This window comes from Sciurus vulgaris, assembly GCF_902686455.1.
Source record: "Sciurus vulgaris genome assembly, chromosome: 7".
Taxonomy (NCBI): Eukaryota; Metazoa; Chordata; class Mammalia; order Rodentia; family Sciuridae; genus Sciurus; species Sciurus vulgaris.
This window is the reverse complement of record NC_136467.1, coordinates 134,914,551-135,058,729: the sequence shown is the minus strand read 5'-3', so window position 1 is coordinate 135,058,729 and position 144,179 is coordinate 134,914,551. Positions and strand designations below refer to the sequence as shown.

Here is a 144,179-nt window from a genome sequence, read left to right as displayed (position 1 = left end):
ATTCAAATAATTGAAAACCAATCTTCTGTGACAGAAAGATCAATGACTGTTTGAGGATAGGCCTGGGGAGAAGAATGGAGGAACTATAAAGGGAAAAGAAGAAATTTGGGGGGCTTATGAGGGTATTCACTAACCTGACTATGGCATTGGTTTCTCGGGTGTACAAACATGTCAAAACCCAGCAAACAGTACACATTAAATATGTGTGGTTTCTTATATGCTAATACACCTCAACAAAGCTGCTCTGAAAATCTCTCTGGCTCACTCTTTGCCATTTCACTTACACCACCTAGGCTGAGTCCCCTCACTGCATCTCACCTCTGCCATATATTTTTGCATTTTATGTGTATATATGTGTGTGTGTGTGTCCCCATAACACATAGGGACATATATATATCCCTATGTGTTATAGGGATCTAGCTTCACTTGACTGGAGTCACCTTGGTTATAACCTCCGTTTTTCCTATCAGGTGACCCTGGCATGCATCCCAGACCCTATTATAGGCCAAACCAAGTCATGAAGATAGTCAGTTGAGCATGTTGAGCTGGCCTCTGATGCCTGGATTGTTTCTTAAATGATGTTGGACATTTTAATAGTTTTTGGGAAAAGTCAGGTATGTTCCAGTTGTCCATGGTCACTCTTTGTCCAGTGTAGCATTACTCCTTCCTCCTGCCTTGGGGTACACCTGTATTGCTGCTGCCCAAAACACGCTTCTGTCCATAAATCCTTAATAAATTGTCTTTCATGCAACCCTGGATCTGTCTGCCTTTTTTGTCATACACTGGGACTGGGTTTTCCCAAAACCCACCTATAGGTATGTGTGTGTGTGTGTGTGTGTGTGTCCTTGTATGTATGTGTCTATGTGCTTGCATATATCCAATATCAATAGTTCTCATCCAAGGTGATTTTCCCCCAAAATCCTAGGGGACTCTTGGCAGGGCAGTTTCTGGACACTTTCTTGGTTATCATGATTGGGGGCAGGTGTGCCACTGACATCTAGTGGGTGCAGGTCAGGGATTTTGCTACAAATCCACAACACAAAAAATGATCTGTCTCAAAATCAATAGTGCTGTGATTGAGAAACGCTATTTTATTGAAGCAGAACTATTGGAGCCTCTTCTACTGAGAATGTTGCCACACGTGACTACTGACACCCTGCTGACCCTCTATCAAAGAACTCCTCCATTTGAATCTTGACCTTACTGAGAGCTATCCTCATTCCCATCCTTGACCCTTTGCTGCTTTTTGCTGGCACCTCCTTTAACACTTACAACATACTTCTTAGAGTTATCATTGGTGTTCCTATCTGAAAGTCTCAGAGAGACTGACCACAAACTCCTTGAGGACAGAGTCACTTCTTATTCTTCTTTGTGTCTTCTTTGGATCCTAGTAATGTAACTAATATATGAAGCATACCATGAAAAATGCTGTACTAACCCTTGTTGGTTCATTCTGATCAGGAGATTTCTCCGAGCAGATAGTATGGGACATGGTTGCTATTAGTGAATTTTCTCTCTGACATAAAGTATCGACCTTTTCAATTATGACGCATAAGTGTTAAAAATATTTTTTTGAGACGGGTGTGCCACTTGGCCTTGAACTCCTGTGCTCAAGTGATCTTCCTGCCTCAGCTTCCCTGAATAGCTGGGACCACAGGGTTTTACCACTGCACCCAACACAAAGTGCTTGAATGTAAGCTCTCTGATCTGTGTAGGTATTTAGAGATCTTCAAGTCATCTATATTTATTGTCATGATGGCTATTCTGAGACTCTAGATTTTAAAAGATTAAGGACCACACCTAAATAACAGAGCATAGCAATGTGTCCTAATGATCGCTTAAGCCTGCGTCTTGAGCCAGCATCTGTTGGTGATAAATAGCATGGCCCAGCTGGTTGTTGGGGCCCAGGGCATCAACTACATATGATGACTGTGAAATAGTCTCTATGTATCTGAAAGGGACACCATCTCATGGGTTAAGAAAAGCTAACGCCTAGGACAATTGGCAGCCTCCATTTACATAACCGTGGCCTCCACAATTTCTTACAGTTTACAGAATTATACTTATCACACTGTCTGGGAATTTCTTCTTTCAAAAACTCCAAACTCTTTCATCAGAGTCTTAGAAGAGACTAAGGGGAGAGAGCGACAGGTCAAAGCCCTGGTCAGAAATCTCCTGACAGTGCCTTGCCTCTTCTCGACTATGGTCTCATAAGTGACACTGCAGCCCCAAGCTAACATGCCTGTGTCGCCCTTTGACTCTCACGTCCGCAGATTTCCCAGGTGTTTCCATCTGATCAGGTTGCTCTTTTGACTGAAAACCTTCCAGGACTCTCCATTACCTATGAGCCACTCTGGTGAGCTTATAATTCCAAGTACTAATCTGCCAGGCATTTCCCTTGCTGTCTTCCCTCCCACAGACCCAGGAGCAACCCTGGTCTGCAGGGAAACCAAAATGAAGACTTTTCTGAATTGCTGACTTTATCGCAGTTGTCTTAAATGAAGTAATGAGATGGAAAGTGTAGGAAGTATGTTTAAGGAACTAGTTTTTCTACTCTTGATAAGACTGGGACTGGAGTGAAAGATGAGTAACTGTGAGTGGTAGACAAGGAATAGACACAATTAGGATGAGAAAGGAGGGAGGTCCTCCATGTAGTAATAGTGGGTGGAGGAACCAGAAAGCAAAGTGAAGGTAACTTGTGCCAAGCTGTCTTAAAACTAACTACCTTGGACATCCTCTACTCCAATAATCCAGGGTGTAGTCAGAGTCCTGCAGAGGTGAGGGGACTTGTATAAGGGATCGGGCTTAAAGGGGAAGTCATGCTCCTCATAGAAGTTGAATTGAGTGAAATCAGTAGGTAGTCTGTTTTCACCTACAGTGAGTGAAGATTTAGCTCTGTTCCCACCATCCTTTTTGCTTCTAATCACCATCTTATTTAGTTATAGTATACTTTAATCAGTATTTGATATTACCCTTTATTATCATGCAAGGGTTATTTATAACTGAGCAGTGTGGTCAACTTTACTTCCCTTCTTGCTTTTTAGTTTTTCTTCAAGTTAATAATTGCCTTTGTTTTAGTGCTTAATTTCTTTGGACCTATAATTTGCCCCATGCTTTCAAATAGTCTCTCAGTGCTGCTCTCCACAAGACTGATAACATCAGTTAATCATCTGGGTTCACTTATTTCAGGGAGACATCTCCCCTGCAAACCTTCATTCTCCTCTGTCTGGAATGATTGCTAAGTGTCATCCTGGGACTTCCCTTTATAATTTTTTTATCCCCAGATTTATTGAAGTCTGATTTTCAGATATAATTAAAATTGTATGTTTTAAGGTATACAACATGATTCAATATATAATACTCTGTCTAATGATTCCTGCAATAAAGCTAATTAATGCATCAATTGCCTCACATAACTCTACTTCTGTGTGTGGAGAAGACTTGTATCTACCCTCTTAGCAAATTTCAAGTATATAATAGATTATTATTAACAATAGTCACCATGCTCTACATCAGATCCTTAGAACTTATTCATCTTACAGTTATAAGTTTGTACCCTTTGACTAACCTCTCCTCATTTCCCCACTCCTTAGCCCTTGGCAATCACCATTCTGCTCTGTTTCCATGAGTGTGACTTTTTTAGATTTCATATGTGAGATCATGTAGTACATTATAGTACTTGTCTTTCTGTGGCAGGATTATCTCACAGAGCATAACATCCTTCTGATTGATCAATATTGTTGCAAATGCAGGATTTCTTTCTTTTTTTAGGGTTGAATGATATTCCATTATGTATATGACTATCACATTTTCTTTATCCACTCATTCATCAGTGGACTTGTAGGCTGTTTCCATGTTTCTATTATACATAATGCGTCAATTAACATGAGGGTGCAGTTATTTCTTTGCGCCTGATTTAATTTCCTTTGGAGATCTATCTATCTATCTATCTATCTATCTATCTATCTATCTATCTATCTATCTATCTATCTATAGAGGGAGATATCTATCTATCTATCTATCTATCTATCTATCTATCTATCTATCTATCTATCTATCTATCTATCTATCCAGAAGAGGGATTGCTGGATCATATTGTAGTTCCAGTTCCAGTTTTTTGAGGATTCCCCATACTGTTTTCCATAATGGCTGTACCAATTTACATTCCAACCAACAAAGTGCAAGCATCCCCTTTTCTCCACTTCCTTGCCAACAGTTGGTATCTTTGTGTTGTTTCTCTCCCAGCTTTAGTGAACTATGATTGGCAAATAAATCCCTTTATTTTTATTCTTTGAAGTCCTTCTGCCTTTCTCCTATTTGGATGTCTCCCTGAAAAAAGTAGACCCAGATGATTAACTGATGCTATCAGTCTTGTGAAAAACAGCACTGAGAGGCTATTTGAAAATCCAAAAACATTTTCTTCCTCTAAGTTGTTCTTGTCAGGTATTTTAGCCACAGTGATATAAATGCTGACTAAAACAGCCACTGTCTGTGTCTCTAGGTATTTCAGTATTTCCTCCTGCATGGATTAGAATCTCAGAGACTCCCAATTTCCTGCCTAGATATTAAAAGTCTGGTAGCCAATGTTCTGGGAAAGAAGAAGAAGGAAGTGGGTCAGCATTGGTATTCAGGATGCACAAGGTCATTTAGTCTCTCCATAGGCCAAAGAATATGTGTTTTTCTCTTCCCAAGTTCTTCCAGATGGGGAGAGGCAGTCTCAGAGAAACATGGAATAGAACAGAGGGTCTCTGGATTTAATTGCTTCTCCATCAACCTTCTCCCAAATGTCCTTGCTTGAGCCTCCTCCTTCCATCTGCAGTTCCAGAGATACCTGGTATTGCCTGACTCTGGCACATTAAAGGATACTGTGGCATCGGGTAGGTTGGTTCTCACTGGCATTGAAGGCAGGCTTCCTGAATCAGCTCTGCTTTCTGCATTTCTATTGTTCTTGTCTCCTTTCCTGTTTTTCTGACTCTTTTTGTTTTTGCCTTTCATGGAAGTCGATGTGCTTTTTTAAAAATTACTTTTGTTTGTTTGTTTGTTTGTTTCTTCTCCTGTCTTATTATCCTTGTGGATTCATGTGCTTTTGAATACTTCTATTTTCTCTACCGTTTGGTGAGATTTTGTGAAGTTATTCATGTGAGGCACTTATTCTACCATTTTACCTAAGAGTTCTATCATTGATTTTTGCGTCTCCAACATTTACACATTAAAACAAAGGAGGAAAAAAACTGAATGCATGAATAAATATAATTAGATAATCATGGCATGGGATGAAATGGGGATTTCACTCGAGATGCTGTGATGTGAGGTGTTACACTGAAGTGACCTCCTGACACCCCACTTCTTCTGCAACCCAGTCAAAGAAAATCTGCAGGACAGTCCTACAGGGGACCTTGGGCTGACTCAGTTTCTCCCATTTCTCACATATAGTTCCCAAGAATAATTACAGAACTTGCTGGGAATGAAACATTTAGGACCCAGGCTCTGCTCCATTCCCCTACTACAAACAGATTGTCCATCAGTGCCTTAGCCCAGGGAGTCTAACTCAGTGTGGGCAGCTTTCCAGGCTCCCTCGACTGTGGGACAAACTCCATCTGTCTCAATGGACCCTAGGCTTCCACTTTCCACATCATGTAACTTGTGTACGAAGGTGTTCTATCTCACTGGACTCAGACAAGTAGGGAACCAGTTCACAGTGAACCTGCTTTGTAAAATTGGCACAGTGAGTTGGGTCAGGTCCCTGGCTTCTGGACAAAGCGGGAATGGTAGTACCCCTAGTGCCTAGCCCAGGCAGAGACATCAGCCCAGGGATGCTGAGGCTGGACATATAGTTGTGTGTTTCTTTATGGGAAAGGAAGAGTGATAATTGGGACATAGGTCACCACCTCTCCATATACAAATGCGGACAATCTGGTTCCATGGACTAAGGTAGAGAAAAAGGAATGTAGAAACAGGAGTGTAGTACATGACTCCCTTGTGTTGGGAATGAGTATGATCACTCGTTCATGAGGCCAGAGAGCTCAGGAAATGTGTAACTAGATGAACCCTGAGGCCTCTTGGAACAGGAGGTCCTCAGTCCTTGAGTCATCTGAGAGGGAACCAACGCATGCAAGGCAGGCCTTCAAAGAAAGGGGGCCAGGAACTTAGGGAAAGTCATGAGTGAAATCCAGGAAGAGACATGCTGTCTTACTCTCTGGGGTAGTTGATGATTGTTGATAAAAATGTTTGCTGTCCCAAAAGGAATGACACAATTCCAAGTGGGACCAAGTTCTTCAGGTCTCCACCATAGGCCCCTGGCCCTATACTCCTGTCAAGATATAAGGAGAGAAAAGGGGAAAATTAAACTGAGGCCAGGTTGTTTTAGGACATATGTGGTGATCCACAGAGTTTATCTATTTGTAGTGGTGCCCTTTGGACTCTTTGGGTGCTGGTGACCATGATGCCCTCCACTGAGTACACTTCAGGCACTGACATTTTGTCTGGTTGTGGCATACAATATGAAATCCATTTGCCAAAAATTGGATTCATAAATGTGGGGCATATCTATTCCTGCCTGCCACCTAAGCTACCTAAACCCCAATGGGTTACTCAGCAAAATCACTGGTCCTGATAAGTAGAGAATAGAAGACTTTTGCTAACTCAGACAAAAATCTTACAAATCACCCTGTTGTAATGTGACAGCCAACTTTGGCTGTCCAAAAAAGCCTTCAGGGCATGGAGATGAACAATGGACTGTTGAAGACTGACTGCCACGGTCATGTGGGTGGGAAGCCAAAGATACCATTAAGTAAAAATTGTTGGCCCTGGAAGCACCCGCTGATAAAATGGAGACTGCCCTCTTTTGGTACTGGAGTTAGGATGTATCTACAACCTGGTGTTCTTTTGGCTCCCTTAGTCAAGATGACTCACAAAGTCACCAACTTTGAATGGGGCCCTTTAGAAGGTACCAGATACTGTGTGTGTGTGTGTGTGTGTGTGTGTGTGTGTGTGTGTGTGTGTGTATGTGTATGTGTGTATTGCTGAGGATCAAACCCAGCATGCTAGTAAAGAATGCCACCACTGAGATACATCCCCAGCCTGAATGGGGCCATTTACAACAGAAGGTGTTAGAAGTCATTTAAGGAGCTGTAACCCAGACACTGCCTTTAAAACTTTTGGCACCTGCTAACCTGATGAAATCACAGATAATGGAATCTCTGGCAATGGGAAGCTGCCCTTGGGTGCACCAGCTTCTAAGATTTTGAACAGATAAGTTAGTTGAGGCAGCCATTAGATGTGTCCTGCTTGCTAATGGGCACCAGTGGGTACTGAGCATCTTTGGCTGGAACACCATGTGTCATGCTGCCATCTGACTGCTTAGACTCACTTGGGTGCTCGTAAACCCCACCTGTAAAATTGGACAGGCTCAATAGAGCTCAACTGTTAAGAGAAAGTAGAACTTTCAAGATCAGGCCCAGCAAGGACTCAAGGGATTAGCTGGCTTCATGAACTAATGGCTAGTTTGCCAGAAGGGACCAAGGTTTCAGAGATAAACCTGCTCATGGTATAACACAGTTTACTGACAGCTCTGTAAAACTGTGAGCAGATGGGGTCCACCAGGCTGGAGCTGTCATTTACTGGGCATGGACATTTGACTCAATGGGCCAAACTACATGCAGTGTTGACCATCACAGAGTCTACCTCTACCACCACATCTAGCTCCACTCTTACCATCTCAGGAGCAGTTGCCAGCAGCCAAGCCATCAAGTCAGAAAAATGGCCACTGAGTGACTGGACTATCAAAAGACTCCCATTGTGGGGACAAGGACTACGGCAACAGCTTTCTGCCTAAATGGTACACATACAAGTCACTCAAATAGATGTCAGGACTGCTACAACCAACATCTAAAAGAACTTATAACATGTGTTTGGGCAACTCAAGGGACCCTACTAGTACCAAGAACCATTCTTTAATGCACAAGCAAACCAGCCATGTGTGCACTCTCGTGGAATAAGATAGACCATCTCCCTGAACTCTGTCATCTGCAGATGGATGGGGTGGTCAAGCTGCACAGCAACTGAAGTACTAAAATCCCAACCTCTGTGTTCCCCATTGCTCTTTCTTTTTTCCCTTTAGTGTGTACATCTTGGGGGTGGTTTGTGGTTCAGGCCACCACAGTGACCCTGACAGGGTCCCCTGCCTCTAACCTGGAAGCCATGGGTGCCTTCTCTCTATGGGATTGCACAGAGTGGGAGATGAGATCAAGGAATGCCAGTGTGCTACAATCCCTTGAGTGTCACCAGGCATACCTGATCCTTCCAGCTGAGTGAGAAATCTTATCAGATGTGCCAGATCTGTATAGGATGTGATGTCCCTTCCTGGACTGAATGAATGGGGCTAAAATGTCTTGGTTAAGCATCGAGGTAATAGACTCAGGACAGCAACAGAGAGACTTGGTGGTTACACCAGCTTTAACTCAGCCCAACACTTTCCTACCTGGGACCCTGGGAAGGGTAGAGGTGGAACACTAACCTGTCCCCTCTTTTTCCACAAGCACATGGGAGCAGAGGTCTGAACTTGCAACATCTTTGTTATATTCTCTCAAGCTGTGGCCATCACAGCTAACCTGACAAGGCACTGACTCTCATTCTGGACCTCACTTTGTCACTGATCAGAACAACTTTCCTGTCCTACCAATGGTAAGCTACACCTGCATTTCTAATGCACAGTGTACAGCCACAGAACCTGAGCCCTGGTTGATCAAGAGAACTCTGGCATGGTTGATGTCAGAAGGGAGCCAGAGGGACCCTGTATTAATAGATTCTGTGGCCAAATGTCAAGAACACAACTAATAAAAACCTTGGTGGGCTGGTATGTTGGCACACAGTGCTCCTTTGATTGCATGGATGAAAGGTGTCCCAGTGGCAATGAAGAAAACAAGGCCTGGACAATTGCTAGCCCTGTGTGTAGGGACTTCAGGAGCAAAGTTGTATGGGAGAAAATGAGACTACGCAACTATGCCTTCAGCGAGACATCAATGCCTCCATATCCAGGATGGGTCCCCCCCATGAGGAAGGGTGTGCTACGTGTTTGAGAGCTACATCTTTCCTTGTGGGTGGTCTAGAGGTGACCTAGCGCTCCATCATTCTCTGTGGGTGGCTTGGGGGTTCCCCAAGTATGGCATAGGCAATGTCATGCCTGGCTAGTTGATGGCTGGTGGGACCCTGAATGTTGGGCATTCTTGGGGTACTCCCTAGATATAACCCCTGGGATGATATGCACATTGGGGCAGCAGCTTAGAGCCATACAACAGCCCTACGTTCCAGGAGGTGTAACTGATTCTGGTTTTATGTCCTTTATGAGACCTTTGGTACCAAACATAGGAGTCCATGAAAAACTAAAGAAAAAAGATCTGACCATGGCAGATGTTTCTCCTTCCCAGTCACTGTCTGGAAATCAGGCAGACATACCTCAACTCCCTCAGGAAGGTTGTTTTAGATAAAAGAATTGCTATAGGCTTCTTTTGTCCAACTTGGAATAGTGCATGTTGTTGTTAACATGTTTTTTTGCTACACCTGGATAAACACCACAGGTATCACAGAAATACAAGACAGAGCAGACAGTTAGTCAGCTTTCCATTGCTATGCTTAAAAATACCTAAGAAAATAAACTTAACAAGTAAAGAAGTTTATTTGGGCTCAGGGTTTCAGAGGTTTTCGTAAATGGTCACTTGGCTGTGTTGGTGGCACGGTACATCTTGGTGGGAGTGCATAGCAGAAGAGGCTTGTTCACATCATGTCAATGGAGGAGGGACTGCTGTACCAGTACTCCTTTCAAGGGCACACTCCCAATGACCTAACTTCTTCCTTCTAGGCCCCACCTCTTAAAGGTTCTACTACCTCAAGATAGTGCTATTAACTGATGACCAAATCTTTAAAACATGAGCATTTGGGGAACATTTCTGATTTAAACTATAACAGTGGGACAAACTGAAGTATCCTTTTTTGATCTTTAACAACTTCTTACCTAGATTTCTGGGATCCTGGGTGTGATCACTACTCCAGGCAGGCCTGATTACTCTGTGGTAGCAGTCTCCTGGGTCAAGAGAAATGTATTCTGGCTATATTTCAATGTGGGAACTCTGAGATTGTGTCACTCAAGGTGTATATTGGTCTGAGAAGACGAGCTTCCACCTCCAGACTTGGGAGAGAAGTGGGAAAAAAATGGACTCACTTTGCTAAAGAGGATACTAAAACTGGGGTGGACTGCAGGACTATTTCTCAGGTAGCCTTGAACTAAGCCTGTTCTCCCCGATTTCTTGCTTATTCTAAAAATCAACCATAGAACACTTGGAATGAAACTGCCCAAGATGGGGAAGGATGCTTTTCCTTCCAGAAACCCAAAGTCCCTCCATGCTTTAGCTCAGTGTGCCATTTTGCCTTGGCGTGTAAAACCCAGGGTGGTCTGCTTTCTGGGATCTCAGTTGTGGTGCAGTTAAGCTTGCACAGTTGAAGCTCCTTCCACTCTAGGCAGTTTTTCAGAGCTCTGGGGGTCTAACTTCCAATGGATCCTAGGCTTCTGTCGTTACTTGCTGCCTAGTTGTAAGCAATAAATCTACTCAATGTAACTTGTTGCTTTTGACTGTGTTTTATGTCACTGGATTCAGACCCATGGGTAACCAGTGTACAGAAAAACTATGTTGTAAACCTTTCTGGTTTTAGAGTGGACATGCATAGAAACCCTGAAAGGACTGAATTGAAGGTTAAGGAAGGAACCAATGATGCTTTTCAAAGAAGCCATTCTTCGCATTGACATCTTTGTGTCCACAACTTACTATTTCAGGTGCTATTTTTGTGTTTGCAGGCAAAGTATTAGCATGTCGATTAGATTATTGCTTGTTTTTTTTTAATTTTTAAATTGAGCTATAGTAATATAGGTAAAAGTTGTGCTCAAACATATTATATGTATAAATAACTAATTTTTTATCTCCATTTTTCTACTATGGTCAAGTCATTGACACATGATAGGAACTGGATTAAATGACTCAGAAGTTCCTTTCTTGTCTCGTGATGCTATGGGAGACAGCACGTGATTATCTATAAGTGATCAATCCTAAGGATGATTCAGATTGTTACCCCATTTGACTTATTTATGTTTCAACAACACAAATGAAGGAACCCTCAGAGTAAAATACAGAATGAGTGTTTTGGGCCACCTGACTTGGCAAGTTGTCAGAACAATTATCTCTGAATGGACCCCAGCATAGCAAAAAAATGCTGGTTACTTCTAAAAATACCCAGAACTAGAGAGGAATATCTTAACTTTGACTAGAAAGAGTTATAACATACAGGGCTTTTGAGATCTGGATTGCAGCACTTTCTGTGTGCCAGGCACTTTGTCATTATTTTGACTTTTCTCTAGCCTTAGGTGTCATTAGCTTAATTTTACAAAAAAAGAGACAGAGGTTCAAAATGCAGATGTAATGAACTGAAATTGGAAGCTAGGTTTGACAGCAAGGCCTGCATGCTCTTCACTATTCTTCTGTACCCCTTGGTGAGCAATTGTAGTATCAGGGAATGGAGTAGGGATGGATAGACAGGTCCTGAGGGAGGAAGCACAGGCGTTAGTGAGGAACAGCATCCAAGCCTGGCTGCTTTTGATGGTGATCTCAAACAAACAAACAAACAAACAAAAAACATAGTAAAAGGATGTTCCCACTGGACTTTTGTAGTTCTTGGATAAATACCAGAAAAAAATTTTGGAGCTACTTTTTTTTTTAATAGGAAATCTGAATTCCCAACTTATCAACTGTATACTTTCTGTGTTAATCATTTTTCTGTTGTTATAACAAAATACCCGAGGCTGGGTAATACGTGAAGAAAAGAGACTTAGCTCACAGCTCCAGAGATTCACGAGCATAGGGTCAGCATCAGCTCAGCTCTCGTGAGGACCTACTGGCTACAACACAGCATGATGATGCTCTCATGGTGGTAGAACATGTGAGAGGGAGAGATCCTATGGCAAATCAGGGAGCCTGAAGGATTCAGGGTCAGATTCACTCATTTTATAACAACTGAATCTCACAGGAACCAATGAGGGGCCCTCAATGACCACACTGATTTCTTCTGAGGATGGTATATTCACTTCCCACTAGGTCCCACCTCTTCAAGATTACATTACTTCACCACCTGCAGCCCCACACTGGGGACCAAGCTCCCAGCACATAAACCTTTGAGGGACACAAACTAGAGCTCAAATAAACAAAGATGCCCCAAAAGATGTGAAATTTCAAATACTTCCATACCCTCTGCCCTACCCACGCCCATGGAGCCAAGGACTTACAAGAGGCTCCACTCTTTGCTAAATCCCACCTATCCCTGCTCTGGCCCCCACCTTGACTCTAGCTGGCAGTCAATGAGAAATCCTGGATGCCAGTAATTGAAACCCAATTTAAACTGGATTAAGAGGAAATAAAAGGAGGAATTATCAGAAGCTTCAAGCTCCAACAGAAATGGTGGCTGTGCATCTGTCACTATGGTCCAAGCTCCAGGGCTCTCTCCTCCTCTTGGCTGTTTTTTTCCCCCTCTGTCAGCCTGGTTTCCTCATCTGGATTTCTTCACCTAGCAGAAAACATGTTTTCAAAACCTCTGAACATCACAACCAAAGAAGAATTGGGGCAGCAACTTCAGACATCTAGGGATTGCTGCATCTCTTGAGCCCATCAAGAGGCCAGATGGAGCAATTATCTAGGGCATCTAGGTTTTTGTGTTTTCCAGAATGTTTGCACTAAATCACCCAGCAATGCATCTCTGAAAACCTATCCCCCTGGCTAAACAGCATATGACTGTGATGAGGTAGACTTTGGACATACAGTCATCAGAGTTAAGGAAAAGTCTTCTCAGCAGAGGGACACCGGACCTTAACATGTCCTTCACATTTCCTTCTAGGACCAGACTTAGGAGGAGGAAAAAGAGGGAGATGAGAGGGGACTGGATTTGCTCTCTTAAGACCAGATTTTTGGTGTCTTGGGGAAGATCAAGGTGGGGCCTGCTCTTTCCTCCTGCTTGCCCTTTTAAATGTCCAGGGCTGCCCTGAAAATGTTCTAGAACTTTAAGAAGATGAGCTGAACCTTACGGGATCTATGGCTTCCTTCTGTATACACAGAAGGAAAGTCCCCATGAGGCACCTGAGAAGAAAGAGGAATGGCAAGGTAGGCGATCTGCTATTTTGGTATTATCTGCCTGTTACTGAACCATGATCCATTTCCTTGACGTTATGACACCAGAAGAGCATTAGAATAACTTGCAGCATTTCTTCTTAACATTTAGCAGGCACAAAAATCTCTGGAGACCTTGTTCAAACACAGTTCCTGAGTTGCACACCTTAGAAATTCTGATTGAGTGGGCCCGGTGGGGTCTCAGGTTGTGCATTTCTCATGGGCTCCTGCATACTGTTGATGCTCTTGGTCTGGGGTCACACCTTGACTAGCACTGGCTGAGAAGACAGAGCTGATTATCCTGCATAATCTTAGAAGATTTGTTGTCTACCTTGAGGTCAGTCAATACCTCCAGTTCAACCACAAATTGGGAAAACTTTTACAATGATTTCATAAGCCTTGATGTTTGACACCTTCTCTAGTCTCTCTTTAGTCTACATTGTGATGATCCACAAGATAGAAAAAAAAAAAATAGAAAGTAGGTTCCTGAGATAACCTGGCCTGAGATCACATAACCTCTGATATTTCATGATTTCATGTTGGGCAATTTTCTTTGAATATCCTATATTCCTTACATCCAATTTCTCAATTGAGCCTTTTTAAAAAATTATTTATAAGAATGGGCAGGCAGAGTGAGAAAACAGGCAATAAAAGATCATTATAGATCCCCCAACAAGGGTAACACAGCTCCTGCAACAGATGACAGTGACTCCATCCAAATAAGTGGCAATCCAAGGCTGCTCGCCCTCAAGGGAAGAAGGTTCCAAGATTGGAGGGAGAGAAAAGATACCGATGGAGGGAGGAAAGGACACATCACTTTTCCATTGCTGCTTACTCCATTCCTGTTGGACTACTAAGCAAGCTAAGGAAAAAAATTCCAATTTCCATAGCATCTGGTTTCTGACGGTTGCAAATATTAATGCCTTCATGCTTGGTCAAAAAATAATAATGCCTTGCCTTTTCATAGCATTTGACAGTTGTTAAAGTATGTCTACTTGTATTATCTTACTTGATTTTCCCAAGAAACTTGAAATATAAAAGTAGTGTGGGCAAAAATAAATAAATGATTGAACAAATAAAATGTGGACCTAACTGCTATCATCTGTGCCTTAAAGTTGAGAAGATTGAGGCACAAAAGAGTTAAGAAACTTGTTATAGATAGGACAAGGACCTGGTCTAAAAATCTGGTTGTCCCAACATTAAAGATTATTGGATGGATATGAAAATATACATTTTAGTTTAATGACTGATCAACAAAATGAGAAGTTTCCTTTAAGCATTTGTTATCATGTAGATAAATAGTATGAAATTTAGAGATTATTGTAACCCATGCTCCCTTAAGAGATAAGGAAACTAAAGGCTAATATTAGAGACTAAAATGTCAGTTCTAGGAGTTGTGTGAAATCTGTTTCAACTTATGGCATTAAGTATGTTAATTCTGTTTTGAAATTGTTCTACCTAAGGCACAGCAATGCTAAATTTGCAATGAGGTTGTTGCTTAAGTGCAAATATTGCATGAGGAATGTGGATCCTTTTTTCAGTGCAGAAGTAGAAAATCCATATCATCTCCTACTAAAGTATACCAGTCATTCCAGTTTGCAGTCTAGACCATGAAAAAGGATCTCAAGACATGACTAATGTATTGTCTAAGCCAGGGAAGTTCATACCTACACCATCTGAGATAGGGAATGTCTGCTTGTGAAGATTACCAGCTTTTTCAGCAAGGACAGTCAATTAAACAAATATCCCAGAAAACCTAACTAGGAGCCAGACATTGTGGGGTTAACATGACTACAGGTCTGATTGCCCTCAGGAGGCTTATGTTCAGAGTTCCAAAGTCAGAATCCATGCAATATTAACTGTCAGGTGGGATGTGAGCAGAGAAAGCAGCTATTTTTTTCTAACTGGATGAGTTACACTTCATATTTTTTATAAATCTTGGGACAGGATTTCAAAAATGGAGAATGGGAAAAAAGTGCAATTCCAATTCCAAAACTTTGGGCTTCAGAACAAACTTGAGTGCTCGTAAGGATGAGAGTTGTGTGATTTCCATGCAGAATGAAGAAATAGCAGATCCAGAACTTCGCAGGTTGCTCAAGCACATGGCCACGCCCTTCCCAGAGCCATCTTTAATTAGCACACCACCAGGGAGTGCCCAGAGCTCCCCATCCCCTGGTTGCCTTTGTGAATCGAGTTTCCAATACTCATGCAGCAGGATGAGATCTCCACGGTGGCAGCAAAGAATAGAACTCTCATCCTCGCTGCACAAGTCCAACCTCCTGTCACAGGGGGGAGGTGACGAGGCAGGTAGAAAATGTGCAGGCTGCAGAATGAAGTCCTCATATTTTATTCCTCTGTAAGGAACCAAGTAGGGAAGAAGTTACTATTTTCAGTAGAAGCTGAAAGTTAATCAAAATAGATGAAAGGCACAGAGCAACTTGCCCAGATATCTTTCTCTGCCCTAGAGTCCAGCCAACCCACTCGGAGTCTTAGAAAAAGATGCCCCTCCCCTCTGAATGTCAGCCTACATGTCATCAGCCCTCATTCAGGCACACCTTGCATGGCCTGATAAACACTCAGCAGCAAGTCCCTCACTCAGGTAGCCATTTCAAGTGTGGACCACTTAATACCTGCATAATACCAGAAGCTTCCCTGGTTTTATCCTGGGATAGGGAGAAGCGGGGTGGCTCTGGATAGGCCTCAAGGGGCTTATGAGACATCAGATGTGTTTGAATGAAGAAAGAAAAGATAAATTACTAATATGAGTACTTTGCAATTGTAGACTGGGTCTGAGAACAGCCTGTTTGTCTTTGAAAACTTCTTAAGGTATTGATGGAAGGTCACATAGTATAGTGTGGCCTCTGAGGATCAGCCTCACCTCAGGACTTACTAGAAGACAGGCTGAATTAGAAATCCTGGGATGTTTAGAAGCCCTCCAGGTGATTCTGATACACACAAGAATCTGAGAACTACTTGGAGATGTGGCTGGGCAGGTAAGACTTTGTGGGTTTCAGACACACATATAGTCATTTCTGTAAGTTACTTGACTGTCTTAAGTCCCAGGGTCCTCTTCAAATATATAGAATAGGCACAGCAGCAGTACTTGTTTATATGGTCATTTTAGAAATTGAGATCATATATGTAAAACATTTTAATGGTGCCCAGCATACAGCAGGCAGTGTGTGTGTGTGTGTGTGTGTGTGTGTGTGTACTTTTGAGTGTGTGTGTGTGTGTATTCTTTTTTTTCCCTTCCCCCCACCCCTCCCACCCCTCTTTTCCCTCTATACAGTCCCTCCTTCCTCCATTCTTGCCCCCTCCCACCCCCCATTATGTGTCATCATCCACTTATCAGTGAGATCATTCATCTTGTGTGTATTCTTATATGTTTGCAGTTATCAGTGACCACTAAGATCAAGTGTGCTTGAAGATGGCCTCCTTCTCTGTTCCCAGGCAAGCCTCCCCAGTTCAACCTGGCCCCTCAGAGAAGGAAACAAGAAAGGATGCAGACTGTCTTCTAGAGGAAGCACAGAGGAAGAGAACAATATCCAACCCTAGCTGCCTAGGTCCTGGATATTGCTCGTGCTCACAGAGGAAAAGTCCTGGGACTGCTGAGCACGTGGGGTGGAACCTGTCTTAGCTTGAGCGGACACAGAAGGTTACCCTAGGAAAGTGGTATTTGAACTGAGATTGGAAGAATGAGAAACTCTTTAAACTCTATGTGCCAGGTATTATTCTAAGCAACGATGTACTTCAAATCATGTAATTCCCATTGGACTTGAGTAATATTTTGAACCCCAGGTGAGAGGAAGGGGAGAAACAACAATGGTAACCTGGTCCTATCTCACATAGTGGAGAAGTGGCCCAGATAGGATTTGAACCAAAGTCAGCTTGCTTACAGGTCCACCCTCCTCACTAGACCAAAGACCTGAAAAATCCCTGTGGGTAGGGGACTGAGGACAGGGGAGGGCAGGGGAGAGGTGCCAGATTCCCCACTCCTCTTAGTAAATATGGTTCTTAAGATTTCCATTGTGATGCTGGGGTTGTAGCTCAGTGGTAGAGCGCTCGACTAACACGTGTAAGGCACTGGGTTCCAGGCCCAGCACCACATAAAAATAAATTAATAAAATAAAAGTGTGTCCATCTACAACTAAAAAAAGAAGATTAAAAGATTGCCATTGTGTGATACCTTATATAGATGGAGGCTGGAGTTGTGCAGAACATGAACTCTGTGGCCCCCTGGTGGCTCTGAATGCAGCCATTAAGTCATAAATAAGGAGACAAATTCGGAACATGGAAAATTATGTGATATGGTGAGAAAAAGCAAGCTTTGGAACAGGTGATGTAGGATGGATGTAAGATTGTACATTTTAATTCAATGACTTGTCAACAAAATAGGAATTTTCCCATGCACTCACACATTGCAAAAATACCCAAAGGATGTAACTAAGATGTTTATGGTGGCATAATGGAGAAGAAATGTTAAAGTTGTTTTATTTTTTTTCTGTGTGGATTTTTTTTTTCTCATCCCTCTCATGCTTTTTTTGCAATGATCACATATTGCTTTAATAATCAGACAAGTAAGCTCTATTTTAAAACTGTTACTAATCTGTCAAGTTAATTGCAAATATTGAAACTCAGTCTTGGCCTGAGTTTGATCACTTGTACCAGGTGGGACCCCTCCCAAGATAGTTTCACTATGGGCTCAGTCAAGTCTTGACTCCTAGTGGACAGAAATTTCAAGAACTAAATTCTATATTAAAGTGTGTCTCAGTGAAAGTTTATTTGTTCATTTTGTCATGCAACAAAGACATGTACTTTTCATATCCCACATGCCTAGTATGATGGGAATATATGTTTAAGACAAAGCCTGTTTAGGAAGATGGCTTCTCTCTTCTTTGGCTTATGTTCTCTTGTTTCAATAAGAAAATATCAATTGGGCTCCTCAGTTGCTATTATTTCTAGGCTGCCATTAAGGATCAGGTATTTCTCTTGATGTTTTCTGATTGCAATTAGCAGTCCAGAATCTACTGATTTGCATGTCCTTTTTACATCCAACCATTTTACTGGGCTAGGTTATTAGTTGTTTGGATTATTCTCTTTGGTTCTCAAGCTGTGCAACCTTGCAGAATTTTGTTCCTCCTAAAAGACAGTAGTTGTTATTTCTGAGCTCAGAGAACTGATATCACTGGACATTCTCCACTTGTCCCTTCAGATCCACTTCCCACCCACCCTTCTTGTGTCCTGATTCTTAACCAGGGAAACTTCTGTTAGTTCTGCCAATGGGTGGTACCAGCAAGAGACAAGAGGAGGGGCGAGTGGTCAGACTCCTCACTTTCTTCTCTGGCCCCCATTCCCATACCCATTTCAAATGTGCATGGCTGCTAAGTCCTCCCCCTTCCATGCCAGGCCACAGTGCTGGCTCCTGACTCCTGCTCTTCGGGGACTCCCTTGTGCCTCCTTGATATGCCTTCTCTTATCTGGAGGGGAAACTGTGTCCCACCTGGTGTTGGTTTCCTGAGCCCTTGCCACACATTTGTAACCATGTAATACTTGATTAAACGATTATCAGTGATCCCTTCGAAAAGGTCATCTGGCTGGTGGTGACTCACACCCAGTGACTCAGGAGGCTGAGATAGAGGATCATGAGTCTGAGGCCAACCTCAGCCATTTAACGAGATCCTAAGCAACCTAGCAAGACCCTGTTTCAAAATAAAAAGGAGAGGTAGCTCAGTGGTAAAATGCCCCTGGGTTCAATCCCCAGTACCAAAAAAAAAAAAAAGGTCTGTTTTGGTCTTGACCTCCGGTTACACAATGGGACATCGGGTGTCCATTTCTTCTTGGTTGTAACAGGAATGTCTTTAAATGCTACAAAATATTGGTTTTAAAATGACTGCTTTCATGAATATTTATTGTTAACCCAGCTATCAAAAATACTTCTTGCTTACGATTTAATGCCCTTGAGGGTTTGAATTGTTTGGAATTCCATTTATTAATGTATAACAGAGTGCTTATAAATTGTGGTTATTGCACAAATGTTAACTCATAAAAAGATATCCATGGCATTTATATGAAAGTATAGGAAATCAACTTTCTAACATAGCATTGCTACCAATAGTTCTCATTTGGATTGATAACAATGTCCAGGTTTAGAGATTTGTATCTTCAAAAGATGAGTGACAACTGTGTGTTGAAACAAACAAAAAAATTATTTCTGACTTTGAAACTTGATTTTGTGCTTACAGAGTTGGTTGCTCAGCCCACCCTGTTGAGGACATCGCCAGAATCACACTTTGATTTCTCCCCAGTACCATCCTGTGTGAGGAAAGGCACAATCTGTTTCAGACATGATATTTGGGGTCAATGTCTAATAAAATGATCTCAAGTAGCTCTAATCGCTCATTGGCTTGAGGCTCAACGCTCAGCATCTCATGGCACATTCACACCTGTGCCCATGCCAGCACCCAACTCAGTCCAGGGAAATAGGCCAGAGCAAACAAGGCAGGACTGAATGAAAGGTCTTGTGTTTGAGTTAATGTCACCTCCAGTTTCTATCACAAGCATGCTTATGTGGCAGTGACTTCATTACTTAATAATGTTTAAAGATCAAAATCAAGGAGAAGTTGGTAGTGAGGCATGATGACCCATATCTGTAATTCCAGTGACTTGGGAGACTGAGGCAGGAGGATCCCACATCCAAGGCCAGCCAGGACAACTTAGCAAGATCGTGTTTTAAAAAATAAAAGGGCTGGGGATGTAGCTCAGCAGTAGAGCCCCCAATGGGTTCAATTCCTAGTACCAAAAAACAAAACAAAACAAAAACAAGGAAAATTTCTTAGTGAAGTATTAGTAAAGCCGATGGGGTGATCCCACATCTGACTTCACTCCCAATCTCACCAAAACTACAGTGAAGGGATCTTTAAAAGACACCCCCACTCAAAGTCATCAACACTTTAAAGTGGGGAGAACAAATGAGAAAATGGCAATGTAATATGGGAGGGTGGAATGATGATCGGGACATCAGTGAGGAAAACTGACCTGCAAGGAAGAAGTCTCAAAGGCTCAGGAGGTGATCACAGGTTGGGAAGTTCAAAAGGAGACAGAACTCCCAGACATCCTGTTCTACTCCTGGCCACTGAAGGATCTATGAACTGCACGAACCCAGGGCCTGGGCCTCATTTCATAGTCAGAAGTCAAGGACATGTACATACTGAGTGATTGATGGACATATGACAACTGCTCTTTCCTGCTTGGCACCCAGAGTGCAGAGCGCTACACCTGACCTACTGGGCAATATTGAAGTGTTTCTATGGTACTCTAAGCAGTTCAAGAGGAAAGCCCTAAAAACTGATTTTCAGTATTCCCAGCAAAAGGCTCAGCAAGGACCACAGTCAACACTACACCCTGCACACATGCTCAGAGCTTCCAACCTGGTCCATAGTTCTTCACACCTCAATTTAAGGAACAGTGATATAAGAGATGGAAACAAACAGGAAAAGGAAAAAAAAAAAAAAAAAAAAAAAAAAAAAAGCAGGAAAAAAGAGGCATGCAGGAAGCAAATTTTCCAAAAACTAATAACTTCAGGGAGGCAAGAAGCAGATATGTGTGTGTGTGTGTATATATATATACACACATTAAACACCAGCTACTGAAGAAAGAAAGGGGAGGGAGAAGGGGAAGAGAAGAAACATTAAACAAAAGCAAGATCTTGGAAATTTAAAACAGATGGTAGCAATGAAGGAGTGAAAAATAAAGTTGAGGAAATTTCCCAGGAACTAGAGCAAAAGATGAAAGGATGGAAAAATAAGAGGGAAAGCAGCAGCATATCCAAGGACTAGTTCAAGAGGACTGGCATCCCTACCAGGAGTACCGGAAAAGAGGGATCAGAGAAAATGGAGTCTACAGGTGTCTACAGGCTGTCATACTGTGAGGGTTCAAACCTGCCTCCCCCACTTATTAGCCAGGTGGTCCTAGGGGAGTTACCCTTCTTATACCTCAGTCTTCTTGAGGATGTAAATAATGGCACTTAGCTTACTGACTTTTTGAGGATCAAATGACTAGTCCAAATGAAGTGTGGACCAAGTTGGTGCATATTACATTCTCAATGACAACCATAGACTCCTCTTTCACATATATGCCCTATGTACAATCTGCTAACTACTTTAAATCACCTGTCAGTAGCTCCACTAATACGACCCTGGTCTGATCTATCACTTCCCTGCATTACTGAAAACTGATTCTCTCTCTTCAACCCATACCCTCCCTACCTCCTAGTTTCAACACTGCAGCAGAAGTGTTCCTTATGAAATTTAAGTCTCTTCTTCACTCTTTCACTGGCAATTCTGAGTACAAGCCAAAGTCCTACCATGATCTGAACCCCTTCCACCCATAACCTTGCCATCGACTCCTCTCCAGTTATACTGGCCTCTTTATTGGACATTAAGCCTGCGAAACACCTTCCTCCTTTAGGAGGAACATATGCTTTGCACATGCTTTTCCCTGCTTGGAATGATCTTTTCCCAAGCACCTGAACGGCACATTCACTACCTTGAAATCTCAGCTCAAGCACAACCTCCTCAGTGGTCTACCTCTAGCTACTCTAACTGATCACACCTCCCCATCCTGTCTCCATTCCTAGCCTCATACTTTCTCTTCAGCATAGCACTTACCATTATCTGATAGACTAACCTGAGTTTTTGTATTGCTTCATGAAAACAAATTTGTCTCTTTTATTCAACAATGTTTCCAATGCCAAGAGTGCTTATAGCATGAAGCAGGCACTCAATATTTACTGAATGAATAAAAAAAGAAACTTCCCCAGAACCTGAAGGCAGGAGTTTACAGATTGAAAGGTTTTACCAGGAAAACCAGTGAACTTCCAAAATAACAGGGTCAGACAGTCAATTCTATAAGCTTGCAGAAATTACAAACAAATTACAAAGATCATGAAGAGAATGTCTTCAAGCATCTTGATAGCAACATGGGAAAGTGGAAGAGAGTGGACAATTTCTGACCTAGAATTATTCCCAAATTGTCAGACAAGCCTGAAGATGAAATAAAACCATTTCCATCTCTCAGCGTCTGAAAACACATCCCTCCCAGGCCTCTTTGCTCCATAAAGCCACCAAAGGATGTGCCCACCCAAGCAAGCAATAAAAAGCACAGGATTTTGTTATCCTAAGACATGATGTAGGTAGCGGCAAAGGAAACTTCCAGAGTGACAATGAAGGGACAGTCTCAGGATGACCAGTGCACTAAAGTTTGGCCAGTCCAGACTGCACTGCAGAAGCCCACAGGTCACAAAGCCTCTGCATTGTGCTGTCTTTCTAGGCTGATGAAATAAAGACACATTGCACCAAAATAGTGGAATAAACTAACAAGAAGGGTATCACTCCCAGAAAACAGGAACTCTCAGGAGGAAGGCAGAAGCCGCCCCACGGTGAAAGCTGGCAGCTATTCCAGTGCAGGAGCCTCCCCAGGAAAGACCACACCAAGAGGGAAAAGAGAAGTGACACATCAATTGAAGGGACCATCCTCATGAGAATCTACACATAATGGTGACTGAGACAAGAAGTATCAGTAGATACAATGAACACAAAGCAAAGGGCAATGACATATTTAACTTCAGGAAACATGAAGTAAAACAGGAATTATTTAGAAATACAGGGCTGTGAGAAGGAAGTGGGGAGGAATAGGCCAGGTATTACTGGATCTTACAAGTCATTTAAAACTATGAGTATGCAGTTCTTTAAAAAATTAAAATTTATTTTCAGAAAGACAGATTAACTTCTCCCAAGCTTTCCAATCTTCTTATCTATGATGATTTCTCATTTACAGTATCTATCTATTGAAATGCAATGGTGACAAACATTGGCACCCACCATCCTAGGTGGGAAAAACATTTAAGAACTGAAGAGTACTTTGAAATAGTTTTATTGGCTCATAAGACCTTTGCATATAAAAAAAATACCCAAAACACTATGCAGTATTAAATCACAATTACATTTTTTTAACCAATTGGAACTACCCAGAATATACATTTTTAAAGAAAAAAATCCTACTGAACTGAATTCTGAAATGACATTATGACTTAAATACTATGACAAAATAGATAATTCCTTATAACATTAATTCATTGCACAAAGCTGCCAGATATTTTCATAAGCATAACCATTGCACAGAGTGCAAATGAACACAATTTCAACGTTACACATTTAGTTGAAGTAACCGCCTCCACCTATGGAACTCTTAAATTTCTGGCACAAAATGTTGGTCTGTTTTAACTTCCACCAGGCAACCAACTTTACAATCCAGTTACTCTTTCCCCCTCAATAAAGAGCATCCTTCTGCTGTCACTGCCTAAGAGTCAGCACCGCCTCTGCTTGAAGAAATCGACTCCTCTCAATTCCTCGGGCAGGTATTCCTGATCCACAGGCTCACTATACATGGGGTTGTACTTGTAGCCTTTGCCATAGCCCAGATCCTTCATCAGCCTGGTTGGTGCATTCCTCAGGTGCAGGGGGACCGGGGGCAGAGGGCCCTGGTGGTTTCTCAGGCAGGCTTTGACATTGTTGTAGGCGCTGTACACCTCAATGGACTTTGGGGCTCTTGCAAAGTAGACCACACATTGGGCCAGAAGCACCTAGGATACAGAAGGACATGTTACCAGGAAGGTGCCAGAAAGGTTCTGTTTGGCAGAGTGCTTTAAAGATATTGCCAGTTAGTTTTTAAAAGATTCCCACCATGCTTTTTTATCCCCATTTTTTTTGCCTAGCCTGGATAACCAGAGAAGAAATTCCTGTGAATGAGAGAGAAGTCAGATCAGTGCTTCTCATTTTTTTAAAATGAAGAACATCTTGTGAAGTCAAATTTTTCTTAAACCCTCAAGATATAAAACAGATTAACAAAAAGCTGCTGTTTGGAGGTGAACCCACAGAGGCTTCCTCTTCAGCTCCTTTTCAACCTTTCTGTCCTCCAGGAAAACTGGAGTACTTTCTCTGAACCTTGGGACTCCTGAAGAGAGTTTGAATTTATAACCTCATCCATACGGAAGGTTTGATCTCTCTAGAGCCTAGGTTTCTACACAATGGGAGTTCAAAAGTCAAGCCACATATTCAGTGGGCCCCTGTACATCAATAGTGAAAGTAGGATATGTATTCAAATCCATCAAGGGTTGGAACACAGGAGAAAGGATTTGTAAAGATGGGAGCTGTTTACTTTACCTCACATTCGGGCATGCCTATAAAATGACAGCCTTGGTAGGCAGCAACTGCTTGTGTTAATGCAGACGGGTCTGCCAGACCTGTCACACACACAGAGAGACAAAGGAGTTAAGTCACAACACACACTATCATTCCCAATTGTCCGCGTGTTGCCGCAACCAGAGACCACAACTGTTTATAGACTTGGTGACCAAAACAGTCCCATTTAGCAAAACAGATGAACTTATTCAAGAAATATTTACTGAGTGGTAACTGTGTGGTATCCAGAACTGCCTCCTTGTGAGTAAAAATTTTACATCTACTAGTAGGAAAAACAAGAGACTATATATTACAAACACCAAAAGGGACAACGCCATGAAGACATCCACAAGGATGGGTATGTTAAAAACAAAATGTTTACAAAGACCAAAAAAGAAAAAAAAATCTGTTCTGATCTTTGTCTTTAAATGGTGTCCAGAGTCTTCCATTTCTACCTCAGGAACTGTCCAACGAAAACCTCAACACCTGGCTGTAAAAGCAAATTGAAAAAGTATCTCTTTTATTTTAATATTCTGAATAACCACTCATATTTGAAAGAACATCCTGAAAAGGAAATAGAAAAGCACATACACACCAAGAAATAAACAACTAAGCTCCCGCAGAAAGTCTTATTTTCTCTTGCCTGTTCCACATGATTCCATGACATCCTTAGGCCAAAAGATGTCACACTCCTCCCTCCCTCATGCCACCTGTCCCCCCCCCCCCCAACATAAATTGGGGCTCTGGGACCCTCAGTCACACTCACCGATGTCCTCACTGGCAAACCTCACCAGCCTCCTTGCCACATAGAGTGGGTCCTCTCCTCCCTCAAGCATGCGTGCCAGCCAGTAGAGGGAGGCGTTCTGGTCGGAGCCCCGCATGGCCTTGTGCAAGGCGGAGATGCAGTTGTAGTGCTCTTCTCCTGCACACCACAGAAGGGCACCCACTCAGGAGAGGCCCCCCAAGCCAGCTTTGTGACTGGCTGATTTAAGGAAGGCTGCACTAACATAGGTCCCAGGGAAGCTGAGGAGAGTGGAATTGACAGCTGTCCTCAAACTGCACTAGGTAGGAGGATGCTTGTTTGGTGGCCTAGTCCTGTTCAGAGGAAGAGGATGAAGCTTGGAACACAAAGCTGAAGGGGATAGGGACATTTACTCTGAAAGTAGTCTCTATCACAGTGAATTTATCACAGACAAGAGGGGAGGTAGGGACAGTCTCACATTCTGGTTCCATCCTATGTCTCTGCAGTCTATTTGAGGAAAACAGACCATGGGCCTGCTTGTAGCCTTCAGGATGGAGAGTCAAGTGTCAAGGGCAGCTGTCACAGCCCATTTGTTCCTCAGTGTTGTTTCCAGCTGCCTTCCTGATATCTGAAGCCTGTGATCATTTAAACCACAGCCTCAGTGTAGGGACACCTGTGTGGCAGGATCCTAGAGAACTGGCACAGACTAAAAGATCTCACTCTGAATGGGATAAGACCCACCCTCACCATTTTTAGCCTGGCTTAACGAGGTAAACAAATCAATGAAATGTGCTTTAGGAATAACACATAGAAAGTCAGGAAATCATAGCGCAAATGATTCTAAAAAACAGGCAGTAGTATTTGTACATGTTTCACAATTTCCTGTCCATCTTTATTAAGTACAAAGAGAGGATACCCCTCTTATGAGAAAGGGGTGTGTGTGTGTTAGGGGGTGTTCTTGAGTCCTTCCAGAGAAGCACCTGGTGCATCTCTTCATCACAAGCCCATATGAACAATAAGACTGTTCTGCCAGTCACAGATTTTGGGCCCCAGGAACAAATCCCAGAAGCTGACTAGTCTGTTCAGATGACATTTGGTCTTCAGGTGGAGATGACAGCAAGCAACAAGAAACTCCCCTGGCCTACCAAGGGGGAAAGTCCCAAAAGGCAGATGGCAAAACCTCAGCAACTTGTTTTCAAGGAGGCTTGGGACAAATCGACATATTAACATTATTGGATTTCTGTGGACAAACTGAGTGCCCCCTCTGCCAGGGTTTCCCTAGTAAAGTCAGTCATGGACACTGGCTGGGAAAGTGTACTGAGTGATCCTCATGGTTTGATACCCTATGCTTTGCTCCTCTGTGAGGCAGAGCCTAGAGTGGAGAGAACTGGGGCAGGCCTGGTCAAACACATGGATCTGGAGGGATGAAAGAAACCACCTCTAGTTCACTTTCTATCTCCTCGACGCAGGTTACTCAACTCCTCCCAGCTTTACTGGGTCAATGTGAGAGGTAATTCCCACAGGTATGTGGGCCAGAACATGGACACCTGGGCTAGGTGGCTTGGGCTTGAAACCTAAACTCGCCAGTCACTCAGCCATGGGTATATTCCTAATCCTCTGTGTCTCGGTGTTCTCATCTAGAAAATGGGGTTGCCAAGACCACTCACTTCACAGGGTTATATTAAATAAATACATGTCTGGCACAGAGCAAGCAAGCACTATAGAAACACTGTATTTTAGATTCTACTATTATTCTATACTTCTGCTTTCATTATACACTGCTTTAAAAAAGTTTACATTATAATTACCTTGATGTCAATGCATGAAAGAAAATTTATTCTCATTTGGATTATTTCTTCAATTTGATACATGACTATCTGAACTATTTACTGGTTCCTATTGTGGGTACAATAAACTAGTGAGCAACACTAAAATAAATAATAACAACTATGGGATGGGTTCTTCATTTTATCAGTTATAAAAGTCTAAGATAACAGGTTTCCAGGTCAATGCTTCTATAATCCTTATTTATGAAAGAGTCTATATGAGAACATTTCTCAAGTACACGAATTCTATTTATACCTGTTTGTGGATCCTCTGTATAGCAGACACTCTAGAATGGGGTGTGGGTAGAGGGGGCTCATTGATATTAGGAAGACATAGACTATAGGGTTCTCAAAGCTGTTGGACATCATATTAAGAGGCATCCACTGCCCCTAGCTCTTCTTAAGGGAGCAAAAAACTAAAGGCAATCCCCATGGTCATGGATCCCCAGGATTAGACACTTTCAAGTATGATTTCTTGTAGGGAACATGCTCTAGGGCAAGCTCAGTGACTGTACAGCGTGCCTGAAGTGGAAGTATGAACAGTGGGGAAGAAAATTATTTTGGGAACCAGTCAGACCTGGACTTGAGGATCAGTTTTACCACTAGCTTTATGAACCAAGCCAAGTTTTTGTTATCTGCAAAATGAGGATATTAGTAAACTATCCTCTAAGGTTATTTGGAGAATGTCATATTACATGGATTTTAACTGACAGTGTGATTAAATATGAAAGAATGATCTAGTCAAAATGAAGCCTCCTTTGGGATACCTACAAGAGGGGAGAAAAAGACCACTGCTGTTAGACCTCCAGAAGCAAGGGAGAATCCACCATGTAGTAATTCCTTCACTTCTGAAAAACTTCTGTTTTCTCTTATTTTTGTATTTGACCAAAAGCAAAGCAGCGTTCTATATCTAGACATTTACTTTTCAGTCTTGTTAAGCATTGACATGACACTCATGTAGGGGAGAGATGGCCATGTGAGAGAGCCCCTGCTGGGAGGCAGGTCCACATCAAAATGCAGATGGGACTTGTGTTCAACATGACCAATGTGTCCTTAGTACTAACTGATGCCCACATTACCATCAGTTGAGGGAAACTAAGGGCAAAAAGCTTCGATGACTCTCCCAAGGTTGTGCAGTGAGCCCCTTTACTCACTAAGAGGCTGTGCCTGGAACCAAGGTATTCTTAAGCCCCTCCACCACTTCTCCAGTCAATAAAAAGGACTCTCATCATCAATGAAATCTCAGAGATGTGGCACAGCCAACATGAGACATGGAATGTTCAATTATCAGCTTCCTTTTCTGGGAGAACTTTTAAAGGTATAGAAATTCTATTCCACTGTTACTGCAATATGACTGTGTTTAGAGACACAAAAGTGTTCCAGCATGGGAGTTCAGCCTATCTGCAGTAAGTTATCTTCATCTGACTTTTTTTATAAAAAGATGCAAATGTGCCATTCTTTCATTTAATACTGCCTGTTCACAGATTTAATAAAAGCTGACATTATCTGTCTCTAAATGTAGTTCTCTGTAAACAAATACACACTGAAAAATTAGATTTTCAAAGAAAATACTGCAAAATAAAAATATCGAAAGCCATGTAAACTCAGTGTTTAGGTTATACTCTAGAAATTAAGGATTTTTAACACTCAGGTAAAGTACTAAGTCATTAGTACTAAGCAAAAGTCCTCTTGTTATTTATTGCCTTTGCAAATGATTATAGGAATTACTGTCAACTGAATATACAGGCTTTCAAAAGTGCTTGTACTCTATAAGGTGCTACCAGAAAGTAATGAGAAAATATCTAACGATTTTAAGACAAAGGGGGAGCCTGCAATTTCAAACCACCCAAATTCCTCTTGATTCTTATCAGGGTAGCTCCTGTTTTATGTCTCTTCAGAAAGGTCAGCCCTGTCTGGGAGCATTAATTCCATTATCAATGCAGACCCAAGGAGAACCTGGGTCATGCTTTGGACCCAGCAGAAGGTCAGATGCCTGGCAATGAGCAGGTGTGCACACTTATTTCCTTACAGTTTTGCTTTTTCTATATTTCAGTTACTCAGTTACTCACCTGCCCGGTCATATAAGATGTGGGATCGCTGGAGACCTTCCTTCACATCATTCTCAGTGATCAGAACTCTACTGGGAGAATAGGTTTGCCCACTCTTCTTACAGAACATCTTCCTGGAGCTTAACCTGGCCAGCACTGCTAGCTGCAGTCCGTTCAAGCCAGCTCGGGCATCCCCATCACTGAGATAAGCCAGAGTATCTACTGCTTTATCTTCTATAAACACGGAAGGCCTGGAACACAATCAGCATTAGTTATTGTCACTCTCAAGTTACACATTTCTCATTCTGTAGCATACCTTAATGAACCTGAACTTCTAGTAAGGTCACTGAAAAACCACCTTAGTTCAAGGCTTTCATCTCTTGTTTTGAACTCACACAGTTAACGTGGTTAAGCATTACTGAGATCTTAAAAGTCAGAAGCATCACTGAGATCTTAAAAGCCAAAAGGGCATTTCACTGTGTCCCATGAGCCGGGGGAGTATTACACTGTATCTTATGAGCCACGAGTGTATCTCACTGCAAGTTCACTCACATAAACATGTGTGAAACAGATATTGAATGTCCTGGGAAGTCACTGTTTGACAAATGGGCTCTCTGATTCTACACTACAGAACAGTGAACATTTTATTAAAAACATTAGCACCTCATTATAGCATATGGCAACCCACATCTGTATGACACGAAAAATGCTTAGACTCCTTCCACGTAGGCAAGAGACCACATCACATCAGAATATTAGCTCTGAAAGGGTCCAGATCAGGCAGTTCAACTCCCTCATTTTACAAACAATAAACAAGATCCTCAGTCCCCTGGGCACAGGAGGACCTAGAAGGTCTCTGGAATCTTGACCTAGGACAATTTTGAAGAGCAGTAGGTCATTTCAGAGTGGGTATTAATCATACAAAATCTACATGGGTAGCAGAGAGTTCACTAGCCTGGGAAATGATTAGAAGACTGCCAGAACTCAGTGGTGGGACTTGGGGTACCAATCACCTAACCTCTCTTCAAATGTCAGAACCAAAATTTATGAACACATTCCAAAGTTCAGACCTCCATAAGAAGATCTAACTATGATTAGTTTTCAGATCTGATTTTCATCTTGACTAGTTATCAAACATATTTCATTACTTACAAGTCTTATTAATTCCTGGTTGAGCTGCAAAAAAAAAAAGTAATTTTTCAAATATACAATTCACCCATGTCATTACTAACCTTCAACTAAAAATATCTACACAATAATTAATAAGTCCATCAGGACTGTCCTCCTAAATCAGCTCCCTGAAAAACAACACACAGGTGCCAACTGGGATGGGTTAAGGAAGTGTTCTGGAGGATTAGGTTGTCTGCTGGGTTTAACACAAAATTCCTTACACTGAATTCCTTATCATACACCCACCCACAACTTAGCCTGGAGAATAACTTGAGTAACATCAATCTGCATTTCACTCAAAGATATATCCCCAATGTCATGAAGATTGTCTAATCTTATTCCCTTACCTACCAAAGGTGGACAAGATTTACAGTTATTTGTTGTGGGCCTCGTCACATATAAAATACCTGGCTTGACTTAACTTTATAAAAGAACACACTCTCCTCAGACTCAAGAAAACTGTCTGGCTTCGGACCGCTGGTTATAGCTCAGAGACTCATCTCCTTTCCTTCCAAGGGCAGCATCTTCTCAGCAGTGAACTCAACAGATCATCCAAAACACATACCAGGATCACATTATTGGCACTTTGGAAAGTTGATGGATCATTTCTCAACCACAAACTGGATTTTCTGGAAGATGATTTAGAAGAAAACAATAGAATACATACTAAAGAGGTATAAAGGAGGGACCAGCAGCTGTCTCTGAGATCAAGTGCATACTGCCTGAGGTGGGTGTCAAGGGTAAAACTGCCTGAACATCTTTTTTCCACCTTCCATTTCCTTGGAAAGCTTCCTAGCAACAAAGTCTTCAGGACAACTGAGGGAAGAAAAGGAGTACAAGTAGGAGTCCTAATCAGTTCTGACATACTGAACTATCTGACATCTAAAACATGAGTTGGGTTGTTCATCACCATGTCATCTCTCCACCCCCACTAAATGCTGAGCACAAGGACAGGAATCAGGTTTCATTACTTCTTTGTATTTTCAGTGCCTACTAAATAACAGACATTCAATTATTGCACAGTGAATAGGTTAACTTCGATTTTCTCATTATCTCAAAGTCATACTTGTTCTAAAAAAATCATACAAAAATCTAGAAAACAAAACAGAATCCCTAACTCCATCACCTAAGACAATAACAGGTATGATAATTTCCTTTATGATCAAACCAGCTGTTCAACCACTAACCTTACATGTAATTTAAGCTAAACTGGTATCACACTACATACTTAATAATGGTATGAAAAACAAGCTACTCAAACTTCATGTACTAAAATTTGAGACCTCAGAACGGGGAACAGATGAGAGAACTCAAGTCAAGCATTGACCTCTCAGCAAACAGTAATTACTAAAGTATCTTGAGAGGGTATCCCTAAGGTTAGAGAATTTAACATTATTTTTTATTTTAAGTATAAACTTAAAAAATATTCTGCATTTGGAAAGTACCTTCAAAGGTAGCAAGAATTAAATGAGATGAAATCTACTTTGGGGACAGTGTCCAAACTTTCATAGCATCCTACAAAGAAATAAGCAACAGATAGTAAATTATATTGTTATAGGGTAGTAAAAACCCTTTTCATAATAAGAGGGAAAATAGTTAAAATAAATTCACTGGGAAAGATTATATTCCTGGTTAATACAATCTAGAGATGAAACAGAGTGAGTAAGGAGAAATGCTCTGATCTTAACAGAATATGGAAAGCTTCCTCCTCCTTTCCCTTTCTTTTCCAGGGGCCTGGAGCATTCTGTACGATGTTCTTCTGGTAGAGGATATTGGGATTTGGAGACAGTTATTTACATGGCTGATGTTTAAGTAGGAGTAAAGAAAGTGAAAATGTACCTGTTACTTCACTGCAGAACAAAAGAACAAAGATGGGTTTGTTAAGCTCTCCCTCCCTAAATTACAAAACAAACTCCTTGAATTTCCTTCACTAAAAGAAACTGAACATTACACGGTCAGGATAATAACTGCTAAAAAGTGGTTCTCAACCAGGGATATGCATCAGGTTATAGAACTTTCCTTAAATACAGATGTGGATACCATACTACCGATTTACTGATTCCCAAATCTCCAGGGTCAGACCCTGGACACAATACATCCCAAATTAATGTGCTGTGCATATCTGGCTAAAAGGCACACCTGCTACATTATAGATGGGATCTTTTGTACTGAATCCTTTACAAATTAATACAGAGTTGTCCTTAAACAAAGAATACAGAGAAAGGTTAGGATGATAATGTTCACGGTCAGCATTCATCCCCTTTTACCTTGGTGCCTAGGCTCCTTCTAGCAACTCAGGTTGCTTAATAGTTGGCAACCTTTCTTTAAAACTGGTTCCATGTCATTCAAACTGAGTAACTGTGAGCGTATTACTTAACCTTGTTCTGTCTCAGTTTCCTCCTCTAATAAAAGAAGCTGATGATACCTATTTTGCAAAGCTGTACTCAGGATTACAAAAGACACACAGAATGCTCAAAGAACTAACTGCCACATCAGGAGCATTCCATAAACATTAGCTATTGTTATTATCACTAATGAGAATCATTTGAATCAGATGTTCAATAGCATACTCTCTAGAATTGCAAATCTTCAAAGCTGAGCCCCAAACTCTGCTGTATCCATGATAACCAGAATGAAACTGAAAAAAAACAAAACTTTATTCACAAAGACAGAACATATTTCACAGATGTCATCTTTCTGTTTAATCCCATGGAGGTACATGTCTTTCCAAAAACATACTATATACCTGGTAGGGTTCTACAGTGCATTCAATAGTGACCTTCAAAAGATTTAATTCCTAATTCTTGGAACCTGTGGATGTGACCTTATTTAAAAATAGGGTCTTTGCAGAACTAAGGATCTCAAGATGAGATCATCCTGGATTTAAGGTGTATCTTAAATCCAATGGCAAATATTCTTATAAGAGACAGGAAAAGAAGACACAAGGACAAGGACATAGAGGTCACAAGAAGATGGAAGCAGAGATGGCAGTCAGAAGCTAAGAAATGCCAGCAGACACCAGATGCTTGAAGGAAGCCTGTGGAGGGTTATAGCCTTACTGACACCTTGAATTTGGTCCTAGCTTCCAGAACGGTGAGAGTTAAGTTCTACTGTTCTAAGCCAGCCAGTTTGTTGTAATCTGTTACATCAGTCACAGGGAACTAATACAAGGTCTGTTTCTGGTTGCAGATTTATTTATTTTTTTGTACCAGGTAGTGAACCCAGGGGAACTTAACCACTGAACCACATCTGCAGTCCTTTTTATTTTTTAAGTTTTGAGACAGGGTCTCACCAAGTTGCTTAGGGCCTAATTAAATTGCTGAGGCTAACTCATGATCCTCCTGCCTCAGTCTCCTAAGCTACTGGGATCACAGGCATGTGCCACTTCCCTGTGGTTAATTTTAAAAGCATTGTTTTAACTTACCTTTTTTTCTTTATATTAACAGTTATATTAGTGTACTTATTTACCTTATAGTAAAGTATACTTTTTTTTATTATTAAAATCTACTCTATACCCACAATTCACTCTGGCCAGTACTTTCTATGTCAGTGTTCCACTGTCTTTTCTGTTCGGCAGAAGAAAAGATTACTTTGGAGGTAGGCAAAACAATTTAAACCTTTATTGAAAAAACAAACAATGTAAAAAACTCTATAGCCATCTTGTTTGAGGGTTCCTCTCTCTAGGTAATTAAAGAAAAGCCCCAACTCAGTACCCTACGAAGAGACAGATGCTACTTCAATTTGGACCTGCCTATCTATATAGTTAAAGGGCAATTATGGCTTCTCATTTCACCCTCTTCATGTCCAGAGTCATGCTTCTCTGGTCCACAAAAAGTTTCTTCTTCAGAAAGGGTGTTCTGAATATGCCTGTGTCCTGTGATCTGGGAACTACAATTCTTACTGCAGCAAGTAGTGCAGGATGATTAAATGCTGCTTTACTTTTTCATCTTCAGCAGCACAAGTTAATCATACCAGAGACTATGGATTTTTTTCCTGCCTCCAAAATTAATCCAGCACAGATAGCACGTTTCACTGTATCATGTGACCAAATTCTTTTAGAGAGCAAAATACACAGAAACTGTTGATTAGCCACACAAACCAGAAAACTATGGCACAGATAAGGAGCTTTCTATTTCATCCAGTTAAATTCTGCTTGTCCTTTAAAACTCAACTCAGCATCCCCTCATCTAGGAGGCAAAATGCTTGCTTTCACATATTTCAGATGTCTCTTATATCCCACCATGCCCTGTGTACAGCTTGATCACAGCATGGCACTGTAAGCTGATTTGCTCATCTGGCCTTTATCACATCATATGCTCTCCTCAGGCACAGTAATGTACTTTTCAACACCTAGCCATGCCTAGTAAAGGCAGAACCTTCAAATTATACTGAACAAATAAATATAGGAGGGAAATTGTTTTCAAAAGAACACTCAGGCCAGGGATGTATCTTAGTGGTAAAGTGCAGTTAGCATTTATAAGGTCCTTGTTCAATCCCCAGCAACCCTGACACAAAAGTATACTTTTAGCTCACTCTAATGGGAATGTACAATTATATAACTTTCTTAAAAACTCACAATCTTACAATTCCTCAAGTACAATCAAGAATGGTCTACGTAGCAGCTTTCTCAGTTTCATATTAGTACCCTACTCACCTCTTCTCATGTACAGTTTTCAAACATCTAGGATTGTTCTGTACATGTTTTAGTTGCTATCTAGGGCACCAAAACATGACACAAGAATACAAATGCACACTCACAGCTTCCCAGAAAGAGAAAGTAATTACGGCGGGGGAGGGGTTAAGAGTCTTTTCTCCCAGATAGATTAACGTAACTAAATCTGATTTATCTGCGCGAGGAAGAATATGCAGCTAATGCCAATCAATAGGGATTTGAAAGTAAAATTTTACCTATAATAACTGAAAGACAACACAATTCACTTTTAATTGCCCATGGCATTCAGGGTGGCAGATACTTCTTTCAGAAAATCACTTATAATGTGTTGTGTTTTTCTGTAAAGAAAAGGTATATGGTCAATGACATTTCCCAACTTCTTGTCAGAATTGTCAATAAACAGATCAATTAATGGATCTAAGCTTAATATGCTTTCATTATATTCTGCTTGCTGCTGCTAAAAAGGGCAATAGTATCAAAGAAAAAGTTCTTGATACATGGGCAATTATTCTTTATATTGTACTATATCCTTCCCCCCAATGAAACTACTTTTCTCATATAGAAAGTTAGGGTTTATTTATTCACCAACCATTTTCCAAGAGCATAACTAAGCTAGAAATAGTGCGCAAATATAAACAAGGACAAGTTCCTGTCTTCCCAGCTCTCCAAGGAAGGCAGGAGAAAGCAAATGAGAGTGAAAGGAAGTCATAACTAGGATCAGTTCTAAACAAATGACAGTGGAAAAGATTTTCTGAATTCTATGCAATTTTAGCAGATTTAGAATAACAGACCCATTGTACCTATCTTTCATTTTCAGTAACTCAAAGAAATCTTAATTCTTTCATTGGATCCTCTTGAACTTTAACATGCAAGTCACCTGGAAATTTTTTAAAATGTAGAAATCCTTTTCACGAGGATAAGCTCTACAGTTCTACTGACCTCTTCGTTTTACTTAAATGATGGCACGGCAGTTACTAGGGAGAGGGGAAAACCTGAAGTTATCTGAATAACTCAATCCCATGAAATGATGAAATAAAATAAAAATTACCCTAGATAAATGAAAATTGGAGTTACATTATGATAACAAGTACGCAGAAAAAAATACAGAGAAGTGTTAGAAAAATTTACCATTCGTTTTCAATTTGTCTTTCAAATGCTGATGAGTCTATCACTGTAAAATTTTATTACAAAAAGCTATAGAGTTGACCCTTCATATTCATGGGTTTTGAATCCTCAAATCCAACAAATCTTGGATTGAAAATATTTTTAAAAATGTACCTGTATTGAACGTGTTCACTTTTTCCTTGTCATTATTCCCCAAACAATATAGGATTAATCATTATCTGCATATCATTTATATTGTACTAGGTATTATAAATGAATCAAGAGGGGCTGAGAGTGTAACTCAGTGATTGAGACACTGGGTTCAATCTCCAACACTGCAAAATAATTTCAAAACATTTTTTAAAAGTAATCTAAAGATGAGTTAAAGTATACAAGAGAATGTATGTATGTTTTATGCAAACACTAAACATTTTTACATAAGGGATTTGAGAATCTGTGAATGGTATCTGCAGGGGGATCCTGTAACCAATTCCCTGCAGATGCCAAGGGACAACTGTACTAAATACAATGAACTGGCAGAATCCCACTGAGACCCTGACAAGTGACCGGCCCACAATAAGCACATCTGACTGATACCAACAGGTTCCATACTTCGTAGCTACACTTCTAATACTCATTCCATCACAACTACACTATAAAACGCAGCAACTTCATTCTGCCCAGGAGTCCATGGCCAAATGTTTCAAGGTTTTCATAAGGCACAGCTACATCTGAGACAGGAGAAAGACAAATAGGGATAGACTGTTGAAACCTAAACCATGAGTCTACAACTATGCCTTGTACTTTAATCCTCACAGAAAAGTGGCTCCAGAACTTGGCCTCAGGGCAGCATGAGCAGCTGTGTAGTTCAGGCATGAGGTGGGTAACAGCCTCTCCTCTGACTAGATTATGCTCCACTGCATAGTCAACACATGAACAAATAGTTCTGAAGAGTATGTTCTAAAGCAAATAAAGAAAACCTCTTACCCAAGAAATAAAATTGATTATCCACAATACATATACCTGGTGTATTAATAAACTAACATGGTATTCATGATGTAGAAACTGATCACTAAGAACAAGACAGCATCTGGTATGTCTATTTCAGTTAAAATTCCTTTACTTTTATGGAATGAAATGAGTTTCGCTTTTCAAGTATGCAAAATTAAACAATTATATGGCTATGATGACATTAAGTTTTACTTTTTAAGAAATAATAATAAACTGCAAGGAAAAAAGCAGAACCTCCAAAGTTCTGAATTAGGTATAGGATGTATATACATATCTATTTGTTCTATTGAATGAGGGACATAAAATCATTACAATAATCAACAAGGTTTTCTATAGTCTTCCAAGTTTTTAAAACAGTGAGCTAAAAGAATCTTTAGTACAAAACAAACATCCAAGAACTAAAATAACAAAGCAATATTAAAACCTAAAGGATTAAAGATATACCCTTTAGAGGCTAGGAAATGCATCTTAAAAGAAAGGATATGTTTGCAGAGATACTCTTTTGGTATGAGTTAAGCACCTCTCTCTTTTTAAAAAATTTTTTTTCCATTACTGGCAGATCAACATTTCTTCTTTGTCCCCACCTCTCTCCTGGCTGAGAACCAGCCCTTTCTGGCCCCCTGCCAGGAGATTCTCTGAGTAGTGAGTCCCCAGGACCCGTTACACTGTCAACTTACTCAGAGCTGCTGTTGCTGCTGTGGCTTAGAGGGTCAGTGGGACGGCTAGAGTCTAGGACATGAATTCCCAGTGAGTTGATTGCTCTCATTAAAATAGTCACCATTGCCTCTACTGGAAGCTTCTCAAGAACAATCACTCGACAGCGGCTCAGAAGAGCTGCGTTGACCTGGAAGGAAGGGTTTTCAGTGGTGGCCCCAATCAGGGTGATCGTCCCACATTCCACGTGAGGAAGGAAAGTATCCTAATCATGGGAGGAAAACAGAAGAAAGTGATTCCAGTCAATAGTCACCTCCGGAATCCTATGTAAGTTAACTATCCATTTTCTTATTTTCCTAATTTTATTTTTACAGCATGTTCACTGAATATGGATAAAACACTTAGTAAAGTACAACTTTTGGTTTTTAAGTTCAAAACATGACTTCTGGGATGCCAGTGTCTAAGGCTGGTCTCTGACTGGTAGACTTCTAATATGGATTCAACATAAACAACTTCTTAGAAAAGTATGGCTGAACTGGCATATAGCTTATCATATCAACTACTTATTTAGAGAAAAGAAAGAAAATATGGAAACATTAATTAGTAACTCCAAAATCCTCTTCCACTGATGGACTCAGATTGTTACTCTTCCTAACAAATTTGGTGAATATATAATCACCAGTTTTATGAAGAAATACTGAGATGTGTCAATGTCCAATATGAAACTTGAAAAGCTAATAGATTTTGTGAAATCCTAACTACAGGTAAAAAGCTGCAACAAAATAAATCAGGAAAAAATATGCCTGAAAAATATTATCATGTCTACTCAGAAAAAAAGTGGATTTGTTATAAAAATAAATTGTGAACTTTCACTTTTGAAATTCATTGAAATAAACAGCAATCTTTTATCAAGGGGACTTGTGAGAGCCTAAAGGCACAGAAAACATACTCTTTAATTTTGAAAATACAGTGGAGAGAAAAAAAAAAGACAATGATCTTAAAATCAAATGTTTACAATGATTCCTGATATTTTAGATTAAAATTTTTTAAAATTACAAACTTGATCCAAAATAGTTTTTCTGATATGGACAGCTCAGGGATATACTAATCATTTCATTTATCAAATATCATTTTCTTGTTATCAAAACATACTAAGAAAAAGCGTGGGGAAACAGGTTGGAAGGATATGGGTTGACAAGCCTATGCTTCTTTGTAGATAGTTAATAATGGTAACATTCCCTAGCATTTGTATAGCATTTTATACTTTAAAAAGTGACCTGATACTTTTTATTTTACTTGATGTACACAATGACCAAAAGAGAAAAAAGGAAGTTAATATACCTGCTGAGATTTATTGAACCGATGAATCTCATCAATAAAAAGGATGGTTTTCCTTTTGAAAAAGCTCTTTTCATTTTGAGCTTGTTTTATGACATCTCGCACATCATTTGTCTTGGCATTTGTTGCAGACAAAGTCACAAACCTTATGCTATGTTTCTTGCTGTTGTTGGCTATGATATGAGCCAGGGTGGTCTAGAAAAGATGATGCACAGTTTGAAAAGCTAATAAGACAGAGAGTTTAGCAGTTATGTGTGCCACAATCAGCATGAGCATTACCAAGCAACTTGAACTCTCAAGAATGGTCAGAGACAAATAACATTTGGAATAACAGAGCAAAGTCTTAACATTTTTTTTTTTAAACAATGAACAAACCAACATTTAAATAAAACAGGAAAATAGCTAAAACTTAGGCTAATCCTGACCTATTTTTCTTTGTCCTTCACTCTTTTTGATTCCTTTTTTGGGGACTCTTAAGATCTTAGGAATCTGAGTAAAGAGAGGCTGTCTTGATTTAGCAGAGCCTGGGTGACAGCTGTGACCTCTTACCAAAGGGAAGAGAAAATTCTCCCTACTCCAGTCAGAAGTATTACAGCTGAAGGAACTAGGTGTAGAACTGATTCCAGAACAACTAGAATGGATATCTCAGTGAAGTGGTTGAGAAAAGAAAAGTGAAAGAGCCTTTGAGTTAAGAGACCAATAACAAAACCACTTAGTATTTGAGAAGAAGGCATACCACTTCTGAATGTTCACTCTGGGACATTAACGGCACATTGATACTGTTAGCACTCATCAGAAAACAAACCAGGGAGAGTGCTGTTCACTCTGAATCTGGCACTTACTGAGTATTCAGTAAATGTGCATATGCTATCATAAGTATTACTATTGTTAGTCCTTTAGTACTAAGAAAGGGAATAAAGAAAAGGGGAAGATTGTTTAATTAAAGGAACATATGTGTTCCTGACTGGAAAGGTGGCACTTTATTTTCTAAAAGTTGTACTGCATCATTAGACACTGTGGGCTTCTTTACCAAATTGCAGCCTACTTGCCTTTTGGAATCACCAAGGCTTGCAGCTGATCACCAGTCACCTCAATGAGCAGCCTGGTCCAGTAAATCTCTTGCACTAAAATCTATGACTCACTCATCTCCCTGAAGACCTTTTTTCTGGCTGTCTGGGACCTTCAATAACTGATTATCCCTTCTCATGATCTTATGTAAAGACTTGACAATACTATGAATGTTACTGCTCAATCCCCTAAACAACTAATCCATGGGGAGAGATATCAATAATTCTACCATCATCATAAAATGCATCTGGAGGCTGGGAGTGTAGGTCAGTGGTAGAGCATATGCTTAGCACAAGCCAAGGCCCAGGGTTCAATCCCCAGCACACAAAAAAAATGTTATTTGAAATACATCTGACTTATGCCCGAAGGGAAGGCATGAATACAAACGAGACACAAAAAGAGCAAGTTGCATTCCAGGAACTGGAGTAATGAGGTGTGGTTGTGTGAGATGAAGTTGGAAAGCAAAGCGAATATCCTGTATATGGAGTCTGAACCTCAAAAATAGAAGACCTCTTTATAATCTTGATCCCAAAATTCTGTCATTCACTGGTATTCATTATCCATCCTCTTTCTGGGGACAGAATAGCATCCTATAGTTAAGCACCTCTTAGTTTCTCTTTTACCAGGCTTACCTCAGTAACTTTTTCTCAAACGTTCTTCCAATGACAAGTTCTCTAGACCCACAATATCCTAAGTGTCCTCTTCTGCACTTCTGCTAATCCCTAATGAATGTACATGGAACCAAAGACCAAAAGGCACTGATGCTTTTTCTCTAAACAGTGTAAGCAAAGCAGTATAAGCATAGTTATGGAAAATTCTTGATGAAAATGATGTGCACAAAGGCGTTTTTCAAATTAGTTCTGAAAAACAGTTAAACATACGACAAGTGTGATACAGAAATGTCCCTTCACAATTTTTGTCGCATACTGTTTCTTTGAGAATTGGGTCACTAAAAATCAGAGGGAGGGGCGGGAAACTGAAGCAATGTGAAGCGAACTTCAATCCCGAGTTCGACTCTTCACGTGAACCTAGGAATTCGTAGACATCTTCCTTCTGAAAACATCCAGGAATCGGGGTGGGGGAAGGGGTGTGTGTGACTTTTCTCACGCCCATCACGGACTCCGCTCGCGGACCTGGCAGTGCCCTAGCTGAGACCGCCCCTGAGGCCCCTAGGCTACACCATCCCTGGGCTGGGCGAGTTCTTGGAGGGCTGAACCCACGACCCGATGACCGTTAGCGCCATCCACGCACGGGGCGCGCGGCCAGGACGGCACTCACCTTGCCGCAACCCGGCGGCCCCCATAGGATGAGCGAGGGGATTTCGTTGGTCTCCAGGAGCGAGCGCAGCAGGGTCTCCTGCCCCACCGCCCGGCTCTGCCCGATGTAGTCCTGCAGCGCGTCAGGACGCATCTTGTCGGCCAGCGGCTTGCCCTCCAGCATCTGCCGGATTTCCTCCGCCGCCAGCGCCCGCGAGTGCGGGCGGCCCCCGCCGCTGGCCCCGAAAGCGGCGTCCGCGGCGTCCGCGTCCCAGTGCCCAGGGTCGTCCTCGCCGTCCGCGTCCGCGTCGACATCGCCGTCGCCCCCCGCCTCCTCCTCCTCCTGCGCCTCCGCCTCGTCCCAGCTGCGCGGAGACGCGCTCCCCGCCGCGGCGGCCGCAGCCGCCGGCCTCTTGCCCGCCCCCTTCCTCGCGGGGCTGCTGGAGCGGGCCACCGGGAAGTCGGGGATCAGGCGGGCACCGCTGGGCGTGGGCGGCGCGTCGTAGCTCTCTCGGCTCTCAGTCTCACCGCCGTCGTCGCCCTCCTCGCCCTCGCCCTCGCTGCTCTCGGCCGCCGTCGGGGTGGCCGGCTGCTTCAGCGCGGAGCTCTCCGACAGCCGCCGCCGCTTGGCGCCCGGCGGCGAGGGCCCCTTGGCCCGCTCCCCGGCGCGGTGCGGCCCGGCCGCAGGCTCCGCGTGCCCCGCGGGGTGGAGCAGCAGGCAGCGGTCCAGGTGTGAGTTGATGTGCGCGGCGGGCATCATCTGCTGGCACACGGGGCACTGCACCTGGTGCAGCTGCGATAGGAAGGGGTCGTCTTCCGGCCCGCTCACCTCCATGGCGGCGGCCGCCCTCCCCGGCGCCCGGCGCGGCCGCACCTGACCCTGAGAACGCCGAGGCCTCGGATGCCCGCCGCTAGGCCCCGTGCCGCGCGACCCTCACTCGGGGAGGCGGCAGAACGCGCGCGGGCCGAGGGAGGGCGCCGCTCATGCCTCACGTCCGGAGCTCCCGCGTCGGCCCGCCCTCAGCCGGCCGCTGGTACCGCCTCTCCCGGCGCGTCGGGATGTGTAGTCCACGACCGTTTGTCCCGCCGTGGGCATCGCCTCGCGTGGCCCTTCGGGAAATGTAGTCCGGGACCGGTTACCCAGACTCAGGCTACGCTTCGCGTGGCACGCCGGGAAATGTAGTGCTCTACCGTTAGTCCCTGCGGGTGCTCGTTTACTTCCGGCTCCGCGAACCGCCTTTGTGGGAGTCTCTAAGGTTGGCGTGGTGCGCCTGCGCAAAACTGCGCTGTGGCGGAAGCAGCGTCCCTTTGGTCCTTTGAGGAGCGTGGAAACCCGGGGGCATTCTGAAGTAGATTTGTGTCTGGGAGAAGAGGGGTGGCGCATTGCAGGCTTTTCATACTTGGGGAGCGGAGCAGGTACCTAGGAGGTCATGGAGGGTTGTTTGTCAAGAAGCGGAAATGGCGGGGGCGGGAGGACCCTAACACTTGCCTATAGAAAAGTGGAGAAAGGAACTGGAGAAAAAACTTATGCACACGTGATTTTTTAAAAGTTCACTTAAGTAGAAGTTAACGAAATTCAAATAAAGGTGCTTCCCCCCCCCCCTTTTAGATTTGTTGGCCTTTTAGCAACAAACTTGCAATTTGGTTGCAAATTGGAAACCCACTCAAGCATCCTAACTCCCACAAAAAAATGATGACAGGTGTCACGGCTTGGATCTGGAATGTGCATGGTCTGGAATGTATGATCCTCAAAGGAGCAAGTTTCAGAAATGAGTCTTTTAGGCAATGATTAGGACTACTTGTCCCTGGCTGGTTCCCTCAGGACAGCTCCCCCGCCCCCGCCAGGCCGTCCTGAGCTGAGCAGCTTTTCTCTGCCAAGCCCTTTTGATGTTCTGCCTCACCACTAGCCCAGAGCAATGGAGTCAGCTGATCCTGCATGCACTGTAAGCCCCAAATAAACCTACATTGTTCTTTTCAGGCATTTTGGTCACAGCGACTGCAAAGCTAATAGAACAGGCAACTTTTTAAAATTACAGTGTATGCATGCACAGATAGAAAAAATAAAAAGCAGATTAAAATGTAAGTTGCGGTATTCCACCTCTTTCAAAGTACTACCATTTTCTGTTATTTGGGGTTCTGTTTTTCTGTAAACCTACCTTCTGAAAAAAAATATTTTTTGGGTGGGGTGTCTGGCTATATTGCTTAGGCTTGCCTTGAACTTGAAATCCTCTTTTCTCAGCCTCCATAGTCACTGGAGAAAATGTATCTTAAACATGCATTTTGGTGGGGAAGATACTGGGGTTTGAAACCACTGAGATACTTTACCATTGAGTCACATTACTGGTTCCATGTATTTATTTATATTTTGAGACACATTCTTTCTAAGTTACCGAGGGTCTTGCTAAATTGCTGAGGCTGACCTTGAATTTGCTATCCTCCTGCCTCAGCCTTGAGTTGCAGGGTGTTCAGGCACGTGCCACTGTGCGCGGCTTAACCATGCATTTTTGGTAATCAGAAAGTAAATGAAGTGAGGAAAAATGAACCCGTTTCTGAAATTTGATAAAAGTAATCTACCACACAAGAATATCTCCTTGAAAGTTATCATAGGGAAGTTTTAAATCTACTCTTTTCCCTCTGAAAATTTGATAAATTTAGTCTGTGATTTAAATTGACAATAGCTAACAGGAAGAGGAGCATACAGATTCTATTACATGCCTGAAATATGGGACTCCAAGAGGAACAAGATGGTCCAATTTTATATAGAGCTTAAAGGGACAGGGGCCTGGGCTTTGCAGGTACAGGGAGGTAACTCAGTAAGCCAGGGTTGTCTTGTTAAGCAGATTAAATCTTACAGGTCTTACAGGCTGCTTGTGCTCATCTCTGTCTGGACCAGGTGCTAGATCCCCAATCTCTTTTTCTAGATCTTTCCTAGGCATAAGTGAGTAGGGGTATAAAGTAAAAAATCATGTGCCTGCATCATTTATTAATGTAGATAGAGGTATACTTCCTTTCAAAAGGACAGATTGTCACAGTCATTCTTGTGTCTGCAGAGTTTTCTCTGAATATTGAATTCAAAATATACCAAAGAAATATATTTTGACATATATATGGTATTTAACTCTTCCTCATTATCATCTAATAAGCACCAAAAGATTTTATTAGCCTCTTCATATGATATGAAAGGGAACGGGGTGCTTTTTTTTTTCCAGTTGATATGAACTGATGAATGTATCCCAACCTCCTGTACAAGGAGTGAAATCTGATTTTTTGATAGTTAAGAGATTTTCTGACTTGAAATGTTAGGCTCAAAACTAAGATTAATAGAAAAGATAAGGAAATGTGGGTTAAGCAAAGAAGACAAAGCAAACCTTGAATCAGCAAGCTTTCCTTTATTCTTCAGTGAAGTCAGTCAATCAGGCACCAGAGGGCTCATTTTCTGGGTATGGAGAAGGTCCCCAGGGTTACAGAAGGAGTCAGGATTTTATAGTTTACAATTAGGGTGAATTAGTCATTGGAGACTGCGGATGTGCAATTTGGACAATCAGGGACCTAGTTATGCAGGTTAAAATTTTAACTCAGGAAGGCAGTTGTAAAAAGTTTGAAACTTATTGTCACTGGTTTCCCACAGCTCACTACTCAGTGTTCACTGCTTATCTTCCTTCTTCTGGGATCCACTGTTACCTAGAGCTTCACTATTTGCTTTTCTCCTCCCAGGACTCATATGCAATGGTAAAGGGTAGAAGTCCAGGCCCCAGAGTTTCAGTATTTGCCTCGTTCCTTCAGGACCCATTGGGGCTGGGAAGAGGTAAAGGTTTGCTTTTGGTGGAGATGTTGGGGATGAACCCAGGAAGGGATGAAAATTTGCTTTTTCCCCTCAAGGCCCATTGTTATTGGGAAAGGATGTACTGGGAGAGGTTTAATGTTTGGTTAATTTCTTCTCCCTTGTCCTGAGCCACTCTGTTCCTCCATTTTTCTTGGGGATCTATCTTGTAGGAATATTATTTTCCATAACCCTTTACTATTACCGTAATATAATTTCAAACTGCAAAAAACAGAGGATCATGAACTTTTGTTTGTCCTCCAAAGTGACTATCACAGGAACAGCACAGAAGTTAGTACTACTTTGAAAATAGAGCTGTCTTCAAATAAGTTTTGAAGAAAAGTATTGTTAAAAATGTGCAAATGTAATATACTACACTGATTTTAAACATTTCCAGAAATATATGGACAAGTGGTCACCTTTAATTTATACAAAGTACTTTTAAATAATGACAAAAAATTAGATAACTGTGAAGTTTCTTGAATATCTTTTCTTTTACTTGATGTAAGGCCTAAAGTTTTTTGTTCAGAAATAATACATACTTATAGAAAATCTGCTCATGGATAATCGCCGTTAGAATTTTAGCACCTTTTCTGAGTCTCTAAATGTATGTGAAGTTTATGTTGTGAATTTACATATAGGTGTAATTCTACATCTTTATTGTTCCCTAATATGTTTTCAAAAGTGTTTATTGTTGTAGAAAAATATTCATTATACAATTTAGAGAAAAAAATAAAAGATTAAAAAACATATATTATAATTCTATTTATTTTCCTCCCTCTTTTTCTTTTCTTCCTGTGGTGCTAGGTTGAAATTAACTGTGAAGTATGTATCCCAACATACTAATTATGTGCTCTGCCTCCAGCTTCATACTATTTTTTTTAGACATGTGCTTTGCTCATGTATATTATGTAAATAAGAAAAATAGAAAAATAAAAAGACAGTTCTCTATATATGTGTTTATATTTTGCTCCCAAAGTCTCATACATGAGTAGAATTGATCTATTTGGATGTACTATGAGGTGAAAATGGTACTAGACTTGACTTCAAGGATCTGGGTTTAAGGTGGCCACAATCTGACCTTGGGAAAGATACTTAACTTTTCAGACTGTTTCCAAGTCTGAAAGAGGAGTAATAATGCCTGTCTCACAGTATATTGTGAGAATTAGATGGACTTAAAATGTGTATTTTGTCTAGTGCCTGCCACATAGTAGGCCCTCTATTTTTTTTTTTTTTTTCCTGAATCTGTTTTCAGTCTGAAGTTCAAGGTTTTCTCCACTAGATGGTGATGGTAGAAAAATAAATAAACCATACCAATAAGAACCTTTAATCACCTCTATTCTTATTTACTGTTTTGCCTAACCAAATTTAAATGTTCTTTTTGAATTATCATAAATACAAATAAATGTAAACTCAATAAGGTCACAGGAAATGAAATCAGTGCAAAGCAAAAATCCTAGGCTTAAAATTTTCTCCTTTAATAGCTCAGTGCTTAATTGTTTTCAGCTGACCTTGAAGTTTTACTTTGAGCAGTGTAACCATCTTCCCTGTCCTCCCCCGGAGCCAGAATGGGGATGATGGAGTCAGTGGTGCTGCCTCAAATAGTCCTTCTGTTTAGTGACCACAGCTGGAGTCCTAGCCTGACTGCAGTGCCTAGGCACAGGTATATTAAAAACTTCTTATTCTTGTCAAACCTCTGGGCATTATCTTCCACCCTGCATTCATATCCAAGGTATGTTGAGCATTTGAGTCCAGTTAATCCCACATGACAAACATCTCTGCCATCTTTAGTCACCATCCCAAAAGTTAGCCCTGTGGTCATTTGTTCTTGTTCTCCTGTTCCTCTCCCCTAAACTAAGGAAGCTCCTTTCTTTTCCTCCTGACTTTTCCTTATTCTAGACACTATGTCACATTTCTTATTAATTCTGATACACTTTGTGCATTTACTTTGTTTTGTAAATTGGAGCTTTTAACTATTTCTTATTGGTATATAAGAAATGCATTGCTTTTTTTTTTTTTTTTTTTTTTTTTTTTTTTTTTTTTTTAGGTTTTGGTACCCAGTATCGAACCCATGGATGTTTAACCACTGAGTCACATCCCCACCCAGACCCTTTTTTTTTAATTAATATATATTTTATTTTGGGGCCTCACTAAATTGCTGAGGCTGACCTTGAACTTGTGATCCTTCTGCCTCAGGCTCTGGAGCCACTGGGATTATAGGTATGCGCCACTGCCCCCCACCCACATCCTGCTTGATTTTTAGTTTGGCTTCATATTTGGCTTTTTTTTTTTTTTAAGAACTCTTTTATTAATTTTAAGTGATTTTTCAATTGATACTTATGATACTGAGCAAGGGATGGCTGCCCCAATACTATGGCACCAGGTTCTTGCAAAACAGAAGGAGCATTTATTGAAGGCTGATTGATAATTAAGACACATGCTCAAATCCGTTTCTGCATTTGGATGGTGGTGAAGGTTTAGGCTTTTACACAGGTTTATATGATCATCATGCCTCTTCCCAGGTTGCATGTTCCTTTTGAGGGGGAGTTACCATGTTCTAGATGAGAGATATTGATCTTGTGACCTCCGAAGGCAATCGGCTGGGTGACTAGGCTTTGCCCATGCTTAACCAGAATAGTCAGTTTTCAGCTGGTTTCTGGTTTCAGCAGGTTCTGGAGAATTTTCTGCAAACAACCTAGAATTGTCTTGCTACTTGATTCATTTATACCTGGTTTCTGGCCACTTTCACTTTCACTGGTAGTATAATAAAGAATACACTTTATCTTCATCCCAGTTCCTGGCATAGAACTTCAAAAACTCTGACTGATAGGAGTGCCTTTGTTATGCTAATGAGGCAATTCCCATTCGGCCCTTAGGATTGGAACTTGGGACCAGTCTAATCTCTGGGGAGCAAGAGGGTGCTAGAGACTGAGTCTGATCACAGGTCCAATGAGCTAAACAGTTATGCTTACATGATGAACTTCTATTTAAAATTCCAGACACTAAAGCTCAATGGAGCTTCCTGGTGGTGAACGCACTGGTGTGCTGGGAGAGTGATATGCTTGGATTCTAAGAGGAAAAGGGCACAGAACTCTGTGTCTGGGATCTTACTACTATAGTTTGAATCTTGAATGTCCCTCAAAGGCCCATGTGTTAAATAAAGTCTTGGTCACCAGCCTGTGGAACTCTTGTAAACTTTAGGGTGTAGGGCCTAGTGGGAAGTTTTAGATGTTCAAGAGGTGTACTCTTGAAGGGAATTACAGGATGCCAGTCTCTTTCTTTCTCTTTCCCTTTCTTCAGTTTCTACCATGTGTTGCCACCATGATGTGTTCCCTCACCACAGGCCCAAAGACAATGGCCCAACTGTCCATGAACTGGAACCTCCAAAGCTAAAGTAAATCCAAAGTAAATCTTTCCTCTTTTTAGACTGATTTTGTTATAGTAACAGAAAGCTGAACCTAAAAAAAAAAAAAAAAAAAACTTAAAAAAAAAAAAGCTGAACCTGTGTAACACCTTCATAATAAAGCTTTAATTACTAATTTAAATATAATACTTTCAGTGAGTTCTGAGTTATTTTGCTGATTATCAAAACTGAGGGGCTCTTGGACCCCAAAATTTGTAGTCAGAAGTGCAGCTGGATGGTTGCAGTGATGTACACCTATAATCCCAGTGTCTTGGCAGACTGAGGCAGAAGGATCACAAGTTCAAAGCCAGCCTCAGCAGCAAAGCCCTAAGCAACGCATCAAGACTTTCTCTAAATAAAAAATATTGAAAAGGGCTGGGGATGTGTCTCAGTGGTTAAGCGCCCCTGGGTTCAAGCCCCAATTAAAAAAAAAAAAAAGTATAGCTGGTCCCTGAGACTTCTGTCTAGACCTGAAGTGTGAACTGTCATGTGGAGGACATTACTATTAACCAGTTGGGTCTGTATTAACTCTGAGTAGTTGAGTGTCAGGATTGAATTGAGGGACAGCCAGTTAGTGTCAGAACAATACTTTTGCCTCTTCCATTCTGATATGGTGTATTGTCAACTTATTGGAAAAAGGTCTGTTATCTTACAAAGTAGAATGTGAAGTGACATTTATAAAATTCTACTTCAATTACTAACTTTAAAAAAGTATCTAGTCAAACAGAGAAAGATACCTTTTTAACATGATTTTTCCCCACAGCCATCTATTGTTATGTTTCTTGGTAAAACAAAACAAAACAAAAACATTAAGGAGGGTTTTAATATTCTTTCACCTCCCCACCTTTGCACATCACACTTCTCACCCCAGGATATCTTTCCAATCCTCTACCATGTCCGGGATACCATTTACTTTTTGGTGTAGAGGTGTCCTTGTTAGCCTCTTCCCTGAACCTCTAGCTGGTTTGGTGCCCTTGGCCTTGTGCTTATTTGATACTCTATTTCAGTCACCTTGCAGCATCCTAATTGCCAGTTTCCATGTCTATTTCCATTCCCCCTGCAAACCTCCTTTAGAGAGTTGAGTTCTTCACCTGCTTTGTCAGTGCTAGGTGCTGTGCATGATGTGTCTTGGGCATGTGCTTAAATGGAATCAGTGAGTGAAAACAACCAGCAGGCCTGAAGTACAGGCTTAACTCACTTCTCCTAAACCTCATGTTGGAACGTTCTGTTTCTTCTGGGGAAAACACCTGAATGGGGCTTTTTGTCATGGAAAAGTTAGATGAAGACTTTCTACTAATTTGGAGATATTTGGAGAACCATTCCAAAAAGAGGAGAAAAGAACCCTAAACCTCCCCCAAAATGAGAATAAAGTAGTCACCTAAGAAAAATGGAAAGTTGCCTCCAAGAAGAAGGACTGGGTTGCTTTTGGGAAAGATGAATTTGGGGTTGAGGAAAGAGGAAAAGGTGGCATCCATTTCCTTCTCTTTCATTAAAATGAATTTGAAGCCCAATGATGAGAGGGCTTAAGTCCAGTAGACAGACAAACCATTCATGGGAACCTGGGTGTTCTGGTCATAACCGGTGCTGTTTCAGGATCTGAAGATCCAGCAAGATGGGCAGCTGAGGGATACCTGCAGGAAGCACCCATGACACAGATCTTGCTATTGCACGTGGGCATCCTCAGCAGTGTCTGTGGCCAGCCTTCTTCATGGATGGTAGCCTTCACTGAGTATAGGCAAGAGAAACTTGCAGACAGACATGAGGACTACAGCCAACAGCATAGTCTGCAGCATATTCAAATAATTCCCAGAAATTATTTGAATACATTGTAGCTGCTGAATGACTACTTGGTAGAATGGGAACAGTATAAAGAAGAATTTAAGAGACAATATTAAAAACGAATTTGTGTGCAATGGTGCATGCCTATAATCCCAGGGGGGGCTGGGCAGGAGGATCACAAATTCAAAGCCAGCCTCAGCAAGGCCCTAAGCAACCTAGCGAGAGTCTGTCTTAAAATTAAATAAATAAATAAATAAATAAATAAAATTAAAAAGGACTTGGGATGTGGCTCAGTGGTTAAGCACCTCTGAGTTCAGTCCTTGGCACAAAAAAAGGTATTTGAGGTTTATATGGAAATATAAAAATCTGAATGTCCAGAAGAGAAAAAATAAACTTGGATCTTTACTGTACCCCACATGCAATAAATGAATTACAATGGCCCACAGGCCTCAGTGTAACAGATAATACTATAAAACTTCCACAAGCCTACTTAGAAGAGTATCTTCAAGGGTTTAGGATAGATGATTTCTTAGGACACAAATAGCACTAATCGTGAGAGAGAGAGAGGTCAGTTTGATTTCATCAAAACTTAGAAACATCTGCTCTTCAAAAGACATCTTTAGGAAAATGAACAGACAACATACAGACTGAGAAAAAATATTTGTACTAATCGTGTATCGAGATTATGTAAAGAATCCTTAAGACTCAATAATAGGACAAAAAACCCCAGTTTGTAAATGGGCAAAAGGGACAAAAGGATATCTTACAAAAGAAGATATCTGAAGAGGCAAAAACAAAACAAAACAAAAAAAACCCAAACAAAATCCACATACATGAGACACGCACAAAGAAATGCAAACTAAAACCACAAGGAGATGCTACTAGACTCCAACTAGAAAGATTGAAATGAAAAAGATACTGATTTTAAATTAATGAAATTATTAATAAAACCAAACATTGAACCATTTCTCTTCAACATTGTACTAGAAACCCTGTAATATGAGAAGAAGAAGAAATAAAATGTATGAGGATTGAGAAAGAAAGAAGAACTATATTTGTAGGTTATATAATTATGTACAAGGAAAATTAAGACTGCAGATAAACGTTTTGAATAGACAACAGGTTAGCAAGCTTTCTGCTAAAAATATTCAGCATAATACATAAGAGCAGACAAGAGGAATTTTAAAACAAAATATTAAATGGCATAAAAATAAGAAATACCTAAGAATAAATCTGATAAAAGATGTGAGAAATTTCAGCAGAGAAAGATAATTGCATAGTCTTAATTGAAAGTAAAGAAGACCTAAATAAATGGAGCGATATGCCATGTTTGCAGATCTGAACACTCAGAAGTAAAAAGATGAAAACTCTTCCAACACTTATAGATTCAATGCAATCCCAATCTATATCCCAAGGAGTGTGTGTGTGTGTGTGTGTGTGTGTGTGTGTATGTAACTTGACAAACTGATTCTGGAAATATTTTCAATGTGTCAGGCATAGCCAATGCACTCCTGAATAGGAGACATCTTAGCACAAAGACAACAGAAATTAAGACACCGCAAATACAAATACCAGGACTGACAAGTGAACATTGGAACGGAAAAGATAGTAACAAACATGGATATCTGAAAGAGGTAGTATTGAAAATTATTGAGGAAAGATAGACTTTTCCATAAGTGTTGCTGAGAGAGTATGTGAAAAAATAAAATTAGTAAAATCAGACCTATTTTATATCATAATAAATAAAATCATCTCCTAAATATGAAAGCTAATCTGTATTTAGAAAATAAATAGAAGAATTTCTTTATGATCTCAGGGTGGAGAAGAGGGGAGAGGTTTCTTCAAAAAGACACCCCCCAAAAAGCCCCATAAAGGAAAAGATTAGTATATTTCACTACATAAAAATGAACAGCTTCTGCTTTTCTATCAGAAAAGATCATAAAAAGAGTGAAAATACTAGACAGAGAAAGAAGCCATCTACAATACACATCACTATATTAACATTTAGACTATATTAAAATTCCTACATAGTGATAAGAAAAATGAGACATTTACCAAAAAAAAAAAAAAAAAAAAACCAAAAAAGAACTTAAATATGCACTTCATAAAAAACAAAGACCAGCAGATCAAAATGGTGTGTGTGAGAGCGTGTGCATATCTGAGAATATCTTCAACCATTTAGTAGAGTAATGCAATTTAAATTTAAAGATTATTGCACGTCCACTAGATTAGGAAAGATTAATATGGTGTTAAAGACATAGAGCAGGGCTGGGGAGATAGCTCAGTTGGTAGGGTGCTTGCCCCAGCACCGCAAAAAAAAAAAAAAAAAAAAAAAAGATACAGAGCATAGGACCCTTCCTGTGGTGCTGATAGGAGTGTGCATTGTTATGTACATTTAAATGTACATCTTGCATGCACAATAAGGGTTATAGTAGCTCAACACTAAAGACAACCAAAATGGCCATCAATAGTAGAATAAATATATGCATTTGGGAATATTTACAAAGTAGAATATTAGATAATAATGAAAACAGTTATATGCAACGATATGGCAAATCAAAGACAATTAGAACTGAAAAAGATATAAAATAATACCAACAGTATGAATACATTCATACACAAATTTCAAACTGGAAAACTGAAGCTATAGAAGCTACAGAAGCACATGTAACAGTTAAAACTGCAAGGAAAATCAAGGAAATTATTATACAAAATTAAGATTTGTGGTTAATTCAAGGAGGATGACCAAGGGATGGGATAGGGGTGCTCTTAGTGTTCCAGTTGTGATATGCTATAGGCTTTACAGGTGTTTGTAATTATTTCTTCAACTATACTTATAGGTTATGCATTTCCCATATGTATATGTCCCAATGATAAGTGTTCTTGCATTGTGGATGAAGAAAATTGACATACTCAGGAATATTTTTCTTCTTTAGAATCTAAAGTTTGCAGCTTATAATCTTTTATTTTTGGTGATATTTGGTAATATTAATAACAATAATAGTATCAATAATAGCTATAAAGATGGCCATTTATCCAATTGCTCTAATGCATCAATCATTTTTATCTCATTTCTTAAACCTCATTAATTCCATAAGGTAAATGTTATTATCCTTATTTAACAGATGAGAAAAACTGAAGCTTAGGAAGACTGAGCAACTGTTTTGAATTTACGGTTAGTGAATCTCAAATTCAAACCTAAGCTATCTGTCTCTAACTCCCATGGGTTTCCCCCTAGGCTAGTCTCTTTATTATGCATTTATAAATTTGTTTTAATGGCACTTTTCAGATGGAAAAATAAATATATGTTTATTTTAGAAAATTGGTAGCTCTAGAAAAGCACAAAACATATTTGGTGTAACAATCTTGTGTGACATTTGTCTAACTATGTATTACTCTGTGTTATCCATCTAATATATTGGCAGTATATCTTTTTTAAAATTTCAAACTGAGTGCAAATACTATTTTATAATCTGCGCTTTTACCCCTAGCAATAACATGATAAATATTCTTCTACACATGACTAATGGGCACATCGCATTCTTTAGTATGAGAATGCCATGTCTATTTAACCAACTATTGTATTTTCGTTCTATTTCAGTGTTTTAAATATCACAAATAGTGTCATGATGATATCTTCTTCAAAGATAATGTTTCGTGACAACTCTGTTTCTTTGGGGTAAAACTCTTAGAAATGCAATTGGGGAGTCAAAGGTTATGGCCAAATTGCCTTCCATAAAGATTAGCACAGCGTACCTTCCTAACAGGTGTGTGAGAATACCCTCTGTCCTATTCCCTACCCCCAAGTTTCATTTACACTGAAAATATTTCCTGTGTAAGAACTGGGACTTTTAATGCCTTTCACCATTTTACCAACTGCAGTGGTCCTTTTGCATCTTAAATTCTTTGGTATTTTTGAACAAATGGAATAAAAGTCAACAACTTGGTATGAACCATTATGTAATAGCCTGATTGATTTTCTACCTAAAAATAGAATTTTATCTTTCAGAGTGAATCACATATCCTAGAAAGTATGTGGGGTTTTCACCCAGATCTTCATCAACCATTAATGTGCTCTCTGCTGCAGTGTTTTTCATTGTGGAAAATTTCTTTCCTGAACCTTACCCTCTTTGGGAGAAGCAGACCAGCATTTGGTCAGAAGAGCATGACTTGAGCTTTACACTTCTGTAATTTCATTCCTTGTTACTATCATAAGCTTCTTCTAGCTCCTGAAATCCACTTCCAATTTAGAAGGTAGAAAAGCATTCTCAAGAAGGTAAATATAAACAAACATACTCTTCTTCCAGTTCCTAAAACTAGAAAATGATGGTTCATGCTATGGAATGGGATTTTTAAAAATTGGGTTTGAGCCTTCTAGGACTTCCACAGTTGTGTAGAATGGGCAGCCATAACCATAGCACGAGTTTTACCTTGTAGCAAAGATTTTATTTTGTTTTCATTTTAAGTCTTAAAGAATCAAAGGGAGAGAAGCTGGCATGTGACTCAATGGTAGGGTGCTTGCCTAGCAAGTGTGAGGCACTGGGTTCAATCCTCAGCACCACATCACAAATAAAATAAAGGCATTCTGTCCATCTATAACTACAAAAAATTTTTTAAAAAAAGAATCAAAGTGGGGGAAGTACATGTGGGGAATGAAAGAAATGGCAGAAATAATCCTATGGTATTGGAATAGAATTAGAAATATAAGTATGAACATATATTTAAATATACATGTGCATATATTTTTTATATATATATATATTTCCTAGCTCAGTTCACTGAAGGTTCTTGAAACAATGACACTCTAGTAGAAAAGTGCACTCCTAGTGCCCAGGTCTTGACTTCTAAATACCATTCTTCTCTAAAATGAACCAGGGCTCTTTGAAGAAATGGCAGATTGCAGAAATAAGGTGAAAAAGTAGAGAAAGTAGGGGGAAAAAAAAAAAAGTGGTAAGCCTAAAGTATGTAGAAGCCAGCTCAAAGGCACTCCCATTGACCAATTGGAACAATACAAGCATCAAAATACTATAGGTGGGGCTGGAGAGATGGCTCACTTGGTAGAGTGCTTCCCTTGCAAACACAAGGCCCTGGGTTCAATCCCTGGCACTGCAAAAAAAAAAAAAAAAAAAAGACTGTAGGAAGTGTGCATTGGTTTTTTTAAAATTCATGATTTCATAAAATGAGAGACTCAGGAGAAGAAAGGAAAGCTCTTCTTGTAAGGAATTTCCACAGAACCACTCCGGACACGGGAAATCACATAAGGGAATTTATTAAGCAAACAGTGTCACCCTGTGCAGGGTAAGAGTGAAAATGAGAGGAAAAAAGAAAGGGAAACAAAGGGGCGCAGGCTAGAGGGAGTAGAAAGTCAGGAGGATAGAGAAAAGTGTGTAGGACAGACAGAAGAAAGGAAGAAGATGGCGGGGAAGCTACAGTAAAACAGTTGAATTCCGCTGGGCTAACAGGGGACCAATATCAGAGAAGGATACTTGCAAGCTGACTGAGAACAATAGCTAGCTAGGATATTCACAGATTGACAAGTGGTTGGGAGGCGGGCAAAATGGCTGGACCTGGTGGGCGGGGGAGCAGCTTTATACATTACACTTCTTTTTAGAAGAATACAAATTAATAAGTGTAGAAGAAATGTTAGAACTAGAAAATCACCATTTCATAATCATTGTGGTAATAATTCAGGCAGGAGCCACGCCTATAATCCCAGAAACTCTGGAGGCAGGGGCAAGAGGATCAAGGGTTCAAAGCCAGCCTCAGCAACTTAATGAGGTCCTAGGTAATCTGGTGATACCCTGTCTCAAAATAAAAAATAAAAGTTTTGGGATGTGGCTCAGTGGTTAAGTTCAGGCAAGGACATGAGCCTAAAAATACAATCTGATGGATATCTGAAAATCACCACAAGTTACTGGTCAGTTGCAAAACAGCAAAGGGTAAATTTACATTGGAAAAATCTGGAAGGCCCCACCATCATCAAATAACCAAATTTAGCATCACTAATAATGATACAAACTGACAACCTGTGTCATCACCTATTGTGATGTTCTCAGAAAGATACATATCTTGTGTGGTTTTCTGGCCGCAGGTTGTGTCTTCCAAACATGAAGACACAATCAGGCACTTCCAATTAAGGGAGATTTTATGAGGTAGTTTGGAATCTGCAAAAATACCAATGTCAGGAAGAATAAAAGAAAAAAGACCGGGGTGACTCTTCCCTATTACATAGAAGGAGATTTAAAAAAAAAAAAAAGGGCAGGAGGATTAAATGCACTATCAGATTTTGACTGGATCTCTATATGTGAGAAAGTGTCTTCATTCTCAGGAGATGTATGCTCATGCATTTAGAGGAAAAGTTTCATGAAATCTGCAAATTTCAGAGAAAAATAGAGGCGGCAGATGAGGAAAACAGTAACATTTGGTGAATCTAGATAAAGAGTATATGGATATTCCTTGTACTATTCTTGCAGATTTTACGTTTGAAGTTTTTTTTCTTTTTTAAACTTTATTTATTTATTGTTGTGCTGGGAATCAAACCCAAAGGTAGGTAAGCACTCTACTACTGGGCTACTCCCTCAGCCCTGAAGGATTTTGTTTTGTTTTGGTATTTTATTTTTTGTTTGGCTATTGCTTGAGCTAGAACCCAGGGTTTTATGCATGCTAGGCAAATTTTCTACCATTAAGCTATACCCGCAGTCCTGAAGTTGTTTTTGTTTTTAAAGGTAGAGGAAGAGAAATATTTCAATGAAAATAACATAAAAGTCATGTAAACACATTGGAATTTTATTTACACATTTTTTTGTTCTTTTTAAAAATTTGTTCTAATTACATGACAGTAGGATGCATTTTGGCACATCATATATACATCATTCTTCTGGTTGTGCATGACGTAGAATCACACCAGTCATATAATCATATATATACATAGGGTTATAATGTCCGAGTCATTCTACTATCCTTCCTACCTCCATATCCCTATCTGTGAGTAGTACTTTCATAATGAACTTTGCTACTAATGAAATATCACGTGCCATTTTCTAGTCATTACATTAACTCAGTGACAAGTATTTACATTCTACAATAAACAATGAATGCAATCACCATGAAAATAATAAACTAAAACATTATTTTTTAATATTTTTGAAAGATTCATTTAAAATGATTGCATCCATACTTTTATTATTTTTATGTTGTTTTTTTAAAATATCTTTTTTGTTTGTTTTTTATTTGTTTGTTTTTCTAAACAGGAAGAAGAACAGAAAAAATTTATACTTGCCTAAGGCGTGAAAATTCGAATGTTTATTGGTTTGTTCATTTTCATGCTGGGGAGGGAACCCAGGGTCTTGAGCATGCTGGGCAAGCACTCTACTACTGAGTGACATCCTCGACCCACATGAGAGTTTTGAACTTCTCATTTTTTATAACCCAATATTTAGCTACTTACTCACTGTCACTTGGAAATGTTGATGGTCTAATATCAAATGTGACTGTCTGGATATTTTGTAACAGTGTCCTTGCTCAGAGTATCCTATCTGTAAGCAGATAATAAGACATAGGTTGTTATTTTTAAATTGCATTAATTTTTCTATTAATTACAAAATTTTATATTACATGGTATTATACCAGAAGAAAAATGTGAGAATCTCAAACTCTCTCCACTCACTATTTCCTCTTCCTTTTCTTTGGCCCCATGTGACCTGGTACGTACAGGGTGTGATTTATGTCTCCCTGGATCCCAGCCTCAGTCACCTGGAAAAGTTGGCCACAAACTGCTCAGTAGCACTTTTTTTCTTTTAGCAAGTTTATTTATTTTTATTAGTTGTATTACTGAGTTTTCTTTCTTCTTAGTGCCATTATTGAATAATAATTTATAGGTCATAAAATTCATCCATCTTAAGTGTACATTTTAGCAATTTAGCAAGCTTTAAGGAACTTCATGGGTTGTATAATTATTATCACAGTATATCACCCAATAAGATTTTGTTTACAGTTAATCCCTGTTCCTACTCCCAGCCCCAGCCAGCTGCCAGTCTCCTTTCTGTGTCTTTAGACTTGCCTTCTCTGGACATTTCAAACAAATGGAATCATAGAGCATGTGGTCTTTGTTTCTGGCCTTTTCTACTTAAATCCACTTCATGTCAGTAGCAAGCATCAGTATCTCTTCTTGCTGAGCAGTATTCTGTTTGTACTTATATACCATGTTGTTTGCTCATTTATCAAACTGTTGGAATTTTGAATGGTTTCTAGTTTGGGACTGTTGTGAATAATGCTTCCATGAACATTCAAGCACAAGAGTTTGTGTATTCACATTTTTTCACGTGTCTCAGGTAGATGTCCAGGAAAAGGATTGTTGGATCATATAGGAAACAGTCTTTTAAGAAATTGCCAAACCGGTTTTCAATGCACCTGTACAAATTTACATTCCTGTCAACCTTTCTGATTTCTCCACATCCTCCTCAACTTTTGATTTTTCTCTGTGATTTTTTATTGTAAGTGCTAATTCATTGTCATTTTAATTTGCATCTTAGTGATGTCTACTTTTGCACATGTATTTCATGTGCTTATTACCCACCTATCTTCTTTGGTGAGATGTCTGTTCAAATATTTTGTCCAATTTTAAAATTGGGATGTATTTATCATCCTGTTACTGAGTTGTAAGAATTCATGGTATTCTGGATTCAGAATATACCATGCAATTTCCAAGTATTTTCTCCAAATCTGTAGCTGGTCTTTATATTTTCCTAATAATGTCTTTATAAAAGCAAACATTCTGAATTTTGATGAAGTGCTATTTATCAATTTTTTTTTTGTGGGTCATATTCAGTAGTACTTTATGAAAGAAGATAAAAAGTGGTACTTTATGAAAAAAGAAAAAAGAAAAAATCACTTGGATTGCATCTGCATTTTGGTTTTTGTGACAATTGCTCTACTTTTGTGAGTAAATGCTCACAGGTCTTGTTGTTCTGGAAACACTCAGAAAGTGGTACATAAACAGAAACGACTAGCATTATCTGGCTGGTTTGAATGCCAAGCCGTAGATGAGCTGTTAGCCACTCCTATTTGTGTGACTCCTTTGACAGCATTCTCTTTTAATCAGCTAATGGAAATGTCCCTTGAAAAGAATCAAGGGACTCTTTCCATGGCTCTGTGAAATACTATTTCCTTATGTTAGTATTTACAAAAGATGTATAACTCCAAAATATGATGGAAATAGTGGAATAGTATTACTGGACCTGCTCATAGCCTTACTACAATTTTTTTCTGGGCATAAGAGCTTTTTGAGGCATTCAGAATATTTTATGGATAGGTGTTTGGGGTCCTGAGGTTATAAAGATAGACCATAAAAAGCATGCATGCAATGCCTGGGTTGTTTTGTGGTCAAATATTGTTCCAGTCAGCTTATCCTCCAGGCCTTCAGAAGCCAGGGACAGTGTGATATACCAGAATATTGTCACTGAATTTTAGAATTCAAGAAGCATGAATTTTTTCAGTTGTGACTTTTCTTTTTTAGGACAAATACACATTCAAAGATCATTCTCTCTAGTAATTAATCAACAAGTATTTATTGAGGACTTATTGTGCATGGAAATGTCATATGTGGATGACTTTCCAAATTTACCTCTAATTGACATCCTCCCCTGAGCTCCAGATTTCTATTTCCAAACCTATTCACCTTGAAGCTTTAATGGGCTTGTCAAAACTGAGCTTCCGACCTTCTTTCAAAATTTGTTCTTCCCATAGCCTTCTCTATCTCAGTTAATGTCATCTTTATCCTTCAAGTGCTTGAGGAGAAAATTGTAAACATCCTTGTCCACTGTCTTCCTTTCACTCCCCATATCCAATCCATCATAGATCCTATTATTCTAAATGTAATGTGGAAGCCTGCATGGGATTCTGAAACAGAAAAGGGACATGAGGAGGAAAAAAAAAAAAAGAAAAAGAAAATGAAGTATTGAGTTTACTTAATAGAAATGTATCAACATTGGTTCATTAATGGGGACAAGTATACTATACCAACATAAGATGTTGAAAATAAGGAAAACACATACAGGGCATAGGGAAACTCTCTGAACTACTCTGAACTCTCTGAATTATCTTTTCTGCAGCTCTATAAAAATAAGAACCTTATTTGTTTGTTTTAAAGCAAGCAAAGGAGCAGATTCTACTGTGTTCTGGCTAATTGGAGCCTGTGGCTGGTTTGCTGGAGCCAAGGGGGATGGAAATTCTGATTTTGTTGTTTTAATGGTCTGGGCAGAGGATGTGGCCACATACATCTTTCTTCTGGTAGGGAGATTTGTCCCATTACATAATTTAATAACGCCTATAAACATTAGTAACCTCAAATCTGTTCCATCTTTTCACAATAATTTTGTGAAAATAACTTATTATTTACAAATATATACTTCTGCTTAGTTACTCTTCCTGGAGAGCATAGTTGTTTTTAACTCTACAAAATATAACAGTTTTTTTTTTAAAGGTTCAGCTATAATTCTTTCAAACTGCTTAAAAGGGAAAACATCTATTTTTATTTTACATGGGATACATTGATCTGAATTAAAAAGGAAAACTTTTTTAAAAAACAAGAGCGTCAGAGGCTGGTGTTGGGATGGGACGTAGAGGAGTCAGCAAAGGCTACAAATAAAAGGTGACAATTGCCTGTGCCCTGAAACTGGACAGTTATCTATAGCACTAATTCCAGTTTCTAGGCAATCGAAGTCTTATGCACTACTATTAGAACCTGGCAGGTAATTGTTCTCACACTAACTCCCTCTTCTGAGTCTGCAGCAGGGACTTGTCAGGAGAGTTTATAAAAAAGCTTATGCCTGTTCTTCATACCTACCTAGATGCCTGTGTCTTTGACTTCCCCTAGAGCATAAACAGCTGCAGACACTGCAAATACCTTTAAGGATTGAGAAAATTAAAACCACCTTGCCACGTGCTTTTAGAAGAGCCTGTGTTGAAGTTGGGTGTGTTCACAGTTACCATAATGAATGTGCATGTGGCTGTGGGTTCCCACGCCTAGAATCCTGCCAGCTGGGAACAAGCACTTAATCATGAGTCTGAAAGGGGCATATGATCGCCAAGGGCAAATCCAGCTTTGTAATTCCGAGAGTATTGCCACACTGGGGAGAGGGAAAGGTGAAGGTGATATTTCATCCAGTGTTCCCAGTTCATCCTCTCCTTACCTGACCTCTGAAATGGAGCCATTGGCTTTGAAAAGCCTGGTGTCTAAAATTAATATTCTTCCCCATCTGACTAAGAAGGCAACAGCTGAGCAACATGAGATCAAGGACCATATTAGTTTAAACAGGGGCTCAAAGTGGCATTTGAGAGAGAGGATACTTCCTCTGGTAGTGGACACTTGTCTTTTCAGAAGACTTCCACTCACTGAGAGTAAAGACTTTTACCAGAGAGTTCTGTGATCAATCTGAAGTCTAAAAACCTTCCCTTTATCTGGTGGAACTTGCATTCTGCACGTGTCGCGGTTCAAACTCTATGATGTCTTCCTATAAATGGTAATTGTTTTTGTTTATTGTTATCTCTTGAATCTCTTTATATTGCTTTAAATAACAAGTGGTACCAAACTTCATATAAAGCTAACTGTGTAATATTTCTTTGCCAAATGATAATAACTGGAACCTAAGCTTTTCTTTTAATATGTTAATTTTTATGTGACTTCCTAGTCCAGCTTTAGTACCATCTGCAATTAGACATTATATTTTAGTTATAGTTTTGTCTTAGAACAGACACGCATCAAATTTTGTAAAGCACCAAACTGAAAATACTTTGGGACTCAAGCTTATTATTTTACTGAATGAGTTGCAAAAATGAAAGACAAAAGTTTCAGTGGGAGGAGATTATGGATGCTTTTTAAGTTGTGAAAAAGCTCAAAGAAGTAATTTTCAAATTTCCAGCAGGGGGCCTCTGGAGTTAGCCAAGGGAAACCACTACCAATCCAAATCTCTGTATTTCTCTCTATATATAATCAGGGGGTGTGTAGATAGATACATACAACTATGTGTTTAGAATCACAGCAATATTGTAGTTATGTGCATTACTTAATTTGTATGTAAAGTATTTTTTAAAAATCACAAGAACTCTGAACTCCTCAGTGTATAACCATTGTCAAAGATGCAAAGAAAGGTTTCTGAGTATCTTCTCCACATGAGAGTGCTGTATGGAAATGAACTTCTTTTTAAAAATAAACACTAAATATTTTAAGATGTAGGCAGAAGGAAAAGGGGGTAACTCAGTGGTAGATCTTTTGTCTAGCATACGTCGGTCCCCGGGTTGAACCCCCAGCATCATTAAAAAAAAAAAAAAAAAAAAAAAAAAAAAAAGACATAGGCAAAGAGAAGAGTTCTGGAAAAAGATTTATTTGGTGGAACTCTCTCCAGAGAGGGAGTCGAAATTCCCGGGGGAAGCAGGAGAGACCTCTTATTTAGTAAGTCCTTTTGCAGGAACATGAGGAGCAAACCCTCCCTCCCTATTGTCCAAAATTCTTTATATTTTATATTTAAACTGGCCATTCAATATTGTAGGGAAGTTATATTATACATTTATTCTTTTTCCTCTAAAAAGAATACTTTTGATAACCTAAATTTGATAATTTCAGTTTATAAAATAAACTGATCAACGCAAAAAAAAAAAAAAAAAAAAAACCCACACAATTTATTACATGCCTAGAGCGAGCAAGATTGGGACTCAAAGAATGTGATTCATACATAGAATTTAAAGGGATAGGATCTTGGGCTTCTTGAGTCAGTCTGCAGAAGGTTGGAGGAAGACCTATACAGCAAGCCGGGTTGTCTTGTGATGCAAGTGGAGTCTTTCAGGTAACATTCACCTATGGTCATCTCCACATGGCCCAGGTGCCAGAGCCTCCATCTCTTCTTCCTGTGGATAGATCTTTGCTGGACAGTAAGGGGGAGATATCAGAATTTATTGTCTGGATTTGCTATTTACTAATACAGATAGGTGTGTGCATTCCTTTTTATAAAAGGACAGCTTTTCACAGCCTTTCCCATGTTTACAGATGTCTGCAGTTTTTCTAAATAACCAACTCAAAATACGCCAGGAAAACATTTGGGTGAGGTATTTTACCATCCCATAATATGCACCTCATTTCACGCAATGAGATCAATAACATAGTCACCCAATTGAACTTGAGATTGCTTCTTACTCTTTGTAGGAAAAAGGGAAAAAAAAAGTTTTGCTTTAAAAGTTGCAGTAATGAAAACTCAATATGAATATTAGCATTTCTCTTCCCAATTTTGGATCTTCTCTCCAGTTTAAATAGAAGAGACTTTCAAATTCTCATTGATCAGTTCCCGAGGAAGCTGATATGTGAATAAATGATGAAAATTTTATTGGTTTCTTTCTCTTTTTTTTTTAACAGTCAAGAGAAGGGAGCATTGAAAAGTCACGATTGTGTCTTGATTTACAAATCGGAGACAGAGGGAGGTGAAAGCCACATGCCAGGCAGTAGCTTAATTGGACTCACCACCAAGATGCTAAAAGTGAAGAGGCTGGAAGAAATCAACACATGTTACAGCAGCAACCGGCTGGAGAAAATGGCCTTTTTTCACTGTATGGAAGAGGTTGAGAAAGTGAAATGCTTTCTGGAAGAAAAACCCAGCGAAGAGGATCCAAGATCTGGAAAGAATGAGGTAATTATGTGCTGATGTAGTCTTCTAAATGTTACCAGTTCTATCGTTTTTTAAAAAATGTCAGGTGGAGACATTTATTTGACCCTTTTCAAATTCTGTTGTTACCTGTATATAGGATTAAGGAAAGTTTTTAAATAGGCAAGTTCCCATTTTGTTTCATTGAGAATACTGTTAAACTGTTCAGTTGAGTTTGGTTAACAATTAGGAAGGCTTTGAAGATGAATTTTTACCTTATGGCTAGTGACTTGGAAGTCATGGGGGCTGGAGCTGTAACTCAGTGGTAGAGAGAGTGCTTAGCGTGCAGCGGATCCTGAGTTCCATCCTCAGCCACCCCCTGCCAAGTATATATATTAAAGGAACTTGTGGAAACACACTTTGAAGAAGAATCCTTCAAAATGATGGATTTGGGCTTGAGATTCAGAGAAGCACTATGAGGACCACAATTGTTCTACAGAAGAAGTTTCTAATTTCCTGAAGACCTTGAGCTCCCCAAGGGGTAGAGCTATTGATAGTGAAGTCCAGAGAAGGGACAAGCAGGACTTACTGATGGCACGATTGTGGAACCCTGTGTCCTCTGCTGTGCAGAACGAGGGTTCTGAGTGTTCTTTGGTGAGTTACTAAATTCAACCAAGGAGCTGCCTCATCTGAATAATGAGATGATAGCTGTTGTGAAAATTAAGTGAGATGACACCTAAATCACTCAGCAAAATACTTTTCCTGTAACAAGCATGTCTTTGCTTTCCTTTTTATTTATTTTTTTCCTTTGGTGATGCTGGGAATCAAACCCAGGGCCTTGAGCATGCTAAGCACACTCTACCCCTGGGCTACACTCCCAGCCCCACAGTAAGCATTTAATAAACGCTAGCCAGCAATAATAAGAGCAACAGCAGCAGCAGAAGCAATTTCCTCCCTTCCCTTATCTTAGTCAATTTCCATTCATCATCCCTTGAAGTGCAGCTCCTGGCCCAGAGTGGGCCTCATTGCACTTTGCCTGTGCTTCTCCTAGCACCCACAAGGCTTTTGAATGTATTTATATCTTTCCCAGACAGGGATCCTGAAGGTTGGGACCACATTGTGCATCCTCAGTCACTTACCCAGTTGCTGAGACATAATAGACATCAAAAGTGTTAGAGAAACAAACAGGTCTATTCAAGTGAATTCTGCATTTTGGATGAGGGCCGGGAATCATTGTTGCTAATAATCTGAGCAAGTTTCTTGTTAGACAGGTTTGGAAAACATTCTTCTTTACTCAGCTACTGTTCAAAAAACACCATTCAGGTGGAAAGGGCATTTTGAACAACAAAATAATGGCTGAAATAGAGATATTGTATATAACAGCCCTAGGAGGTATTTTGCTGTGAGTTAAGAATAATAAAATGTGCTGTAAGGAAGAAATGAGTTATAGTAAAACATATTTTTTGGAAAACCCCATCTTCCCCATGAGATTTCTTTTTTAAATTTTGAGATGGGGTGTCACTGTGTTGCCCAAGCTGGTCCCAATCTCTGGCATTCAAATGATCCTCCTCCTCAACCTCTGAGTGTCTGAGACTTCAGGTGTGCGCTTCTGTACCCAGCTAATTAATATATTGCTCAATATAGAACAAGAAGAAATTTCCACGAGCAAAATTTAAGTGATAAATGAAAGACTTTCTGATCGGGGCTGTTAACAGTACAAATAAAGAAGCAGGATTATTTTTTTCTGTTCATGAATTTCTGTAGGAAATGAAAGATAAAGTCTATTTGTATAACTTTGCATAACTGAAATCATCAAGTAATTGCAATAGTTTATATGATTTTGATTATTTTTCACGTTCAGCTTTTCTCCAAGTTCTGTTATATAATTTTCACAAATAAGTAAATGTCTTTTAAGAGTAAGATAATATTTAAGTTGGACCATAAACATTTTTGGGAAGATTTACTTTTATGATTAACAACGGTTCTAGAACGTTAGAAATCAATGATGTAGAAGTTGTATTGTTTTTTTTTTTTAGAATATTTTTGAGGGAAAGATTGAGAATATGGAGTCTGCAGAAACCCTAAAAGAAGTCTCTCTTCCTTTTTGTGACCCGGGCTACCCGGCTTCCATCCTTCAGTTGGTACTGTGCAGAGGGTGGGAAGGAGTGACATGGAACACTCTATGTCCCATTCAGTTTCTTATTTGTAAATGGAAAAAAGCCCAGAGATGTCAGCAGTAAATTTCCCAGTCTCTCTCTCTTGCCATGTGGAGAATGGATGGGTACATGTGCTGAAGGCTGATAGCTTTTCTCCTTCCTGTGGTGGCCAAGGTCCCGTCAGGGTGGTGCAGGGTGGCCAGCAGGCCTGGCAGCGGGTGGGAGGAGAAGGCCATTCCAGCAGCTCGGATGTCTTCAGGTATGTAGACAGAGCTGGATTAACACGTCTCCATCTTCTGCTGGGCTGCAGTAAATCTTTACCATACCACTCTTTGCTCTCCAGGGACTATTAAGAAAAAAAAAAAAAAAAAAAAAAAAGCTTATCAACTTTCTTTTCTTATTCCTCTTTCTCTTTTATCTCTTCTCTCTCTGAAAAGATTAGCATTACTAATTGTAGTAGAAACATTCACTGGTTTTGCTGAAAAGAATTTGTTCTGAATTCCAGACACTCTGGTGACATGAAAGCTTTTGTTCTAGAAGCTTGGAGTATATTTCCTTTCTAGAAGAGACTATCTCCAGAACCAACTGTGGAAAAATCATGTATAAATTTAACAAACTCTATTTGTTTAAAATAGTTGGATAAAACTTGGATTCATATTCTTTTTCTGCTCTTAACTAAATTTTTCTATTTCATTTATTTTTCCTCTACTGACTTTATTTTTAACTCACTTCTTTCTCTTCCTCTACTTTTTTTGGTTGAATTTATTAAATACTATGTATTCTACTTAAAAAATTAATTGTTTTTAGTTTTAATTTTGTTTTTTAATTTTTCTGCTTTCCTTTTTATTCTGTTTTCTAATGACTTTTCTCATTCTGTTATATTTCAAAGAATTTCACACTCACCTAATTTCTACATATAGTGTAGAATTTTAAAAGCATTTACTACTGAAAGAGGAACATCTAGCCCTCTGCCAAAAGGCTCTGTTCATGTTTTTCTCCCTCCTTTCTGGCTTCTACCATGATTCGAAATTAAAACATTTGGAGGGTATTAAGGCCCCTCCCCAAAAGAGGATGCAGGGATAAATAGGGAGTGATGGTCATCCTCCTTGATCACCTGCCCAGAGAATGAAGCCACGGCAGAGCCCCCCTCCCTTACATGCTGTGTTTTCCTCCTCTCCCTCCATCCCACAGGCATGAGCTCTGCCTTCCTCCAAACCTACAGACACTCAACTTTAAATATCACCCCCAGCACCCGTAGTGATCACTTTTGCATCACCTCAGCCTGACTCTCCATCTGTTGCTTCACACCCAAGATATTGCACAAGTGAAGGTGGTTATGTCCTCTTTGAAATCTTCAATAGCTCCCCTTTATCCACTTCAAAATAAAGCCTAGGCTTTACACTCCTAAGCCTATGTACAATCCTGCCTTCTCTCCTTTGAGGGTCTCCACAACACTCTTTCAAAAGAAGGTCTTGCATGTGAGGAAGTTGAATAAGGGACTGAATTTTTCAAAAAGTTTTCAGCCATTAACTATACGCAATAATAAACTAGATGCAAACATTCATCGTATATGTTGAGATCAAGTAAATCTAAAAAAAGCAATTAATATGACATACCTGAATGATGAGTTTAATAGCCCCTATGTATACACCATTACATTAAGAATGATATATAGCTTTCATAACTATAATTAGTAGTGCTTTTATTCCATCAGATCTAGGGATTTTCTTTTATTTTTTAAAATTCACTTATTTGTTTTTGTTCTGGGGATTGAACCCAGGACTTCAAGCATGCTAATTGCACACTCCACTACTGAGCTACACCCTAACCCCAAGATTTAATTTTGTAAGTTCTCTAGTACCTAAGTAAATAGCTTTCAGATTTAGTGTAATCCCCCCCTCTCTCTTCTACACACATATACCACACAAGGCACACATACATCCCTATTGGCATTCCTACTTGCTCATTAAAAAACACAAGTGCCAAGTAATGTTCTCAGACAATCATTCAGCTCTGTCTGCTTCTCATTACCTTCCTAGGTATACTATATGCATCCTGCTTCCTTTGTTTTCGTTTGTTGTTTTCACAGTGCTGGGGATGGAACCCAGGGCCTTGTGCTGCTAAACAAGTGCTTTACCACTGAGCTATATCCTCAGTCCATGAACCTGCTTTTTATATACCCCAGATGATCTATGGCCACCTTCTAGTCCCTTGGTTTTCCCCACCTTCCTGTATATCCCGATTTTTCTGCCCTCTACCCAAAAGACATGGTCCCAAGTACAAAAACTGTTGAACACCAGCGCGAGGATGACCCTCCTACAAAAATATCACGGTGGACCACGGCTCCACAACCGTGATTATAGGACTCTTCTTTTTTATAATTATTATTTTTTATGTTTTTATTTGTTCTTAGAAATACACAACTGTAGAGTGTATTTTGAAAATGATACATACAGGAGTATAACTTATTCTAATTATGATCCCATTTTTGTGGTTGAACATGATGTGTTTCACTGGTTGTGTATTCACATATGAGCATAGGAAAGTTATGTCAGATTCTTTCCACTCTTTCCTATTCCTATCTTCCACCCCTTCCCTTTATTCCCCTTTGCCTCATCCACTCTTTTAAATCAATTTTTAAAAACTTACCTTAACCCTGATTGATTTGTGCTTAAAACTCTTCCTTAGTTAGGAATAATTCTTTTAAAAAACAAGTTTTAAAATCTTCCATATCCCAGCCAGCAGAGTAGAAAATAAGGACAACCCTAGCAGAAGCAGACCTTGTAATCCATGGAATGTTTAAAAGGCCTGGTACCAACACTCCAAAGACCAAACAGAATAAAATATTTATCAACAGGATGTGCAAAAGGATAGAGTGGGTTGAAGTAAAGCATGAATCTCCCTATTTTGATTGCAGATGGTGGGTTTAATACCTGGTGGCATTTCCTGACCAACTGCTATGAAATTGAACCACCAGCGGCATCCATAGTGGCTGTAACTTAGATCTTGAAATAGCACGGCTGAGGGTGGAGGTTTTGTGATTTTCGAAGTTGCATTTCTCCACCCCCATTCTTTGCTCCTCACCTGACAAGGGCAGAAGAAAGCTGCCGAGCTGGCGGTGGCCCAGCCCCAGGCAGCCGACAGGAGTTACAGTGCAGCTACTAGTCCTTGAACTGGGGACAAACGCATGCGCATTGGCATTCGTTATAGCCAGCAGCAGGTCTCCCTCAGCCTCTGCACCTGTTTTGGATCTGTCACTCAAAGTCATCATATTTTCCTTTTAAAGAGGCAGAATATTTGTAGATGGTGTAACCGGAGACTCCACAGGAATCCTCTGCAATTCGGGATACCCACTCCTCAGAGCAGAGCAGGGAGCGACAGTGCTTGGAAAGTGGTGGAGCTAGATCAGGGCGGGGAAGGCGCCTATGAGCCAGGGAACTTCACAGCTGCTCCCAGAGAATGGACTCAACACTTAGAAGAAAAGGCGTCTGGATCGTAGGTAGCGTGTGCCTTCTGTCGTCTTCAGTCCTCTGGCGCCTATTCCGGGCGGCGATGACACGGGGAGGTCACAGGCAGGCGCCTGCTCTTGAGGACATACAGGTAGTAAACTCCCTTTTAACCACGACAGATTCATTTTGTCATTCTCTGCGAATGCTTCCAGCCCCCGAGTGTTGCTTGTCAGAGGCAATGGAATGCATGCCCTGCTGAATCCTTGCCCAGGACTACCGTCTTAGAAGGGCAGGGATAATAATAGTGGCATGTGGCACCTTCCAACATTTCCAACAATCGCACCACTTTTGGGGAACTTCGAGGTAGCCATGCCTACTATTTATTAAAGTCGGTGATCACTTTTGAGTGTGAGAGCCTAAAAATAATGTCATTCTTCTCCTTCTTTTATGCCTTAGTTATGAATAAAAAAAAAAAAAAAAAGTAAAACTTCTTCCTATTCTTAGGAAATGTATTGCAAACAGCACTGGAAGAGTAAAAGCCCTTCTGAGCTCCTTCCCCCTTCCATGTGTGCTCCTTTGAGCCCGTACTGCTTTTCTTGTGATACTCCAGCTATTCCAAGAATGGAATTTAGTCAGGAAAACTGTAGGATTCTGTAAGAAGAATAAAAAGAAGGAGTTACTATTTTAAGGATCTTGGCACTTTCCAAGAGGAGGTATTCATGTCTGGGGATACAGATCTTTCCACATCATTAATTCTTTTATCAATTAGCATATGATAAATTATTTTTTAAAACAATACTAAGCACTTTAGAAAAGATGACAGCAAAGAGGCATCCTATTTGAAGATATGTTCAAGGTGGTTTCTCAATTTTTTTTTCATTACCAATTAATCCTGTCCCCAAACTTTTTTCCCCCTGATTGATTCCTCCCATGAAATTTTGCCTATCTACTTTTAAAAAGGCATTTTATTTTTTGTGGTGCTAGGAATCGAACCTGGGATCTTGCACATGCTGGCAAGTAAGTGTTCTGCTGATGAGCTATAGCTTCATCCCTCCCCATGAAATTTTTGTAGCATAGATGCACTGCGCAGCAGTATTGCATGTATATGTGTGCTTTATACATAAAAGAAGGAAGATTGTTTTCATCCTCTCTCCACAGAGAACCAATTTTAACCCCTTGAGGACTATTGCCCCTATTGGTAATACATGACTAACAGTTTAAAAAAAGATTTTAGGTGTGGGGGTGGGTGACATATCCCCATTCCTGTGTATACAGGCTTCATTCACATCTTATCCCAAGAGAAACCACCCAATTCTGCCTCTTGATGACAGAGAAGGACAGAGCTCTAGGAATTGGCTTCCCTGATGGCCCTGAGCTAAGTTCACTGCCAGAGGAATTGCCAAACCTTGGAATGATTTATCTATCATCTGATCCATCTCAGTTGAGGAGGAGATAAAAACAATGGGAGAAAGACAGCAGAAGAATTTTTTTTTGAAAAAGATATCATAAGACGTCATACCTTCCTTTAGGTGAAGTCCAACATCATGGTTAAGTCTATATTTTCCACTGTGGTCCCTATTGTCCATGTGTCAATCATTTTTGGTTGTTTCACATATCTCCTATGGGAGATAAGTGGGGAGTGCTATGTTTCTTCTATGAGAAATACTATGGAGACTTCCATTTCCCAAGTGGAAAAAAATGTGTTATTCACTCCAACTGTGAGAATGTGGGGCACTGGTGTTTCCCAATGAAGAGGTCAACAAGTGTTTAGGAGTATTGTGGGTATATATTTTTAAAGAAAAGTTTTTGCAAGTCTTTAACTATAAAGAAAATATCTCATATCAGATTTTACAACATATCCTTTTTGCTTTTCCCATTGCTAGTGATTATTTAGAAATGTGGGCAACTATATCATGGAAATTTCTATAAGCATAGCAGTTTTAGTCTTTTATAGAGGTATCAAAGAATTCTGTTTGTGATATGAATAAACTTTGTCCCCATGGAGGACATATAGTAATGGAAAGGTTTTCCAATGCCCTATATGTAAAACCCTATACATGTAAAGCTCCCAGTGTCCTTGACCAAAAAATAGATGACTCATATTTATGCTTGTGTTGTTTACCCTTTCAGAATAAAATTATGATAGTTTTATGTCATTTCTGTTACTTGTTGCAATATGAGAAAAATATTCTTATTTTTTCTAAAAGTTAAAACAGTGTAATCAAAGTTTTAAATGTTGCAAATCAAATCTGTATTCCTTGGTAAGAGAAGAGGTAACATACTTGATAATAAAATTTCTAAATACGGTCAGCCAAACTCTGCTTCTATCCACTTTCCTAAGCCATGATGGTTGTAAAATGTACATTTATTTTTAGTGGTTTCCAGACTTCCTCTTTTCACAGATTGCCTTAATGATTTTTGTTATGCAGTTGGTTTTTTGTATCCATGGGTTCTTCATCTGCAGATTCAACCAAACACCAATCAAAAATATTAGAAAAAAAAATGCATCTGTAATGAACATCTACAGACTTTTTTCCTTGACATTATTCCCTAAAAAGGATTTACATTGGATTTACATAGGATTTACATTGTGTTAATGTTTTTTAGAGTATACAGAACAATTTAAAGCATACAGGAGGAAATGCCTATGATGTATGTAACTACTACACCATTTTATATAAAGGACTTTGGAGGAATTCCTGGAGCTAATCTCCTGAGGATATGAAGGATGATTGCATTTTCCTGCAACCTTTACTCCTATTAATATTTTTCAAATATCAAGTCATTTAAAACATTTTTAACAAAAGCAAAAATAGATTGTTCTAAGGCACAACAATATATGCATATGATATAAAATTTTAAGTGGTCTGTTAGTCTTTGACCTTAAATCACCTGAAATCCCCTGTCATAAGGTGGTCCCATATCAACCAGATCAGGTGGCCACCCAAATTTGGGAACTATTTCCAGATCTTTGCTCTTTGGCATTTGACCATTTCACCTCTATTTCTCACTTTATCTACCATGTGAGGACAGTGACACAGACCAGGGAAATGGTGATAAGCAGGCAGCAGTGGAATCTAGAGAGCAGATAGAGAAAGTTGATAAGAGAAAGCATTTACTACAGAACATTGATATTAGGAAAAGTTCACTTAGAGATCTTGTGTGCCTAGCCTGTGTTTCCATCATGTCACCAGAAAGCAGAATCAGAGGCCAGAGCATTTGTGTAGGTCCTTCTTTTGGGAATTGGCTTCCAGAAGCAGGCATGGGACTGGGGCATGTAAAATAGGGAAGGAAGGAAGCCCCAACCAGGTCATTGCTAAGCTGACCACCTTGGGCACAATTACTTCAGAGTCGCACTCCTCCCTGGGACTGAAGAGGGTGCTGATCTTCCAGGAACCATCCCCACTGATCAAGGATAACTACCTGGTGGCATTTTCAGTTGCCTATGCATAAATGTGGGTTCCCATGAAAGTCCTGCAGCAATGCCAGAGAACCCCGGGGGGAGAAGGTGAGATGCAGAGGCTCTGGTCTGAAGTGTTTTTAGTCTGTTCCTATGAGGATCTGGCAACAGCTAGGTGCTTAGGTGGCAAGAGCCCAAGCAAGGGTGGGCATGGAGGGCACAGAGCGGGTGCATATTCTGATGCATTTAAAGTCTGTCAGCCTTTGAGGTCGGCGTGGTTATCTTTAGAGACAACTGGAGGGATAATTCCCCTGCCCAAAGTCCAGGAGCAGTGGAGCTGAACTTTGGACTCAATGGTGGGTCCTGAACTTGCTCCCTAAATCACCACTGACTGCCCCCACCTTGCCCAGCTTCGTGCTTCATGGTTAGATATTCTGTTAAAGATAGACCACTGGGGTCCTTGTGGCTTGCAGTCTTCCTCCTCAGGGGAATTCTTTACATTCTTGACATAGCGGTGTGTGCACCTGTCCCTTTCTAGTGTGTGCGCCTGTCCCTTTCTGCAGCCCCGGTTGCTACACACAGTTGCTCTTGGGGTCAAATAAAGTACTGCAGTATGTGTGAAAGTGCTTTGTAAAATGTAAAAGGCCATAATTGTTATACTTATCAGTGCTTTGTTCTCTTACTTGCTTAAGTATCCACAGGTTCTTGTCTGCTTACCTATAGAGAGAGCCTTGGAACCTATGGTGCCACCTTGAAGTTTGTGCTCATTTTAGTCCTTCTTTCGTCCTCATTTTCAGTTGTAATAGGGGAAAAAGTACCTTGTTTGCTGGTCCATTGATGGTATTAGTATGATATATGTTCGTTTGAATGTCCGCATAAATCTATTGTATAATTCATGGCTCATAGTTTTACCCCCTTGGGGATTTGGATGCATGCAGGTCACTGCTTTACCATAACTAAGGGAACAATACAGATCTGTGCTGTGGGCAGAGGTTGTGACTCAAAGATTAGGGACTGTGGGGCCTGGAGCATGGGTTGGTGGTAGAACATGTTCTTAGCATGTGCAATGTTCTGAGTTTGATGTTCAACAACAACAACACACACACACACACACACACACACACACACACACAGATGAGGGACCTAGGATAGAACTTGAGTGAACTTTGAGATCAGTTTATCATATTCCTCTTTGAAGGGGAAATTGAAAGTCCAGCAGTGTTGAAAATAGACTTGTCTAAGATTCATGACAACAAGGGAATAACCTTTCCGAAAACTGAAATTTTCTTTCATCCAAGTCTAAAATGCTGCTTTTTACATGTTTTGTTTGGGCAGTCAGTCTTCTTCTTTACAGAATGGGTAGAAAATTCACTGTGTGGTAGCTGTCAAGGTTCTCCCACCCTGGGGCTTGGCAGAGTAACTAACAGGCCAGGCTTGGGATCATAATACCCAGAGCCCTCTGAGTCCTGCAGGTCAGCCTCTCAGGGCTACTTAGTCATCAGCCAGGCCCCCTGGCCTCATGCCTTGGCCCCACCTCTCTCTAGCTTTGCACCTGTATCCCTGCTACTTAGTTTCAGTGGCTCCCCACTAAAGAATGCTGGTTTCAGGCAAGTCCCTGAGTGCTTCAATTTGGGAGTTGGGATTCTGAGCAGCAGGGAGCACAATTAGAGGACTCCAATTGTGACAGATGCAAGTTGAATAGGCTTTCGGTGGCCCAGCTGTCAGGAAATTCTAAAAAAAAAAAAAAAAAAAGGTAATTACCAGACCAGAAGCCAGGAGGGTGCCAGCCCAGGCTCTGACTTGTCCAGTTAACCTCTAGCTTCCAGTATTTGTGTTCTGAATATGCACCAGGAACAAGGAGGCAAACTAGACCTGTTCTTACACTTCTTATAGGTTTAAGGCTCATGCTAACTAATGAAATTAGGATATGGAATAAGTATAAAAATGAATCATAAAAATAAAATTTTAATTCACAAATATATTTAATCGGCCTGTATCAGAGTGTAAATATTCATCGAAATCTTTATCCCTAGATTCTCTATCAATGTACTCAACGAATAATTACCACACCTTACTATTTGTAAGACAGTGTGTTGGTATGTTCAGATGCTGATCCTAGCTGCCAAATAATAACTCTAATTTAAAGGGCAAATATGTGAAACCCACAGACACAAGCAATTGCACTTAATGATCACTGGTGGTTTTAAAAAGAGGTAGAATCTGATGAAACAGGATCATTTCTCTCTTTCTTTTCTTTTCTTTCTTTTTTTTTTTTTTTAGGCCCTCACTAAGTTGATGAGGCTAGCTTAGAACTTGTGATCCTCCTACCTTAACTCCCAAGCTGCTGGGATTACAGATGTGCACCACTGTGCCCAGCAAGATCATTTCTTTAAAAGGTCTACTAGAGCCGGGCACAGTGGTGCATGCCTGTAATCCCAGTGGCGAGGTGCTAAGCAACTCAGTGAGACCCTGTCTCTAAATATAATATAAAAAGGACTGGGGATGTGGCTCAGTGGTTAAGCGCCCCTGGGTTCAATCCCTGGTACCAAAAAAGAAAAAAAAAAAGTCAACATAGCATGTGGATCCCATTTGTGAAGTACTCTTTTCCTTTAAGTAGAGATGTTTTATGTTAGGGGGCCCCGTTACACAATTTGGCAAGCCCTAAGTATCTGGAAACTTAAAAACTGATAATGACAAGTGTTAAGTCTTATTTCTTTCCAATCTTCTAGAATAAGCATGTTGAAATGATATGATATCCAGCCCCTGGTGCAGAGGATAGAACTCAGGGTTTCAGCTATGCAAAGCTGTGCCCTGTAACCCCAGTCCCAGCTTTGACATTCTTAAAACTGTATTTAGGTATTTAGGATTTATGCTTTTAACCTAGTTCTATTTATTTACTTACATTATTTGACAAATGTGTAGCTAGACCTCACTATGTGACACACTTTACTCAAAGTACTTTACAAATGGGAATGTAGCTTGGTGGCCGAGCACTTGCCTAACACCACAAGGCCTGGGGTTTGATCCCCAGCACAGCAAAAAAAACAAACAAAAAACCCCAAAACAAAACAACAAACTTTTGTCACAGCCTCAGGAAGTAGGTACTCCCCTACCTGTCTCCACGGATAACAATGATGACCATGAGTGCTTATGTTGTCTTTATGGTGTTCCCGGCACTTTGTTGAGTACTTTTCAGGCAGTGTGTGTTAATCCATGCCATGGCCCTGACCCTGGCCTCAGCCCCAACTTAAAGTTGGTAGAATTATTACCTCTGTTCTACAGATAAGTTAGCTGAGTCTTAGTGAGTTAGGAACTTGCCCAAAGTTGTGCAGTGATATTCACCACGTTATTTCTTTCTGAATGGATTAGCTTGCTCAACAGATGAAACGGGTACTTAGGTTTATTTGTAGAAATTTTAACAAGAGTTTTTGTTTTCTTTTTCTTTCTTTCTTTCTTTTTTTTTTTTTTTTTTAACATTTCTTAGAGCACTTTTAGGTTCACAGCAAATTTGAGAGGAAGGTACTGAGATACTCCATATACCTCTTATCCCCACACATGCACAGCCTCTACTAACAACATCCCTCACTGGAGTGGGACATTTGTTACAATTGACAGTCCTACATTACATTAGGGTTAACTATTGGTATTATGTACATTCTATGGGTTTGAATAAATATCTAATGACTGTGTCCACTATTATAGTGATTTAAAAATTTTAAGAAATGTATTTGAAAACAAGTTGTTATCACTATCAATTTTCCAAGGATAGTTGTGTCTTCACATCATTTGAAGTGTTTAAAATTCTGTAATTGTTTCCGTTGTCTGTTGGCTTTCTTTATGTAGACACAGCCAGACATTAAAAAGTCCAGTCTCTGTCCTAGCACAGACTGTTTTTCTCTGGAACTGCGAGTTCACAGCGACCTCAAGTGGGGAGAAGTTGTAACTGCTAGTGCGGTCACAGTGACGTTATGGTTTGAGGCTAATTTTTTTCCTTCCTGTGCTGGGCATCACATTCTAAGTAAGCGCTCTACCACTGAGCTACCTTGACCCCAGTCCCAGCTTTTACTATTAAGGGCAACCAAACTTTTGCCCAACTCTGGGCATCTTTTTTGTGGGGCCTGATCTCTTTTCTTCTCAGAGCCCCACAGATTTACTTTCTTGAAGGACATTTCTCCTGCCAGGGCTTTTCACTCCTTTCATGTCTTTTCATGCCTTTCTTTCAGTGGGTGGATTTTGCCAGTTTCCCAGGCAGCTAGGCTGGAATTCTTACACATCTTGATGCTGCATTGCCCCATTACATCCTGTTGGACACCAGTTCTGCATGTCTCTTCTTGTCTTGGATCTCTTTTTGTCATTCCCACTAGAAAGATGGCAAAATGTGTTATTTTCCTTCACCATCATTTAAGATGAGTGGTCATCAGACACCACGAAGAGGGATAAAGGAACTCTATTTCAGTCCAGAATGGATAAGATCAGAGATGTGACCATGCCTTAGAAACTCCAAAGCATTAAGCAAATGCTGTATAGTGGAATCATCTTATTTAATGTGCATAAGAATCTAGCAACACAGGCTTCGTGGAACATGAGACAAGGCAGAAATTAATTATTTTATTGGACACACACTATTCAATATGCTTTGAGAGCCAGGTAATACACAGCTAGTTCAAACAGATGGAGGGTTTATAAAAATTTAAAACTTTACTATCATCACATAACAAAAGTGGAAGGATAGATTTCTTTGGTGTCCTGTCTAGAACCTTTGTCCTTTAATATTTCAAATATCAAATGGCCAGACCTGACTTGCCTAGCTGGGAGATAGCACAGTGGAACTACATTCTCTACTTTCTTTCCTCTTTGTTCTCTGAGACCTATCACTGGTCCCAAGATCAGGAGGTCACATAGAGATAGTTACAGACCTGAATATTCTAATGGAATTAGCCAGGAGTAAAAGGAAGAATGGAGAGTCATCAGGCCTAATGTCTAGTTCTTAAACTAGAACAGCCATGCATTAACTGGTTCCTGTGCCGTTTTGAGTAGTGGGTGTTGAATAGAATAAAAAGACTCTCTTGTCTCATGTTCTATGCAGCCTATGTGCTAGGTTCTTATGCACATCAAATAACAAGATCCCACCATGTAAAATTCATTTAATTCTTTTGATTTCCTAAGGCATATTCACATCTATGATCTTGGCACTAGTTAGTCATCTTATTCATGTTCATAGACATATTAAAGTCCATAAGATAAAGACACATACTTGAATACCATTGGGGTTTATGTTCAATTATTTTACTTTAATATTATTTTTTTCATGATCACTATTATCCTATGTAGGATATTAATATTATTTCCACAACACATAATATTAGACATTTTCAGTGCAGGTTAGATTATTGAAGACTCTAGAAGGTTTCTGTTAAAAAAAAAAAATAAAACTGCAACTAAAATAAAGCCCCTTTTAACCAGGTTCATGGGAAACAGTTAATAAAGGTTAACTCATATCTGCAACATTATTAGTGTTACTTATTCTACGAGCTTTCAAAAGTTATTTGGTCAATAAATTCTTCTGTTTTCTGGCTCATGATTAACGTGTTAGGGAGCTATAAGGTGGATTTTGGGGAATGCAGGTTTAGCGTGGACTGATTATCGACTTTGGTGTCACATAGACCCCAATTCAAATACTTACCAGCTGTGTGACATTAGTCATTTCTCTGAGTTTCAATTCTTGGTTCATCAAATTAGCTAATAATGCTAACTTTCCAGGATTATTGTGGGTGGGGTTAAATTAGGTAATCTATCTGGGAGCTAGCGGCTCTGTGCTTGGCACAGAGATATGATCTCGCAATTTAATTTCTGTTCCTCTTTCTTTATTTTTCCACACATCTTTGTTTATTCTCTATTCTATGGCTTTCAAAATCATTCAAGGTCAGGTTCAAATCCCACCATGCTCAATTCTAATCTGAGCTCCCTAGTTTTTGTGGCAAATACCCTGTACCAGGTGTGACCCTTTGGTAGTGATCACTATTTCACAGATAAACTCTTTCACTCTTAAACAGCTGGAGTTCTGTCCTCAGGGGATCATTTCTTATTTCTTTGTATCCTTCACATGAGATATGTCCATTCTCATATGTGCACTAGTTATGAATATATTTATGTATAATTTCATATTTGAAATCTTAGAAGTGAGAGCCATGATTAATATACTTATTTCAAATATTCAAGGTAATGTATAGGGCTGGGCTCTATACAGCAGAATGTTTGCAATAACTGTGGGTTTGCATATTTTCCCCAAGTGCTTCCAAGAGGATATATTTGAGTGGAATTTTAATCATTTCTAGAGAGGCAGAACCAATCACAGAAGTCAGTGTGATCCAAGTGCCCCAGTTGACTTCATTTACCCTCAGATCAGTGTCAGGAAAATACCCATAGTCCTGCATGCTTTCTGTTCCCTTCTGAAGAATAAGACAATCTGATTCCTTTAAGTCAAAATTGGTTCCACTTTTACTCAGAGATGGCTCTAACATGCAGAAACATTTTTATAACGATAGCCAAAAGGCCTTGCCCAGATTCTGAAGTCCCATTTGGGATCATACTACAAGGAATGGCTTCTTTAAAATATAATTTGTTTGTTTTATACATCCTAATCTTCAATGGTTGTTACTGTATGTTTCATGTAAAGAAGACCATTTGCCATGAACTAGAATCTTTTTTTTTTTTTTTTTTTTTTTTTTTTTTTTTTTGTGGTGCTGGGGATTGAACCCAGGGCCTTGTGCTTGCGAGGCAAGCACTCTACCAACTGAGCTACATCCCCAGCCCCTAACTAGAATCTTATAACTCAAGCAGTATCCCGTGCCTGTCAGGGCAGCACTGGCATGACTTCAGACCCCATGCCACATCTGCTGAACAGGAATCTGCATTTTAACAAAGTCCCTGATAACGATTTTGGTGAATGAGTTTGACCAACCTTAGAATATCCGTTACCTCCTGCAAGTAGAAAACAAAGGGTTAAAGTTTACTAACCAAAAAAAAAAAAAAAAAAAAAACTGCTAAAAGAAAAATAAAGGTTAATATTCACTATTTTAGTTGTGCATATAAGCTTACTTAAGTAACATTTGGATGTGTAGTCATATATATGCACATACATATGTATCAAGAGCATACGTGTGTATAGCGTCTCACTCTGTGTGTGTGCGTGCATGTGTGTGTGTGTTCTCCCAGGGGTGTCTCCAGCTTTTCCTTGGGAACCAGGCAATATCTTTTCTTGAACATTTTAAGAGCATTTTTTTCCTTGATAAAATAAATATGTCTATTAATAGTTCTTTCCATTAGATTTCCCAGGCAGACCAAACACAGTCCTTGTCCCTTGGCCAGTCAGATAAACTGGGGTGAGGGGATATGTGTAGTGGCAGCACACCCTGCCTTCCCTGGAAGGGTCACCCTCGTCGGTCCCCGGGGTGGTGGCTCTGGACACTGAGTTCCTCACCCGTCTGAGAGGATGTGGCCCTGTGCGGGGACACTGACAAACTATGCATCATGAAAATTCTTTGGCCTGCCCTTGCCGGCAGGGCAGCGGTGGTTTAATTGAAAGCCTTGTATGTGCCGATTGGAGGAACAATCTGTGAGATTCTCTCTTGTCACCGAGTCTCTCCTGCCAGGTGCTGCTGGCACGGGTCGGTAAACAAGAGTGCATGTGTCCAGGAGCCTCTGAATTCCACTGCATTCCATTGTCACCACCGTATTACGGTGGCTTTCAGTTCACGAGTTCCCAGGTTCAAGTAGAAAGGTCACCACTGTCTGGAGCTTGGAGTTCATCTGGGTTTTGCTACTCACATTAGATAAGTGACCTTGACTTTGAGCAAGTTATGGGATGCTGTGATATTATTTATTAGGAATGAGAACCACTGGAAATAAGCATCACTTGGGAGAAAATACACAGATTCCCAGTCCCCACTCCAGATCCTGAAGCGGAAACTGCTCAGGTGGGACTTGGGAGTCTGTATCTTTAATAACCCTCCAGGGGTTCCGGTGAGAAGGGAGGTTAGCACTGACCCGGGAAGCCACTGGATTACCATGCAGCTCACCTCCCCTCTTCTTCTCTTTATATTTGCTCCTGTCAGAAGATGCCAGCAGGCCAGGGCTTGCTCAGACCAGAGTCAAAGGATTTATTAAGAACTTCCTGAGTGTTCATTTCCACAGCGATCCACAGAGAAGGCCAAAGAAGATGATATTGTGTCACCCCTGGAGGTTGGTTAGACTATAAAAAATACATTAAAATATTTGACCTCTTTCCAGGCTGACCACTCATCTCTGCACCTCTTAGAGTTGAGTAAGTCTTTTGATGACTTAAGTTTCTTTGACTTTAGAAAGAGGCTGAGGACAATCCACACTTCTTAGGTGGTTCTTTGTTCTGAGTAAATGCTACATGCTTGGAGGTCTGTTGGTGTTGCTGTCTGGGGTTTGTGGATTCATGGAAAATTATGGGAGTTATAGTCTTGTGTACATATTTCCATTTCTGTCCTAACAGTGTCCCTGTTTATTTCGCTTTTGTTTCTGTGCTGTGAATTGAATCTAGGACTTAGTACATGGTAAACACGCTGTACCTCCGAGCCACGCTCCCAGCTCCTAAGTCTGCATTTGCATGAGCTTCATGAAGACTGGACTGAGAAATGTGTTATGGAATTAAAAATCTCTCTCATACCCTGTTGAGTGAGAAACCTTTCTCTGCTAGGAGGCTAGTTTCTTTCACAGTTTGTAATAAGAGACCTAATGTGTAGCTGAGGTGGCAAAAGTAGATTTGTGCAGGATAAAATCAACAGATTAAAAATAATTCAAGAAGAAAAAGGATATACTAGGGCAGTTTAAAGAAGAATTGGAGTGAGAATGACTTTGCTCTAGGTGAAAACAGGTAAAAGGGCCTTTCTTTGAATAATTATAATAAAGCACACCTTCTTGGAATCTACTTAAGAAGTTGAATGGAATCCAACTCCACGTTAGTAGCCCTAAACATGTCTGCAAATAGGTGGAGAGAGCAAATGGGGACAGAGATCAAGGAAGGCTGCAGGTGAAGAAACGCAGCCAAGACTTTGGGAACAGCCAAGACTAGGTGGAGGGAAGCCCAAACTTTATGCAACACGAGGTCACTCTCAGGAGAACCAAGGCACCCATCCAGTCCCTTTGGCCTTTCCTGCAAAACCTTCTAGATTTTCAGTTTTATTAGCTTTAGTGGAGGTCTTGGCAACCTTCCAGAATGTTGATCCCAAGACCCCATCAACTTCACCATTCTCAGAGTTCACTCAGCGTGGTCTGGCAGAGGATGGCATTCCTAGGGTCACTGCAGAGTTGGCTGATGGACTCTGTCACGACCAGGGTTCGCTCGGGCAGACTCCGTGTCTTGATGTGTGGGCCCAGGTGGAAGCATCTGTAAGCAGAAATACAAGGACTTGTTCTACTCTGCTCAGGCCAGAGTCAAAAGGATTTATTAAGTACTTCCTGAACATCCAGAGATCCACAATGTTCTACAGAGAAGGCCAAAGAAATGGAATTTCCTGTGCCCATAATGATTAGCTGTTGAAGCTATATACATTTCTCAGGCTTGCCGAGTAGATATTTGAAACATGGGGTTAGTGCCACTGCCCCAAACTGGCTCTTTGGAGGATAAACAGACACTGTATAAACACTTAGCACTGCCTGGTACAAAGTCAACACTTAATAAATGGTAAGCTAGAAGCATTATTAATATTATTTTTACTGTTTATCTACAATTTTATTATTTCCTTGAGGTTGAAATGTCTGATTATGTGAATCAGGAAGAAAACAAGACTAGGCCAACTCCAGCATGGATCTTGAAGACTAATCACTAGCATATTCTGCAAGTGCAGAGGCGGGCTGTTCCTTGCTGACCTCTAGGTGTGTTTAGGGCTTTTTCTACTCTCACTTAAACTTCTGCAGAAGTGGTGTTCCCCCCGGCCCCCTGCAGGCATCAGCATGATTGCCTATTGACCTTACCACAGTGTAGAGGGACAGTGTTGAGGTCATCTAGTTTATTGGTTACCTTCTTCTTTCTGCCACTTTATCTTCTTCACCACACTTCTTAAAACTCCAACTTCAGAGATCAATCTTCAGGCCCTTTTCAAATAAAAGATAAACTGGGTATATGCCATAGTTTAGTTCTGGAATGTTCCCCCAAAGGCCCATGTATTAAAGATTCGGTCATCTGTTTGGTGCTACTGAAAGTTGGTAGAACCTTTGAGAGGTGGGGCCTAGAAGGAGGTCTCCAGGTCATTGGGGGTGTGCCCTTGAAGGAGATTGTAGGACCTAGTTCCTCCTCTTTCTGTTTTTTACTTCATCATGGGGTGAGCAGTTTTGTTCTGACATGCACTGCTGCCCTGATGTACTGCCTTGCCACAAGCCCAAAAGCAATGGGATCAATCAATAATGGTCTTGGACCTCCAAAACTATAAGCTAAAATAAACCCTCCCTCTTTGTAACTTGACTATCTTAGGTGTTTGTTATAGTAATGGAAAGCTGACCAACACAGCATGTCAAACTGGAATCACAGAGAATGACATGCATTCATTTCCCTATTGATCACCCAGTGTGTTGGGTAGACGGGTGGAGGGAAGTTGGACATGGTGGTGAATAAAAGAATTAGTGCTCACTCTTGAATCTTAGAAAGAAGTCAGGTGATTGCAAAGGCTGCTATGGATTAAGACAAGAGCAGGTGCTAGAGGACTCCAGAGAAGGAGGTTTTTACCTGACCTCTAGGCATTAAGAAAGGTCTTTTTGAGTAAGTGAATTTTCAGTTTCCTCAGAAGGATCAACATGTCTAAATCCAGGAGGGCAGGGAGGAGGCCCACCATATGGGTCCAGAAGGGAGAGATGGGAAGTGGCCAGGCAGAAGAGTGTTAGGGGCTCTGGGTTAGTGGTCAGGGCCCCTTTCAGACCTGCCTAACTGGAATCTAGAAAGAGTAGAACCTCTGAACTGTCTAGGCCCATGACACCGAAGTGCAGCCCGTTTCCCTCCTTTGGACAGGTTCCATTTCCTGCTAATATTCCTCCATCTTTTGGTCACCTTTTAAAGTTAATTCTGGCAATTCCAGGGCTCATTCCTGGGACTTCTTAGAAATAAATTTATGCTTGGTACCATTTCTCTTCCTTCTGAAATTCCTGTTGCTGTATTTTTAGTATGTTTTGGGGAGTGAAAAGCATTACTTAACTCTAGTTTTCCATATAAACCTCTTCTGATGACTACCTTCTTTTAAAGACTTTTTTAAAAAAGGCTATCCAGCCTGAATTAACTTTTCTGTGAGAAAAGGTCTTTCGTGGTTTATAAATTTTAATGCAGGATACTAACTGCCAGGATATTCTTGGACCACAACCAGGGGTTTAAGCAGCCTTCTGTAACAGCTGAAACATGGCCAGCCTGACCCGCACCTGGACACAGGGTCCTTTCATCCTTCATGTTCAAAGTCATGGCACCTCCTGGTTTCAACCTCAGGACATCAAGAATTTTCTTTTAAAATCCGTTTCCTGGAAATGAGTCTTTACTATGCTGATGGATAATTTTTCACTTCATGTTTTCTTAAGGTGCATAAATTCTATTTTTTTCCTCTTACACATAAGGAAAGAAAAAAACAGGGTATGGAGGTCCATGGTAAGGGTCTCCTCTGTATGAAATAATACAGGCCATTACTGTCTTGAATTTTAAAATACTTCATTAGCAACAAGGGATTCCTACACTGCCCTATTCATTCCCTGTTTCTCCTCAGACACTGGATTGATTATTTTGGTTAAAAGTGCTGAGTAAGAGAATGTTGCTTGAAAATTAGGCTCTTAAGTGAACGCCCGAGCCTTTAACCACATAGAGACCTGCTCTGCTCTCTCAGCTCTTTGGACTCTCATTCAGTGGTGCAATGAAGGAAAACTGGGTTTTTGAGACTTAACACCTGACCTGTGCTTTTTGCGTCCTCTTTCCCCACTATGCTGGGGGATTCTGCTGGAATACAGAGTTATTCTAAGCTGGCAAAATGCATTTCTGTAAAATTCAAAAAGATGTTCCCTCTGGGGCTGTAGATTGACAGGGGTATCATTCTATACGCCCTGTGGACTTATGTCCTGGCCAATTGACAATGCTTATGGGAGAAGAAAATAATCATTCCCTCCCTGGGATTATCCAAGGGAGTGCAAACTGACTTTCAGCAAATATGCTTCTCCGAATGGCAACTGCATTCAGTGAGTGACCTATACGTCACAGGTGGACATCTTGCTGGAACACATCCCCAGCACTTCAGTCTTACCTAGGTGTCCATTCATTCGTGCTGAACTGTTGACATTTTATTGGGAAGGAGTGATAGTGGGTTTTTCAGTAAGGTAGAGCGTTAGGGAGAAAAGCCAGCATTTGAAAATTAACAACTGTCTTCCTGTCTGGATGGAGGTGTAAAGTTATTCCTTCCACTGATCTTGCTGGAAGGAATTGCTTGACTGATTCTTCTTGGTTGTATAAATAAAAAAAATCACAAATGATATTGCTCTGAGATTGACATTGTTGTTTATGTTTATCAGAAAGTTCTCTCTCTATAGTGTTCATTTGTTAATGCTAAAAATATCCCTGATGGGGGGCATCCTAGAGAGAAATGATATGAGACCTTTACTCCTCCCCAGTAAGGCTTAAAATTATTAAAAAACATCTGATGAGCTAAGGTCTACAGTTTGGAAAGCATCTCAGGAGGCTCTCCTTGAGTGAGCCTGGCCTCCTATTGTAGGCTGGGTCAAGGTCAGAGTTGCCAAAGAAAAAATCTGAATGTTAGATAAATAATGGATCCTTTTTAGTATAAGTATATCCAGTTAATATTTGGGACCTACTTTTAGTACTAAAAAGGTATTTGTTGCTTATCTGAAAGACTGGGCATCCTGTATTTTCATATGCATGGTGATGGTACCTGGCCTTTAGGTAAGGCTGATGCGTGAAGTGTGCTTTTTGACTGACTTTGCACAGAGTAAGCTAAAGAGATGGAGCCTTGGAAATCTGAGTGTGAGCTCAGTTGGTGGATTGTAACACAGGAGCAAGAGGGAGCATCCTTTGAAGCATTATATTGTACATGCAAATGGAAACTAGCAATGACTTTATTCTGCAACGGGGCGCTGTGATAGCAAAATGGGTAGGCAGCAACAGAAGGAGCAAGTGCCAAACACCAGGACCTGTGGGGCACTGCTGATCTCCAGTTTCTTTCCCTTGGGGTTAGCCTCTTGGGATTGGGCATGAGTGGTTTAGACTAAGCAAGACTGAGGTGCCAGAAAGTCTGCCAACTGGGAAGTGGGGGCCTGACAAGTGGTTAGAAGATCAAGAAAAAGCAGATGCGGATTTGCTTGATTTTCACATTGAGGAGAAGTCTGCCAGGTGCAGGCGAATTGGGGCCACTATGCTAGTTAGAACAGAAGAGAAACATCTAGGTGGACCTACAGGTGGTTCCCAGCTTCAACCTCCTCCAGAGTGCACATCACTAGGGAGCCGTGGAGTGAGGGGGATGAGCAGTCACAGACAGGAGGGGAATGCAGGGCCAACCTGCAGTGACATCAAACAGAACAGTGCAGAAGAGAAGGGTGGAAATTCAGGTAGGCTCAAGGTCACAGAGAGCCTGGTTAGAGAGCTTAAATCTCCCCAAAGCTGGGCATTATTGGAGTTTTTTTTAAAGTAGTTCTTTCTTCAGACAATAAATACATGATGTATTAAATAAAACACATAAAGGTGGCTGCTCTAGAAGGTCAAGGACCCAAACACTTCTCATTCTGCTGAAAAAAGAAGGGCTTCACTGCACCGCATGTCTTAATTTTGAAAAATACCTTAAAACAGACAGGAGGAAACCACTTGTGCTGCAAAGGGAGCTGCCATTTGTTGGAACTCTGGTTTTCAAACCAGAGTACCTGGGTCACTTTGATTTTCTTCTTTTTGTGGTGCTGGAGATAGAACCCCAGGCCTCGTGCAGGCCAGGCAAGCACTTGACCACTGAGTTAAACCTCCAGCCCTTGATTCACTTTTTAAAAGAGATATCAGTTCTGCTACCTGCTAAGCTGTGACTTTGGCTTTACTACTTGAACTTTCTGTGTCCCATACTACTCAGGCATAGAAAGAGGGGGAATTGAGCACATATCAAGTAGAGGTGAGCATTAAATAAGGACTGTGCCAGCCCCAGAGTAAGCCTTTTGTGAATGATAGCTATTAATAGTAATAACTTTAGTAATAACACTGACATATGAACCAACCATGTATTTTTTGTTTTTTTCGAAGCCACATTCCTGACCTATACATTCAAAACCCCTGAATCTCATATTTAAGTGCAACCCCACAAAGTCAGTGTGACTTTTATTTTCTCTGAAACGATGGCTGTCCTTGAGGGGCTTCCTACTCACCAACCCTGGGGTTAGGGGATGCACTTGAGACTCTAGGGGAGAAGAAGGTGGAGCTTTCTGGTGTCCTCCACCCCTGGGGTCATGGGTAGCCCCCTTTACCTGGCATTCTTCCCACCCTTTTCAGTTTCCATTTAATGTTGAAAGCTTTGTGGGGTTTTCCAGAGTCTTGCTCTCTCCTTGTGGCCAGAATCTTAGAGTAGTGGAAACTATTTTTATGTTTGAGGCTGAACAGTGGCTTTATTTTGTTTTAAAAGGTAACAGCCTTTGACTTTTACTTAGTTAATGGAGCCAGTTCTTTAAGAATCATGAAGATTGACAAAGAGACCAGAAAGAACAAATTCCTCATTTAGGTTCTACCCATTCTTCCTCCATCTCTCCACTCTGAAACCACACGGTGGGCTTTACGAGGACCACCTTTTAGATCACAGAATCCGCTGACACGTTTGCAATTTCAAAGTATTAGGTATCATGAAATTGGTCTTTCCTGCTGTGAGGTAGGAAAGATATTTACATAGAAATTTGTTTTAGCCTGAGTTATCATTTCGTTAATTATACAGTAGCAAGGCTGGAGGTTAGGGGGCTACTTTGGTTTGGGGTTCCTCTGAACCATTTCTGATTTTCATCATGCTAGGTCATCTTTAATGATCTTGGGCCTGGTTTTTGTCTCTTCCGAGTTGGAGTGAGTAATTTTCTCAGTGGCTGAAAGGACAGTGCATCAAGGACCAAATTGACTTAAGCAAATGCCTGACACAGATTCGGTTTCATGCCAATACACTCCTACAGTCTGAAAACTCAGAAACCATTTCCTGGTGAAATGGCTGTGGCTTTGTGTACCCCTCCTCTCACTTACCAGATCTTCTCTGCTTTTTATTACATCTGTCTGTAACCTGAAGCATTTTACTCTTTTACAATTCTGCCATGAGAGAGTCCAGGTACTACTTTTGGACTTTCACAAGAAGTATATATTTCCTAGACACATTGGATATGTGGATTATTTCATAGCTTTTTAAGAAGTGTTTTAATGCCCCTTAACCCCATGAGGTGTTTGGTAATGTGTTTAGTTGATAATGAGAATATGAGCCAAGAGAAGGGGACAGTTCCATGCCACTGGCCACTGCTTACTCCTTGGAAAGTCTCTCAAAATTAATGTTTGAAAGATAAGAGACCAGGAGTGCTCATTGGCATATAGACTTTCCAAATACTGAGATCATTTCATACTGGAACAGGCTCATGAAGTAGGCAGCTCATGGCTGGATGATAATTTGACAGCAATATAATAAAGGAAGACAGATGAGATGTTTTCCCATGGTCCCTGTAAATTTCAGGAATCTTTGATTTTTTAAAGTGTTGAATTTCAGTATGTTTTGAGTTTTGATATCTATACCTCCAGGACACATGAAGTTACTTAAAAAAATACTCTACTTAGTAAGATTTAATTTAAAAGGTAAGTTCACCATCCTATTTGTCTACAACATATTCTCAATTATATGTAGTCATAGTATGCTTGAAGTTATTTGTATTAAAAGCTTTAACTTAGGAAACTATGCTTCTTGATTTAATTGAATACGAAGCCTCGTGCTCTCTGTCACCATTAAGACATTTGCTAATTTTCCATTCATGTGGTGCTCATATATGTACACTGCTTGGAAAGTTAGAGCAGGTTGGGCTTTGCTGTTTAATTCAATGTGAAAAAATAGAATTCTTTAAGATATCTTCTAAATAATGAGCTTTGGGTTAGGTTCAGGTATCTTGGCCTATTTAACAACAGATCAAAGAATCTAAAAGATGATTTCCATTGTGTGATTTTTACTTAGTGCTTCACTATAACAAATACCTGACATAATCAACTTTATAGGACAAAAGGTTTATTTTGACTCACAATTTTGGAGGATCCAGTCCATGACTGAGCTGATACATTGCTTTTAGACCTCTGGGTCAGGTGCGGGAGTGGAGACCACATCAAGGCGGGAAAGTGTGGCAGAGGAGAAAAACAGCTCTAATAGCCAGGAAACTAGGAAGTGAAAGAGAGTGAGGAATAGACCACAGTCCCACCCCACAGCCCCCGTGGGAGGCATGCCCCCAGTGACCTGAAAACCTCCTACTAGATCCTGTTTCCTAAAAGTTCTGCATTCCGATAGAATCACACGGGGGACCAAGCCTTTAACACATGGACCTTTCGGGGACGCTTGAGATTCAAACTGTAGATAGCACTTGGGGGGAAAAAAAGAAAGAAAGAAAAGAAGGAAAAGAAATGAAAACAAAAGCATTTTATTCTTTTTGCCACAAATTCACCTATGGCTTTCATTAACCCTTCATGCTTGCTTTCTTCAGCACAGAGTGACAAAAGATTACTGAATGCCTTTCTGCATGAGTCAGGACTTGGTTTCTCATCAACTGAGTCAAAGTTGCACCTTTTCATAACTTCTTTAGATTTGGAATTCCTCTTGCTCCTTAACCATGCCTTCACCCAGGGCAGACCCTGCTGTAACTGTAGAGCAGGAGCATCAGGGGACCTGGGTTTTAGGTGTCATGACTAAGCAGTTACTGGAATGTCCTTGATGTGGCTACTTCATCTGCAGCAGGTGCTGGGCGTGGGGAAGAAATGTCATTCTTGGCTACAAGAAGACCAAGGGACACAAGTTCATCTTTAAAATAATCAATGGAGCCAGTGTGAGGGGTGTTCAAAACTGACAAAATAACTTGGTGTAGAAGACAACCAAGTGTCTGAGAGCCCAGAAATAGTGAGACTTCTGTGCAGAGCTAGTGACCTAATGAAGGCGTCGGTCTTGCCAGAGATGATTGGAGCCAGAGCTACCCACAGTCAGACTACTGCCACTTGAGATCTGATTGGGGGTTCAAAAAGTCAAAACCATAAGTTTATGAGGTGCTTTGTCTAGGCCATGAGTGAAGAGGAAATATGGAAAATTGATGCTAAGCGAAAGATCAAATGTAGACCCTGAGATGCCAGCAAGGGTGGAAGAACCTCATGGTCATTCAGGCCAAGGGAGATCACCCAGTCTTTTCGTGAGATCTTTGCTTCTTTTGTATTTCCAAATATCTGAAGGCTGAATTTCTTGAACAAATCTGTTTCAGATTAGAGCTTTTAATTAAATTCTTCCTGATATTCCATAGGGACGGGAAACAGAAAGCTTGCACTTCAAATCTTACTTAATCATCTTAATTATCAGCATCTCCATAGACTTTTCTCTTTTAATTAAAAAAGTATAAATATGAGACACTCTGTATCATTAAAAAGATTCAGATTATTGAGGTGATACAATAGGGTCTCCAACTGTCATGCTATAAATTGGGGGAACACATTCATAATTAAAATACTGTATGTATGGTATGTATATAATATTTTACATAATCTTTATTTCTTACTAATCATTATGCTTTAATATGATTTAAAGAGTCATAAGGTTCTACACAGTTTTTGGTGATAATAGCACTTCCCTACACCTTCTTTCCCCATTTCCCCTTCACCAGAAGTAAATGTTTTAATTTGTTTTATCAGACTTTTTTGTTTTATTTAGCCATAATTCCATATGGCTAAATAACATGCATATGTTCTTTTTGCTTTTCACTTTTAGGCTTTCAAAACTCACTTCTGTAAAAAGAAAATGAGTTAGGTCTCTTTCATCTTTCACCCCTAACTTAAAATCTCACTCAGATGCACACTTTTGTGTCCTGATTCCTGGTCTTATTCTCCCAACATAATTATATTATAATTTTTGGTAAAAATTCCGTCGTTTCAATTATTGTGATCTCAAAAATGCGAGTCATGACTGCAAACAATGTAGGGCATTATTGGAAAATTTTATTTTTTGCTTTGCTCTTTCTTTTTCCAGGAGTTAGTATTGCCTTGATCTTTGAAAATTTACTCATTTTTAAAAAACACATCACAAGTTCAAAACCAAACTATATAGTACTTGTCTAAATCCTTTCTATACACCTTCAGATGTATTATTCTATCAAATATTCTTCTTGAAAAAATTTATCCAAGATACTTCTCACCACTCTTGACTTTATTTCACTCTACAGTAGTTACCCTCTAAGCCTGAAGCACAGCTGGTACCTAGCAACACCTCTTGGGTCTGGAGACACCCTGCCTCATATGTTGGATAGCCTTTGTTGGATATCCTTTGCTTTTCTTTCTTGTTTTACTCCTTCTTTAAATGGAATATATCTTCCAGTAGTTTCCTGAAAAATGATGAAGGGTTATATTATAATATTTTTGAGACATTACATTTCTGAAAATGTTTTTATTTTACATAGACACTTGATTAATAGTTTATTTGGCTTTATCTATTTAGGTTGGAAATCATTCGTTTTCAGTATATAAAAAGGTTTTCTCCATTATCTCCTAGCTCTCACATTGCTATTGAAACATCCAAATTAATTTGGATTCTGATCCTTTGTATGTGGTCTATATTTGTCCTCTGTAGCAGTTTGTGAAACCTCCTACTTGTTCCCAATTTCCTGAAAGTTCAAAATGACAGGCTGTGTATGAATGTGTCATCTGTTGTGCTGAAGGCTGCAGCTCTTGCCCATCATGTGTGAGACCCTGGGTTCGATCTCCAACACCATGAATAAAAGTAAAATAAAAATTAGTGTAAACAAGATTGCAGATTAGTTGTTAACCTGCATAAGAGAGAAAAAACCTCAATGATTTATACTTAGAATTTATAGGTAGAAAGATGAACTAGTTCTTCTTACTCTATGCTGCTTATGGATGTAAATTTGACATATGTACCTGGGCTACTCTGAGCTAGCTATTAATTTATCTTACTGAATCAACAGGTTTCTTTTTGTATAAATTATATATATTATATACATTACAGATTATGTTATAATATATTACAGATTATAACATATGTGTGAGATATTATATGTCTCTATAATATATATATTACAGATTTCTCTTTTGCCTGAACTTGAAATTGTTGAGGGTTCACTCTAATGAAAACAACAGAAAGACAGACTGTGAAATATAATGTTTTATGTATAATTAATAAATCACTAAACACAGGCAAGAAATTCAAGGGCGATAAAATGCCGTGCATTTTTGCAGCCAATTAATACTAAATTATTTGGCACAGTCAATTCTGTAACTGGGTGGGAAGTGACTGTACATTTAATTGCTTTCAAATTCACAATGTTACCTGGGAAACGGTGACTCTCTTTTGATTCTTTCACAGACTATTATAAATTATGGGGGCGAATCGTGCCTCTGACTTCCAGTTCACAGAAGTGTTGGTTTGTTTCTTTGTAATACTACCCACCTGTCTCGTCTTGTCTTTCCTCCCTCCCTCTCTTCCCCTTCCCTTCTCTCTCACCCTTCTTTCTCCTTCCTCCTTGATAGGCATTCAATGGACTTCTCTTTATCTGTGAAACTGACTGGAGTGTTTTTTCCCATGTGTGGGTGGATGTAACTCAAGAGTGTAATACAAGATTTGGCTGCACATCCTGCCCTTTGATAAATCTTTTTCCTGAAGGGTGCTGACTTTCCCTAAGAAGCCCTGGGGACTTTTGTTCAAAATGAGCCTCCCATGTTCACTTACTCCTTGCTGGTATGGTCTGTCTGTAAGAGCAGCCAGGAGGATGTTTGGAAGAGAACCACATTGTGAGTCCAGAGAGCTGGGCTTAGAAAGCAACTAAAAGGTTAAATGAGACCAGTGAGTTTTAACCTTAACAAAAGTGAAAACCACCATATCTTTTTTAATGTAAAAAGAATAAAAAAATTGTAGACTCCCTTATAATAGCAGCGTACTTTGGTTATTTTCTATAAGAATGGAAGATGGGAGAAGGATATTGGATAGGCTCTTAGCAACATGTGACTTGTTCAGTTGATAGATGATGCCTGGGTGTGTCTGTTATCACAGACATGGTGGGGTTCTCAGTGTATGGGTTGGAGATTGCAGGGCAAGGCGTCCAGGACTTCTTACATCTCCAAAGCTCTGAGTCTATCAGTCAGATACCTGGTGTGCTGAGTTTCAGGTATTTCTCAGAGAAGGCCCCAGGTCAGATTGAAAGAGTATTGAATGTGGAGTCTGAAGATGTGGATCCACATCCTAATCAGGAATTCAGGCAAATTGCTTGATTTCTCAGAAACTCAGTTTCCACCTACCAAAAAAAAAAATACCAGTTAAGTAACCCTTATTTGAAATGATTGGGAACAGAGTGTTTCATATTTCAGATTTTTTCAAAAATCTGGAATATTCACAAATACCTAAATGAGATATCATGGAGAGGGGAGTGAAATTTAGACAAGAAATTGATTTATGTTCCATATTTCCCGCATACACGTAGCCCAATGATCATTTTATACATGTTTAGTGCACCTGCTAAAAAACTGAACTGTGACTCGTTGCATTAGGTCAGATATGGGGTCCTGATGGTACTCAAAGTTAGATCTTGGAGCACTTTATGTTTTCGTATCAGGGATGCTCAAGTTGAAATGATGTCTATCCACAGGTTTCTTGGACAAGATCATCTTAGTTCAGTCTCAAACATGACTTTGGAAATTAAGAAACCCAAGGTCATGGTCTAACCTCAACTTTGGGGGTAATTGGGAAAATGTGACTGGTTGGACCCTTACCTCTGAATCCCACTTAGTGGGTGCTGAGCCAGACAGGTCATAGGTCACCTCCCAGTGACAAACCATGGAGTAAATTCCCAGGCCCCTTGTAGCAGGTGTCAATTGGATTTCGAGAGGTGTGAGGGCTGAGGCACACTGCACATCTGTGCTCTGGAGGTCTGCTCGGGGATCTGCCTCATATTTCAGGATTTTCATTTTTTTATACTGGCTCATTTACAGATGTTTGATCAGGTGTGAACTTCTACCAAGAAGACCATAAAAAAGAAATTTAACAAGTGAGTCTGAAATGCCATACGAAGGGTCAGACTTTACACGAATTACGTACTGGACTTTAAAAATGAATAGAGTTGCTCTTTCTTTTTAATTTCCTTGCAACGCTCATGGAAGGCAGGTTCAGGAGTTCACGGTGCCTGCGTGGCTGATGGTCAAGCAGTCACACAGCCTACCTTCACTCATGTTGTTCCCTACTCCTGAAATGTCCTTTCCCTCCTCTTCACTTGGCAAAACCCTGCCGATTTTCTAGGCCCCGTGCAAGCTCCTCCACTTCTGAGCCTCAGTACCCAGGACCCAGCCAGGAGAAATCCTAACTCTCCTGGTGCGGTGCCTGTCTCAGATCTTTAGTAACATCAGACATTTATTGAGAGCTTACTATGTGCCTGGACCTGTTCATTGCTTCCCATGTGCACATTCCATTAATAGTTGTGAAAAGTCTCTCAGGTGGGAAATGCCATTACCCTCATTTTACAGATGAAATGTTAAGGCACAGAAAGATTAAATAGCTTCCTGAGATCATCACATGGATAAGAAATGGCCAAGTCAGGGCCTGAACTCAGGTTCCTAACCAACTTTAAGATGTACAGGCAGCCATTTTAGTAACGTATGCATTAGTTTTCCCTCCTAGGTTATAAGGAATTATACTTCGGGGCTGTGTCTTACTCCTCTGAGCATACCCAGCATTTTATTTAATGTTGTTTATTTATTTAATTTTATTTATTTTTGGTGCTGGAGATTGAACCCAGAACCTCTTGCATGCTAAGCCTGTGGTCTACTTCTGAACTACACCTCCAGCCCCTTAGGATTTTATTTTGAGTAAATGAATACACACACATACACACACACACACACATACTCTAGTGTATGTAAACACATTCAAACTACAGAAAACTCTAAATATAATACATTATGGCCCCAAGTCAAGTTTCTGTCTCCACACTTGACACTGTTAATAGCTTCTTGTTTCTTCTGGAAGTTTTGATGTACACACAAGCACAGATATACATGCCCCAAAGGATTTATCCAAACAGGGTCACATTGTAACATGTTCTTTCCTAGCCTAAGTACATACAGTCAAGTCTAAAGAAGGTTATTTTCAACTCATAAAAAATGAAAACCTATTGAGGGAATGATTCATGGTATTTCAGTTAGCTATGACACCTTGACAATTCTATTGATTTGGGTCCATCAAAATTATTATTCTAACCACTATGGATATCAGTATGGGGGCTCCTCAAAAGACTAGGCATAGAACCACCATATGATCCAGCTATACCACTCCTGGGTATTTATCCTAAGGAATTAATGTCATCATACTATCATCATACATGCACACCCATGTTTATAGCAGCACAATTCACTATAGCCAAACTATGGAAACAGCCTAGGTATCCATCAATGGATTGGCATATATACAAAATGGAATCTTATTCAGCTATAAAGAAAAATGAAATTATGTCATTTGCAGGAAAATGAAAGGAACTAGCAACGATATGTTAAGTGAAATAAGTCAAACTTAGAAAGTCAAGGGTCATGTTTTCTCTTATAGGTGGAAGCTAGAGAGGAAAAGGAAAAGAAAAGTGGGGGTGGATCTTATGAAAATCAAAGGGAGACTAGTAGAGGAAAGGGACCAGGGAGTGGGAGGTGGGAGTGAAGAAGAGCTAGGGAGTGATATTGGTCAAATTATATTATTATATTGTGTGTATGTATGGATATGTAACAATAAATCCTATCATCATGTACAATTATAATGCACCAATAAAAACATGGAAAGAGAAAAAAGTTATTGTTCTAAGCATGTAGTGGTAACCTAAAATCCTCTGGAAAAGAGGGAAAGAATAAGGAAAGAGACACAGTTGTCCCTCCGTAAATATGAATTCTGCATCCATGAATTCAACCAACTGTGGATAAAAATGTTTGAAAAAATTGTATCTGTACTGAACATGTGCATGCTTTAAACTACATAAAAAAGAAAAAATAGAAAAAAGACCAGCAGTGTAGAAGAAGGGGATCGGGGAAGTGAGAAGGGCAGGGAAAGAGAAAGTACTGGGGACTGAAGTGGAGCAAATTATATTCCATGCATGTATGATTATGTCAAAATGAACCCCACTATTATGAATAACTATAATGCACTAATAAAAGTAAAATTTTTAAAAATGTGGCAAAATAAATATAATAAAAATTTACCATTTGAGCCATCTTTAAGTACAGCATTTAGTAGCAGTAAGTACGTTCACGTGGCTGTGCGACCATTATCACCATCCATGTCCACAATTCTTTTCACCTTTCCAAATTGAAACTCTGTACCCATTAAACAACTTTCCATTCACCCTCTCTCCAGTCCCTGGAAACCACCATTCTACTTTCTGTCTGCAAATTTGACCACTCTCACTCCCTCAGAGAAGTGCAATTGTGCAGGATTTATCCTTCTGTGGTTGGCATATTTTACTTGAGCATAACGTTCTCCGGGTTTGTCCATGTCATAGTGAATGTGAGAATTTCCTTCCTCTGTGAGGCTGAATGATAGTCCATTGTATGTGTATATATATACACCACATTTTGTCCATCCATTCATCTATCCGTGGACACTTTGGTTGTTTCCGTCCTTTGGTTATTGTGAATAATGCTGCTGTGGACAGGCATATAAAAATAGCTCTTCAAGTTCCTGCTTTCAATTCTTGTGGGTATTTATCCAGAAGTGCAATTGCTAGGTCATATGGTAATTTTATGTTTAATCTTTGGAGGAACTTTCATACTGTCTACCACATCAGTGGCACCATTTTGCATTCCCACCAACAGTGTGCTCAAGGTTCCAACTTTTCCCCATCTTCACCTATGCCTTTTTTCCCCCCCATTCTGTGGTTTGGCCCTTTATTATTATTGTTTTTTTTTCACCCAAGAAAAAAATTATTCTTCACCTTGGATTTGGATGGGAGTGGCTATGACTTACCTTTGTTTTGAAAAAGAATTTTTTTAAAAGTCAGATTCTCTAGTGAAACACAGCTCAAACACATTTGCCAGCCTATACTTAGGCCTAAATGTGTGATATGACTTTTAAAAGGTACTGGTTGCCTGGGCAGGTTTTGGGGTATGGAATTGATCAATTCATGTTTTTATGTACATGTCTATATACTACAAAGATAAACAAAGAGAGAGGGGGGGGGGGAGAGAAAGAGAAAGAAAAGGTAAAATGTAATGGCTCTCCCACCCAGTCCTGTTGGTTCTTAGTGACCTCCCTAGGGAACTCCAGGCAATTAAATCCTGTGCTGACTCTTGGGGTGGAGAATGTGCTCTCTCTAGTATAATACCAGTGGCAGCTTTGTGCTAGCTGTTATGTAAAAGGGAGACTCTTCTTCCAAATGTCAGGGTCAAGCATGGACACTCCTGTTTCAGCAGTGGTGACAAAGACTCAACACCGGGACACACAGAGAACCTTCTCTTTTGGCAGGAGAGGAGGTGGTCACTGCACTGCTCTGTACAGATCTTGAAATCACTAGGTGAAGGAAAGACAAAATCAAGTTAGTGTTTTTGGTGCTCTTCTTTTTCCAAAAACACTTTCACATTATTCACTGTACCCTGGTCTCACAATAACCTTTAGATCTAGTGGAAAGTATGCCCTTGTGACAGACACATAGTCTTTGAGATACTAAATGACTAAATGCCTTCCTTCAGGGCATGTGGTTAGTCAGCCAAAATGGAACTGTTATGGTTCTATTTATTGTGACAAAAAAAAAAAAAAAAAAGAAAAGAAAAGAAAAGAAAACAACCCTGAGATAATCAACATATAAGGAGGAAAGGTTTATTTAGGCTCATGGTTTCAGGGGTTCCAGTCCATGATTACTTGGTCCCATTGCTTTGGGCCTGTGACATCACAGTACATCATGGTGGAGCTCATGGCAGAGAAGGCCAGTTCATCTGATAGTGACTAGGAAGCAAAGGACAAGGAAGAGGATGATCCAGGGGGTCTCAATATCCCCTTCAAGGGCACACTCCCAAATGACCTAAAGACCTCCCAGTAGGCCACACCTTTTGCAGGTTCCACCACTTTCCAATAGCACCACAGGCTGGTGACCGAACCTTTAACACATGGGCCCTTGGGGACTCTTATCCAAACCACAGAACCCAGCATCCAGGTTCTAGACCAGTAATTGGTTTTGATGGAAATTATGCCACCTGGGAGTGAATGCTTCATGGATTTGAATAACCTGTCTTCTGTAGGACTTTCTAGGGTTTGAGACAACTTATTCTGTTGAGTGGTAGCAAAGAATACTCCCATGTGTCAGTGTGTTGAAGTTCAGTGTGACTCTGTGTCTGAAGTCCAGTTCTGTGAAGAGAGATACATCTCAGACCGGCTTTCTTAACTTCAGTGGATATCAATCAGTACCCTTCGAAACCATTAGATATTGGATTTAGCCTATATTTAGAAACCATTGGTTATAACTGTCATGATCATTAAAATTAGCTTTTCAAAATACAAATGTCACAGACTAATGCATTTGCTGAATTTCTGCTTAGCATAAGTCAGAGATCAGTTGCAATGTTACATCCCTACATCAAAGGTAGTGTCCTTTGAATGAATGCTGGTTTTCTACTTAGGTTTACATGACCTGAAGTGCACATACAGATATGGACAAGCTACTCTTATGCAGTCCATCTTCTGGAATTTGCTAGCTAGGACCTGCGTGTCAGAGAGAGCACATGGATGCCCACAAGCACAGCTGATGAATGCTGTTGATAGACAAAAGGGAACCAGCTGAGATTTACAACTTTTCTCCACAGAGGTCATCCATTGGCTCAGGTGGCCTCTGCTGAATATGAGCCCTGGAGCATGATGAAGCTGTCGTTGGAGAGAGAGAAAGATCAGTGCTTGTGGGTTTTAGGTTACAGTGAGTATTAATGGGAACACGGTGATGGTTTCTTTAAATAAACCATCTGTTAACAGAAGTATCTCTTTGGCTTTCAAAACAAAAGATAAGAAAAACTTACTTTGAATGGTGAACTCTGATATATATATATTTCAACATATATATTTAACTGTGTAATGTACAGCTTGTATTTTTATGATTTATATTTTGCAAAAGTACCTATGCCAAGGATGCCATGATTGGAGGAAAGAGCTTTGGTTACTCTGAGAAACCTTTATCATTTGTATGTTGCTCATTTGCATGAAATTCTCAGAGCCTACTTTAAACTTATATAATTCAAAATTTGCCTTTTTTTAAAATCTGAAGATATCCAATTTTGGCCTTTTTTCAAAGTTGTTTTCAATTAGTGGATAAAGTTAGGCATTAAAATGCATGTCTCAGATGCCTTTCCAAAGCATCTTAGCACCTTATAGTTTTTCAGATAGTGTCACCTTTAAAATGGTTCATGTGCAATCTTGTGCATTCCATGTGGCTGTCAGACCACAGCAAATTTCATGCAGGAATCATGCAGAAAATTGTCCTCCTGAGTCAAAGTAAAGCAAAGTTTGAAAATGAAGAGTCTTGTCCCCATTTCATTTCATCTTTATTGAGCCATAAGTAAGATAATTTAATGAGAAAATTTGAAAGTAGTTGGTAGCTAGGAATATGTAGGACATGCAACCACCTGATCATGAAAGTAGGGGAATAATACATCCAAAGACCCTAACAAAAATTTATGACATGTGCATCTTGAGAAAATGCCATGCTACCCTCATCTCATTCTCTTTGCTTCTTGCTTACTACACATTAGCTGATAAGGGCAATGTCATAGTTTAAATTAATTTCTGATTTTAAGTTTCTTACTGGGTGCTTGTGGGGAATCCAGAGGCATGCACATGAAATAACAAGAGGTGGATAAAGTGTGGCTGACTAAATAACCATACCCATCATGCATTACTAGACTGATAAGAACCTGGAGCTGTGGTTCTTGACTTGATTTCTGTTGTGTCATGCATGAAAGAGAGTGTTTCCATCAGAGTTCCTTTCCCAGGCTGGGCAGTTATATATAATGCCTGGCCACAAGCCCACCTCTGCCCATTCCACCAATGAAAGCACTCTAAGCTATTTTAAGACAATCTGTGCACGACTAGGCCTTGTCCCTTTGCTTCATCCTGTTTGATCTTTCTAACATCAACTTTAAAGAATACTGAAAACTAACATTTCTAATCTAACGAAGCATAGGGCTTGAGAGCTCCTTGACACCAAACTGGAAGCCACGTGCAGGAGTGAGGACTGGAATTTAGTGTCAGAAAACTTGTAGATGAGGGAAGCCTGAAGTTAGTATACAAACACTGATTTTTAAAAATCTACTTTTGATACGTCTACCTGAAGTCACTCCAAGTGGACTTTTCTCTTACAAAGAAATTTCAACAGGACTAATTAGTATAGTTAAACATTTTAATATTATAAAGAAATTATTTCTTATTTTAATGCAATAGGTATTCAAGGGTGGAAGATTTTATTTTGGCTTTGTAATGTTATTGCTTGAGGACAGGGATGGTATTTTATTTCTCTATTGCCAAATTCCAGCATCTCCCAACACACTGTTATTGACCCTCATTAACCAAACCTGAAAGAGGTGTCTGGCTAGAGCTACGGAATTCACTTTCCACTTAGAAAAGTGTTTCATATTAGAGAAATAGTAGTTAGCAAAGCTTACCCTACAGAGATGTTCTTAACCCTTGACTTAACATCAAAGTCATATTGGTTGCCAAAGAAAAATATATGGATGTTTCTTAAAATGGAATTTCAGAGTAACATTTCTCTGGATTCCCATTTGTTGGATTCCTGGTATTAGTAGTATGCCCAATATCATTAGGGATTTCTGGGGCTTACAAGGCCTTGAACTCTTAGGTGGGTGAACCTCTTTCATAAACTGTTACCAGTCGGGGTACAAGGCACAGATCTGTGTACAAGGCACAGATATGGCTCTGCCTTGTTTTGGGTGAGACTTCATACCCTACTGGAGGATACATAAAGAAGACACAACTCTCATAGCACTATCAATAGAAACTGGTACAATAGGAAGGCAAGTGTGTTAACCTTCCATTGCTATAACAGAATAGCTGAAAAAATAAAATTAGAAAAGGAAAGGTTTATTTTGGCTCACAAATAAAATTAGAAAAGGAAAGGTTTATTTTGGCTTTGAAGGTTTCAGTCCATGGTTGGGCAGAGCCATCGCTTTTGGGCCTTTGGCAAAGCATTATATCATGTCAGGGAAGAGGGTGGTGGAGCAAAGTCATTCACCTCATGGAAGCCTGGAAATAAAGACAGAAAAGGATTGGTATCCCACTATCCCCTTCAACCACATGCCCCCAGTGACTTAAGACTCTAGGCCTCACCTCTGAAAGGTTCTACCACCTCCCAAAAGAGCCACAGTTTGGGGACCAAGGCTTTAACATGGATTGTAGGGCATTTTGGATCCAAACTATAGCACCGAGTCAATTTGGGGTGTAAGATGTTGATGTAAGATGATGTTACTGTTTTGATGTGTAGAGTTTGAAATTCATACCAAATATGAAGACCTATTATTATAAGAATAAAGACCAAATTTTGGAATTTTGATGTGAAGTTAAGTTGAGAGGGCTTATGAGTTTTCCAAGAGGAATAAATCTGCTCAATGTTCACAGATGTCAAGTAGACTAGAAGATGGGAGAGCTAGTAGAATGTTATGAGAAATGTCAAATAGCTTTCAGTTTCTGATTGAGAAACTACCAGAAAAAGAATCTATAGCAGCCTGAATCATTTATTATTCTCAAATCAAGTAAGTCAAAAGTATCTTCTAAGAGAATGGGGACAATCTGAAATCTAACATGTTCATGACTTGAGAAGGGAAGTTAAACTTTTTAGGTTCTTTTTTTTTTTTTTTTTTTTTTTAAGTGCCATATCAGATTTTTCTCATTTCGGAAGAAACCAGATAGTGTTGTCAAGGATAGGAGTTGTGCAGGAAAATATACCAAAATGTGTAAGCCAGAAGATGAACACAGGTCTTATAATGTAAAGATTTCTGCATCAAAGTGACCATGTTACTTCATGGGAACCAGAACTTTTAGTTACGCGGTGGAGTCCAAATTAACAAGCCAAAAGATTAAGTGGGCTGGAACATATAGTCCTGGGTAAACCAAAACAACCACCCTTGTGAGCAATTGAGAGCTGCCAGAATTCCTAAACCTATTAACTGATTTACTTCTGGGCTGCCTGAGACTAATGAGATGAATAACTTAAGTCAAAGTAAATATGATTTTTTGATACTGGATAATTCCTTCTGCTTTGTTACCAGAGGAATGGAAATGTGAGCCATGGGTTTTTTTTTCTCCTGCAGCCAAAATGACAAAGAAGGCTGTAAATTTTTGACCTTGAACTTTGATGAGCAAAGAAGTCACAAAACCATTGAAGGAGAGTGTAGCAAAATAAAATGCTCAAAGACAAATTTTATTTATTTATTTTTATTTTTACAGACTGAATTTTGATTATTGTACACACAAATGGGGTATGAGTTTTCAATAAAATTGGGTTTCATCAAGGGATATGCATTGTAAGCATACCATTTTATATTTCTAAGTACATGTATGTTTGTAAAGTCACTTAACTTTCTCAACTTTTATTTTGAAATTGGTGTTTATTTTGGAGCTGGCATACTTTGATTATTTCTTGAATTTAGTAATTTCTTTAACATTATTAATTATGCAAATAAAACATGGTTTAGAGAAAGTAGGTTTCAATATAGGGTTGAGATTAATATTATCAAAATGCCTATTTTTTAATTTTAATAAGATATTAGATCACCTAGGAGGAAAGGGTTATGTACACTCTGTAAACATGAATTTGGTTAAATCAGTATTGATGGAACCAGTATTTCAATAAAAATATGATGCATATGACTGGTATGTAATTTCATTAAAATATATACCCATTTTATGTAATAAACTACCTTTAGTTGTTTAATCACTTGAAAAAATAGACTTAAGGATTTTGAGTCAAGGATTTTTTTTTTTTTTTTTTTTCAGCTGGAGTTCCCATTTAATAGAATATAAATTTTCATAGAAATAAAATCCTTCTTTGGTTAATTTTCTTTAACATTCAAAAGAAAAAGTGCAATTTGATGTTTATTGTCACAAATGTTAATAGAGAAAAATTTCAAGGTGATACAAGCTAAAAGTAGAATTCGTAAAATGTGCTTACACTTTTATAGCATCTACCTGGAAACTGAACTTACTGATTTTTTTCAAATAACACTACTTTCTGTTAGATAGGAGTTTGTGCCAATATGATTAATTTTGTGGAGATGAATTAAGAAATGAACAACTGCAAGTAATCACATATGAAGAACTTTCTGTGTTCAGGTTTGACTGATGTTGCTCTAGTAGGTTACACATACATTTGTGTAAATGTGTTCCACCAATAATGAGATCAGTTTGAAAAATATATTGCTATATTACTGAATTAAATAAAAATGAAATATTTTATAATGATTGTTAAATGCCAAATTGAACTGATCTCATTATATGTGAAACTCAAGTATATTTAGACTACTACCTAAATTTTAATACATGAAAATAATGAGATATGACCAGAATAGGTGGAAAAAGTTACTTGTATTTTTTAGCAGTTTCTTTCTTCATAGTGTAGATTTATTTTCAGCTACTTGATGAAATATCTTAGGATTCATGAAGTTTGTAGAACCTCCCAGTTAACAGAGGAAGAACAAACAAATGTGGTCCTGTGTTGTTTATGCAGGTATTTTGCTCTTGATGTTTACTACAGGTTGCTACCTCTGTGCATAAGGCTGTGTTCACAAGGAAGAAAAAGTTCATTAAGAGCTTTGAGAAAGGTGCAGCTGCAGGTAGTAAACACAGATGAGGCATGGTTTTATATAAGGCTTCTAACTGGAAACAGATTTTAATTCTGTTCTTGAAATACCTGTAATTGAACTTTCCATCTGAGATTGTGCATTTCTTCTGCAGAGGCCAGTTGTCACCTCCTTGTAGGCATTTATTTATTTATTGCTTTTCTGGGTGTAGTTCAGTAGACAGTCTCCAAGAAAGAAGAGCAAGTCTGCACTGCTCCTGGCTTCCCATGAACACATGCCCTGCATTATATAGCTCTTCTTTTTTCTCCCATGAAGAATTCCAAGTGGAGTTTTCCAGAAGCTGAGAAAGTAAGACAGCCCTCCTGGTTCCCGTGCGTGCACAGCCAAAGTCAAGACTTAAGACTAGATACTTAGCACAGGTCTTGTTACAGTTTGGATTCAAAATGTCCCGCAAAGGTCCATGAGTTAAAGGCTTGGTCTTTAGTCCATGGCACTATAGGGAGGAGGTGAAACCTTTAAGAAGTGGGCCTAGTGGGTGGTCATTAGGTCATTGGGAGCATGCCCCTGCAGGGTATTGTGGGATCCTGGTCCCTTCCTGTCTCTCTCACACCCTGGCCATGAGGTGGAGAATTTTGCCACACACTCCCTCTATGTGGTGCTACCACAGGCCTGAAGCAATGGGACCAACTGATGATAGAGGTCTCCAACACTGTGAGTCAGGATAAACCTTATACCAGACATGGTGGTGCACGCCTGTAATCCCAGCAACTCGGGAGGCCAAGACAGGAGGAGTGTGGGTTCAAAGCCAGTCCCAGCAACTTAGCAAGGTCCTAGGCAACTTAGCAAGACCCTGTCTCAAAAAAAAAAAAAAAAAAAAAAAAAATCAAAGGACTGGAGATGTGGCTCAGTGTTTAAGCACTCCTGGGTTCAATCCCAGGTACAAACCAAACAAAAGCAAAAATAAAACAAAAACACCTTTTTCTTATAAAGTTGTTTATAGCAGTCAGTCTCCCCCTTTTCCTAATGAATGAGTGATTCAATCAGTTGATGTTTGTCATATGCAAGACACTGAGTCAGATCCTAGAGATACTGAGATGCGTAGGCAGGGTCAGACATGCAAGCAAGTAATTTCAACACAACCTGATATGTATACGAAAGATGTATGGCCAACAAAGGTGGAGGAAAGGTTGACTTCTCTTTCAGTATAAGGATATGGGAGGGGAGTGTTTCAAGAAAGAATCCACGAAGGGCAACTTTCCTGAGTTAGGTGTTGAATAATGAGTAGGAGCTTCCTATGTTTTCTCAAAACATGCTACCTGTACTACTCACATTTACAGAGCTTGTGAAAAATGTTCTAGGGCTCCAACCCAGACCGACTGGGGAAGGTATGGGAAGAAACCTTATAATTCCAGGGCCATTGTCCCAAGATCTAGGGTTGGCAAAGGTGTTGCTTCCAGTAATTCTTCTGTTTCTTCTTCCCTCGTCATCCGTGACTCTCTCCTTGATTTTCAAAGCACACTTCCTGCTTCCCTAACTTGCAGGGATAGTATAAACACAATAAAAAGCTTTTATTTCACTATTGAAAAATACATGACCCTCAGCCATGTGCCTTCATATTCTATTCCTGTTCATTGGTCAGCACTTTATCTTATAGCTGGGAGTTGACAGTTGTTCACCTGTCAGAGCTGACAAGACCACAGAGGTCCTGAGCTAGATCCCCTGCAAACACCAAGAGATTACTCTTGGCATGGTTTCCATTGTACCTTTGTACCTTAATGTTGCTTTTCTCTGAGACCAGAGTTTAGTCAATCTCTAGATCCAGAGATTAGAGGAATGTTTTACACACAAGACATCAAGACATGTACCTTCTTTACTGAGTCCCTGCTGGGAGTGTTGGGCAGGTGTCAGAGTCTGGACATTCTGAGAATCTCACTGATGTTCTACACAGTGCTGGGTTTCTATGGCTGACTCCCTTCAAGGCCAGTGGACATCTGGACCAGCCAAGCAATGACTGGGATCCTTTCTCTTTACTCACTGTCTTTCTTCTGACTTTATCTCATATATACTTTTCACTTTTTAGATTCTTTGTGGATGGAGGCAAGATTTAAGTAAACACACAAGGCCATGATGAGTATTTTATGAAATATTTTCTTCACTCCAATTTATTATTAGATTCGTTCTTCTCGAATTTTAATGTGCATGGGAACCACCTGGGGATTGGTGAAGGTACAGGTAGGTGGTGGGAAGGGGCTCAGATTCTGCTTTTTTTCTTTTTTTGTTTCTTGTGTTGTTGGGGATTGAGCCAAGGGGCTCACACATGCTAAGCACATGGTACATCACTGAGATACACTGTCAGCCCAAGATCCTGTGTTTCTTACAAGCTCTCAGGTGATACTGTTGCAACCGATCCATGGATGCACATTAAGCAGAATGGACAGGACCACTGTTTGAGGGCAATCAGAAATGATTAGTATTTATCTAGAGTTTGTATTGCACATTCCAATTGCAGAAACATTTATAGGAGCTTTGTAGGTTCTCATTGCTTTTCAGAAGTAGCTTTTTGATTGCTACTCTGCTCTGCAGTATGCTTATAGCATTTTCTATGCACAGGAAAACCCAGAAAATGAAACCATTAGGAGTTTAAATATTTTGCTCAGTGAGTCTCAGTTTAGATCTTGAAACATCCCTACAACCTGCAGGACCACTCTTCTCCTCACTTGAGGACACTCTGAATTCTGCTCTGTCTTCTGTCAGCATGCACCATTGCAGGGAGCCAGTCTGCTGGGAGAGGTCAAACTGAACCTCACTTAGAACAGGAGACAAGACGAAAGATAGAGAGAGAGAGAGATAGAGAGAGAGCGTGTGAGCGAGAGAGAGAGAGAGAGAGAAGAGTGAGAGAGAAATGGAGAGAGAGAGAAAGAGAGAGAGAAATAAGCCTAAAATAAAAATTTTAAAAAGCATACCAAGGGCCCCATTCAAAATGAATGCTCTTAAAATTTTGGTGGGAAGAAATCAAAGGATTTATTGGGTGATGAAAAAAACACTGTAAACTTCAATTATGAAAACATTCCAAGGTTTGGTCTTGTGTAGAAAAAAAGAGGAATTTTACTAAGTAAGACTCAATTCAATCAAATGAACATAAAGGAACTATAATTCTGTTTGAATTTGGTTATTACACACACACACAGATTCACGCTCATCATTTCTTGGTAGACTCACAGCAGTCTCTGACATGTTCAGTGTTCTCGGGGTGAGAAAATCCCAAGGAAGCAAAAGTATGACATGACATATGGTTTTCAGATAGATTTTTGTATAAAGTGCTATAAATAATTCTGTGCTGTGTAAGGTGACATTTCTCCACACTTCCTCTAGCTGCTGGCCTCTATTTATTATATTGTGACCAAGAAGCAAAGCAGGAGGATTTCAGGCAAAGGTTGGCTTTCTTACTTGCAGGTTTTCTTGTATGCCCCATAGATCATTTATGGAGGGAAGATTTTGGGGCTCCCATGCAGTCCCCTAGACTGATTTCCATGAACATATCCCTGATTCTGGGGTGAGAAAAGAGCAGTGGTTTGCTGGATAACTCACCCTGGATGGGATGAAAGGCCTGGGCTTGTGTGTGGAAAGAATAGGAATTAGACTGTCATTCCAAACTGAGTCTGACTTGAAAGGGGGACTTGGAACAAAGGTCAGAGTGACCAGAGCTGACAGAGATAGGGGATCCCAATGTGTGTAGTACTTTAAACACTTGGTTGTGAGTAGAGTTAAAAAACAAAACAAAACAAAACAAAAAACCAGTATCCAGGACCCAATTTTATCAGAATCTTTAGGAGTGGTACACTCAGGCATTGATAAACAAAGGAGGTTTTGGGCAAACCAAGGCAGACTGGTGAGATGGGGATGGCAGGCAGAAGGAAAAGTCACATTAGTAGTTTGAGAAAAAAAGAGTAGGTAAAGTGAGAGGGTTCACTTTTTCCCGTTTGGGGAGGAGGACAAGTAAGATGGCAGTGGGAAGGAAGTAAAAAACATGAATCTGTTGTAAGACACTTTAGGCCAGTTTAGCCATCCAGGATAAGATGCGGAAAAAATAAAATCCGTACTATCCAAGTACCCAATGTAACTAAACGTTAGGTGAAGGTGTTTAATTTGTTCATTTTAACTGGTTTGTTTAAAATTGACAGAAACAGGCTGGAAAGAAGCATGGAAGAGAGCAAATATTTATAATCATTTGTAGCTGTGTAGCCTGAACCTTGATGGCAGCAGGGCAGATTTTAGAAGGGACTGACCACTCTGTTCTCCATCTCTGCCTTCTGTGGCCAGCCTCAATCACCGATCTGTTCAAACCCCTGAGAACATGTCATCTGTATGGTCTTTGCACTGGCCTAGTATGCATCAAGGCCTGGGTTCAGTCCCCAGGAGAAGAAAAAAGGCCTGTTGTTAATAAGTAATAAACTAAGAAGTGAAATTGACTAACAGTGTGCTCTGCTGGTTTTTTTCTTGCTGGTAGGGGCTATGAAGTGCAGCAGTACACTTTTAAAAAATATGTGCTGCTCAATACATATTATAATAAAGTAAGTTATCCATATGTCTTCACTTGACAGATGTTCCCATTAGACTTCCTGAATTGGCACCTCTAATTCAGGCCCTTGAAGAGTCCTATTGACTTGGTTCTTGAATGAAGTACTGTTCACAGAATTGCAGATGCATCCAAGGCTCTCATTTTCCTGACAGGGTTATTTTCTCAGGTGACCGATTCCACTTGATGTCATGGGCAGCCCAGAGAGGAGCCACTGAGTTCTGAGGTCAAGGCCAACATTTTCCTTCCTGGATTTGGTCAGTCAGAAGCTGTCCTAGCTCATGCCATGCCAGTCCCCACAGACTACAAAACAGGTTGTGCTTTGTGAGAATTCCTTTTATCCGCCTAGGACTTTGGAGTATTTTCTCACTTACTGCAGAGAGAATTTGAGAGTGTTATGAGGATGAACAGAAATAGATTTATTTTTACAAATGATCTCTGAAGCTATCTTTTACATTCAGGAAAGGAAAAGTACTTGACCTTTCTTCTGAAAACTATTTTCTTTGTTTCTTTTAGGATTTATTTAATTTCCTTTCCTCCATTAGAAACCTAATCAAAATTTAACAAAGTCATCATAAATTGTTATGATTTTGCTTTTATGTTTCTAGGTATGAGGTTAAAATAACTACAGTGTTATCCTAGAACGTCCATAAGCAGTAACGTGGAAAGCCACTACTCAGGGTGCACAATCTGGTTATTACCCATATGTGATGTTATAAACACAACTTTCCATACAACTATAATCCTCAAATGCAGGACTGTGGATATCACTTAAGATTGCTTAAGTGAAGCAAAGAATACAGGGATTGGCAGAGGGATGGATTCGAGATGGTCCCCAGGGCAGTCTGATGACAGAGTGTTCTCACAACGAGAGCACCATGCCTATAAGCACCTTTTCCCTTCATTTCACAATCCTTCACCAAGTATTTTTAGAACCCTCACCCCACAGTTTGACACTGAAAAAACAAAGGGTAGAAGACTCCATATTCTAGTCATGGGACAGGTGCATCCCCTTAAGGCACAATCTCAGAAAGCGATCACACTGCTGTTAGGATCCAGTGAAGGAAGCCACTCTCTCAGCCTTGATGTTCTTTTAAGATTAAATTCATCATGGAATTGATATTTTAAAACTTATTTTATTGAATGGCAATGAAAGAGGAAGTAAAATTGCCCAGTTAAATTAATTTTCCTTTGGATTATTCCATCACTTACAGGAAAAAGAAGTTTTAATGTAGTCTTGGGCAGGTGTATAGTATGAGGTGAGAGAGAATTCACCTATGGACCACGCTGCCCACCTGCTCAGGGCTGGATCTTGAGGCAACAGTGGACCTTCAAATGGAGACAAGAATATGAAGTGCATGCATATGTACAGTTGGTTAAATAGTCAAAATAGGCATTTGAGCAATTACTCCTGACCTCTTAAGAGCAATATATTGTAGGAGCAAAAATATTTTGCAAGACTTGAGCTGATAGTTCCAATGTTGTACTTGTTCTTGAATCTAATTAACTTGGTTCTCCAAAACACATATTTCAGCAAATCAGAAGGTGATAATATAGCTATCTAGAAGCATGGTCTCCAAACCATTTTGATTTTACACTGCTTTCAGTAAAATATTTTTAAGCATGTTCCAATATGCTTATAACTTTATTCTTATATACACATTGATAAATAATCCATGTATATTTTATAATTAACATTTAGTATATTATGGAAGCTTATAAAATTATATACATGTCCAATTTTATTAGTGTACATCTTCAAACATAAATAAAATATAAATTTTAAAAGAATGTCTTAGTACAGGCTACTATAGCAAATTACCATAGACTCATGACTTAAAACAATAAACATATATTTCTCACAGTTCTGGAGGCTGAGTCTGAGATCAAGGTACCAGCAGATTCAATGTCTGGTGATGGCCCGTTTCCTGGGTTGAAGGTGGCCATCTTCTCATGTTCTCACATGCTGGAAAGTAGAGAGTGAGTAAGCTCTCATGTCTCTTCTCATAAGGGCACTAATACCATTGAGGAGGGTTCTACCTTCATGACCTAATCACCTTCCAAAGACCCCCCCCACTCAGATGGACATCAGGGCAAATGCTGAATTGTACAGTCAAATTCCTTTTGGCCACCAAATTGGACATTAGGATTTTGATATATGAATTTTAGGGGAACACAGACATGCAGTCTGTAAGATATGAAATAAATAGAAATGAGTTCTAACATTTCCTTCATGTTCCCTGGGTACATGCACCTCCCTCGGGGACACATCTAGTGAGGTGAAGTGAAGAGAACCAAGCTATGTTTTGAAGATTTAGGCATCTGTGCTATGTCCCCCTTCTTCCCTGTGTCATCTTAAAACCACTAGTAAATTATTTATAAAAGGAATTGTCAAATAGTAACAAAGGCATCCATATGTGAACATACAAATGAACTAAGTGACTGAATAAGGGAATTGGAATGAAGTGAGGTCCTTTGGTTTATCTCAGCCATTGGTGCCAACTCAGCAGAGGAACACAATCCTTGATGTGGTTTTCATCCCATTAATGGGATGATGATTTAAATGGTTTCAGGAACTTCATCCTAAATAGCACTGATCAATCCTCTGTAGTCCATAGAAAACAAGCTTCATTTTTGGACATCAAACAAGATATAGCTATAGTCCTGTGCTGTTTAACAGCTTCTACACAGAACTCAAAAATGCAAAGTAAAAAGTTGAAGTTCAAAAAGGTTTTGGTCTAGGGACAGAAAAGGAGAACTCAAGTTGTGTCATTGGAAATTCTTCAGTTAAAAGTTCCTCTAGATGTCAGTATTACATAGGGAAATGAAAATATAATAGCCTATGGCAATGAATGAGGGCCTTCTTACATTATTTAAAAGGTAAAAACATATGTGAAATATAATTGCCAAAGGAACAAACAACATTTTTTGGAAACTGACTTCTTATATACCTCAGGACCGAGGAGTTCTGTTGGTACCTAAAGAATGTTGGCAAAGCATGTGGACATTTACCATCTGATGCATAGGTGACTTTTGGGGCAAATACTGACTGATCAGTGCTTCATAGAATAGCACAGCCAAATTCTCAATTTTGCATGTTTTGATGGACTGAAATTGACCAATTCACACCCGTTTTCATTTTTAAGTACACATTTGCTTTTTACCATTGTGTTTATGCCACACAGGATAAGCCCAGAAGCACAATGTCTATTTATACCCCAGGAATTTTCATTTAGAAAGAGAATCATTGAAGCCAAGTGCAGTGGCTCATGCCTGTAATCCCAGCTACTCAGGAAACTAAGGCAGAAATATCATTGAGTTTGAGACCAGCCTCGGCAACATAGCAAAATCTTGGCTTGAAAAAAAAAAAATCAAAACAAAACAAAACAGAGAAATCTTGAAAGAAAAATTTGTAAAATGTTATAAACACAACTTGGTAATATTTCTTATTTGGCTGTTGAATATGCATTTTCAAAATTGAAATTAAATAGTGTCTCTTTTTCTCTTATTCCCTCCCCCTTCCTAGTTAATTCTAATCTTTCAACCAAGAAATATTTACCTCTTCTCTTTTAATCTCATTTCCTGTGGTGCCAACTACATAGATCTCAATATATATTAATAATGTAGCGTGGCTATGGTCCTTCTTCTTTTTTTATCTAGTGGAACAGTGTGGTGTAGGTAGTTACTAAGAGCACAGAGTGAGCTAGACAACTGAGTTAGAATCCGGGCTTCATCTATAAAATGGGATGATAGTCTCTATCCCAAATGGTTGTTATGAGGAGCAACCAAATTGATTCTTGTGATGGTTATGAGAATAACTGGCCCATTGTCCATGCTCAGTAAATGTTAGCGGTCATCACCATCATCTCCATCATCATCATCATCACCAGTCATTACTACTGTCGCTACCATCATCATCATCATCATCATCATCATTGTCATCATTGCTATGTGCTGGTCCCTGGACTAAGCACCAGGAGTCTAAAATGAGCCAGTCTTTTTGCCCATTAGAAGCCCATAGTCTAGTGGGAAAATGACAGGGGAAATAAGCTTCAATGAAGTGTTGCAAGAGATAACAAGGGTGGGGCACATACCAAGTTCTGTGTAAACATAGAGGAGGAGCTGCCTGAGGAAGCTGGAGACCAGGTTCCCTGCCATCTCTGCACTTGGACTTTGAAGAGAAACTACAGATCTAATCTACAACCCTGGCTTTCTACAGATTTGCTACTCATGCCTCTGTGTTGCGAGGTCCCCAGCTTAAAGATGGAAACACTTTGAACCTGTGGAACTGCTCCTTGAATCATTTAAAAGTACACATTGCAATTTGTCTTGGTGACTATGCTCTGACTTACATGATGATTCATGGTCACAAATCCCCCAAGGCAAATTGTTAAATTGTTTCAGTTTCAAAGAAAGAGGAGAGGAGAGAGAGGAAAGAGAGAGAGAAAGAAAGAGAGAGAGAGAGAGAGAGAATACATTCTTTGGATCTCCATACAATTTCATAAATTTCTAGTACATAACTTTGGAATTGTGATAATTTGGGTGGGTGAGGCTGATGTTTGCATTTTATATGGTATTTTAAAGGGATTTGCTAAACTAACTCAAAGAATCCAGGATGTGAGAAGAGTTTTTATCCACTTAGGAAAAGGGATATTTTCTCTAAGCAACATAAAAACTCAACTTATAAGAAGCTTATTTTCTTTCACTTTCTGTTTGCAAAATCATTCACATAAAAACTCTCGTTTTTATTTGATTTATCTATATGAATCATATTGAGGCAACATAAACAGAGGTCAAAGGTGGTGCATACATTATCAGCATTCTTTAATCTATGCATGAAGATGGGCCACCTACAAATCATGATAGGATTCTACAGTATTTCTTTGAAAATAAGTGAGTTTATTTGTTTTAGGATAGAATTTCATTATAAGATTAGTACATATAGGATTTCAATAATTCAGACTGTTCTGTCCACTACATGTCTGTTAATTTTTGTGTCTTTTGCTGTGTTGGAATTATATAATACCATGATTCTTAACCTGGAGTATTTTTACACTTAGGGGACATTTAGCAATCTCTGGAGACTTTTTGTTTTATTAATATTATTGTGATTGACAAAGTTTCAGATAGGCAAGAGGTGTAGGTTTTGAGATCTATTGTACAGCAGAGTGAATATAGTGAACAATAATGTGTTGTATGTTTTAAAATAATTAAGAGAGTAAGTTTTAAATGCCTGGAGATGCGTTTGGTTGTGACAGTGGGGAAGCAGGATGCTACTGGCATCTTCTGGATAGAGATCAGGGAAGTTGCTGAACACCTATAATGCTCATGATGTTCCTTACCACAAAGCCTTTATGCAGCCCCAACTGTCAGCAGCAATGAGGTTGAGAAATCTCAGGTAACCTCAATTACTTTCGTATCCACAGGCTAAGGAGAAGGCGTGGTCGAACCCTGGGCTGAAGGAAAAGACACTTGTCAAAGGTGAAAGGACATCAGCCCTCACAGGTAACAACATCCTTAGAAGACTAATTGCAGACCAAGAATCTGCTTTGAAAATCCTGCTATTTGTCTTATCCAGAGGAAGCTACATGTTTAGAGAGAATTCTTGTTTTATGAATGCTTTTTTCTGATTAACTTTGGGTCCCATCAATTACAAAAAAGAAAATCTCTTAAAATCCAATTGTCAATCAATTAATCATATTTCCTTCTACTTTGCTATTAAAAATGTATGTTCACTGATAAAAAAGAAACCAGAGTAGAGTGGCATGATATGAAGCCAAACTTACACTGATCACATGCATTCTCCATTAAAATATTTTGTATCCTGTGGTGGCTTTTAGAGAGATCTACCCAGAAGAACCAACTGTCATCTGAGAAAGAAAACATTGATAAACTCAACAAGAAAAATTCTGAGAAGACCAATGCTCAGAGAAGTTTTGCTGTATGTCATACAGAAAGGCAAGACAAGGCAGAGGCATCTGCTCTAAGAAATTGCATAGAGCCAAGAGGGAATGTAGATGGAAAAGGTATTTCTTGCACAGAAAACTTGAAGAGAAAAGAAAATAATAGTGCTGGAGATGATAAGCAAGTCACTGTGGATAAAAATGAATGTCCAGTGCTCAAAGGAGAGAAAAACGGGGTCAATTCTCAGGAAGAGGCCAGTGGAAAAGAAGCTGAGGAGGAAGGAAGGTCTACAACAGCAAGAGCAACCGTGCTGGACAAATGTTCAAATAAAAAGCAGCATGTTGATAAAACTAACGGTGATCAGTCCCATGAAAGGTAGGGTACAGCACTACATACCCACAACTGATGTTTCTTAGGGATCTATCCGCCATTACAGTTCAAGGTCACAGTGAAAAGAAAAATGAGGAGAGTTTTAAACTAATGATTTAGAACCCAATTTCCTGGCTCATGTAGATTTTTTTCATGGTCACATTCTTACCCTTGTTTTTCTTCTTGTCTCTGATATTTTAAGGCATTTTATTGTTTTGTTTTGTTTGGGTGCTGGGGATTGAACCCAGGGCCTTGATCATGCTCAGTGTGCATTCTACCACTGAGCTACATCCCCATCCCTATATTATTGCTTTCCAATCTCCTACCATCATATAGATGAAGACAAAGTTCATAAATATTTCCAGTAATCAACATTTTGTACAGATCAAAGAAAAAGCTTTTTTTTTTCTTGTTGTTTAGCCATATAGAACACATTGTCCTTAAGATCAATGATTAAATAATGATTAGATTTAATTGTAAGTCAGAAACCTAAATATGACTAAGTTTATTTAGTCCATTATACAGAACAAATTGGCTATTTACACCCAAGAATTGCAAGACATAGATTATTGAATGATTCTCTTCCTCAAATGCAAACTTGCACATGTAAATTCGGAAAATTTTGTAGCTAACTGAAATTAATTGCTCTAGGTTATGATGACCCATGGTATCTATTTGGAACAAAGGGCATCCAAACACTTGTGTAGTCCTTTTTAGGGATTGAAAACATAATTCTTGTTTAACTTTAAAATAATATACTTGAAACCTAATCTTGGATAAATCTAACTTTCCATACATTAAATATAAACACTGATGATTATTGAAGTCCATCGCTGCAAAGATGTACTTAGTAGGTATAGGAGCTGCCCCCAAACCGGAAATTAGGTCAATTCTTCTATCACCCAATGTTCCCTCAAGACTGATAATATTCAGAGAGATTATTGCTTCTTGTATTATACAAGTAATTATTTCTCTCTTCTGTAAATAAAGGAAAAGGAAAAAATGAAGAACAAATTAATTAGGTTTCCATACAATGGCCACTTTTGTAAAGAAGTGAAGTACCTTAGGGTCACCATGAGGTCTTGGGGACTTTCTCTGGATCCTGGTAATTTACATAGATTCTAAGGGGAGAACCCACTGCTTCATTCGGTCTCCAAACACTGAAATGGTCGTCTCTCTGTCTCCGAACTCACATCCTCTTCACCAGAACACCATTTGTAGGAAAGCTTTAGTTCTGAGAATTTTGACCATCTGAGCATTTTCTCTTTGAAACTTTGAGAGCTGCAACTGGATTTTATTTTCCAGGTGCATCAGCAGTGCCAAGACCATATCTACACCAGGAGTCCCGGGAAATTCAGCAACAGGATGCACCTTCCAGCATGCTGAACAAACGGAGTCAGCTGGCAGCAGTAAGCGCAGAGTGACTGAGGAGTGCTTCATCAAGGAGGACAGCAAAAAGAGCAGAATAGATCTAGTGGGTGCAGGTGAAAAGCACACATTTAAAGGGACCCAGGAAGCCAGTCAAGCCCAGAGGAGCTTACGGGGTCAACCCCTGGAGTCTGTGGAAATGAAACCCTCCAGAAAGCAAGATCCAGTGGCCCTATTGGGTAGGAAATGGCTTTTATTCTGGCCTTTTAAAACTTCCTAACCTTTTCCAGCAAGCATTCCAACCAAGGCTTCATTTTCCTAACGGCCTGAAGGAGACTTAAGCCATATGGATGCTGTTGGTGTGTTTAGCTGGGGCACTTTCTTTTTTTTTAAGAAAAACACTGAAGTCATGAATGCCTCCAAGTGAATGCTCTCTTGACAACATTCTTTCAGCATATTCATAGTGTAAGAAGTGAATGTCCATTCAAATCAGATTCTCAGATGTTGACGGACTATAAAGATGTCAGATTAAATAAATTAACGTTAAATAATAAAAGCATCAACCAGGAGTAGTGGGTGCTCGATGGTAATTCCAGCTACTTGGGAGGCTGAGACAAGAGGATCAAGAGTTTAAGGCCAGCCTCTGCAACATAGTGAGACTTGGTCTCAAAACAGAACAAAACAAAACAAACCTCTCCCAAACTACTAACACTTGGAAGAGGACGTAAAACAAGATAAGTGCTCAAGAAATACATGTTGCATAAATACCAAGTGTGGAAAGCAAAGTTGTTATCTACTCTCCTGGCTCTGCACTCTCATTGTACACTTGCAATAATAGCTGCTTAATAAATGAATACATGGAGAATGAACAGGTTCATGGCCAGCAAATTTTAACAGCAGCAGTCATGGAAAAGTCAGAGAAATACTGGGAGAAATATTATTGAGTAATTACGCATGTTAGGACTAATGTTGATATGGTCTAGAGTTTAAATACACAAGATGGAAGGTGGAAAGTGGAAGAAATTCGATAGCTGTAGAATACACATTTACCTAGTTTTATTGGGTGTTTTATTTCCAGCCAGCCAGGAAAAATTCATCTCTGTGCCTTAAATGTGTCTTAAATAGAGCCTAAAACATTTTGGAAAGTAATATATAACATCAAACATTTCAGTGACATGGAGAAATGTTTCATATTTCCTTTTTTTTCTCTCTGTTTTAATTAGAATAGCAGAATATATCAGGGGCACTTTTTAAAAAATGGATCAAATAATTCCTTGTGTTTGAATTAATGTGGTCTCAAGCCTGGAAGTATTTTTTTTAATGTTTTTTGTGGTGCTGGAAAAGGAACCCAGGGCCTTGTGCATGCTAGGCGAATGCTCTGCCATTTAACTGTCCCCTAGCCCTAAGTTCATTACCTGTTTGGACTGTACTGGAGTTGGACACTTGCAACCATCTTGACATTTCTGAAAGCAGGTATGAATGATAGTTGGATGGTCCTGCCATTCTTTCTCAAAATGTCAGCTATTATCTTTATTTAATCACATATTATTATATGAAATGGAAATTTATATTCCTGAATCATTAGGAATAAAATAGATGGCCTGTTGTAGTTATTTATTAAATGAGAACATTTTTATTATGAGGTTCAAAGCTTGATGCTTAAAAGAGGTCAGACAGCTTGACAGATGGCTCTTCTTTTCCTCTCACCTTCTAGATGACATCCCTGCTCCTGCCGCCCCATTTGATCATCGTATTGTGACAACTAAGCAAGCACCGGTCAGCAGTTTATATACTGTGAGCAAAACAGAGATTTTGGGAGGGTAAGTCATGCTCAATTTGAATGATCTTTCAAAGAAAGTAGAGGCAGACCAGAGAGCTTCAGAAATGCTTTCCTGAGAGCTAGAAACAGACAAGAGATTCTAGCCATTTCTGAAAAGTGTCACAGGTGCAGAAAGGTTGCTGTGGTCACTAAACTCCACGTTTATTATCTGCTTTACTTCCCATGTTGTAATGTCAGAAAGTAAGGAAAACCCAACATGAGTCACCAGAAGATTCTGAAGCTGTTCAAAGCCATGACTTAAACCCCAGGAGACAGAACGTAGAAATGAGTCAACTCTGTGTCTTTCTTGTGGCATGTGCGAAGTTTTTGTATCATTTTCCATTTCTATTGTTACCATATTGATTACTATTATCCATTCTGATTGATCACTTTCCTTCCTGAAGGGCTTATTTGAGGGACATCTAAATGCATGCTTTCTCCCTAAAGAAGAAAGATTAGGGGACCACATTTAGGCTGGAAGATGTTTTTTCCTCTTCTATTTCATTCACAATTGCCCCTATGATATCTTGTAACTCAAAGCCTCAATTATAAGGTTTGCTACCATCAGCATGTCTCTGTAAGAAAAGGAAGAGGAAAGCAGAAAATTTACATACATATATACAAAATTTACTTACCAGCACATGGAAAATATACAGATTCCTACAATTGATTACTGGGGTGTAATTAGTTGATTTCAAGAAGTCCTTTCTTCCTCTTCCCATTCATATTTCTTTTGCCTGCACCCCATGGAACCACCTGAATTTCTTCCTTGGTGATCATGAGAGAATTCCCCATGGGACTTGGGGATGGGCTGAGGAGAAATGAGAATTCCACAGCATGAACTGGTGCCATGGAAGTCTGAAGTATTGGGTCTTCAGGGACATTAGTGGCAAGCCAGCAACTGTTTCTCTGAAGGAGAATAGTTGTTTGCAGAAGAAATTTTGAAACAATTCCCAGGGTTTGTGCTATTTTTTTGGCTAAGGTTTGTCAATAACTCCTCTTCGACTTCCTTTCTGCCCCTTTGGGCACCATTGGACCTACTTGGTTGCACTGAAGTCTAGACCAGCAGCTGGTCATCTCTTGTTCTGGGCTCTACTCAACAATGGCAACCATAATCTGCTCAGCAAACTAGTTAGAAGAGCACAGCTGAGCGTACATTGCTGCCTTCAAGATGTGAAGAGATCAGAAAGTGCTGGCCTCCTTTTTAGTGGTAGGAGGTTCAATCTACAGCATCTTATCTTTTCCTTTTGGTAGGGATATTATGAGATGCCAAGGATTACTGGATCCTCAAAATTTTTCTGGTGTTAGTCTACTGCCCTGTGGTTTCTAGGGTATTTATATCCCTGCTATAGTTTGGATTTGTAATGTTTCCCAAAGGCCCTGTGTTAAAGGCTCGATTGTCAGCCTGTGGCACTATTGAGAGTTGGTGGAACCTTTAGGATGTGAGGCCTAGTGGGAGGAAGTTAGGTCCCTGGGGGTATGCCTTTGAAGGGGGTAACAGGATCCTAGCCCCTTCATCTCTCTTCCTTTTTGCTTCTCTGCCACCATGGAGGGAGCAACTCCTCTGCCACATACTCTGGCTATGACATACTATACTGGCATAGGCCCAAAGCCACAGGCCAAACATCCATGGACTGAAACCTCTGAAACCTTGATCCGAAATAGACCTTTCTTCCTTTCAGTTGTTTATCTTAGGTATTTTGTCACAGCAACGAAAATCTGACGAACACTGATGGCCATGTTTAGTTCACATGAGGTTATCAGTCTGGTGACCCAGCTTGAATATGAGGAGGTAGACTCATCATTCAAGGCCCTGGGAGAATAAACCATGTGAGAGAGCCACAGAGTGGAGATAGCCCTGGTGTCAAACCATGATGGGGTACCACTGCTGGGCCAGGCAGTTCTGGGTCATTGCTAATGATGGGGTAAAAGGACCTTCTTACCTTCTTAATCAATGAACACAGAGGAGGTGCTTGGAGTTGCATTCATATTCCCCAGTACAGATTACATGAGAAATGGTGGTTGGAATTGAAGTTACCACAGGGCTATGTTTATGGTAATCTAACATCATCTCCAAGAGCCTTCTACGCCCTGGGTGGGAAGCCGAGTTGACTGGAATGTGGTGGCTGTCACTGTCCCTGCCTCTGTCAAGTGTTGCTATCATCATCATCATCTCTGCAGGCTGTAGGAACGTGTCCTTGTTCAAGTTCACTGTGTAGTTAGAGGGGCTTCCCTTTCACTCCTTGCCATGACCGTCACCATTGTACACAGTGGGGATGTATTCTATTTTACTTTACTAAATAATCAAAGTAAGCAAACCAAGTTTAAAAATTGCTCATGAGTGTGCATTTTGGAATGTGATCACACAGGTATGGATATATATGAGTTTGTTTTCTGGTACTTCAATTAAATACCTGAAACTGGGTTCTTTATCAAGGAAAATGGCTTACTTAGCTCACGGTTTCAGAGATTCAAGAGCATGGTGCTTGTCTTGACTTGGCTCTGATGAGAGCGTTCCTGGTTGATCACAGCATGGTAGACAACATCAAGGTAGAAGAAAGGAGAAGAGGTAGGGATCATATCATGAAACAGGAAGGCAGAAAAACTGTGGGGAGGCACCAGGCTTGCTCTTTTATAACAACCCTCTCATAAGAACTAACCAGGATCCCCTAAGAACAACATCAGTTCCTTCTGTTACTTCTGACTAGGTCCTACCTCTTAAAGTCTCCATATCACCTCCTAACACTGCCCTGCTGAGGACCACACTCCCAACACATGAATCTTTGGGGCACACCCTTAACCCTTATCATAGCAGAAGCTGTCTTACAGAGCATATATGGGTTGACATCCAAGCTAAACTGTGACAATGCTCATTGGCAACAATGCAATATATAGTTTGGGTTATATGTACCTATATGTGATATCATTATTACTTCTTTTTTATTCATATGCAATTTCTAAAAGGATTCTGATATACCTGCCCCACAGACTGAATCATTCATATGCTTACAAAACCCAGTTTGTTACATTTATATGTATTCAGAAAGATTCTGTCATATCAATACTGGTAGTTCTTGAATTTTAATGTGCACATGAATCATCCAAAGAAAGGGTGAAATGCAGATTCTGGGCCTTACCCTGGATTCCCGCCTCCATAGCTCTGGGGTAGGGTCTAGAATACTGCATTCTGAACAGACCCCCTCCCAGGAGATCTGACCCAGGTGAGCTAGACCACGCCTTGACTAGCATTGTGCTAGAAGTCCAGGGGATGCAGTGGATGCCTTCATAGGTTTGTTCATTCAAGTTCAAAGGAAGAAATGCCCCAGGGAAACTGCTCTGTTGGCATGGCAGTGACTGCTTGGTTCCCTGTCAGATGGCAGTGTCTTATTCTGTGCTGTTCTCTCCTTCCGCAGGGGGCGTTTCGGCCAGGTTCACAAGTGTGAAGAGAAGGCAACAGGCCTGAAGCTGGCTGCCAAAATCATCAAGACCAGAGGCCCAAAGGACAAGGTGAAGGGCGTGGGAGGGGGGACTCTCCCTCCCACCCAGTCTCCAGCACACTAAAGCCCTGTTTCCTCTTTCTCAGGAGGAAGTGAAGAACGAGATCAGCGTCATGAACCAGCTGGATCACGTGAACCTCATCCAGCTCTACGATGCCTTCGAGTCCAAGAACGACATCATCCTGGTCATGGAGTAGTATGTGTCCCCTCTGGTCCACCCTCTTTTACCTGTCTCCTCAACCCCACTCATCACTAGGAGAGTGTACCTTCATTCTGCCTCAGTAGGGCCAGAATCAAGCTTGTTGCACCTTTGGATCTGGATTGTCTGCATCACACAATCTTTTCAGTCTCAGAAAGGAGACTACTTATAGAATATGCATCTCCCAATGTGATGTGTTGATAAGATATAGCAGGGAGAAGTGGATATAGCTTTGTATCTCAGCTATATTACCAAGAATCAAACTTCCATTTCGTCCTGGGTAATCTAGAGGAAAGCAATTTTTGAACTAGATCTCATTTCTGACATATTGTCATCCCCCCTTGTCCTCTAAAAATATGTTCCAAGTCCCCTAAGTAAGATGCTCGAAACCAAGGATAGTACTGAGCCCTCTGGCTACTATGATTTTTCCTATATGTACATACCTATGATAAAGTTTAATTTATCAATCAGTAACTAGTAATACAATAGAACAATTATAATAGACTATAATAAAATTATGTGAATGTCATCTCTCTCTCAAAATATCTTACTGTATTACACTATCCACAGTTGCCTAAAACCTCAGAAAGCAAAACTGTGGGCAAGCAGGGATTACTGTATCACTCATAAAAAGTTCACGTCAAATGCTCGTTGAATAGAGCAAGAAGCTTCCATTTAATCACCTTTGTAAAAACTTAATGACTGGTTGGTTATAAAATGAGTAGTTTTGGGTTGGGGATATAGTTCGTTAGTAGAAGACTTGCCTAAGCATGTGTGAGGCCATGGGTTTGATCCATAGCACCACAAAAGAAAAATGGGAGAAAGACAAAAGAAGGGAAGGAAGACAGGTGAGTAGTTCTAACACTGAATTGATATTGTGATTCCACTTCTTTTTTCCCCCATTTTGGGTTTTGCTTATTGTTGGGCAGTAAAGCATCTTACATAGTAAAGTATCAGTCACATAGAAGCACTTTGTCACTGCAACTGGCTTGAGGGCTTATGTCCTTAGAGTCCTCTTTGTACAGAGACAATTCCAGAGCTGTAGCCACTGATGAAAGAGACTTTGAGATTTTCCCTTTGTGAAATTGAAGGAATGCACAACAAGAGCCTCCATCAGAAGAACCACCTCACTGAGATAGCACAGAAGGCAGAGAAATAACCGTGCACACATCTTTTGGAAGAGTTAGAAGAAGTTACACCCAAGTTGCCACAAGAAAAGCGGGTGGTGGTTGAGGACTCAGAACAGATGTTTGCATCCTCTCTTCCCTCTGTAGTGTGGAGGGCGGGGAGCTGTTCGACCGCATCATTGATGAAAACTACAACTTGACGGAGTACGATTCCATCCTGTTCATCAGGCAGATATGTGAGGGCATCAGGCACATGCATCAGATGTACATCCTCCACTTGGACCTGAAGGTAGAGCATGTTTCCCATCCTGCCAAATTTAAAGCCTTCCCAATCCCGCCCCTACTCCATGTTGATCAGATATTATTATCCTCCAGCTTAAGAAATTTTTAGTGTCATTGGTTACATTTTCAGGAATTAATAAAAAGTCTGGGTTTTTTTAAAAAAAAATATGGGGTCTTTCTATGTTGCTCAGGCTGGTCTCAAACTCCTGGGCTCAAGTGATTTTCTTGCTTTAGTCTCTCAGGTAGTTGGGATTACAGCAGTATGTTATAATACCTGATGAAAATCTGGATTCTTATCTCATTCTCAGCTTCTGTTACCATCTTCAGGTACTACCATTTGCATGCCCATTTTTAGAGGCTACTGTTCAGATTATTGTAACTTGCCTGTATTAAAGAAATCATCATGGGGAGTGGTTTTCTGAAAAATTTAAAATTAAAGCCACCATTACTACACCACCACAGTAGTCTCGTCATATCCTTCTCATTATCAGGATGTGTAGGCTAATCTACAATTCACAATTCCCTGGTAGTAACCAAACTTTCCAGGTTTCTAAGAATCCCCAGTGCTCTCCTGAACTGTTTCAGGAAGTTCTGGACTTTGGGATCTACTTTCCTATGGGCTTTCCAGAGCACTAGTAGAAACTATGGAGAATGGAATGTGGTACCGCCAGAGGGTGGAGCTCCAACCTCAAGGAGCAGAGAGGACAGGGCAAGGCACCATGTTGAAAATGGTGGAAATGCACAAGAGACACCAAACCACTTCCTTTCTCCTATTATTTATTGCCCCTTCCTTTTTTATCTCTCTCAGTATGAAGTCCCTAGAATTGAACTATACACAGTTCCAAACCAATAAAAGAGGGAGACCAAATAGCACTGGTCAAATCAAATGTTGCAGCTATGTATCAAAGTGCATCTTGGGTGGCTCCATCATTTTCTCATTCCCCTGTTTGCACAGCATGACAGTGAGATAAAGTATGAATTCTATATAACATACCATCTATAGCAAGTCACCAGGGATTGTGCAGCTAAATAAATCTAGCCTTTTTAAATAGCTTTCCATGGGCCTCTCTTCTACAGCCTGGCTTCCCTCACTGTTGATTTATGTGCCTTGCCTTTTCTATTCACTGTTGTGCAGGAGGAGGGCCAGGGGAAGTGGTGTATAAAACGACAAAGTCAGAGGTCAAAAATCATCAGCGAATCCCTTGGCCGTGAACTGAGTATGATAATGCATATTTTCATGGAGCATTTCATTGAGTGTGGATATTCTGTAGATATCCCTAAAGGGAATGAATTGGCAACTGGAGCCAGGAGCTGACCTATTATAAATCAAATGACTCCATCTGTGGCTTCATAACATTGATTGAGAACTTGCAATAGGCAGTTTTAGTTATGGCTTGTGTATAAAGATGATAATAACAAAGGTGACAGCTGGATGGGTCATTAAGGACTAGCCTTTGGGAAAGCTCCTTGGAAGAAAAAGGGCCAAAACTATTGAACCTGTCACTATATAGGGGAGATGAGAAGTAACTTAAAAATGGTCTCCTTTATATTTTTCTGTTCTACAAATAATATCAAATGAATATTCTTTAATTTCACAATCATAAAAATTAACTTTTTGAAGTGCCTTCTTTATATTATTCAAATCAATTTTTTTCCCAATGCTGGCTATTGAATCCAGGGCCTCGAATATGCTAGGCCAGTGTTCTGACACTGAGCTACACCCAAGTCCTGCAAAACCTTTTTAATGCCACTGTATTCTTTGACAATTGAGCCTTTATACATGGTTGATCAGCTATTTAACCATGAAATGAACTGTTCTTACATAGCACCTACTTCTGTATAAAATGACTTTTACTCACAGATGACTATTTTAGAAATATTTTAGGAAAGGATTTCCAAAGACATTATGCCCAACCAAATGAACTATTGGATAATCAATAATGAGACATTACATCATTGCATAAAGTGTGTCTGAGATTCTGATCTCTTCTGAATCTCTTATCCATCCAGATGGGAGGTAGAGGCCAGCTGTGATCCCACCTAAAGTGGCCTTGCTCATGTCCCCAGTTCTTAGGGAAGAGTTGAAACTAGAGTTTGAGAGTTCTTGGCTTTTTAAAATTGTTATTTCTGTTTTAGAGATAACTGTGAATTTAAATCAAGTCCTTTATTTCTCCCAGACCTCAATTTTCCTATCCCAATAAATGTAGGTACTTTTGTAGGACATTCTAGGGACATTGGGCAGTATTGTTACTTACCAGTTTTTCTCCCCCTTTGTCCCAGTCTGTCAGATTAGCAGAGCGAAGTCTTAACTGAGTCTAACTCAAAGGAAACTTTAGTCAAGGGCTTTAGGTATTGAGACTAAACTCAGCAAAACCTTGGGATTTCTGAAAATGAATAATGAGTAGAAGGAAACAGTTCTGCTTTAACATGCAACTTTCCCATAGACAAAGTGCAAAAGGAAAATCTAAAAGTCAGGAGAGTTCACATTATATTGCATATTCTGGGTGGTTAAGCAAATCAGGCCATTTCTCTTGGAACTCATAAATCTTGGGATAAAATATTCCTCCAAGCAGGGGAAATTCATACTTAATAATTTCAGGGGGGCCAATGTCACATCTTGCTGGTCTCCACTGGTCCATTTGGGAAGTACTGAAACAGTCTCCTCCTTCCCTCAAAGAGGCCTCTGCCTGAACTCATGCATTATGGTCAACTGTGAAGCCATGGAGAGGGACAGGCAGGGTAATGCAAGGTTGGCAGTGTCCCCGCAACCTCATCCACCACATAATTAAAGGAGAAAATACCCACACAGACAAGCCAGCCCCCAAGTGAAAGGCCTGATATGTTTTTCCTGAGCATCGTTGTATTTTTAGTTGTGGTTCAAGGACAATTTGAGTGAAGGATTGTTGTTTTCATTGCTAATGTGTCTCTTTCTCCTGGCAGCCTGAGAATATCCTGTGTGTGAATCGGGATGCTAAACAAATAAAAATTATTGATTTTGGATTGGCCAGAAGGTATGTCTATTTGGACATAGGTGTAGGAATAGATTAGGGAACGTGATCGATGACCCATCTTTGCAAAGATAAATCTGATATGCTCCTTGGTTTCCTGTCCACATTTAGAAATAACTTCATGAAATTTACATTTGCCTTACCTTGTCAAATTTGAGATTTGTCTTTAGAAGTTTCTATAATGCATGTAATAGAAATATGATAAATTTAAACCTAATACAATGGAGTTTATTAAGTTAGAAGCCATTAGTTTAGCATTTTAAGAGTCTGTCTTGGTCTTTTATATTTGTTCCATTAGTAAAGAGATTTACTTTTAAAATGTTAATAATTTAAACAAGATTGCCAAAGGTTCTGGCACATATAAGCTTCTTAAGGGAATAAAAGCTTTGCAAGGACACATTAACAATTCAGCACATTAACAATGCATACAAAATGGGTGTTGTAAATTATTGCAGCCTTTTCTTTATTCATTAATGCAGGCTTATTCAAGCCTCTACGTGTCAAGGACTGTATCAGTTTTCCCTACATTCTGTAATTCAGAATGTTCTAATTATTCTGAATGACTTTTGCCAAAAATGTTTCAGGCTATTACGGTCTAATAGTATAAATTTTGACTCTTGAAACCACTGGGACTTCTTCACAAAGAGACAATTTCCTTTAAAGTCTATTTATTTTGAATTTGTTGTATAGCTGAAGTAAGTTGGTCTCATAGACCACGTCTTCTGTGATCCTAGTTTTGGGGTTTTGAGTGATGCTCTCCATCTTTCCATTCTGTCTCCTCAACTTCAGATACAAACCCAGAGAGAAGCTGAAGGTGAACTTTGGAACCCCTGAATTTCTCGCCCCTGAAGTTGTGAACTATGATTTTGTTTCCTTTCCGACTGACATGTGGAGTGTGGGGGTCATCGCCTACATGCTGTAAGTAGCTGTGCAGGTCTCTCTCACACGCTTGGACTCAATCTGTACATATTCTAAGAGGTTCAGCTATTTTGAATAACAGCCCTGATTTAGGTCATTCAAAAATAACACCATACGTACTCAGTTACTTCCTAGGTTCTGTTGAATCCCGTGGGTGAAAGGAGCGAATCTTACCCCACATCATCTGAAAAAGCGAATGTATGTGTCTTCACAAATCACTTTGAGCCCTGAGACCACCTGAAGCCTTAAAAGGAATTAAAAAGAAAAAAAAAAAAATATATGACTCAGCAGTTACCTTCCTGGTGTTTGCCCCATGAGTTACAGAACAGCACTTTTCCAGCTACAAAATGCCTTAACAATTACTATTTTTAGTAATTGTTAATTACTATTCAAAAAATTGCTATTTTTTGAAATTCATATTTGGGTGTAGCAGCAGCTTTTGCATTTGTTGAATTAGGAGTTTTGTGGGGGAGGTAAATATTTCCTCGGTTGCAATAATATATTATAAAATTATTCTTTATTATTAGGTTATTTTCCTCTTCTGACTTTTAAATGACAGAACCAACAAAGCAAACTGTCTGTGAAGGGTTTGAGGTTATTTACAAAAAAACTCACTCTGGATCCTGCATCTTCTAGACTTAGCGGTTTGTCCCCTTTCCTGGGTGATAATGATGCAGAGACATTGAACAACATCCTGGCATGCAGGTGGGACTTGGAAGATGAAGAATTCCAGGACATTTCAGAGGAGGCCAGGGAATTCATCTCTAAGCTCCTGATCAAGGAGAAGAGGTAACCTAAGTTCATCCTGTGCTCTTGGAGAAGTAGGAAAACAGTTATGTACCACTGTGGTTATTAGAATCAATTCCCTAAAGCCCAGGTGCTATGGTAATTCCAGCAATGGGGAGGCTGAGGCAGGAGGATTACAAGTTGGAGGCCAGCCAGCCTCAGCAACTTGCTGAGACCCTGTATCCAAAAATTAAAAATAAAATAATTAAAAGGGCCAGGGATATAACTCAGTGGTAAAGCACTCCTGAGTTCAAACCCCAGGAAAAGAAATCATTCCCCTAGTGACATCTACCAAGTTTTAAACAGAATGAGGTTTGGTCCCCTTGACCCTGTCAATTGCAATCTGGGGCTACTTTGTTCATGAGGCATTAAGATTGTTACTTTCTGTCTTTCTGCCTTTTGCAACAAAGCTCTAGCAATCATGGTTTCCTACTAGACCCCAAGTTATTCGTCTTCAATCCCTTTTACCTCTGTAGGCCACGTGCACGACACTGGGCAGCTGATTAACCACCATTTCATTTGAGAATCTACAGGGAGCCAGACGGTGCCACATGCTTTTTAGACATTATCTTTTAGCCACCAACTTGCCTCCTATTCCAAGAGGTAGAAGTTATGATTATTACTGTTTTATAAATGAGACTCTAAGCAGTTGGCCCATAGTCACATGGTTTCTAAGGGGCAGAACTGATACTCAAACACAGATTGAACTTCCTCCAAGGCCACACACTAGTCTACTATGTATTACATGGCCTTCTAGTTTCTTTCATGCTAAAACCACATTAATTCAAAGTTCAGAGGATAAAGAATAATATTGAAATACAGGTTCTTGCATTTTAGAATAATAAAGGGAGAAGGACATTATAATTAACCTTCAAACACACTATTTCAGATGGCTTTATGCCTAAACCACGTTAATGGTAGGTGGTCTTTAAGATTTTCAGAGCCAGTGATACTTGGTTTATTGTTTTATTGTCTTTTTGACTTTTAGGTCCATTAATAAGCATGACCACAAGTCAATAGATAGAAGGGTGCTGCGCAGAGTAGGGTAACAGAATGGGTAGTGGGTCTGATGTGGTGCCAGGTAGGAAATCCTTTCATTTAAATCCTTTCAGTATTTCACTGATCATGTACTATAATCCAGGAAACAAGTTGGAGCATCAAGAATAGATATATAAAGTCCAGTTCCCGCTTTAGTAAACCCATGATCTAATAGAAGAGATAGGTATTTTTTTAAATATATGTTTTAGTTGTCAAAGGACCTTTGTTTTATTTATTTATTTATTTATTTATTTATTTATTTATTTATATGCGGTGCTGAAAATCAAACCTGGTGCCTCACACATGCTAGGCAAGCGCTGTAGCTACACTGAGCTACAACCCCAGCCCAAGAGATAAGTATTTTTAAAAATAAATAATACAATGTGGTTAACACAAAGATAAGACCAGAATGACGTCCCCAAAGGGTAAGGACTTAGCCAGGCTAAAAGGATCAGTCTAAGAGGAGGGACAATTTAGATAGTGATTTTCTTTGACCCTAATGGAAGGGCACAATAATAGCTAAGATTATTATTATTATTATTATTATTATTTGCACATTACTTTGTACTCTAGGCAGTGAACAGATAGAAAATGCCAATCCTATCAAATTTTGGGGGACAAGAAATCCACAATTACTGTGAGCCTATTATACATATATAGTTTATAAATATATCTATACACACATCTCTCTCTTCCTACCTATCTAAACTTTTATGTGTTACCTTATTTAACCTCTGGATAATCCTGTGATATGTGGACATACCCCCATTACTTTACAGATGAGGAAACTGGGACTGAGAGTCATGAAGCCATATGGATCAGAGCAGATCCTGAGCAGGACCAGGGACTCCAGTGCCTGTGCCCTGCTCATTCTTGCAGTCCCAGGGCTTTGTTAATACCTATGATGCATCAGATAGATAATATTTGGGCAACTGGCTTAGTCTTGAAGTCAATACTTTGATAAAACTAAGGTCAAAGTCACATATTACCATCATAGCATAAATTTCTGAGGTACAAAGATGAATCTGAAATGTTATTAAAAATTTCATTATGGGTAAATGTTATCATTAGCTTTTCAATGTTAAGATTTAAAAAATCTAACCAAGTGCAGGAATAATTATTTTTTGTCACTGGAATCTAATATTGGGATCTAATAATGGAAATTTATGGTACCAAACAAAATTGAATTTCCATCCAAGGTTGCAGGAGGTGAGTTTTTTTCCTATTAATAACCTCTGTTTAGGGTCCTACAATGGCAATGCTATCAACAATGTCACTAAAGATGTATTTTCTCTTCCAATCATATGCTTAAATATTTGGCATCTGATGAGGCAATTGTATTGACTCAATGCTGCAAACTGAAATTTTATAACTGTTTGCAACTACTGACTTGATATTTTCAGAAATTGCACTCACTTGTAGTTTTTATTTTGAAAGATTGTTTTAATGTGATCCATATTAGCAAACAAGTTATACATCTTAGAATTGGAATGCAATATAATCTTTATTATTTTTTCTCGCATTATTTTCTAAAATTGTATAAACCTTTTTTGTAGATTCAAAAGGATATAATTTCTTTATAAAGTAATCCAACTCTCTTCTAATACTTACATTAACCATATTTCCTTATCTACTTAACTTTTCAAAACTTCTTAGTTTGAAAGTTAGTAATATACATTCAAAAGATTTAATACATGAATTGCCTTTATAATAATCAGGAATCATTGTGGTTTGTAGTTTCTAAAATAATAAATACAGGCTTATTCTTCAACTGTTAGGAATTCAATTTATGAGACCCAGATATCACAAGAATTATTCCTTTTATTTGGAAGTAGGTATTTAATTGTCAACAAGAATTTTGATCATTTGTCTTGCTTGTTTTTCTAATGTTGTTGCTCGTATTGGATGAGATGGTCACCTTTGTTGAGGGTGATCCCTCAACACACAATTCTAGAAAAAGACTTTACTGTGAATGTGACATTTGGCCATCTGGTCTACCAGTGCCAAAGATGGGGGCAGATGCAGGCTTTGTTTGGTGTGTTCCTACTAATGAGTTTCTTTCCATTTAGTTGGAGGATAAGTGCCAGTGAAGCTCTCAAGCACCCTTGGTTGTCAGACCAAAAGCTCCACTCCAGACTCAAGGCACAGGTAACCAGGTTTCTTTTTTTTTCCTCCTATTTTCCTATCTGCCTTTTGATGACATGATGCCCCAGTCATCTTAAGTAAGATTCCTTCTAATACCTTGTCTCATAGCCTTCAAATCTTGTGCTAGTGTTAAGTTGCTTAAAGTGCTTTTATTGAGCATTTTACATTTTTTAAAAATAATGTTAATTAAGTTGTTTATATGGTAACTAGAATGTTATTTTCAGCAAAATTGTTTATTATTAAATCATTTTATCCTTTATAAAGTGAATCACAGCATAATACTATGCACACACACACAGTCTGGGATGTGTGTGTGTGTGTGTAAGATATTATATATATACACAAACTTTTGGAGAAGATATGCTGATAAACACAGGATAGATGTCTCCTTAAAAATATTCAGTATTCTAAATTCTTTGCTTACCTAGTTTAGTCTGCTCTGGTCACCAAATCTTAATTCTTAATACTCAGCTTGGTCCAGATGTCCACGTAAGTATATGTGAAGGAGATTTTTACCAGAGTCTGAAGATTGAAATATTTGTTTTAAATATTTCACCCCATGCTCTGGACTTCCTTCTTACAGTGACATATCTCTCTAGTCCTACTGCCTTACCATTTTTATTCCAACTCCCTCATCTGTTTCTTTGGCATGGATTTTTTTTTTTTCTGAGCTTCATATATGCACCAGGTAAAAGACACTTCCACTTGGATCATCTCAGTCCTGAGCCCAACTTGCCTTCCCCCACCTCACCTCATTTTCAACCATCCTCCAGCAAAGGATGTCCATTGAGTGGCATCCATTAGGCCCCAGGCATCTTCTTTGTTTCCTCCCTCTCCCTCAACTTCCCCATCTCATATTTAACTACCTCCATGTTATGTACATAGTATTCCCCAATTACCTCTGGAATCTGCAATTCTCTCCATCCCTGTGGTTGTCCTGGCCTGGGACATTTGTCTCCTGAATTGCTACAGTAGTTCCTGGCTGGATTCTCTGCCTTCCTCATGCTGTTTCCATCCAAATAATTGTGGATTCTAGAAATAACATAGAAACAGATGCATAATATTTAAGTAACTTTACTTGGAACTTAGGATGCTCAACTGGACAAGTTGTACAAGGGGACAATAAGCAACCTATGGCTTCAGGTTCCCAGTGATGGACCTGATATGTGCATCGGTTAAGGTGGCTGCTGCCGTGACCCAGCATGGTGTGTGCGTGACACATTTTCATTTCCTCCACCTTTACTCCTCATCCTCCCCACTCCCTGGGATTTTGAAATGGAACTTTTTCCTTGACCAACAAACCTTGGAATGACTATGCTTCAGGTACTCACTTTTTCCACATCCAGTTTTTATTGAAATTAACTCTACTTCTAAATTCAGCATCAGCACTGAGTTTTATTTGTGTCTGAATATACCTTTCCTTGATAATTGGTACTGATGCCAAGTAAAAATAGACTTATTACCTAGCCAGTACCTCACCCAGACTACATAAACTGCTTATTAGGGTGACCAACTTATTTTGAGCCCATTTTCCACCAATGTATTTTTATCCGAGCTTATTGGTGTCCAAATACACTTTGACGTGGCAGGACAATATAGAAACCACAGCAGAGAATTAATGACATTATACAGTCTAAAAAGTGTTTAAAAATATTTCTTGAACTGTGTAACAACAACAAAAAAAATCACCTTTTTGTTATTCCATCAGCTGCTAGTACCTGAGGTGAATAAATATTTCAAGAATAGTGACAGCTTAAGAAAAATATAAATGATCTTGTATAAATCTCATCATTAAAATTATAATTAAGCAGCATTGTAACAGAGACTGCTGTAACTGCTTTACAAAAATTCACTCACGTAACCCTCATGCCAACCCTATGAAACAGGCACAATTTTCATCCCCATTATGTAGATGTGAACACTGAGGAGGGGGTGGGTGAGTTCCAGGGTGTGGAACAGAGCTTACTGCTCCTACTGGGCCAGTACTACATTTTCAGAACCATTCTTGTGTTGTACATATTTGGTGTTATGGAAAGTCAATATACAAATAATGTATTTTGTTTTCCAATGAAATACAAGCTAATTATTCCTTATCCAAAATGCTAGGGATCAGAAGTGTTTCAGATTTATGATTTTAAAAAATTTTGGAATATTTGCATATGGGGATGGGGCTCAATCTAAACACAAAACATGCTTTTATTTCATGTATGTTTTATACAAATAGCCTGAAGGTACTTTTAGTGTATCTTTATTTTGACCGTGACCCATCACACAAGATCAGAGTTTCCACTTGCGACATCATGTTGATACTCAAAAAACTTCAAATTTTGAAGCATTTCTGATTTCGGATTTATTGGTTTAGAAATGATCAATCTGTACGGAGACTAAATTTCTTCAGAAGATTTATTTTTGCAATAATTTTGGTCTGATATGTTCTCTGATATCTGATATGTTCTCTAAAATAAGAATTTACCTTTATATTAAAAATTTCTGACCCAAAACTACTTATTTTAAATTCAACTTTAATTTGTATTTTATGCATTCTTACTTATTTGTTTTAATTGTTTCATGCTTAATAGCATAGGTCTTAATCACCTGAGTAGACCTATCATCAGTCATTTAAAGAAATATTTTCTTTTCTTAGAAATTAAGGTCCAGAAATTCTCTGCGTTCTGTCTTATGCTCAAGATGACATGCATTGGTTGCATCTTTTCTTATGTCCCCAACCATATGAACATATCCCATCTCCCATCAGAAATAACCCTCACCTGGGGTTGAACAAAGCACTCCAAAACTTTAATCTATTAGGATTCTGTGAGTACCTCCTACAAAATTCCTAAATGCTTTGGGGCCAGAGGAAGGAAATATAAACAAATATGGCATGGTTTCTTTTCTCCCAGAAGTAAGACACGTTCTAATCTTCTTCCTATTCTCTGTGCTACTACCTTAGTTCACACCCTTTTCTCAATGAACTAATAAAACATCTATGAGCTGATATCCAACCTCCATTCACTCATTTCCCCAGTTCATCAAGCCATCATTTCCTTAATTACAACCTTGATCATATTACTCTTGGTATTAGTCAGTTTTCTGTCACTGTAACAAATACCTGAAATAATCAACTTGAACAGAGAAAAAGGTTATTTTGCTTCAGTTTTGGAGCTGTCACTCCATCTCAGTTGGCTCCATCACTTTTGCACCTATGGTGAGGCAGCACATCATGATGGGAGCACATGGTGGAACAAAGCCTCACCTCATGGATAGGAAACAAAAGAGAAAAAGACAGAGTCCCATAGTCTCCTTTGAGGACCTGCCCCAATGACCTAAAGACCTCCCACTAGGCCCCACCTATTAAATGTTCCACCACTTCTCAATGGTGACACCCTGTAGCCCAAGTCTTCAACACACTGACCTTGGCATAGTTAAGATCTAAACTACAAGAATCCCTGATTTAAAAAAAATCCTCACACCTCTACCATTATCTGCACCTAACCAAACACACAGCTGCTCCAATACATCCTGAACTCTTATTTCCAGTCTTGTTTCCACTACTCCTTACAGATCAGCCCAAATCCTGCTGATTAAGGCTAAGGTCAAAGGCCATCTTCTTTATGGTGGTTTTTCTCCTTAACCAAACTGGAGGTCCTCTCTGTCTTCTTGAATCTCCCTGTGGCACTTACATCACATTGGTCCACTACTAGATTTGCACAATTTTGGAAGAAACCTCTAGAGTCTGACTCATCTTTGCAGTCAGTGCCGTTCCAGTATCACAAGTCCTGGCTCTCGTGCTTTGTCAAAGTGGATTTTGACAAAACACACATGTGTAAAAATAAAGCATGAGTAGGTACAAATTGCACTGACCCTGGCTCTAAATGAGAAGGAAGGGGAGTAATGGTGAGGAGTTACAGGAGAGTAGACTTGTACTCAAGCTGGACTGTGTGTCTGCCAGGAGGTTGTTGGTAATTTAGGCTTCAAGAATGTCTCTTAAAAGGTGTTTTCTACTCAACAGCAGATTATTGAGTCACTGTATGTTCTTATATCATAAGTCAGGAACTGATGAAAACAGTTCTAACTCTTTCCCAAATGTCTCCTGGTTTTCCTAGAAGAAGAATCGTGGATCTGATGCTCAGAACCTCGTGACTAAATAGTCCATGGAAGGCACCCACCTGCAAGGTTGGTCTCAGGTCTCTCTCTCTCTCTCTCTCTCTCTCAAAGCAAAGAAAATTATTCTTTCTGGGCTAATCAGGACTGCAATCCAGGAAAACCCAGATTCAAGAAATCTTGAGAATGTGCTGTCTTTTCCTGCAGAGGCATTTGATCAAGACTTAACCAAAAGGAATAAGAAAGAAATAATCAATGTTTCTTGCTCAGACATTGTGAGAAGCAGGTTGGTGTGTCAGCTGGAGTGGTGGTGGAGTAATAGAGGACCCCAGATTGAGATTACTGTGTCTGCACCCTAGCTGTGCCGTTTCCTGGTGGAGCAAACCCAGTTTCCTGTTGGGTGGGTTGGGGACAGTATCACTGGCTAAGCTCATTTGGGAGCTCTGATGAGATAATCCATCAAAAACCTAAGACCAGTGTCTGATATCCAGGAGGAACACCCACTAATTAGCTCAGGAGGTTCCAGTCTCTGAACAGAAACTGTCTCACATCTTTTGTTTCTTACCATTGTGTAACATCAGAGGAAGTGGTACCTTCTTTGATATAGATGATGAAACTGGGTTTCAGGGACTCAGAAAATAAATAACTCACCCAAGGCCAGGTAGCTAGGAAATGGTAGAGCATGATTATCTTGGAAGATAAAGCCCACACTATTGGTATCTTGGAAGATAAAGCCCACACTATTCCCCCTGATCTGCCAGTGACCTTGGCCCCACTCTCTGGCCCCAAGGAAGGCCACTCCATACAAACTTACATACATTCCCCTCTGACTTAGAGTTTGGTCAGAATTATTAAGGGATTGTTTTATACACAAACACCTTCTTTTATATCAACAAGTTAGCTCCAGGTATGCCTCAGAGGAGAAGAATGAAGAAGTAACTGTGCACTGATGAAGAAGAACTTTTAGAAACCCCAAGATTACAAAGGGGGCCATTGACCCTCTAGTAGGTCATCTCCCTCATCTCAGGCATCAAGTCCAAAGCATCTTGTGCAGTTGCTAAATTTTAACAACTGCACAAGACTTATAATATGCAAGTCTATGTTCTTGCTGTGCAATGGTCTTAAATCCCGCCTCCTATTTTTATTTCAGTGCTGGGAATTGAACCCAGAGCCTGTGTGTGCTAGTCAGGTTCAGACTCCACTGGTCTAGATCCTTTATTCTAATCTGTATTTTTCTGGGCCTGGGGTTTTTGTCTGCTTTGACTGAATATACTCTTGCAAACTGCCTCAAATCTTTTGTAGAATAAGATGAGGTAGGAATAAATCAGTATATTGTACTCAAGGTCACAAATCAGTGTTGAGAAAGTACTTGGTCTTCCATGTAAGGATCACTTACTTATGAGCCTATCACTTATTTGGAAGTCTGTCAACAGTCAGCAGAAGGTTTGTGCTTTCTATTTACAAGGACCATTAAAGTTTTGGGAAGCATAGGAGGGCCCAGGCCTGAGTTTCAGCACTCTGGGAGCTGCATTTCCTACGCATCCTTAGAGCCCAGGGCCCAAAGCAGCCAGGCCTGTGTCTGTTCCCTTTCTCCTCCCTCACCCTCTCCCCCAGAAGCAGTTTTGTCCCCAGTCACCACAAACCCCAAGGGTTTGCCACAAACCACCTTCCCACCAGAAATACTGGAGTTGCTTTTAAGGCCTGGTGGGAACAAATTTGCTGGGTGACAGGGGGGTGCATTCCAAGGCCAGCCTGTCGCCAGGGCCTGGCAGGGAAAGAATGAGGAGGAATGGGCAGTGGGAAGAGGTAGAGACCCCCCCATGACAAAGCTGGCACTTTGAACCCAATGCCATGGCAAACGGTGGCACCCCAAATAATGACAGGATGCAGAGGGAAGCTGGTCCCCCGGCACAGTTAGATACAACATTTCCTGGAACTGAGTGATGAGACCTTTCTGGTCTCAGTCATGTCACGTTCACCTCCTGATGATCACATGGCCTGGCTGCCTTCCGTCCCACTTGACCACAGAAATTCACCTAGGTCTCACCTCAGGCCAAGGAAGAATCATTGCTTCCTAGTTTACTTTCTTACTTTTTTTTTTTTTTCTTTTGCGGTGGTGGGGGTTGAACTCAGGCCCTTGAGTATCCTAAGCAAGTGTTCTACCACTGCACTACACCCCAGCCCTACTTATTTAAAAATTAAAACTTAAAACTTAAGATGCCAACTCTGGGAGCAAACACATCTGTAAAGTGTGTATGTGTGTGTGGGGGGGTGTGTTTTAAATCACTCTTTATAATATTCCCTGCCAGGGTGAGATGAGGTTTTTGGCAAGATGTATTATGAGTGAAACCAAATTTGAGATAATATTGATTTTAAAAATCTGGTGGTTAAAGATTATGTCTGTGGAAAAAGAAAGAGTTCCAGGATCTATGAATAAGGCATAATCCACAATGTAAATTGAGGCATATAAATCTCCTTCAATTTGTTAGAGGTTTCTTGATGCGTCAAAGAAACACTCCCAAAGTCAACCTGGCGGCACTCGGTTGTTTCCTCCCTTGCATCTTTTGCCAGCCTATGAAATATAAACTTAGGACCCCCCCTTCAGGTCCATAGGGATAATTTAGGGTCACAGTGGGCAAGCCCTAGGTCAGAGATGTTTGTAAACCAAATGGAAATACAATTGTCCCTCTATATCCACAGGTTCATGCCTTCAGATTCAACCAACTGTGGGTTGAAAATATTTTGATAAAACAATTGCATCTGTGTATATATAGACTTTTTTTTCTGATTATTTTCCCATAAACGATTCAGTGTAACAACTATTTACACAGCATTTATATTATAATAGGTATCCTAAGTAATCTGGAGATTATTTAAATTATGCAGGATGTGCATAAGTTCCTTGCAAATACTGTGCCACTTTGCATAAGGGAGTTCATCATCTGCAGATTCTGGTCTCTATGGGAGGTCCTGGAACCATCCCCTATGGATACTGAGAGACAATTGTATTCCCTACGTAACCCGCATTCTCACTTTGATGCTGGAATCAAGCTGACCATGGACTGGTGGCAACAGTTCAGGAGCTGCTGAGCTCTAGATGAAACAAAGAGGCTTTGTCCCTCGATATTGCAAATAGTGCTAAAATGTCTTGCATAAGCTAAAAAGAAAAAAACAACTCTGGTGAGCAGTGGAGTCCATCAAGAGGTTTCTTTTTCTTTTCCTTTCTTTCTTTCCCCCTCTCTCACATACACACATTCATTATAAAAAAAAAGTCATCTGTGGTTTTCCTAAGGGGCACAACCAACTAATTACAATTTTTAAAGTCCTGCTGAATTAACAAGATTCATATTTTGTTTGCTTTGCAGGAAAACTGCTGCGGTTGCTGCTGCTTTGAGAAGACTTGGAAAAAAATCAGCAGTTCTGATGCCTTGACCCCTATGATGACTGGCAGCTGTAGCAGGGGGAGCCCTTGAACTTAAACTTGAACTTGGAGTACCTCTGTGAGCTTAGTAGGGGGCATCTGGTACCCATTCTCAGGAGACTCAGAGAGATCCCCACATCCCATGTAGTGCACATTGAGAAGATGTTTCTCGGCCTTCCTCATTTTTATTTTTATTTTTTATTTTTTATTTTTGGATGTTAGTTACTGGGGCAGGAGGTATATTATGTTTGTTATTTCTCAGATTCCTAGAGCAATCATGCTTGAGATTTATTTAAGATTTAAAAACCTGGAGGATGCATTCAGAGGGAGCAAACAGCTTCTAGTCATGAAACAATGCCTCTTGAGTGGTCGTCATATCTTCAGAAAAAATACTGTTTAGCAGACCCTTGAATCTTTCCATGTCTCATTTTGATTTGTTCCATAATCAATGGTTAAATAATCTGCTTGTGGCTTTCTTTGAATTCTGAGGCAAGAGGCAGCAGATATCATATCTTCTATTTATTCTGATGTTTCCCCCCAAGTGCATGAGTTTCTTCCAAATATCTGATTCTGTTTTCAAATTGGTGCAGTGTGTTTTTGCAGCACACTCTCAGCTCTCATGTGATGCTCAGCTCATCTGCATGACATGCATTAGTTTGGGGAGGAAATGCAAAAGTTTATCTGCTGTGGTTAATCCTTAAAACTACAGCCTTTGGAAGAAGTTCGACAATCATGAGGGCTGTCCACGAGAATAGCAGAATTTGTGCTTTCTGGGGAAGGACAGTGCTGGCTTCCTACATTGAAGAGACCAGGAAGCAGCTGTTCACTTACTGTGTTGTCAAACATTTATGGTGAACAATAATAGCACCTACACAGAATCTCATGGAATTTGGGAATTGTAAAGAAAACAGGCAGACACTAAAGATGAGGGGCCCCCTCTGCTAGCTCACTCTTTGGGCATGGCACTGATTTCCAACTGTAATCGTATTCCCAGCTCGTGAACTATTTCCTGACAGTTGTTTAATAAGGGACATAAGTGCTACTGCAGGTGGCATTTGGGGCACAGAAAGGCACTGGGATAGGAATAGTAAAATGTGCATATCATTTTATTACAGAGACAATGCCAAGCCCACTGGAGTCCCTTGCACACCCAATACTGTACTCTCCACTCAGCTTGGGGACCTTTCCATATCCAAATAACTGTTGGATTGAGCCTTAGTTTTAGCCATAAATCTTTGTAGGCTTCTGTTTCCAAAATAGTAATGAAAAGTAATCAGAATAACTTGGTGGTCCCATCAGTGAGGACAGATTTAATTCCCATTGTTCATTCTCCATTCTCTCTCACCTCCACCTCAAGCATCCTTATAGCATGCCCTTGGATAATTAATGCACAACATCCTTATTGTCATGTTTAAATTAAAGGGGAAGGAGAAATAGAGAGAAATGTGCAATTTATTGAAAGTCATTGTGCCAACTTCATGGTTCTGCTAGGTATAAAACCTACTCTTTTCTAGCCTTCGCTCTTATATTAAGATGCATTTGTTTTTTCCTTTAGTCTATATATTTATTCAAGGTTGCTTTCTCCTATATTCCTGTTATGTGACTATGCTTAAAATGTTTTCTTTAAAAAAAATAAAAGGAAGAAAAAGAGACACACACACATACGCACACAAGCACACACACACACACACACAGAGCCCTGTGACTGAAGTGTTACATTACTGTGCTATGTTTAGCTGATGCTATTCATTGAGTATGGAAAAATACAAGCCAGAGCATGCATTAATACTCCTAGACCACAGAGACCTGGCATTCACTCAGATGCTAAATAGGACACAAGGGTCTGATTTGAAACCCTGCGTGGAAGGGCGTTTGTGGTCCTGTGGTCCTGAGGTCCTGTGGCGTGAATTCTCTACCAGATTGAGCAGGAGGTCTGTTGCAGGATGTGCATTTTATATTCAGCTTCCATTCTGACTCACGTTGGCAGATACACTTTGTCTAGGTCATGCCACACCTGGCAGGGACAGCTCAGGTCAAATACAGGCACCATTTCTTTGCCAAATTAATCCATTTGATTACCCTTTAGTTAGTGGATGTGATTTTTTTTTTAATTTATTTTTTATTTTATTTTATTTTTAGGTTTTACTTTTTGAGGTTTAGAAAGGAAACTCTACTTTGAGAATAGCTGTTGTTTGCGTTTGTAGTTAAATTTCTGCACTTGGATGGGAAGGCATCTCCATGCCAGTGGGGCGCCTTTTATAGGAGAGCTGAGCCTAGTCTGCATGGCAGAGCTGGCAATTACAGTCTAGGGTTACCATGAAGGGGAGATTATCAGTCTAGTGTTTGTCCTGTCCCTTCGCTCCACACCCACGTATGCCTGCTCCAGAAAGAGCTTGTAACTTGGTAGATTACTGCTCTGGTGGGGAAAGGGGGCTTTGCAAAGCTGGGGAATCAAATCAGACACAAGTGTGGACCAGAGAATCCGAGTCTGGCTAGACTGGGGCTATTGTGATCAATTTTTCCAAGAAGTCATCAGGATTTGAGAGGCCGTATTTCTCCTCCACCCTCTTAATGGACAATGTGACTTTGCTCACTCTCATTTCTTTAGCAAATGGAGGAAATTAAGTTCTGATGTGGCACTTCCCACTGTCTGGAGAGAAATAAACCTACAAATTATTAAGAAGAAAGAGTCCCCATGTTCGTAATTTGGAAGACATGAAACACTTACCCAGAATCTGTTGATATTTAAAAATAGGAGAAAAGATCTCATGCTCCCATTTGTTACATAAAAGAACTTCAGCAGTAGGAATTGTCATCTGAACTAACTTGGGACAATGATTTCCAGGTTGAAATTGGGTAACACATATCTCTGTTGAGTGTAGTAGATTTGTTTTTAGTTGCTTTTTTTTTTCTGGTTTAATACTAATTTGCTTTCTTTCCTTAAAAAATTGAAATACGCATGATGCCATTGACACGGCATATTTGTTTTAAAAGGTGTGTGAATACTTACATTTTCATCCATTTTATGGAAATTAGTATACATTTTTTCTCATTTTAGAATCAAAATATGGATTTTATACTAGGAACATGAATATCCTGTTCTTTATTTCATTCATTCCCCCCGGACCCCCGCCACCTCCTGTCCCTGATGCTGCCTCTGCCTTTACCCAGCCATTTGGCAAAGAGTGCCAGTCTGCATGTCTGTGTTTCTTTAGTTTGGGCTGTAGGCCAGCTCCTTTAAAAAAATCATTTGTAAAAATGTAAGTGACAGGAAGAGGCAGGGCCCTTGGTGGGCCGTGGTGGTTAGACTCCGTTGTCTGTGGTCCCTGGCAATTCTGTCACCTGAGGGCTGAAATGTGGCTGAGGCTTGCTTCTCAATGTCTCCAATTCACCCTACTTTGTGTTTGCTCCATCTTCCAATTTTTTCTCTCTTTTACTTAATTTTAAATCAAAATCCATCTTTTCCACCATGATACACCTCTAAGGCCTTTTATTTATTATTTTTAATTAATTTATTTGGGGAGGCATTGGAGATCAAACCCAGGGCCTCAGACATGTTCTACCACTGAACTACAACCCTAGCCACCACCACTGCCAAGAACTTTTTGAGATGAAAATTTTATTTCCAAGAGGCAATTGCTTTCTGTCCTAAAGGAAAGTCCATGCTGGACATATTAGATGTTAAGTCCCCTGATTCAGATTACTTTCTTGTATAACTTGAAATCTGCAGCTTCTCACATTAGAAGTGTTGTGTTTGTCTCCCTGCTCCATTTTGGTGAGGCCTGTTTTGTATGATTGGGGCAGTTTCACCTTCCATGAAGGCTTAAGACTCAACTACAATGTCCATTTAACAGAGCAGAAAACATCCGGGCCCCGTGTGCAGATGTTGGATATGTGTGTATTTTGACCAGCTGATAGAGGTCAGTACGTCCTTCTGATGAGGTTTAGCCATGTAGATAAGAACTGAAAATGGATTCATAACATGCCGATTGCAAACATCATGTGTACTTTTTATTTTTGAATGTAGGAACATTCAGTTGTATTTCTTTGCCTTATAAAGATGTACTGTAACAGTCATGTGTATGTATTATACTAAAGAAAAAACATGGACCTTATTTATCCTTTGTTAATTAGCTAAATTATTTAATAAAGTAGACTTCTCAAATGCAATTCAAACTCTAAGACAGGATCTGATAATATGTGACAATTCCCACAATGTTAAGAACCCACAGTACCTTTTGGGGAAAATGGGACTGCTCCATTTGAAAACATGGTGATACTATTGACATGACTTCTGAGATTTTTTCCTACTAATATAAAAATATTGACTGAGATACATGCAAAACATACAGTGCCAGAACACTATGTAGTAAATGATGAAGGCAATTTGCAGCAATTCCATCCCTGTTATGTAGCTTAGAGACTATTCTCAGGCTTTGGCTGCTTCGGAAAACCTACCACTGCAGGGCTTCAGTGGAAGGTGGCTGCCCCATCCCAGGCAGCAGAGTTGCTTTCTGGGTTCAGTGTCGAGTCTGGAGGTAGAACTGTTGAGTTTGCAGGTTCACATAAACATCAGTGACAACATTTGGATCCAGGTCCACAGTCCACCAGCAGTGATCAACTCTCCCAGAGTCGAGAGTCCCTCACCCACACTGGCTTGAGACAGGCCCACTGAACTTTCTGTTGCACCTCTGTTGCAAGTGGGGACAGAGGGGTTATCCTTGTATTCTCCTGCAAACGATCCAGTCTCTCTCTTGAATCTACTCTCTCCCTACTTGAACCTCTAGGCAAGGCATTCTGACTTCTTCTCCAAATAGAGGAAACCTCATTGACCATTCATATGGATGAAAAATATATCCCAGCAGATGGCTCCAACCTTTCCCAGGAACAGATTCTCAACTTTAGGCCCTGTGACTCAGAGATGAGAATCAGTCATGTTCTTCCCTGACCCTTCTCCTCGCCTCTCGTGGGGTAAAGTGGAGTGGGATGGTTTCCCTCACCATACCACAAAGGAGGACACTGAGATCCTTCTACCACTTCCCCTCTCCACTCTTGAGTCAGGAAGCAGACAACAACCCCACTTCATGATCTTGACCTATTAGGAAGAAGAGTGCTTCCTAGAGCTCCTCCCCAACCCCAATAACTTCTTTCTTCCCCTCCTCACATAGAGATTCCCCAAGAGTTTATACATTTGTTTTCTCCAGATATCACTAGGTATAAATAGGGTCTCATGAAAGATACCACTCTGTACTGAGCTGCCTCATGGCCTCAAGTGCAGGGTTTGGGGCCTCTGAGACCATCAAGGCTTGCCTCTAAAATCTTCTGACACAAATATAGGAACCAATCAGTCTGGGAGAGTGGCTTTCATTGGCAGGGCATCACCCAAGGCCACCACCTGACAAGCACAACCATACTCCTTACTCCCCCCACTCCCACAATTATGCAGCCACTGAGCATCCCTCCAGAGGCCAGCCCTCAAAGCAGCAGCAGGAAAGCCTTTCCAGGATTCCATATCGCACTGATGAGACATGACATGCACCATCGTGAAGAAGAATAAAGAGTGGTCCCTCAACATTAGCCTCATACCTTGTTCTTGGACAAACCTAAGCA

At 39.9% G+C, this 144,179-nt stretch overlaps 2 protein-coding genes across 11 annotated transcripts; one reads left to right on the top strand and one right to left on the bottom strand.

Moving 5' to 3' along the window:
* Positions 1 to 22,935: 22,935 nt before the first annotated feature.
* Positions 22,936 to 42,315, bottom strand: WRNIP1 (WRN helicase interacting protein 1). Its single transcript, XM_079148411.1, has 7 exons — positions 41,348 to 42,315; positions 39,005 to 39,196; positions 37,687 to 37,928; positions 29,074 to 29,303; positions 25,203 to 25,358; positions 24,419 to 24,498; positions 22,936 to 23,838 (listed from the first exon to the last, which is right to left on the bottom strand). The coding sequence occupies exons 1-7, from the start codon at positions 42,158 to 42,160 to the stop codon at positions 23,563 to 23,565; spliced, it is 1,989 nt and encodes a 662-aa protein (XP_079004537.1). The 5' UTR covers positions 42,161 to 42,315; the 3' UTR covers positions 22,936 to 23,562.
* On the top strand, positions 37,886 to 142,800 carry MYLK4 (myosin light chain kinase family member 4). Of its 10 annotated transcripts, XM_079148404.1 has the most exons (15): positions 46,698 to 46,808; positions 63,730 to 64,000; positions 114,014 to 114,092; positions 114,428 to 114,866; positions 116,166 to 116,467; positions 117,943 to 118,048; positions 121,461 to 121,554; positions 121,631 to 121,740; positions 123,018 to 123,159; positions 126,093 to 126,163; positions 126,950 to 127,078; positions 127,715 to 127,867; positions 130,972 to 131,050; positions 135,151 to 135,220; positions 138,514 to 142,799. In XM_079148404.1, exons 1-14 carry the CDS (start codon positions 46,714 to 46,716, stop codon positions 135,193 to 135,195), a joined length of 2,115 nt encoding a protein of 704 aa, XP_079004530.1. In that variant the 5' UTR covers positions 46,698 to 46,713; the 3' UTR covers positions 135,196 to 135,220; positions 138,514 to 142,799. The 10 variants fall into 10 exon arrangements, with proteins under 10 accessions (XP_079004529.1, XP_079004532.1, XP_079004533.1 ...); XM_079148403.1 differs by lacking the exons at positions 46,698 to 46,808; positions 135,151 to 135,220 and adding an exon at positions 37,886 to 37,990 and having other exon boundaries at positions 138,514 to 142,800; XM_079148406.1 differs by lacking the exons at positions 46,698 to 46,808; positions 135,151 to 135,220 and adding an exon at positions 43,202 to 43,404.
* Positions 142,801 to 144,179: the final 1,379 nt, after the last annotated feature.

Excerpts from the sequence above, each read along its gene's own strand:
- WRNIP1 (XM_079148411.1), bottom strand. The coding sequence starts at position 42,160 with ATGGAGGTGAGCGGGCCGGAAGACGACCCCTTCCTATCGCAGCTGCAC. Across the intron at positions 39,197-41,347 it reads GGCCGCCGGGTTGCGGCAAG|ACCACCCTGGCTCATATCAT; the intron begins GTGAGTGCCGTC and ends CATCTTTTCTAG. Across the intron at positions 24,499-25,202 it reads GTTTGCCAGTGAGGACATCG|GTCTGGCAGACCCGTCTGCA; the intron begins GTGAGTGTGACT and ends TGTGTGTGACAG.
- MYLK4 (XM_079148401.1), top strand. The coding sequence starts at position 46,714 with ATGGGGATGATGGAGTCAGTGGTGCTGCCTCAAATAGTCCTTCTGTTT. Across the intron at positions 118,049-121,460 it reads AAAACAGAGATTTTGGGAGG|GGGGCGTTTCGGCCAGGTTC; the intron begins GTAAGTCATGCT and ends CTCCTTCCGCAG. Across the intron at positions 127,868-130,971 it reads CTCCTGATCAAGGAGAAGAG|TTGGAGGATAAGTGCCAGTG; the intron begins GTAACCTAAGTT and ends CTTTCCATTTAG.